The sequence below is a fragment of the Aythya fuligula genome, chromosome 1 (assembly GCF_009819795.1).
Source record: "Aythya fuligula isolate bAytFul2 chromosome 1, bAytFul2.pri, whole genome shotgun sequence".
Classification (NCBI taxonomy): Eukaryota; Metazoa; Chordata; class Aves; order Anseriformes; family Anatidae; genus Aythya; species Aythya fuligula.
This window is the reverse complement of record NC_045559.1, coordinates 148502890-148647068: the sequence shown is the minus strand read 5'-3', so window position 1 is coordinate 148647068 and position 144179 is coordinate 148502890.

Here is a 144179-nt window from a genome sequence, read left to right as displayed (position 1 = left end):
GGTAATTGCACACAAAGATATCTGATTTGCAATCTGAATTAATTCCTTACTGCTATTCATAGAATCATGGAATGGCTTGTGTTGGACAGGACCTTAAAGATCATCCAGTTCCAACCCCTCTGCCTTAGACATGGATGACACCTACTAGATCAGGTTGCTCAGGGCCTCATCTAACCTGGTCTTGAACACCTCCAGGAATGGGGCATCCACAACCTCTCTGGGCAACTTGTTCCAGTGCTTCACCACCCTCTGAGTGAAGAATTTCCTCTTAACCTCTAAATTTCTTCTCTTTTAGTTTAAAACCTTTCCCCCTCATCCTGTCATTATCTGATTAAGCAGAGTCACTCCCCATTTTTTTTATAAGCCCCCTTTAAGTACTGAAAAGCCACAATGAGGTCACCTTCTTTTCTTTATGCTGAACATCCCCATCTCACTCAACCTTTCTTCATAGGAGAGGTACTCTAGCTCCTTGATCATCTTTGTGGCCCTCCTCTGGACCCACTCTAACAGATCAACATCCTTTTTGTTATGGGTGCCCCAGACCTGGACACAGTGGGGCCCCACAAGGGCAGAGTAGATGGGGGCAATCACCTGCCTTGACCTGCTGGACACTCTTCTTTTCATCCACCACAACCCCCAAGCCATTCTCTGCAGGCCTGCTCTAAATGAATCCTTCTCTCAGGCTGTACTCATGTCTGTGATTGCTGCAGCCCAGGTTAAGCAGCTTGCACTTGGACTTGTTGAACCTCATGAGATTCATGTGGGCCTACTTCTTAAGCTTGTCCAGATCCCTTTGGATGGCATCCCTTTCTTCTATTGTATCAACCACACCACTCAGTTTAGTGTCATCTGAAAATTTGCTAAAAGTACACTCAATCCCACTGTCTATGTCACTGATAAAGATATTACAGTACCTGTCCCATGACAGACCCTAGAGGAACAACTTTCATCACCGGCCTCCACCTGGACATCAAGCCATTGACCACCATTCTCTGGGTGCAACCTTCAAGCCAACTCCTAACCTACTGGATATCCCACCAATCAAATCCATATCTTTATATACCTCTATACCATACCTTTAAACTAGTCAAGAAGGGGGATGGGGATGATATAAGGCTTGTTGGAGGTGTGCCAGGGGAAATAATGGCTAGGCCAGAGGAGAAGGCAATGGCCCAACTGAAGTGCATCTACACTAATACATGCAGCATGGGTAACAAACAAGACGAGCTGGAAGCCATCGTGCAGCAGGCAGGCTATGATTTGGTTGCCATCACGGAAACATGGTTGGACCACTCCCATGACTGGAGTGCTGCAATGTCTGGCTATAGGCTCTTCAGAAGGGACAGGCAGCACAGAAAGGGTGGTGGTGTGGCTTTCTATATCAGAGAGTTTTTTGATGTTGTAGAACTTGAGGCTGGGAATGATAAGGTTGAGTCCTTATGGGTTAGGATCGGTGGGAAGGCCAAAAAGGCAAGCATCCTGGTGGGGGTCTGTTATAGACCGCCAAACCAGGATGAGGAGATGGATGAGGAATTCTACGGGCAGCAGGCAGAAGTTGCAAAATTGTCAGTGCTTGTTCTTGTGGGGGACTTCAACTTCCCAGACATATCCTGGAAGCACAACACAGCCCAGAGAAAACAGTCTAGGAGGTTTCTGGAGGGTGTGGAAGGTAACTTTCTGATGCAGCTGGTTAGTGAGCCTACCAGGGGAGGTGCCCTGCTAGACCTGCTGTTCACAGAGGACTGGTGGGAGATGTGGTGGTCAGGAGCTGTCTTGGGCAGAGTGACCACAAAATGGTAGAGTTCTCCATTCTTGGCAAAGTCAGGAGGGGGATCATTAAAACCACAGTCTTGGACTTCCAGAGGGCTGACTTTAAGGTGTTCAGGACACTGGTTGGCAGAGTCCCTTGGAGGTGGTTCTGAAGGGCAGAGGAGTCCAGGAAGGCTGGGCATTCTTCAAGAAGGAAATCTTAATGGCTCAGGAGCAGTCTGTCCCCACGTGCCCAAAGACGAGCCAGTGTGGAAGAAGACCAGCCTGGCTGAACAGAGAGTTGTGGCTTGAGCTTAGGAGAAAAAAGAGGGTTTATAATCTTTGGAAAAGAGGGCGGGCCACTCGGGAGGACTATAAGGATGTTGCAAGGCAGGGACAAAATTAGAAAGGCCAAAGTTCATCTGGAGCTCAATCTGGCTACTGCCATTAGAGATAACAAAAATAATTTTATAAATACATCAACACAAAAAGGAGAACTAAGGAGAATCTCCATCCTTTACTGGATGCGTAGGGAAACTTAATTACAAGAGATGAGAAAAAGGCTGAGGTGCTTAATGTCTTCTTTGCCTCAGGTTTAACGGCAAGATCAGTTGTTCTCTGGATATCTAGTACCCTGAGGGTACTAAGGGAGCAGAATGTGGCCCTCATAATCCACAAGTTAATGTTTGGTGACCTGCTACAGCACTTGGATGTATGCAAGTCGATGGGGCCAGATGGGATCCAGTCGATGGTACTGAGAGAACTGGCGGAGGAGCTGGCCAAGCCACTTTCCATCATTTATCAGCAGTCCTGGCTATCAGAGAAGGTCCCAGTTGACTGGCAGCTAGCAAATGTGACTACCATCTACAGGAAGGGCTGGAGGGTAGACCTGATCTTTTCCATGATCTTGCCAGGCACAGAAGTGAGGCTCACCAGTCTGTAGTTCTCTGGGTCCTCCTTTCTACCCTTTTTAAAAAGGAAGAGATCTTTCCTTTTTTCCAGTTACCAGGGACTTCGTTTGACTGCCAGGACTTTTCAAAGATGATGGAAAGGAGGTACTATTCTGCAGGAGCTGACCTTAAAGCCTGTATGGTTGATGAAGTAGAAACACAAGAGAGCAACTACAGGGGATAGCTGGGGGAGGACAGAGTCAATAAATCTCTTCTCTGCAAAACACTTAGAAGATTGTGATCTGATCCTCGCTGAAAAGACCTGTTGTTGTGATTTAACCATGACAGGAAATTAATTATCATACAGCCGCTCACTCAGTCTCCTTAGGTGGACAGGGTAGAGAATCGTAAAGTAAAACTGAAAACTCATGGGTTGAAATAGATAAAGACCTACATTTCACTAGGTAAAGCCAAAGCCACATATGCAAGTAAAGAAAACAAGGAATTTACTCAAAGGCAGATGTTCAGTCACTTTCTTGGAAAGCAAGGCTCATCACAAGTAGTGGTTTCTTAGGAAGACATATACCATCACTCTCAATATCCTCCTTCCTCCCCTTAGATTTTACTGTTGAGCATGATGTCATATGGATTATCCTTTTGGTTGGTTGGGGTCAGATGACATGGCTTTGATCCCCCCCAACGTCTCATGCAACCCCAGCTTCCTCGGTGGCAAGACATCTAGAGAAGCAGAAAAGTTCTTGACTCTGTGTAAGCACTGCTCTGCAACAATGAATAAAATCAGTGTGTTATCACCACTATCCTCATCAAAAACAAGCACACACACACACAGAAAAAAAACAAACAACACAACCTAACAGCATCATATGGGCCTCCGGGAGGAAACTTAACTCTATCCCAGCCAAAACCGTTACACCTGCATTTATTAACATCATCATCCACATGTAAGAGCTATTAATAACTCTTAATAACTATAACAACTTATAATAACTTAATAACTATATAATGACTCTTACTAACTCTTAACAACTCTATTAATAGCCAGATTATTGTCCAATAAATTGGCCTAGCTCTCTAAAATAAAAAGTAGCAGTTCTTTACACAGATATAGATCCTACTGGATATCATTTGAATAATATATGGATACCCTCAAAGCTGTACTGGGTCTGGCTGGGATGGAGTTAATTTTCCCTGCAGCAGCCCATACAATACTGTGCTCTGCACTTGTAGCTAGATCAGTACTGGTATCACACTACTGTTTTGTATGTTGCTGAGCATCTCCCTCCAAACCCCCATATTGGCATACATGTATGATGGCACACAGCAATAAAAGGTGGGAAAGTGAGGTGAGGGAAGAGGGAGGTTATCATTATGAAGACATATATCCTCCCCAACAACTGCTACACATATTGAGGTCTTGCTTCCAAGGGGCTGAACGTGGCCAAACATTGCTTGTTGATGGGAAGTAGAGAATATACATTTTTTTCTCTCTCTGTGCTTCTGCATGGCCTTTGCTTTGTTGTTGTTGTTGTTTGTTTGTTTTCCTGCTTCCTTTTCCCTTTAATTAAAACATCTTTATCTCAAATCTTATCTCAAACTTTTTTCTTCTTACCAGCATGCTCTCTTCTCCCCCTTTTCTTATGTGGAGGGAAAGTGAGAAAATGTTTGTAGTGGAGTTTAGCTGCCCAGCAAAGTAAAACCATTACACTCACAAAGAAAATAAGGAATTAATTCACTACTGGCAAGCAGATGTTCAGACACTTCTAGGAAAGAAACAGAAAATAAGCAGGGCTTATTACAAGTTTTTTTTTTTTTTTTTATTGTTGAGTATGATGTCAGATAGACCAGAGCATCTCTTTGGTCAGTTGGTGTCAGCTGTGTTGGCTCTGTCCCCTCCCAACTCTTTGTGTACAGCTGGCCTACTTGCTGGCAGAGCAGTATAAGAAAAACAAACAAACAAACAAACAAACAAAAAACAACAAAAAAAGAAACACAATTATATGTAAGCTCTATTCAGAAATAGCTAAAACATTAGTGTGTTATCACCACTGTTTTAATCAAAAATCCAAAACACAGCATCATACAGGGACTCTAGGAAGAAAATTATATTCCAGCCAAAGCCAGGACAGCCACCTAGAACCAATTGCCAAAAACAATGTCCAGAAAGGACTTATTTCTACTGTATAGATAAACTTCTGTAGTGTGCAGATAACACATATTTTATACATATCATTTTAATTCTGTATGAGTATTTAGAGAAAATATTCATTAGCCACATATAAAAGCCTTACAAACATTTTAAATGCAAACTTTTGAATAGAACACTAAACACAGTGAATTAGGTTTTTCCATGTTGCAGAATAATATAATATTTATTCATCAATTCCAAACATTAGAAATTATGAATCCTTTTCTATTGGTCATTATTTATTTATTTATTTATTTAAAGGAAAAGCATATTCTAAGATGAGTTTAATTTAACAGGGAAAAAAGAATTAGTGGAAAATGATAAAATGATTAGGATTGTCTCTTAATGTGTATAATATTTCTAATGAGATTTACACAGTTCTTTGCCTTTATTTATCAAGTCAGATTATTATCATTTCTCTGTTGAATTTCCTAGTTGAAAGTCATCTGTATCTATTGCAGCCATTTAAATCCATTCTTCTTTTAAATCCATTTAAAAGAAGAAATAAAAGCAGTAAATAGTTTAATAGAAATGTTTATTGATGTGGCTAACGAAATCCTCTTACTTTACATTTTTCTTTTAGTTTTAAAATTTGTTAAATAATTACTTGAAGTACCTCATTTACTAATATGTTGGTGACATGTTATTCAAACATATGTTGACCAGTACAGGCAAACTTAGCCCAAAACCTACTTTTCAGTTTTCTAGTGTTTTTGAAATGTTTACTTGTTGTTGACTGACATGTACGTCCCAGCCCTGATGTTATTAGGGCTGGATGTTAATATTATAATTATTAAATAATAAAGCTGATGTTAATATTATAAATATTAATGTTTGATTTGTTTGATTGATTGCTTATTATAAAGTGGTCAACAAGTTCTGTACAAGCATTTTAAGTACATACACGCTATGCAAATTACCTTTCTAAGCCAGTAGCAGGCTTCACATCTAGAAAGCCTGCTTCTACATCAGTAGCAGTATTCACATCTAGAAAAATTTTCACTTATAGACTTTCCTCTCATTCCCCCCCCCTCTCAAATCACTCTTCTCATTTTATCTACTTCAAATATTTCATGCTGTCAGATTCAATGATAATATGAACTAAGGTTTAGTGTAGGTGGAATTGTCATTGCAGGTTTTCCATATTTGACACTTTTTTCAATTTATTTTTTTTTCTCTTGAATATAGAAAGTGACAAATTATTAAAAATGATAGATAGATAGATAGATAGATAGATAGACAGGCAGACAGACAGACAGACGATAGATCTCTCTGCATGATAGATCTCTCTGCATGATCCCCAGAACAAAAAAGACAGGGATCTCCTGGAAAGAGTCTAGCAGAGAGACACAAAGATGATACGGGGCCTGGAGAATCTTCCCTATGAGGAAAGGCTGAGAGACCTGGGTATGTTAGGCCTTGAGAAAAGAAGACTGAGAGAGGATCTTATTGATGTTTACAAATACCTTAAGTGTGGGAGACAGAGGGATTTGGCCTTTTCAGTGGTTTGTGGGGACAGGACAAGGGGCAAGGGACACAAAATAGAGCACAGGAAGTTCCACGCCTACATGAAAAGGAACTTCTTCATGGTGAGAGTGACAGAGCACTGGAACAGGCTGCCCAGGGTGGTTGTTGAGTCTCCTTCTCTGCAGATATTCTAGGCCCATTTGGACACCTTGGCAACCTGATCTAGGGAACCTGCTTTGGCGGGGGGGGGTGGACCTCTTGAGGTATCTTCCAACCTCTACAATTGTGTATCACTCTGATTGAATCACTGTGATTCTGTGGTTCTGTGATACTTCATAACAAAATGAGATTGCGGGAGGTTATACTCTAGAGCATGCCTTCCTACAAACTAAAGCACAAAAAGATATTGTTTGGATTGTTTTTCCACTGCTCAAGATTTCTCAAAGTTGTTCTCAGAGTTATCTTCTCCCTTCTGGAGACAGGAAAAGATCCAATTATGTAGCAGAAAACTGACAAAGGATAACTTTATATAAGTTACATGGGAAAAATATGTATTCATTGTTTATTATACTCCCTGAATTTTGAACAAGAAGCCAACAGTACATCGGTTCTTATATAGTACCCAGAAGTATTCAGTTTTCATAATAGTACACAGTTTTCATAATAGTTCATGATCACGTTTCTGCTTTTGTTATCATAATGAATTACTCAACTTTTTTTATTTCTAGTGAGTGATAAATTGCTACATGTTGCCTCACTTTCCCAGTGAAGGAAATGGATTCAAGAAACTCTCTTGCTGATGATACTCTGTTTTGGCTCTCTGAAGGTTGAATCCACTCAGATATTGGCAAATACCTCATTATCTTAATGAACATAACAGTCTAATTTCAGAAGAAAGGGGGGGAGAGAGACAATCTTCTACTTCCAAGTTGTCTTCCAGACAGACTGAATGTACTGGTCATAAAATCATTTCAATTCTTGAATATATTCAAACATACCATTATACTTGGGTTAATGCAATTGTCTTCATATGTTAGCTGGACAGAAATCTAAGTGAAGAAACAGTTAAAAATACTTTCTTATCTGCGGCTTAATAACTGTATTTGTGGAAATATTCTAAATAGATGGATTATGGGTCAGAATATCATAGTGAAAAAAGCTCTTGTGAGAATGAATCTAATTTGACTCTCGATAAAGAAAAAAGGAATGAAGAAAAAAATATATTTATATTTATATATTAGCAATTGAAAATATCTAGGTATCCTGTAGCTTATAAGATAATGCTTATAGCTTATAGTGTGTGTGATAGTTATATGTCTGTATTTCCTAAAATATTTTATGTTTATATGAATAATATATTGTCTTTTTAGATACACATTTTTCACAAGCACAATCTCAGTATATCTTACTTCATATCTCCCTTGCCTCTTCAAACCACATTTCTTTACACATTCTGGCAGATGTCATGCCTAAAGTCAATGAAAAATTTAGTAAAATGATACTTCAGATCCCAGTCCTTCAAATAGATCCATATAGCTGGATAAAAATTTAGGTACTGTATGATGTTTTAAATGACAGAACTGCTGACAGTAAGACTTAATATTAGTCTTTATTAGTATAAAATAAATGACGTATACAACAGAAGCACTGCAAAATAAGAAAAAGAATATAGGTTGAAACAACAACAAAAATTAAGCTGTCATTTTGTAAGAGTAAATCCACACACACACACATACACAAAGTTAACTTGTGCAATAATTGAGTGGTAGATTCAGAATTTGTCCCAACTCAGTTGTGTGCACAATTTAGAACACATTTTTCAACTATAATGGATGATTCTGATTACATTGGTCTTCTATAGTATTCCACAAGTTGCACCTCTATTTATTTATTATTATTATTTTTCCTTTTCTGTTTTGTTGGGAAGAAAATGGGCTTCAGATGATATAAAACAAGCAGAGCAGAAATATCATTGGCCTGGACTGACAAAAGTTTAGTATGATTTATTGTAGTTCAAAACACAAGTTCATATGTTTAGAAACTAATGGACTGATAAACAGGTGGTGTTTTCTGAAAACTCATCATAAAAGAATTACATCAGATAAATCATCACAGAGTGACTAATATTGATTACAGGGTAATGAAATACAGATTTGATCTTAAAGTGTTTCAAGGAAAGCTTTCTCAGTAGGCAGAAGAAGTGTTCCTGTTAGCTCTTAAGATACTTATGATGTTTCTTCTGGAATACTGCATGTTTTTAAATGACTTAGATTTAGGAAACTAAAAGAGGTGAATATATTTGAAGACATTAAAGAATGAACAGAAAAAGAGAACAATTTGGTTATGCTAAGAATGGCCAGAGATATAAACAGAGAATTTAAGATTTACTAAAAGTGAGGAAAATTAGTGGTTTGGGAATGGGTATGGATGGGTGTGGATTATTTGTGAATAAATTTGGGCTAAACATTAACAGTCATTGGAATCATGAGGTTCTGATGTGAGTTTTTGGTGGGAACACTAGAGTCAAAAAAAAGTTGTCTTGTTTGAGGATGGATCATGAGGTACACCAGAAGGAATATACAGTGTAACTATTCATGGAAGCAGAGATCTGGATTCAGGAGTTTTCTTCAAAATACAGCTCTCTAGCCTGAAGTATGAACTAAATTTATAGCAGCCTAGTCTTTTAAAACTGTCTTCTGATGTCGCCTTTATTTCCAAACTTCCCTCGTTGCTTCTGCAACATTATAATAAGTTATTTCACCTGCAAATGAGATTCAGAATGCCTAAAAATTGTCAGTACATTAAATAGCTTATGAAAGAATTCACTGAATAAAAAATAGCACTGTTTCAGCATTAAAATTTGGAATCAAGTGACACTTCACACTTTATTCTGCTAATTTTAACAGAGTTATGCTGTTATCTTTAAATATGCAGAACAGAGACAGTGATTTTTGCACATTCTACAGAAACAAGTATGAGACATCTTAATCAGGTGTAAAAGTCTATGATAATCTATCCCCTCTTTAATTTTGTTAACATGATACATTAGAGTAATTGATGCTCTCATGGATTATCTACATACAGTTCTCATAACAGAACTTGTTGATATATCCATCATTCTTCTAAAATCTAGTAATTGTGAACATGCTAAAACAACATTGAAGAAACAGGTTTGCTAAATAAAATAACATTAACCAGAGAGTTTGCAGATTTCTCAGCTCTTAAAATACCTAATCAAGAAAACTACACTGATGCATTTTGGCACCAGAGTTATAAATTATGCATAACACAGCATAACATTAAAGCATTAACATAATTTAACAATACTAATCTATCAGTTGCTAAGTGAAAGAAATAAGTGTTATATCTGAGTGTCTTGACTTGATTCACCTAGTTTGCACATTTAACATTTGTAGTAATAAGAATAATCATTTAAAATCTTCTTTTATTTTATTATTATTATTATTATTTTTTGCTAATATGGGCTTACATTTTTCTTTAACTGTTTATATATATATTCAAGCTTTCATTTTTTTTTTTTTTTTTCTTATACATGTGTGCATATATATATATATGTATATATATAGGTGCAGCTGACACATTAAGTAATGCCCTTTTCTAACCTGCCATATTGTATATTTAGCTAAGACTGGTTGCTTTAAATAAAAAAAAAATAAAATTTAGTTCTGATATTTGTGTAAGTATTGAAATACATGTAACAAATATCATTATCAAAGATACTTCAACTAGTTTAGCTAACACTCAGAAGAATAAAATAGATAACAGTTATCTTCATTCATGATGATTGTCACTCTAATTATATACCTAGCGGTTTTGGAATCACAGCTGATTTTTTTTTTCTTCATTTCAGCTTTCTAGCCAATAATCTCAGAAAGGGTATGGTCTTATAGGTTTTCTTGCAGATTGGAAACATAGAACTTGGATTGGCATAAGAAATTCTGGATATCTATATCTGATCTGTAATATTTACATATTTTGTGGTATTGTCTTATTTAGGCATTAGTTACAAATGTAGCACTGGGAAAGACTTTTTGTTACACATTTAGGCACAGTAAATATGTGCAATATGCCTGTAAGTGATCTCTCAGGGTGTGTAACATCACCTTATGGTGCTATGCTCTTAGAGAACCAGATGAACTGCTATACTAAAAGAAAAAAAAAAAAAAAAAAAAAAAAAAAAAGACAACAAAAACACATCTCCTCTTTACAAATATAAGTAGACAGTTTTATGGAGGAATTCTTTGCTGCTGAATGATTGTTCTTAATGTTTGTGTTATATGATGGTAGTTTTGTGTTTAGTTGTATTAAACATGAAATATTGCAATAACAAAATATGTTTGTCTACACTCATTTTCATTTTAAATGAAAGAGAAAACAAAATAATAATAATAAAAAAAAAACTAAACTTTCATAACAGCATAACAAAAATGAAAAAGGTTAAAAGATCACTTATACTATAATTTCTCTACAGAAAAATAATAATTAAAAACAAACAAACAAAACATAAACTGCATATTTACAGTTAACAATTGTGATTTTTATAATCATTTAGGTCATTCAGACTGTCTACACTAAAGAACATAAATTTCAAATCAGCATCTTCTACAGCATGATAAAATAATTTTATACTGCTTGCTCTTCTCTCAGACACACATACACTCTTTATCAGTCTATAAAACTAATTAAATATTTTTATGTGGGAATGTAAATAAAACACATGTGCCCTAACTAAAGGTACTCTCCTGAAAAATACTTTTCTTGAATAAGAAGTCCTCAGTGTATATCCTTGTTGTAAAAGCCTCTAATATTTTTCATTCAAAACTATTTATTTTTTTTTTTCTAAAGAATTCTGAGAAAAAAAAATAAATCCAGAATGCCCTGATCAGTATGCAAAGGTCATGTTCCTTCTTATTATTACTTCAACTTTATGTAGGGCTCATGACATTTATATCCTTTTCTACACAGAGGGCAATTTTTTGCAAGAGAGGTGGTGACAAGCTTGAACTGTCACTTAGTAGATGGGTAGGAATTTCTTTAGGCAGAAGAGGGCACTGAATACAAATCTAATTTGTTGGACAAATAGTATAACTCTTTCTATATTACACAATGTAGGCAGAAGTAACAATCAAAGTAATTACAAGCTGCTGTAATTTAAAAACAAACAAACAAACAAACCTATTCATCTTTATATAAAAGTTACATTGCAGTCTTAAATAAGATTGGAAGTTCAAGGGAGGGTCAGAATTTCAAATATGAATTTCTTTTGTACTCTTTGTATCATACATTAAGTATATCTTTTCATTAAAGATGATGTCTTCTGTGGAAAATTGTAGGATTTGGTATAGTTAAAAGTTGGGGTTAACTTCCCTCACATTGGTATTTAATTCAGCTTCCAATTAGTGTACAAGGCAGGAAAAACAAATCCCCTGAAAGTACATTTACTGAAAACAAATAAACAAACAACAAAAACAACAACAGAACACGTAGTCTTAACTCTTAGATGGGTCCAATTAGGCAAGCTGAATGCACAAAGAATTAATTGAGCAAGTAATTCAGGTTCATAAGTCATACTTTTTAAAATTTCACTTCCCAAATGAAGCACATGATATTATGTTCCACATAATCAAATCTGACACTTTGGTGGATTTTGGCATTAGAAACAAAATATGACCACAGAAAATTCTAAATTAAATATATCTATATGAATAGTACCATATTCAAAGTGTACTTAAGGAAGTGGAAAATGATACTCAGGTTCACAACTGAAGTGCTGAGAATTAAAAGAAATATTCATTAATCAGTTTAGAAAGTAATCTCTGTTCTCTGCACATAAGATTAAGAGTGTTAGTGAAGGTGACAGCATGGTCATATATATAAGGATGATTAAATTAACCATGGCTGTACAGCATCGTTACTAAATTTTATAATTTATCAACTTCTATTTTGCTTTACTATTAATTAATTAATTAATTAATTACTTTTAATGCATCTTTGACAAATAAACATATGAAGATATATTATCCAGGAGTATGTATATGGAAATAAATGTGTTTAAATCTCCATTATTTCTGAATTGTATTTATTAGCCCTAGTGACTATACAAAAGCAGACAAACTTTGATCTAACACTGAGTATGGCAGCCCAGGCCATAAGGAATGGAAGCTTCAACACATTTCACTGTCATAGAGAGTTATCACTACTTTTGGTGGTAGTTTCCAATGTAACTTGACACTTAATAGCCATTCCAAATAAAGCTAAGTGATCTGGAGTAAATAGCTTGGAGTTTTGAATTGCAACTTCATATCTGTAAATGTGGCAGATAGATATCACTATCAAAAAAGTGATAACTTTTTTTTTTTTTTTTTTTTTTTATTGGTAACAATGCAATGGCCTTTAAGTGTTATTACAACTATGCAAATTTTACAAAAATTACAAGAGAAGTTCTAAAACTAAGGTCTAAAACCAAGTTACCTGTCTACTCTACTGGTTTTATGTGGTTTGTCTGCCCAAGGGCAAAAATACATTAGCCAATTCTTCATTTTGAACACTGACTATACTGATACTAGTGGAAATTCTTTAATATGTAGTTGAGGATGATGCTTCTGCCACAGACAGCGCATTAACAGACAGTCCTAAACTAAATTAGAGCAATGAGATTCATTTTTTTGTAATTTAAGTAGAATTCAGAAAGCAAGGTGTTTTTGGAAAAGAAGAACTGAGAAACTGAAACTGAATAAAACCTTGTGTCACAATAATGGCACCTTTGCTGTAGAAGTGTTTCAGCTAGTGGAAGAGCTGCTAAGCATACAAGCACGTGTGTTTAGAAATCTTTCAAACCCATTTTACATATATAGGACAGGTAGTCATTATTGAAATAAGGTACACCCTTCTCCTACACACTCCTACACATTCACACCTTAAGTATTAGCTATGAATATTTATATAGCATCATTTTACAGATTCACACAAGAATATTGAAATTATTGAAGGGAGATAAAAAACTAATTAGTTCCCTTTCATATTTAGACTTTTATTTAAGATAGTGGAGGTTTGAAAATCATAGCACCACTGCAAATAAAGCTATATCTGTGGCAGACATGTTTAAAATGAAGGCAGAGAAAAAAAAATGGTAGAAGTCAAATTTGAACTAGTTGAGCTTTATTCTGGTAACTTTAACTTATTTATATTAAATGTGGACAGCAGTCGCATGGAACATGCTTATACAAAAAACATCGCCCATTCAGGCTCAGAAAGATTCTATTTATCCCCTGAAACACATAATATCTTGTGTTGTTTTTATTAATCTAATTTGACATTTCTAGTTTGTCTTATTTGTGTGCATATTCACATTTTTTGAAGTGGCAGGGAGTGGAAACTGCCAGATCACTAATGTGAAAAGAAATCCAGAGCCACTGTTTGCAGTGATATTATCATTCATGGAATTTAAAATTGCAGAGAGTAATCTTATCCGGAGTATTAACAGCCTAAAGGTATAGCTTTATTTTTTTATTTTTTTATTTTTTTTGTGACAGATTAATTGTTAAAGTGTTGTTTGTGACACCTTCTTAATTTTCTTTGGCTTACTGTGCACCTTCAAAGTTTTTTTGAACATCTCTCTTCAGTGAGAAAGAAGTACATTGCTCATGTTTTTGTTACAGTTTACAATAATCTCAGCTAAAGTTGTTCCAATAAAAGTAAAAGTAAAAAGTAAATAGTTCCAATAAAACCAGCCTGAAAAAGTCTCTAGGATGATTTGACCTTAGATTTGTTAGATCAGCTTATAAAGCCAGGAGAGGGGAAAAAAATAATAAAATAATAATAATAAAAAAGGCATGGTATGGTTTTGGGAACACCAGACCTTTTCAGTTCTTATATCCCAATATATATCTGCTAAAATAATCACTACTGTTTTAATATTTAATCTGTGAAACATCTAGGTGTTTCTATACTCCCAGGAACAGAAAAATAATTTTTTAATTTATTCTAAAATAATAATAATAATAAAATGCTATGTGTCATATATATTTTACAAAACATTGTTGGTTGTTTCTTTAATGACTCATGTTTTTCATCTTCACTCCATAATTATTTGTCTTTTAAGATATGGCATGATTATGAAGCCACTGAATTCTAAAACCTGAAACAATTATTTCTCGATTCAAAATATTTTATTTATTCAGAGAATGAATGGTAAACTGTTTTAAAGACATAGTTGTGTGGGTGCTTATATTGTTAGCTGGTATTACAGTAACTCCCTTAATTTATTACATATTCATTTGCTGTTCTGTAGATTTAACGATCTCTGTCAGTATATAACTTTAGATCTCTTAACTAAAGATGTACAATTCCTTTACAGTTAGTGATTTGTGGAGTATCCTACATCACCAGATTTACTAATTTCTGAGTTATTAGTGTGGTCAGTGTAAAAGCTTCCAACATATCTGACAACATCTTTGACAAACCATAGTTGCATATAAACTGATCTGAAGTTTGGAATATCTTGGTAATATAAGCAAGGTCATTCTGTACCATAATTAAGCCAAACACATACAGTCTTTATGTGAAATGTGATGTGGCTGAGAAAAGAAGGACAGGTTCTGATAGCATGTTCTGCTGTCATGGCTATGGAAGTTTTTGTCCTCTGTCCATTGCCAGAGTATGGGCTACATTTACCTCCTATTCTGAAAGTGTCTTCGGTCAACATTCTGCTAGCATTAGCTGAAGAACTTCCTTTTTTACATGTTCATAGTTTTGAACATGTGGCTTCTGGCTTTGATTTGTTTCAATAGTAGGAAATCAGGAGCTATCCTATTTGTTTCAGAAAAACAATAAGTGAAACATTATTTTTAATTACATTGGTGTAAAATAGAATTTGATCCTAGTTAATCTGAGAGGATTAGATCTAAGTTTACATCTCAATACTAGAGATAAATATTTTGTTAAATATTCCCTAAAGCAGATTCAGGAATTTGTTTAGTTTGTGAATTTACCATTCATCCATTGATCATTCAATGTATATCATTGATCATTCAGATTAAATTGATGAATTATGTTGATTGAAATTGCTAACAAATTGTCAAGAAAGAGGAGCTGTGATATAGCCATATTCTTTAAATCTCTGACATGCAAAATAATAGAATAGCTATTTTACACAATAATGAAATATTTCAAAATAATAAAATATTTGAAATATTTTATTATTCTCTTATTTTGATCAAAAATATTTGATCTTCTACTCCTCTCTTACCAAAATAAATCAAGTAAAAGAAAGAAAAAAAAGTAAAAATATGCAAATTATTGAATAAACTCAGATGGCTTTTTATTTTTAGCTAGCACTTTTTATTTATTTATTTATTTATTTATTTATTTATTTATTTATTTTGTTTGTTTTTTAAACCATATATTTTCAGTCCTGGGTCTGGTACATTCTCCTTTTTACCTGACCTTTTGAATTTTACATATATTTATTTTAGCTTAAAAGTTTAAAAAATACCTTAAAAGTTTACAAAATAACAATTATTTTTTCTCCTTTTTATTTATTCTGCATTAGGATATCCTGAAAAATCATTTTTTTTCCATATCCTTTGAAGAGGAGGACTGAGAGAACAGCTGTGGTGGAGCTTAGCTGCCCGGCAGGGTAAAGCCAAAATAAATGGCCCACAACACAACAATTTCACTTCAATAAATGTATCAAGGTCCTTTTTGAGTTTGCCTGTATGAAGGTACTAGGTACTGTACTAGGTATAGGTACTCTAAAAGATGTGTATTGTTTAAACTGGGTTGTCAAAATTTTGATATATATTTGTTTGTAGATCTAATAATAAAGTATGACTTCAAATGATTTGAAATATAATTATTTTTTTAAGTCCAAAAACTTGATTTCATTTTTAATAATAATAATAGTAATAAAAAAAGCTTTTTTTAAAGACGTATACTCTTGCTTTGCCCAATTTTGATTGATACAGAGGTGACAAAAAGGAAAGGTGATCTCACCTTGTCAAGTATTTAATTTTAATATATGTTAAGAACAAATACATGTGCTTCTATTTTATACTTTACTATAGTAATTAGTCCCCATTAAAAAATAAATAAATAAAATAAAATAAAATAAAATAAAATAAAATAAAATAAAATAAAATAAAATAAAATAAAATAAAATAAAATAAATTGGAAAGATCAATTTAATAATTATGAAAAGTAATGCAGTGTGGAAAAAAACTTTTTTTTTTCAATAAAAGTATATTTCATATTAGCTTGTTTTCAATCTCATGCTAACATTATAGTTGTTCACCAAAAGATTGTAGACATTCTTAAAACAAAATAATAAACAAAAAATGTAGTTGCAATTATTATTATGAAAATAAATAATTCTTTTACATATTATAGATATTAAAGATCCCATTGAACTGATCACAGCAAAGTTTTTTTTTTGTTTTTTTTTTTTTTTGAGTTATTTTAGTTCACCATACCAACATTAGGCAGGTAGATATTTTAGAAAAGAAGACTTATACTGGAAGGTTTAAAGCTAGAAAGGCAATTGTAGAGTCTCTTATATGGTAATAAATGTTACTGCGAAGCAACTCAATCAAACCTCAGATTCCCCATGATTGTAATGGAAGCTTAGACATGTACTTGTAGAAGAGCTTCATTCAGTGTATAGTATCTCCTCACACCCAAGTACTTCCGTTTTACAAACCTCCCACAGGTCCTGAGTGAGCACCGCATGGAAATCCCAGGTGTCCTAGGGTACCTTAAATAGCTCCAGATGAATATAGGAATATACACTACTGAACTGAGCTCCTATTTCTATTAAATTTAATAGGAACCCAGACACTTAGCTTGCACATGGAAGCCAACTTTTGGATGTCCACATAGGTCAATACTGTTATGCAGGGCTAAAAAGGTGAAGGTGAAGGGCTATAAAGGTGAAGGGTCTAGAGGGAAGACTTCAACATCAGCTGAAATAACTTGGTTTGTTCAGCCTACAGAAGAGGAGACTGAGGGGAGACTCACAAAGAGGCCTACTGTTTGTTCACAAGGATGAGCATCACGAGGGGCAGGTACTGATCGCTTCTCTCTGGTGACCAGTGACAGGATCTGAGGGAATGTCATTAAACTGCAACATGGAAGGTTCAACTTGGATATCAGGAAGAATTTTTTCACTGAGAGGGTGTCTGGGCATTGGAATAGGTAAGTGTCCTAGGGATGTGGTCACAGCACCGAGTCTTGCAGAGTTCAAGAAGAATTTGGACAACACTCATTTGGTCTGATATTTGAGTGGACCTCAAATTCAGTGGACTGTGCGGGACAAGGAGTTGGACTCAACGACCCCTTCCAACTCAGGATATTCTACCTAAGAATGCTGGAATCAGGATTTCAACCTGTATCTCAAGATAGCCTCTTCAGTGCTACAGAAAAAAAAAAAATAAAATCATATTTTGGTCTTAAGGCTGTCATTTGTGTTTGAGGTAATAAATAATTACCACGAAACCCAACTATTAAGAATTACAGTAAAGTACAAAAAGATACTATTAAAGAGAAGAAAAGCAAGATGAGTCCCTTCCTAAGCTGTAGTTTAAATGTTTCAAAGACAAAGAGAATCTATAATCAGCTTCTCACAAAGTATTGCCAAGAAATGGTGACTGTACAGCTGGACTGATCCAGATTGACATCAGTAGCAGGGGAGTCCAATAGAATCTTTCAGGAAATTAGATATTCTTGGCAATGAAACTAAAAATATGACTAGTTATACCAATTCTTATATAAAAGTGGCAGGCGGTCTTCACATTTTTTAACAACATTATCAGTTGAAAGCAATCCAAGTGGTGATGAGCAAAAGAGAGCACCTGCTTTTCATTGATAAACACATACTGCTCAGTGCATGAGTTCCTGGATAAAGAAACATGCATGTGCTTCTGTAATAACTGCCTGTTTAAGTAATGTCTGGGAAAAGAATGTAGTGAACAATCAGATCAACATGACTAAATTAAAAAGAGACTTTCATGCTGAGTATGTATTTAAAGGATAATTTGTCTTGCCATTTTTAAAACTTCATCAACAATAGCTGTTTCTACAAGGCCTTCTTTTTCAGCTTAGCTGCCCCTCCTATTTTACCATTCAGAAAGACTTGATTTGTAAATACTAAAATGGTGAGATTAGAAATAGGTAACATTAGAAAGACCTATTTTTGAAATTAAAATATTGTAATGATAGAAAATAATGGAGACTGTTACCAGTCACATAAAATAAATACTTCAACATTACAGCAACCATGTTCCTTTTTCTAGCAATGTGCCTAGACTGAAATAATATGTGCGAATCTTAAACCATAAAATAGAAATTGCCATTAAAACTGAATCAAATATTAGAGATATGTGAAACATATCGTATAATTGTCTAGGTCTTTTCTTACAAAATATGCCAATGACTGAATTTGTGAATTCTATTAAATTCAGCATTGAATATTAAATCATAGAATCATAGAATATCCTGAGTTGGAAGATATCCACAAGCATCACTGAGTCCAATTCCTGGCTACCTCCAGAACCACCCAAAATAAAACCATATGTATGAGGCTGTTGTCCAAATGCTTTTTCAACTCTGGGATTATTGAGATGAATATTATTCATATTATTATAACACCAAAATATATGAAATACAATTTAGGTAAAAATATTACTCTTCACAGCTGAATTCATGCACATTGACTATTTTGCCCTCATACTTCAGGAACAAAAAAAAAAAAAAAAAAAAATCCTTACATTTTTAACAGAAATTCAATAACTAACCATAATTTAAAAGATTTAAGAACAAGTATAATGTAAAAGAAGCAGATATTTTACAATAGTAGTTCATTCTTCTAGGATAGTACAAATTATGTGTATTAGCATTTGTCAGATGATAACCTTTCAATTAACCTGCCAAGAAAGTGACAAAGAGATGAATTCTAATACTGAAAAATAAAATTTCATACAATAAAATTTCCTGAAGACTTGTAAACAGTCTGAAAATTGTTGAATCTAATCTGTATGATAACACATGTAAATGAGAGTTCATCCATAGATTTATAAAAGTATTTATAGAAATACACATAGAAAAGAATACATCTTACCTCCTAACAGATCATTACAACTCAGATTATTTATAAAAAATCCAAGAATGCAAGCAAGTATACAAACAAAAACAATAACAGCAAAAACTTCCATAGAAAAATGAGTAAAAGTAAGGAAACGAAGATTTAAACACAGCAGTCTTATTTTTAAAGTCTTTGTGTTTAAGTCTTTGGATACTGAAATATTTCATTGTCATGATATAAAATCAAATGATTACGATACTATTATTATTTCTAGATTGATTATTTCTGGACTTAATGATCACACAGCATTATGAATTAAAGACAGGTTGTATTTTAAAAGATCCTTAGGAAAGCATTCACGATATTATTAAAGAATTTATTTCTCTTTGTGAAAGGAACTTTAAATGAACTTCTCTGTTTGTCTATGTTATAAACATAAGTGTAGTCAAATCTACTCCACCCCAAACAGTATAATTATTACCTATCTATTACTAACACCCATACTGTTACTGTATTTTTCTAAACAAATAAATAAATAATAATGAAAATGTCTACTGAAAACAGTAGACATTTTGGAAAACTATGATTGATGGTAATGATTAATACACATTAATTAAAAAGATATAATATTTGGTAGAATTTTAAATTGTTTTACTTTTTCAGTTCAAGTAATGTCTCCATGATCTTACATTTTATTGACTTCATGACAGAAGTCATGATCTAACCTACACCTTCCATTATCTACCTTATATTACCTTTTATCATGCACTCCAGAGTAAAGAAGAAAAACAAAACAAAACAAAACAAAACAAAACAAAACAAAACAAAACAAAAAAGATAGTATCAGACTTCCTTAACTGAACATCAAGAGGGACTTTCTGAAAGTCTGAAGTGATTATATCAACAATTCTCTTTTTCACAGTACTCTTGCTGACAAGCAGAAGATTCCAATGTGGCAGTTGTCAAATGCTTTTGATTGAATATGCTATTTGGGAGCCAAAACACATCACAAATACATATTGCAATTTTCCCCTTTTCCCATCCTTTCCTACATCCATCCTTTCACAAGACAGATTTTTCAACACATTTCCCTTCAAAATATATTTATAGACATGGAAAAGAGTTGTGAAAAAGAATTGGTTTTCTCCCAGCCATTGTATGGGAGAAAACCCGTATTTTTTATTTTCATTTTATCAAGAGATTGTTTCAGGCCTGTGGACCAGCTGAGAAGAGCATAATATCACCACACCCATGTTTTTCTTCAATGGAACTTTTTTCAGGTACAATATTTATTTAGTATTGAACTATTCAAAAATTTTAACAAATCTTTTCATATATATTTTTCAATGTAATTTCCGATTATGAAAGGAAATGGTTTTTTTTTTGTTTGTTTTGTTTTGTTTTGTTTTTGTTTTTGTTTTTTCCCCTGTGAATACCTGTCATATGGTAGATTATAATACAGAGTAAAACAATACGGAATAAAAGTGAAAACCTGGCCTTTAAAAATTATATATTTTTTTAACATTGTATACATGAAAAACAATCTGTCTTGTCTCAAGGGAGTTTTTTTTGTTTGTTTGTTTGTTTTATTTATTTTTAAAAAAAGAGGGGGTTGAGGTATGAAACAACAATTTTAACACTCAAACATGACTGGTGGAGAAGAAACCTATTAAGAATTATTAAGTCTAGCTCCTGAAGAGTTTGTCAGTTCATACTGTAAAGTTTGTTTTACCAGCTTTACTTTGTCTTACTAGCCTTACTTTTTAAATTATATAACGCATGAGAAAACTAAACTGGCTGTTTTCACAAAATAGGGAACATAATACACTGATCTTTATTTTTACCCTCCATATAGAAGTAGAAGGCTACTTAAGAACTATTACTGTAAGTTTTTATTACATTATTTTCCACAACCTCTTTTTTGTTTATTCTTGACAGGTAAATTGATTTTTTTAGTATTTAAAATATCAGGGAAGCATATATTTTTCAAATCAAATAAGTGGAATAAATTTACTTAGTTTAGAAGGTTTTGTGTAGATTCAAATGTTTTACACTGTAATGTGTGATCAATTACAAGGAAGATGCAAAGTCCTCAATTTATTCTCTCTCTCTCTTTTTTTTTATATTTATTTTTTTTCTCACTATCAAAGTAATCTCAGAGTTTGTTAGAATCATACACAATTTAAACTCTTCTAGTGATAAAAATAAGTAGTATTAATGTATATAATTACTTATTTATTAAAAAAAATAAATAAAATCTTGGTCATATGAGATATTTACACAGCCTTTTTAATCTGAGAACTAACCCCTCAAATGAATGGACATCCAGGTATAATATTTTTCAGAGCGCCAATGTTAAAATGAATGTATGACAACAAAAATGGCGGTTATTAATATAATCACAGAATCACAGAATCACAGAATTTTCTAGGTTGGAAGAGACCTCAAGGTCATCGAGTCCAACCTCCAACCTAACGCTAACAGCCCTCCACAAAACCATATCCCTAAGCTCTACATCTAAATGATTAATTATAATTTTATAACATAAAACTAAAAGAGGGAAAATGCACACACACACACAGAAATGTAGAGTCCTAATTTCAGTACTATACCATACAATTTCATTTCTATTACAATAAATAAATAATTAAAATATTTAGAACTTAACTACGCTACTGCTATAGAGCATATGCTTATAATGTTATTGTGATATGTTCTTATGTTGTTTTGTGTTTTGCTTTTTTTTGCTCTCTCCTTTTGGTCAAACATTTTCTTGCTTTCTAAATTCTCCAGTGTATCTTAGTCAATTTTTTTTTTTTTTTTTTTTTTTTAATGCTCTGGTGTTAAACTAATAAAAAGTACTATAAATATTAATATAAATAAGAGGCTTATAAATTGCTGCTGCAGATGTTCAGACTATTTATAGTAGAAAAATATGCAAATTATCAAGGAAAACTTGATTGGATAGATCAGTATCACCACTGAGTATACTGATTTTGTAAGGAACATGCACTGAATTATATTTTTATCCTAAGATCTTTCCATAAGAAAGATAAGACTGGTATTGATCCAGTTTATAGTGGTCAGAGAACAGGGAACACATTTCCTCTTTTTACCTGATGCCAAAGGTTAAGGAGGTGATTTATCTGACTGAACTACACATCTTGAGTGCAATGTTTTCAGAACATGGTATATTTATGGACAGTATTATAGAATTTAAAAACTCCAAACATAATTTATATTCATTGCAAACATTGATTTTTGACAGTTTTTAAACAGTCATAAACTTGAGATTGTTCTACTACATCTGTGTGGCAGTTTTGAAGACTTCCTGCATTGCTCTTTTAAGCTTTCAGCGATGATACTGAAGGACTTGCTCAACACAAAAACAATGATTTAGAGAAAAGACTGGGTTATCAATGATTAGTCAGCCCTGCAGGAACATATCCATTCATAGAAGAAACAGCCTCAACATTCCCATACCCCACCATTTTCCCAAGCTATTTGATGGATTTTCTTTTTGTATTTTCTTCAGTGATAAGATTTCTTCCCCGCAGCAAGCAGATAAACCATTCTAATAACTTCCTATTTCAGTTTTGGCAAGGCTTTTATAAATACTACCTCATTGCAAGAAGAGTAAATATGGCTCTTTCTTAATCCAAAAATGTCTAAAATCTCACTTTACTCATAAGTAGCTTGAATTAGTATTAGGAAAATGTAGATGAGAGTTTAACAATTGATTAAAAAGCAAATTTAGCAATGTTAAAACAAACAAACAAACAAAAAGAAAAGTTAAGTAGAGTCAGTCTATCACAGCTCTAAGCAAATGATTAGTAAAATTTCAAAGTTGAAATGGTGAATCTTCTCTTAAATAAATGACACATATTAGCAATTACTTCATATCAGAAGATTTAGGACTTAGAGTCAGATTTAAACCCAAATTGTGACACTGCATGGCAATTGTAACTAGGAAAAAATATTTGAAAATCATTAATATTTTAGCTAAAGAAAGCGTCAAGAATGAAATAAAGATGGAATAAAGGAATAAAAAATTACAAATTTTAATGGTAATATTTCTCTGTCCCTTGAATTACATTAATTTTTTATTATTTTTTTTTTCTCCAGTGGAAATGTTTATTTCCTAATGATACGTATAGGTAATATGTGAATAGACTCAGATTACTGAGTTGTTATGACTGATTCATTTCACGTTTGTCAGGTTTACATTAAAGAGAAATTGTTAAGTTCAGGCAGGCTTAATACTAAAGGCAGAAGGTTGTAAATGTAATACAGGCCTTATAAAGGTTTGTGAAGGTAGCTGTCTTAATGTTATTTTCTTTGAGGATAAGAGAAAAATCTGTTTTAGACTTCATTAGATCCCTTCTTGGATCTTTTAAAGATTTGTAAGGACTGATCTGTTTTGTGCAAATACCTATCATCAACATGATGTCTCAAAATATTTTTTCTTTTCTGTCTTACTATTCAGCAGCAAGAGTGAATGAAAATATTAGCATATGGCTTTAAAAATAAAGCAAATGAAAGCTTTAGACTTTCAATTGTTATGATTTTTATACATAATTTACATACTTTAAAGCTTATATTCTCCTTAAGGGATACTGTTTCAATTACAATATTAATACAAGTGCTGAGTAAACTGGAAGTGCACTTTATGGAAAGATCTTTTGGCTTTCTTGAATCCCCCAAATACACCACCTTTACTGATGGCCTGGACAAACAGCAGGGCTTGTTTATTTCTTGAAGGTAATTTTGTTTGAAGATCAATATTCACATTATTTATGTAGATTTATTTGGAAATTGAAATTATACCTTAGAGTTTTTTTGTCATTGTTAGGAGGTTGTCCTGGTTTTAGTTAGAACAGAATTAATTTTCTTCCTAGTAGCTGGTGGAATGCTGTGTTTTGGCTTAGGATGAGAAGAGTGCTGATAACACCCCGATGTTTTAATTGTTGCAGAGCAGTGCTTATACCAAGCCAAGGACATCTCAGCCTTTTGCTCTGTCCTGCCAACAGGCAGGCTGGGGGTGCAGTAAGAGCTGGGAGGGGACAGACCCAGGACAGGTGACCCAAACTAGCCAAAGGGGTATTCCATACCATCTGACGTCAGGCTAAACAATATATAGGGGTGGCTAGCCGGGGGGAGGGGGCCGGACTGCTCGGGGTTAAGCTGGGCATCGGTCAGCAGGTGGTGAGCAATTGCATTGTGCATCACTTGTTTGTACATATTATTATTACTTTCCTATTATCACCATTGTAACATTATTGTTATTATTGTTATTATTATTTTGTTATTATTATTTTCCTGTCTTATTAAACTGTCTTTATCTCAACTCACGGGCTTCACTTTCCATTTCTCTCCCCCGTCCCAGAGAGGGAGGGGGGAGGGTGAGCGAACGGCTGCGTGGTGTTTAGCTGCCAGCCGGGTTAAACCACGACAGAGGTCAAAGGATATTTTCTGGAAAAGAACTTGCCGTTTAAGTAAATGTTTAACACAGTGTCTTAACATAGAAACCTATTAGGTTTTAGAGAGACGGAGCCTGTCTAGCATTTATGGAAACTTCAGAAAAAGAATTTTCTCAGGTTCAAGATAGAATTTCTGCCTAGGCCTACAGGTAAAGAGAGCTGGGGCATATTAAACAGCAAACAACACTTTTGTAAAACAGAAGATTTTACAGAAGATTTTTACCCCTATGTTCAAGTGCTGGACTATCTGATACCAGTATGGGATAGGACATTTCAAAACATTTCTTGCTTTGTGTTTGTCTTGACCATAGGCTATCCTGAGGTATCTTCTGAGACATCCAGTATGTCTTTAATATTAAAAGAACCATAAACACATATCAGCTACAGACCTGGAAATGCTTGGAATATGCTCACAGAAGTCTGCAGTATTGCTAAACAAGACTGCTATGTCATGTAATAGAACTGCTCTTTAATGCCCTGATGTAGTGGGTTTACGTGGCAAGATTTTGGTAGCAGGGAGCCATAGGGGTGGTTTCTGTGAGAAAGATCTAGAAGCTGCCCCATGTTTGGGAAGGGCCCCATTGTTTTCCAGATCCGAGCCAATAAGCAATGTTGTTTTGCGCCTCTGTGAGAGCATATTTAAGACAGGGAAAAAACACTGAGCCACACAGCAGCCAGGAGAGTCAAGGGAGTGAGAGAACAGCCTTGCACCAAGGTCAGTGTAGAAGGAGGGGGAGAGGTGCTCCAGGCGCCGGAGCAGAAGTCCCCTGCGGCCTGTGGTGAGGACCATGGTGAAGCAGGATGTCCCCCTGCAGCCCATGGAGTACCACGGTGGAGCAAGGTTCCACGCTGCAGCCTGTGGAGGAGACCACGGTGGAGCAGGTGGCCCTGCACCGACGGAGGCTGCCGCCTGTGAAAGACCCCTGCCGGAGTAGATTCTGGGCCGGACCTGTAGCCCGTGGAGAGGAGACCACGCAGGAGCAGGTGACCTGGCAGGAGCTGCTGCCCGTAGGGGAGCCAGGTTGGAGCAGTTTTCTCCTGAGGGATGGACCCCGTGGTACGGACCCATATCTGGATCAGTTCTGAAAGAGCTGCTGCCTGTGGGAAGCCCACGCCGGATCAGTTCATCAAGGACTGCATCCCGTGGGTGGGACCCCACAGCACAGGGGACGAGAGTGACCGAGAAGGAGCGGCAGAGAAGAAGTGCTGTAGACTGACCATAACCCCCATTCCCCGTTCCCCTGCGCCGCTCGGGGGGAGGAGGTGGAAGAGGGTGGATGGGGGGGGGAAGGTGCTTTTGTTTTTTTTTTCCTTTGCTTTCTCACTTCTCTCACTTGTTAGTTGTAGGCAATAAATCTTACCATCTCCTTATGCCGAGTCTGTTTTGCCCATTACAATAATTATTGCGTGATTTTCTAGTCCTTATCTCAATCCTTGAGCCCTTTTCACATATTTTCTCCCCATTCCTCTTTGAGGAGGGGGAGTGAGAGAGCGGCTGTGGTGGAGCTCGGCTGCCCACTCGAGCGGAACCACGACACCTGAAAATCTTCCAATCAGCATTGTGTAATCCATGAAACTACATAAGGCTTCAATGGGGACTTATTTAATAGTCCATTGAGTGACTTTGTGAAATAGTATAGTCTATAATACCATGATGTATATTCTGTAATGGTGAGTGATTTCTTTTACCAGTTGTGTTGCCTCTTGGATACTAATTTGTTTTAGTGTTTCTCTGAGATCCTTGGAGTAATTTTGTTGAAAATATGTGTATTTTAATTAAAAAACATTATTTCGTTTATGTTTTACCATATATGTATGAGAATCGGCACAACTGGAATTTTTAGCAATCAAAACCTCTCTTATTTTTGACTAAGATGCCAGGAACAGCTCTGATATATTACCAGGGATAAATATTAAGTGATATCATAAAACAAGACATATGGTAATAAATGATACATTAGATGCATATTAGCAAATAATAAAATCAAATGGTGTGTATCCAATCCAGCTTCTGAAAAGAGTTTTGCGGCTGAATATATATTTTTTCTTTTGATGTCAAATTTGGGCCCCTTACTATAGTTCTAGAAACTGAACACATTACAATAAAATAAAAGCTAGTAATTGACTGGTATTTTAGAATATTCTCCGATTGTGGGGTTGATTCTCAAAGATGGTAATTGGAAATCAAAATATTGAAAGGGGTACAAAAATAGCTATCAAGTATACCTCATTTCCACTGTGGCTGCTGGGGGAGGAAGAGAGAAATAGAAAATATTTGAAACAGTTCCAGAGGATTTGAAGCAAGAACATGAACAAACATAATTTATTTAGAGTCAGTTGGTACAAGTTTAAGAATGGCAACTCATGCTCAAGCACATTAAAAGGTCTTCAAAGATATTACTGGCGTGAAGTTCTGAGTGACTTTGGGTGATGGTAACAGGATATGGATCCTTTCATCCCTGGGTCGTGATTTCATATTTAGCTGAGGTTTATGGCAACCAAAAGTTATCTTATGTCTGCTTGGTGACCTGTGTGAAATAAGCTGTGAGTCTTCTTCATATGTTTCTTGGACCATAGACCACATCAAAAAGGCAGCCTCACGCTGCTGCTGTTGTCAGTCTTAGCGATGAAGGGCCTGCACAGGCATGCAATCTGTACTCCCCTCTGACATATGGAAGTTATCTTTCTAGGTCAAGACAGAAATTCTTCTAACAGTGATTTTGCTGTACCTGTACAGAGATGTGAACAACCTTACTGAATCACTGTATTAAAAATGTATTTTAAAATAGAAAACATTAAATAATTTTAAAAAAAAAAAAAAGACAGTGATAAAAGACTGTGGTTGGTTGATTGGTTGGTTGATTGGTTGGTTGGTTTAGGCTATATGTATATTTTCTCAAAATAATTTTACATCTAAAGTCATAGTGAATATTACAGATTTAGCAAAACAAACAAACAAACAAACAAACAAACATGACATAAAAGCATAGTCTGTTCCATTCAATATATACACAGCATCTATATAACATCAATAAAATATAATCTGTGCGGATGTGGTAAGCATAGAGCATACCGTAAATTTATCAGCAAATACATACACTACAGATATTTATTAGCCTATCAGTAATAAGTTAATAATGATAGGTGTATTTCTGGGGGGAGGGATGTTTTAGGTTTTTATTTATCTATCTATCTATCTATCTATCTATCTATCTATTTATTTATTTATTTATTTTTGTTTTAATTTAAGTTATGAATACACTGATCAAGAATAGTAATCAGAGATTGCAGAGACTGGAAAACAATAACCCAAACCAACATTGATTTATTTATATATTTGTTTGTTTTTCTTAAAGAATTATGCCAAATATGACTGCTCTGGTCTCCAACCCCAGCCCAGTTCATGTTTCCATCTACAGAGTTTTATCAGATTGCTCTGAAGTACAGAAGAGTTCTCCCCCAAAAAAGTGACATTTTCTCTACTCCTTCCTCTTGACTCTCAGTACCACAATTCCTGGACTCCAAATACAAAATTAGATACGACTGTGGAGGAAACTTCTTACATATTTCTATCCCCAGATATCACTTCTGTGAAAGGCATCAAGTCAGGAATACCTGATGTTGAATATTACCTCGCAATAGATAGCTCCTGAGTAAAGATGCAGTATTACAATGGTAAGTACTAAATTCTATGATTTGTATATGATCATTGCAGAAGCCAATATGATCACATGTGGCAGCAAATTTCAAAGAGATATGTACAACAGCTTATGTAGGGTAAAAACTACTTAATGCTGACAGCAGGTCAAATTAGATGTATAAAAAGCAGTTAATGCAAATCTAATAGCTGAATGCACTGGGAAAAAAAAAAAAAAAAAAAAAAAAAAAAAAAAAAAAACGATGAAAAATACCTTGTTCTACTTCTTTTAAGTGTATGAATATTTTAGCTGGCAGGATGCAGGTTTAAAAAAAAATGCTGATAAGCTAAAGAATCTTGTTTAAATTACTTTTGTTAAACTGATAAATAATTCCCCTCTTAAATGTATCTTTCAAACATGGACAATTTTATTTATATATGTATTTATACATACATACATATACATAAATATATAGATGTGGGGGGAAACTTAGTTACAAGAGATGAGGAAAAGGCTGAGGTGCTTAATGCCTTCTTTGCCTCAGGCTTTAATGGCAAGAGCAGTTGTTCTCTGCATACCTAGTACCCTGAGATGGTGGAAGGAGATGGGAAGCAGAATGTGGCCCTCATAATCCACAAGGAAATGTTTGGTGACCTGCTACAGCACTTGGATGTATGCGAGTCGATGGGGCCAGATGGGATCCACCCAACGGTGCTGAGAAAACTGGTGGAGGAGCTGGCCAAGCCACTTTCCACCATTTATCAGCAGTCCTGGCTATCAGAGAAGGTCCCAGTTGACTGGCGGCTAGCAAACGTGATGCCCATCTACAGGAATGGCAGGAGGGTAGACCCGGGGAACTATAGGCCTGTTAGTTTGACCTCAGTGCCAGGGAAGCTCATGGAGCAGATTATCTTGAGAGTCATCATGCAGCACTTGCAGGGCAACCAGGTGATCAGGCCCAGTCAGCATGGGTTTATGAAAGGCAGGTCCTGCTTGACGAACCTGATCTCCTTCTATGATAAAGTGACCCGCTGGGTGGATGAGGGAAAGGCTGTGGATGTGGTCTACCTTGACTTCAGTAAGGTCTTTGACACCGTTCCCCACAGCAAGGTGTGAGGCCACACCTTGAGTACTGTGTTCAGTTTTGGGCCCCTCACTACCAGAAAGACATCAAGGTGCTTGAGCAGGTCCAGAGAAGGCCAATGAAGCTGGTGAGGGGTCTGGAGAACAAGTCTTATGAGAGGGAGCTGGGTTTGTTGAGCCTGGAGAAAAGGAGGCTCAGGGGCAACCTTATCGCTCTCTACAGGTACCTTAAAGGAGGCTGTAGCGAGGTGGGGGTTGGTCTATTCTCCCATGTGCCTGGTGACAGGACAAGGGGGAATGGGCTAAAGTTGCACCAGGAGAGTTTTAGGTTGGATGTTAGGAAGAACTTCTTTACCGAAAGGGTTGTTAGACATTGGAACGGGCTGCCCAGGGAAGTGGTGGAGTCACCATCCCTGGAGGTCTTTAAAAGACGTTTAGATGTAGAGCTTAGTGATTTGATTTAGTTAGTGTTAGGTCAGAGGTTGGACTAGGTGATCTTGGAGGTCTCTTCCAACCTAGAGGATTCTGTGATTCTGTGATATTTCCTATCTCAATAAAAACAGTTACTTCAAAATTGAGGACAAGGACCAATTCCAATTTCAAATATAGTAAAAAAGCTATACAGTAAGAAATTGGGTTGTACTGTTGCAGTGAAATGATCCAGTGTGGGATCTTATTACTAATTTTCACCCAAATATAAAAGAAGTAATGAATAAAATAAATAATAAATAAAATAAAGCAGTAAACAAATAAATAAATTAGTTCTGTCTTAGTACTGGGCTGATTAAGCCTACTGCTATTGTTATCACTTTCTAATATGAAGTTTCTTTAATCTTCATCAATAAATCTTTTATCCCTATGATTCTATGATTACTACAAATAAAGGGTGAGAGAGCTTTTCAGCCTACAGAAGAGAAGTCTCTGGGGTACCTCACTGAGACCTTTCAGTACTTAAAATGGAATTATAAAAAAGATGAAGAGATACTCTTTGCTCAGTCAGGTAATGATGGGAAAAGGGGGTATGGTTTTAAACTAAAAGCAGGGAGATTTAGAGTAGAGGTTAGGATTAAATTCTTAATTCAGAATGTGGTGAGGCACTGGAACAGGTTGCCCAAAGAGGTTGTGGATGCCCCATCCTAGGAGGTGTTCAAGACCAGGTTGGATGGGGCCCTGAGCAACCTGATCTGGTGGGTGGCAAGGGGGTTGGAACTAGATGATCTTTAAGGTCCCTTCAAAACTGAGACATTCTATGCATTGATTATGATTTAGAAGTAGAGGGAACATAGTTTAATCAGAAAATGAAAAGAAAGCAATAGATAGAAACAGACATATTTCACTAAAATGATAATAACCACATGGAAATATTTGCCACCAGGGTCAAAATGACAAACATTATTAATCAGATAAGAGAACAGTCTGTCCTTCCTTTCTTTCTTTCTTTCTTTCTTTCTTTCTTTCTTTCTTTCTTTCTTTCTTTCTTTCTTTCTTTCTTTCTTTCTTTCTTTCTTTATTTTCTTTCTTTCTTTCTTTCTTTCTTTCTTTCTTTCTTTCTTTCTCTTTCTTTCTTTTTCTTTTTTCTTCTTTCTTTCTTTCTTTCTTTCTTTCTTTCTTTCTTTCTTTCTTTCTTTCTTTTTCTTTTTTCTTTCTTTCTTTCTTTCTTTCTTTCTTTCTTTCTTTCTTTCTTTCTTTCTTTCTTTCTTTCTTTCTTTCTTTCTTTCTTTTCCTTCCTTTTCTTTCTCCTTCCTTCCTTCCTTCCTTCCTTCCTTCCTTCCTTCCTTCCTTCCTTCCTTCCTTCCTTCCTTCCTTCCTTCCTTCCTTCCTTCCTTCCTTCTTTCTTTTTCTCTTCCCTTCTTTCTTTTTCTCTCTATCCATCTACTTCCTTTCATCTGTACCAACACGTACCTATACCAATATAGACAGGTCATTAGATATATAAACATAGAATAGAATCATATAATGATCAAATTATTTAGTTTGGAAAAGACCTCTAAGATCATTAAGTCCAACCATTAACCTAGAACAGCAAAGTCTACAACTAAACCATGTCTCTAAGCATCACATCTACATGTCTTTTAAATGTAAATCCCACCTCGGAAATGGTGACTCAGTTGTTTCCCTGGGCAGCCTTTTCCAATGCTTCACAAACCTTTCATAGAATCATAGAATAATAGAATCATAGAATATCCTGAGTTGGAAAGGACCCATAAGAATCATTGAGTACAACTCATGGCACCGCACAGGTCTACCCTAAAGTTTAGACCATGTGACTAAGTGCACAGTCCAATCGCTTTTTAAATTCAGACAGGCTTGGTGCAGTGACTATGTCCCTGGGGAGCCTGTTCCCATGTGTAACCATCCTCTAAGTGAACAACCTTTTCCTGATGTCCAGCCTGAACTTGCCCTGCCTCAGCTTAACACCGTTCCCGCAGGTCCTATCACTGGTGTTTACGGAGAATAGGTCACCTGCCTCTCCACTCCCCCTTGCAAGGAAGTTGTAGACTGTGATGAGGTCCCCCTTCAGCCTCCTCTTCTCCAGGCTGAACAGGCCCGGTGACCTCAGCCGCTCCTCATATGTCTTCCCCTCTAGGCCCTTCATCATCTTTGTCGCCCTCCTCTGGACACTCTCCAACCTCTTGTACTGTGGTGCCAGAACTGCACACAGTACTCGAGGTGAGGCTGCACCAGCACAGGGAAGAAACATCTCCTAATCTCCAACCTAAGCCTTCCCTGGTGCAACCTGAGGCCATTTCCTTTTGTCCTACTGCTTGTTGCTTGGAAGAAGAGACTGACTCTCTGTATTAGGTTTATGTGGCAAGGGCTTGGTAGCAGGGGGGCTGCAGGCATGGCCTGTGTGAAAAAAAGTCCAGAAGCTGCCGAATATAAAATAAGAGCCTGCTCCAGTAATCTCCAAAAGGGACTCAGTCCTCAGCCAAAGCTGAGGCAATAAGCACCTGTGAAGAATTAAGAAAGGGAAAAAACTGCTGTGCAACAGCAGCCAGGAAAGCGAGGAGAGAGAACCAACCATGAACTTACCACAATCAATTCAGAAGGAGGAGGAGGCTCCTGAGATGTCAGAGCAGGAGTTCCCCTGCAGCATGTGGAGAGGCCCCTGGTGGAGCAGGCTCTCCCCCTACAGCCCATGGGTCTCATGACGGAGCAGATCTCCACACTGCAGCCCATGGAGGAGCCCCTAGTGGAGCAGGTGGATGTGGACTGGAGGGGGCTGCAGCCCATGGAGAGCCCCCACAGGAGCAGGTGACCTGTCAGGAGCTGCCCCCCCTGGGGGACTAATATTGGTGCAGTTTGTACCTGATGGATGGACCCTGTAGTACAGACCCATATTGGAGCAGTTCTTGAAAAGCTGCTACCTCTGGGAAGCCCACTCAGGATCAGTTTGGGAAGGACAGCATCCTGTGGCAATGACCCTATTTTTGAGTGGGGGAAGTGAGTGACCATGAAGGAGCAGTGCAGACAAAAAGTTATGGACTGACCACAGCTCCTATTCCCCTGTGTCTCTCAGGGGAAGGATGTAGAAGAGGGTGGATAGGGGGGAAGGTATTTTTAGTTTGCTTTTATTTTCTCACTGTTCTAGTCTGCTAGTGATAGGCATTAAATTATACTGATCTCCCTATGCTGAATCTGTTTTTCCCATAATTATAATTGGTGGCTGATCTCCTTGTCCTTATCTCAACCCTTAAGCCATTTTAATCATCTTTTCTCTCTCTTTTCCTTTGAAGAGGGAGAGTGAGAGAGGGGTTGTGATGGAATTTAGTCGCCCAACAGGGTAAAAACACTAAACTCCTACTCACTACAAACTCCTTTGAAGTAGTTGTAGAGAGCAATAAGGTATCTCCTGAGCCTTCTTTTCTGTTGGCTAAATAACCCCAGTTCCCTCAAACGTTCCACATAACACTTGTTCTCTAGAATCTTCACCAGCTTTTCTTTGGACATACTCCAGCACCTTTATATCTTCCTTGTAGTTAGGGGATGGAAACGGAGCACACTATTCAAGGTGTGGCCTCCCTGGTGCCACTTACAAAGAGACAATCACTTCCCTATTCCTGCTGGCCACCCTATTTCTGATACAAGACAGGATGACATTGTCTTTCTTGGCCACCTTGATCACACTGATGGCTCATGTTCAGCCAACTGTTGACTAGAACCCCTAGGTACTTTTCTGCTGGACAGATTTCTAGCAACTCTTCCTCCAGCCTGTAGCATTGTGTGGGGTTGTTGTGCCCCAATTGCAGACCCCAGCACTTAGCCTTGTTGAACCTCATTCAATTGTCCTTAGCCCATCTATCCAGCCTATCCATATCCCCCCTGTAGATCCTTCCTACCCTCAAGCAGATCAACACTTCCACCCAACTTGAATAGATAAGATGAATAGAATTTGGTTTTAATTATTTTATTCTGTCACAGTACATAATTCCTAATGCAGAATTTATCTATATAATTATTATCGCCAGCAAAATGTTAAATAATCTATGGAGAGCTGGTTTGCAATAGTTGCTCATTCTTAAGGTGTTCCTAATTAAGAAAAGATGCATATATGTGAAATAATTTCTTAATTATACTTTGTATAAAATCTCAAAATTTCAACGGACAACTATTAAATAAAAACAAGATGTGAGTTATCTATTTGGTGTTAAATATAATCCACACTATATTAAACAAGCATTTTCCCCTTGGATTTTCGGTCTTTCTTCCTGTCCAAACACTTTCATAATTTTGATATGGAATTTTTCTAATCAAATATTCTTTCATAACTTTTTTTGACCATGCCTTGCAGTAATATCTTGTCCCTCATTTCAGCATGCTGTTAATTGCTCTTGCTCCTTATTATTCTGTCTGTCTCTGCACATGTGTGTAATCATGTTGTTTTGTGTAAAAGTAAAGCATACCTTGTTTCAACATTTGTACTTGAAACTATATTATGCTTAGTAATGCAAAAATGATTCTCTATGAAGGTTCCAAAGTCATAATACTTAATATTTCAACTTTTGTCAATACACTTGCTCATGGATATTGTACATGTGCACATATATAATATGTACATGGATAGTGAAAATTAACATTGTAACATGGACAGTGAAATTGAGTGAAGCTTCAGCAAATTTACTAGTGACACCAAGCTGGGTGGTGTGGTTGACATGCTAGAGGGAAGGGATGACATCTAGAGGGATCAGGAAAGGGTTGAGAGGTGGGCTTGTGGGATCATGAGGTTCAACAAGGCTAAGTGCAAGGTTCCCCATCAGAGCTGAGACAATCTCAAACACAAATACAGGGTGAGTGGTGAATGGACTGAAAGCAGCCCTAAGGAGAAGGACCTGTGGGTGTTCATTATCAAGAAGCTTGACATGAGACTGTAACGTGCACTTACAGCCCAGAAAGCCAACAATATCCTGGGCTGCATCAAAAGAAATGTGGCCAGGTTGAAGGAGGTAATTCTCCCCCTCTGATCTGCCCTTGTGAAACCCCACCTGGAGTGCTGTGTTCAGCTCTGGCCCCCCAGCACAAGAAGGACATGTAAGTATTACAATGAGTCCAGAGGAGGGCCATGAAGATGATCAAAGGCCTGGGGCACCACTCCTGTGAAGACAGGCTGAGGGAGTTAGGGTTTCTCAGCCTGGACAACAGAAGGCTCTGGGGAGACCTTATAAAAACCTTCCAGTACTTAAAGGGGACTACAGGAAAGATGGGGAAGGACTCTGCCATAGAATATAGTGATAGAACAAGGAGTAGTGGCTTTAAACTAAACAAAGGTAGATTTAGAATAGATGTTAGGAAGAAAATCTTTACTTCGAGGGTGGTGAGGAACCGAAAGAGGATGTCCAGAGAGGTTGTGGATGCCTCATCACTGGAATTGTTCAAGGTCAGGTTGGACAGGGCTTGTAGCAGCCTTATCAAGTGTGAGGTGTTCCTGCCCGTAGCAGGTGGGATTGGAGTTGGGTGATCTTTTAGGTCCCCTCCAACCCAAACCGTTGTATGATTCTATGATGTGCAAAAGACAATAAAATATGAAAACCTCTAAAAATAATACTTGCTGCATTTTAAAATGTTATAGTAGCCCTGAATAAGGTAATGACAGTCTGTGCTGGCCATAGTACATAAATGTTAGATACCTTTCTCTCATTAAAAAATTGACATGGTGGCTAATGAAAAAATTTACTTTTTATTTATTTATTTATATTGGACTGCATGGTTAATGGAACACTTGCTTAAAAACAAAGAATCCTTCACTACTGCTACTGTTTTCCTCATTTGTCTTACATACTATCAGCAAGAATCAGCTTTCCCTGTGTAAAAATACCCTAGCTGCTTATCACACAGATAATATGTAAAAAAAAAAAAAAACAAAACTCTGCATTTGTGGGCATACTCTTATCTGTGACATACAGAAACACATGAAATATCAAAATAGAAATGTATCAACATTAATGCCAGTGAAGAGAAGTGAAACATGACCTGCCACTTTGATTCAGAAATCACATGACAGCAGTTCTTCCTGTGTACAGAGAACAAATATGTAACTTTGACAACCAGGCAGCATTGCTGTTTTCTCAAGTCACAATTATTAATTACTTTATAATCTTTGTTGAATATCACTGTACTTACACTATGGCACATAAAACTGAAGGCCCTATTTCCTTGTTTACATTTTCTCTATATCAGGTATGCTAGATATATTTCTTCATAGACAAACAATTGTCTTTCTCTATTTTTTTTCCTTTCCTGTAATGAACTTTTTCATGAGTATATTATATGAGTAGTTTTAGATATTAGATTTTCCATAACTAGCAAGATCATTTTTATATGTCTTTCTCCTTGTTTTATGAAATAATATGGTGTATTTGAATGACAGATTTCTCCTGTCAGTGTGAATGCTAGTTGGGAACTGTATGTGTAGTTGAAAACCATGAAAAATCACTGTATTTAAACTGTTATTACAGTGCTTCATTTTTAATATACTTGCCCAGACATTACAAAATTATATGTATTCTGGATTTTGATAAATAATGTTACAAATGAGCAAGAGCAAATGAAACTGAACTGTCAAGTCTAGTTCTGTATGGACTTATGCAAGGAAACAGTGCAGGCAGCTTTGTATCTAACTGTTACAAATGACTGAATATTCTATTCACCTCATCATTTACTTTAGTCAAATATAGCCCTTGTTTTCCAATAAAAAATTCCAAGAAAACTTAATAAATTATTTTGTTCTCTTTTTATTGCATTTTTTCAATAGATTTTCAGTTTGTTTGTTAAAGATTATAGCAATAAAGAATATAGAGAATCAAAAGACACTGGCAGCTGAGGATTCCAAATGTAGGATCAGTACTGATTACTAACTGTCCATACTATCGGGATCTTGTCTTATTTAAGTATATTCAGTTTTTGTTAAGGAGAAAAAAACACCGTACATGGTTTAATTTTCTCCCTTGGCAATCTTCAAACCTCATCCTTTTCCAGTGCATAGCCTTTGGAAAGGACATAAAAAATGACTCTTGCTCTCCCCATTCAAAACACAAGCACTTTGAAGTCAAACCCTATGACTTTTGGATAGCCTACATTGGGTGGACTGTTTTTGCTGCTCTATACTTAATAAAAGTCTGTAGTAAGAACCATAAAGAAATGTCCTTAAGGACAAACAGGATAACTAAAGGCATGACACTGCCACTCTTAAAAGGATTTTAGGAATCTAATGCTTAGATTGTATGAAATTTCTTTTTCAATATATAATTTTATAAAATGTTGTTTCTCTTTGACTTCCACTACCTTATAAGGTTACTTCCTCTCCCTTAGTTTCTGAAATCTGTTTGGTAACATATAATGGCATTTTGGGAAAATTGATGTTTTTTTTCAGGTTATTAATCATTAGTAACCTTGCAGTCAAAGTTAGCTCATTAAATATGCATGCCTTTTAGTAATTCAATGCCTAATATATATTACAAACTTTGCGCACTAACAGCAATTATATTCTGTTTAATGGGTTTTATAATTGTAGTGCCATCTTAGAGAAGTATGTGAAGTATAAAATTCTAAAGGTATCAATTAAACAAAATCTGTTAAATGATTGCTTAGTAATAAGCATATGGAGAAAGAAATGCATTTAACGTATTAAAGGATGAACTACATAGGGAAATGAATTGTTAAGACTGATCTTTATTTCAATCTGACAAAGGAAAAGAAAAAAAAAAAAAAAAAAAGAGAGAGATGAGGAGAAAAATATATCACAAACACCAGAAAATATCTGGGCGCTAAAATATTATTCTTTAATTCACATGTCCTCGCGGCACTAAGCATGGTGTATTTAAGACTTGTTAAAGCATGTTTGTTTTTTGCTTGTTGTTTGTTTGTTTGTTTGTTTTTCCCAGTATGATTGTACCTTTTGAGTTAGATAACCAAGGATGTCATGGTTTTAAGTGGGATAAAGTTAATTTTCTTCATAGAGACTCACACAATGTTGTGTTTTGATTTTTTGATGAAAAAAACAACAGTGATAACATGTTGATGTTTGTAGTTCTTGCACAGCCAAGACTTACACAGAGCCAAGGACTTTACTGCTTCTTATGCTGTCCTGCCAGCGTGGAGGCTGGGGATGCACAAGAAGCTGAGAGAGGACACAGTCAGGACAGCTGACCCAGACTGACCAAAGAGATATTCCATACTGTATGGTGTTGTGCTGAACAATAAAAGCAGAGGTAAAGAATGAAGAAAGGGTGAGGGGGGTGGGGGGATTGTAATTCAAGGTCATGGTGTTTGTCTTCCCAAGAAACCATTACATGTGATGAACCCCGCTTTCCTGAAAGTGGCTGAAAAACTGCCAGCTGATGGGAAGTAGCAAATTAATTCCTTGCTTTGCTTTTCTTGTGCATGCAGCTTTTGCTTTACTTAATCTGTGTTTATCTCAACCCATGAGTTCTCTCACTTTTACCTTTCTGATTCTCTCCCCCATCCCACCTGGGGAGAGTGAATGAGCAGCTGTATGGCCTGCTGGGGTTAAACCACAGCAAAGAACGAACAGAATACTCTTGGTGGAGTATTGTTTTATGCTGATAAGCCTTTAATAATGACAGCAATACTGTTACTGACTATATATATATATGTGAAAACACAAACAAGTATATACTTTTATTTATAAGACATTTTTTTCTCTGTACTTAAACAAACTTTCATAGACCATGATGTCCTGTCAGCAAATACCTGGCATGCTTAGAATTGATTCAGAAAACTTGTCTGGATTATAGCTGTCTGTAGCAAGTTGTGTGGTTCAGGTGCATTGGTGAGGATACTACTTCAGTGATAAAGGTTTTCAGTACGTTTACTTATGGCATTCAGGAGCATCACTGACATAGAGCAAAGCCCATGAAATTTGAGAATTTCCATAATTTCCAACACATTACAGGCGATGAGTGGTCACTGAGATTCAAAATGATATGCTGGCGTCTAACATCTTAAATTTCCATGGTGCGATAATATCTTTAAGATTCTTGTTAGGTTGTTATAAAAAACATGTTTTTAAACACATAAAAGAGTGTAGAGGAATACAGGCTGTTGAGGGAACCAAATAAGTACCTATCATAGCCCAACACAGGAGAGCCATCAGCCCACCAAAGGCTCTACCATGCACACAAATAAACACAGAATTGCACAACAGCAGACAGGGGAACACAAACCCTCAACTTGGTCCCTCCTCAGACTGTCCCAGGAGAGCCTCCAGCCCCATGGATGAGGAGCACACACAACAACATGAGTCAACGAGAGCAGCTCTCTGGAGCACATTTTGGATGGAGGTGTGTTATTGCCCACAGGGTATGGGATGTTTATGGAAAATATTTTGGGATTGGGCAAGACTTATTATAACATGTTTAAAGGATAAACCAAACATAAAGAAAGAGAGGGATCAAGGTGGTTTGGGAGGAACAGGTGTAGTGTTCCTACACTATGTAGAAATACATAAAAACATATGTAGAAATACATAGAAAAGGAGATAAAAGAGACATGTTGCATGAAAACAGACTGTTGATCAGCACACTTGTCTAGCCATGCCCTGCAGCTGATCAGTACAGTCTGTCCTGTCTTCTTATTAAACTCCTTTCATAACTATTTTCATAGGTGAGGGGACTTTGTTCTCTCTCTCTGTATCAGTTTGGTCCAGCAACTGGAGTGGGGCTGCAACCTTAGTAGCTCATATGTTTAGACATCAGAAACTGTGGGGATGGGGAGCTGGGTGGATGGGGGATGGGACAGGGACCCATCTGCTGGGTAAACTGGGTGTCTAAGGCCAGCTACTAGAAGGATTTGCACTATACATGCCTATATATTTCTATTTACAGACCTTCACACCGATCATCCAGAGAGGGCAACAGGAGTTTTTGTGCTATGTTTCTGTTCGGGATTGATATGACTGAGCATGTAACTATATTTATGTGTATATACTGTATATAAATACATATATAGTATATGCACACTATATGTATGTGTTTGTGGCATGTTTATTGGGAATACTTTCTCAGACTGACTGCCTGTTGGGCCTGGGGGCATGCAGCTTCTGCAGCCTCACTTCTCATATTACTAGATTCAGCAACTCCGTAAGACATGAGACCTCATTTTTTTCAGATTTAAATTTAATTTTCTTAGAAGAACATATTAGCTATAGGAAGAGCTTGTTCCCTTGGGCTTGAAAACGGTCATCAGCTCCTTAACCCAACAAATTACTGTTTGAAATTACTGTAGGTGTTTTTGTTGTTGTTTTTTTGTTGTTGTTGTTGTTGTTGTTGTTGTTTTTGTTTTGTTTTGTTTGGGAGGGTAGGGAGTGGAGGTGATTTAACAAACTACAAATTCTGACAAATGTATTCCATACTATTTGGAAATTTCAAGTTAACTGGTTTACATATAAGTAAATGTTTATACTAGCAATTATTGTGAGCTTTTCTTTTGAAGAAATATTTCTAGATTGTTTTGAACCTAATCTTCTCCTACAGTGAATTCTTACAGTCCCTGCTTTTGCCTTCTGGGACTTGGACGATGTGGCTTCAGCTCTTTCTAGTGAAGGCTGAGATAAATAATAATAATAATAATAATAGTAATAATAATAATAATAATAATAATAATAATAATAATAATAATAATAATAATAATAATAATAATAACAATAACAATAACAATAATAATAATAAATCAGTGAGTACCTCAGCCTTTTCAATATTTTGGGTAATCATCAGGTCTCACGTTTCCTTCTGGAGAGGGCCCGTAATTTCCCCAGTCTTCCTTTTATCACCAATGTACCTACAGAAGCCTTTCTTGTTACCCCTGACGTCCCTGGCCAAATTTATTTTTAAAAGAGATTGGCTTTCCCAATGTGATCCATGGCTATTTGTACAATGTCTCTGTATCCCTCCCAGGCTATCTGTCTTTTCTTCCACCTTCTGTAGGCCTCCTTTTTCTGTGAGTTTGGCCAGGCCTCCTGGCATTTTTGTCTGACTTCCTCTTTGTTAGGATGAATCACTTCTGAGTTTGAAGGAGGTGATCCTTGAATATTTACCAGCTTTCTTGTGCCCTTCTTCCCTCAGGGCTTTGTCCCATGGTACTCTAACCTGAAGAGGAGATTTCTTCTGTAAAAAAAAAAATAAATAAATATAGTAGTTAGAGAAGGTATGGAGAAGAGCAACTAAACCAAACAAAAGAACAGAACAAATCTTTTTTTAAGAAGAACTTGAAAATTCCAAGACTCAAAGCTTGAAAAGGAGAAGGACAAGGAGGTTTATTAATAAGATTTAGAAGCAAACAAACAAAGAAACAAACAAACAAAACCAGGAAAGCAATGGGTAAGATGAACGCAGAACTGTTATTTCTAAGATCACACAATACTGGACATGGAGGGATCTCATTAGAATCATGGAACAGCTCAGGTTGGAAAAGACCTCAGAAGATCATCAGGTCCATCTTTTCATTTAAATGGGGGCCTAGATGAAGTAATGTAGTATCCTATTCAGTTGAAGCTTTTTGTTGAACCATTGATGGGTATTCTACCACATCCTTAAGGAGGTTGTTCCAGTGCTTGATTGTTCTCACTGTAAAAACATTATTTCTTATATCGTGATGAAATCTCACCCCAGTGCATATTGTACCCATTACTCCTTGTCTTCTCCATTTGTCTGTTTGAGAAGGGAAAGCCACTATCCTCTTTGTAGCTATCCCCTAAGCACTGGAACACTGTGATAAGGTTGTTTGAACCTTCTCTATTCCAGGGTGAAAAGACCTAACTCCTTCAGTCTTTGTTCACAGGGCAAGTTCATCAACTTCTCAGACATTTTCATGGCTCCCTTTTAGACCCTCTTCAGTCTGTCCACTTTTTTATTTTTATTTTTTTTCATTGTGGAGATCAGAACAGGACAAACTGGACATGGTACATAGTACTTATTGAAGCAAGTATAACATAAACAGATATAAAAGTACATAAAACACTAGGCAGAAAAATTCTGTAATTTATTGCTGTAGAATTTTGTGGGTGTAGGCTATCTCAACAGGTTCTAAAGTGGAATAGAATAGATAGCAAGTACATAGACAGTTATTAAAGTGAATGCATGATGTACTTTATATCATCCCAAATTTAACTACTGTGGATAATAGAGTTTACAAGAGGAATGGACTGCAGTTCTGAAATGGGATTTCCCACTGTCATTGTTGGAAGAAGGACTAAGTGAAGATTGTTCCTCTGACCCCAAGAACATTTCTTACATTCTTATTTTTATGTATTTCTCTCAGGTTCAGGAGTCAATTTTCTTAAGTGTTATATAGATGCATTCTATAAATTTGTGCCTCAAGGTCCTCATTCTGCAGTTTTATACATGAAGATGGACTTTTTGGACTTAAGTTAAGTTCTGTGGTTAAGAAAAAAAAAAAAAGTTATGGCCCAAGACCGTTAAAAGTTTCAGAAAAATAAAATGTTAATGAAAGAAATACGATCCAAAAAATATGATCCAAAAAGGAATTATAGTTTATAGTGACAGTTAATCAACTTAGCATTAGCAGCATGAATAAAATATCAGAACACGAAATATTGCTTAAAACTATAGTCTTAAAATATAACTTTAAAAGCATTTAGGCTTTTGCTAGGAAATAGACAGAAACTGTCAATAGATTTATTTTTAGAAGATTCTTTTAAATCAGTCAGTAGATTCTTCCAGTTTGGTCTCAGTGTTTAAAGAAGGATCTGCTGTTAGGCTAAGTAGTTTAAGGAAATTGTGTTTCCTTAGGGCATGCAAAAAAATCTTTTACTGTTCACCATTTCTACTTTAGACACCCTTCAGAAAAATAAGAGTTTATAGTAAATATAACACTGTTAAAATATAAATTTAAAAGATTGTTCTTCCTTGACCTTGGACAAAATCACGAATTTGTTTACAGAGAAAGACCTCCATCAATTAATAAAACTTATTAATTGGCAAAGAAGTTATAGTGAAAGTTATTGGAAAAAACATTTCCTTCACAGTATGGCTTTGCTCATCCTATCACTAGTTGCCTTTTAATTTCAAAACAGGGTTAAGCAAAAAGTTCAGCTAGTTAGTATTAAGTAGGTTGTTTTTAGGCCAGGTATGAAGAAAAAAAAATAAATCAATCAATCAAATATAATCCGCTTTCTACCCATAAAAATAAGACTAGAAAGACAAGTTTTGATGTTGTATATATAGTGATTCAATGCTTATAAGTCTGTCTGAAAATCACCCTCAAGTTACTCATTTCTCTACAGAGGTATCATTTAAAGCAAATGACAGCCAATAATATAATTTTAAAATAAATGCATAATTAGTATCTGCAAAAAATATAAATTTAGAAAACAGTTGTTCTCTGTGAGGCATTGATACCAAATGTGAAATTGTCTTAGCTCTTAGCATGGGAAACCATTTATGTGTCTGCAGCATAGTGCTTCTGATGCTATTGCTTTTTTACTATTAAAGCAAAATCTTTGGCAGTGTCTCCTGGTATAGAAGTCCTCTGGCTGGCTGTAAGACAACCTTTGAAACTATAAGGGTTACTTTTAATCAGTGATGATTGCCAATTGTTCCCAATATTCAGAGACTCTAAAATTAAGCACATAGATATTTTAAGTTGGATATTCTAGAAAGTCTCTCCTAACCTGAGACTAGTCTGGAAAACACAGGCATTGACAGCCTGCTGTGTGAGCAGAATCTAAATTAAATATTTAAAGATATTGTCTAGATCTGCAGGTGCAAAAATGGTATTTAAAAACAGTAACTGTCCCCAAAACCACTCTCAGAAAAAGTAGATGCCCAGTTTAAATAATCAGAACTAATAACTGTTACATCTGTAACTTCTGTGATTTCATGATTGCTGAAGTTTTGAATGCATCCATTTCTATGCAAATTCAATATGAATATGTCTGTTTATATGCAAATAAAACAGAATATGAAAATGGATTTTTTAAAAGATGATTCACTTTTTAAATATAACTCATAAAATACACTGTAATATCTTTGTTCTTTTCATGTAATTGCTATAATTTCTTTGAAAATTTCTGTCCATCTTCTTTTGGATGCTGGGTATAGCTTAGATAATAAAATCTGTTAGCATGAAATTAAGGCTAGCATCAGAAGCATGCAAGCAAATTTTTTTTTGCAAAAATATCAAAAGTTGTGAAAATATAGGGATAAGAACTTCAGAGTTAGAGGAAAAATTTACATTTCAAAGCAAGAACATTTATGGTTAAGCTTCCTAAACTAACTAAACCCTTTCTCTTTAGACATCCCACTTTTATTCCTCTTTCTTTCTTTCTTCAAGACATATTATTCTTGGGTCTAAATTTCCTGAAAGAACCTTAAAAAGTCTAAAACTCAAGCACTGAGTGTTCACTTTTATAGATTAATGCTAAGCATGTGTCCCATGACATAAAGGCAGCTCTCCTGCCTTAGAAGTTGTCTCTGTATTCTGTGCATTGAGTCGGCATTTTTCATTGCTTGTTACATGTTATTCTTAAAACAAAACAAAACAAACAAACAGTGCTTCTCAGGACTAAGTGGTAAAGTCCAATTTTTTCTCAGGTTAATATTCCTTTAAATGAAATGCAGCAATCTGAGCATCTTAAGCATAACCCATGCTTAAGAACTTAGTTAGACTGGAGAGCAGCTCTTCTGTAGAGGAACTAGTTTTTATTCTCCAAAATAAAACCTGCCAGAGCAGGATGACTCCAAAAAAAAAGAAAAAAGAAAAAAAAAAAAAAAAGAATAGTAAAAGGATGAGATTTTTCACACTTCAGTCATGTAAAAGCAAGCTCTGTAAGTCTAGAGCCCTTTTATACACAGTGAATCACCCCTGGAGAGTAAATGGTTCTGTAATATAGAAAGAACTGTGGCTGACGGACCAAATCAGTGAATTTCTGCTCAGTGAATTAAGTTCTAGCTTAGCCCAGAGACTTGTTCATCCAAGTTCTGAATATGGCCAAGGACAGGCTATTGGCAATGCTCACAGTGGAAAATGCATTGCCTTTCCTCCAAGAACAGTACACCTCCAAGAAATCCTGGCTTCATCTTTTCTGCACTCTCCCATGAAGTAGCTGAGGACAGAAGTAATGCATCTGTTTCCCATCCCCTTCCACGAGTGATCAAACCTAGCTTCCTCAGTCTCTATGGAGGAAATGCATCATATACTTAAGGCCCCACTAGCCACCTTGGTACAACCCCCCACAGGGATACTACTCATATTCACTGGAACATTATATCTGTTATTGCTGAGGCTATATCAACACTGAGCCTATTACTCCAAATAGATTTCCAGTCTATGCAGTTTTCTTCTCATTCTCTGAAGAATGCTTTGAACTTAGGTCTTTCACTTCTTTGAAAATTGCTTTATACACACATATTTTGTTCATACACAACAGAATGTGATATATAGATTAAATAGATTAAGTATATCTATGAATAGATTTAATAAAATATATTTTAAAACAGTTATCATAACCTTCTCCTAGGGTAATGACCTATCTCTAACAGGCTTGTGACCTTTTTGATGTCCAAATCACTATCTATGTGAAACAATATCTTTCTTTTTGAGGTAAATGGTCTCATAAAATATACGTAAAAGTTTTAACTTAATGGAGTTTTAACTGTCTTTCACATCTTCAGGCATGTGTCTGCATGAAGGTTTTTAATTATACTGACTTAACATTGCTAACTGCAGTACCATTCAATCTCTAGGTTAAAGAATGAACAATCTCTAGGTTAAAGCTGAAATAAAGACTTCATTGTTTTGATTATAAAATCGTAAAGTACTAAAACTCTGATGAAAACAGGTTGTTGTGTTTGTTTTTTTTTAATGGAAAAAAAAATGAAAGAAAATAACTTGACTCCCTTTTAAAAATAAAAACAATATTTTTTTTTACGGATTCCAGCTTCAAGTATATTTTTTAGTAGATGAGAAATATGACTTCTCCAATAACTTAGTTTCAAGTATCTATCTAATAATTTATCATCAGGAACTAATGAACTCCCACACAGTGTACCATTTAATTTAGGTTAGGAAAACATACACTAAATTGAAAATCATCCATACAGTCTACATTCAAAGCACAAATGAAAACTTAAATATGGAGCTTCTATAGTACACAAACTCAATAAATAAACTACATTTTTTAAATACTGTACTGATTATCATAAAGCTGACTGAGAAACATTGAAATTGCTTCTCCCTTACATCACAATACTCCATTTACTTTAATGTATTGTCTCAGTGCTGCATTGATATAAAGATGTTTGAAAATGGTGCCTGTAATCTACATTTTCGATCTGTTTAAAGAGCTGCTGGCTTCAGCAGAACATTAATGCAAATCTAATGTACCTGCTGATATGATTAGCTGAATCAAATGATGGCATTTAAGTAACACCTAAATAATCTTAATTAGGATCTTTAGCTCATCTTAGCACTTGGAACTCTACAGATGGATAGTCTTAATTATCAGCCTTTTGATTAGGATAACAGCTCTAATCAAGATGATGTGGTTCTGATAGACAGCGTATCAGTAAATTAATGACTGTTGTTAAGAGAAAAACATGAGTGAAAAACAAGAGCTGTCTGCTATCTGGAACATGCTAAAAGAATAAAGTCTACAATATGTGAAAAAAAAATAATAATCTTTTGCAGGAAGAACATAAGTATTCACATTTGGTATGTGTGGAATCGAGCCAATAATAACACCTACTCCTAGTTTTCCCCCGTCTACTCCCCCACACTAAATATGCCTATATGAGTTCTCTCTTGCACAGTCACAAATCATGAGTAATGCAAATTAGTTTATAAACATTCCTTTTTGGCACCTTGTGATTTTATGAAAGTCCGATGGACACAGGGTATTTGAACCAATGCCAGTGAAAAGGTTCTGTATGTAGGTAAAAGTAAAAAATGGCTTGTTAGTGAGTGCTGTTCATTTGAAATGGAGGTTATAAATTTAAAAGTATTACTAGATCATATGAAACACAAAACCATATATGAAAATGCAACACTTTCTTGAAGCCAAGCTACATGGTGTAACTTCCACTTCTGAGATGTTTCATCGTTCACCACCAGAAAATTAATGTAAATGTTGGACTAATTAGGATATCAAAGTTTTATCCAATATCCGGTTATTGACACTATAAGTTAAGTGTTTAAAAATATATTAATTAATCCTAATGAAGGCAACCATATATTTTATTTATCTATATATCAGTAATTGTTTTTAGGAGTTATTCTGTATTAGTGAATAAAGGGGATTTAAATGCCAGCTCTTATGCCTAGTCCAGGTCATTGTACTGAATGATTTCTCACTTTGTTGTGAGATTAAGATCCATGGGGGCAAAAAAAATAAATAAATGTTTTCAACTTTAAAAGATTATCTTGGGCTTCTCTTTCTGATGCACTCCTATTTCCTTACAGAAATAAGCAAACATCACCACCATAATTTGGAAAAACAAGCAAGCAAACCAAAGCAACTGCATACAGAGAAAAAGCAGAATCAAAGTGGAAGACAGTATCTGGAGATGAAAGAAAGGTATGTTTTGGGGGATGTTATAAATTCCGAGTCAGTTTAGCTTTATAAGATTTATTTATGGGGTCAATAAAAGGTAAGTAAACAATGCTGGGTGCACAGGGAGTCTCTGCTCCACCAAGACGCACACCAGTTACATCAAGCAGCTGATTTTTATGCTCCTAGGCTAATACATATTCATTACTACTTCTAGAAGAGGCAGGGTTATTATAATTAGTTCCCAGAATCTGAAATCTCTGGATTCAGATACTGACACGTGTGTTTCAGTTTACGTTGGCCTCGCCAGGGGTCTCTCATGCTGAAGGCTCATAGTCTTCCTCCAAGGCTTTTCCCTTGTCCTTCTCCTTTGTCCATCTTGGCCAGATGTCAAAGACTTGCACAGCATCCCATGCAAGCTTTGTCTTTTAGTCGTTCGGATATCAGTCTTGCGTAGTGTCCCATGCAATAGTCACAATAGTTAGCAGTTATTCTGACCCTCCTCCCCCCCCCCCCCATATGTCAGAGACTTAAGGTTTACCCTTCAAGCCCTCTATTGACACGAATTGCTGAAACATTCCTTACAGGGAGGAAATCAGTAAACTAAGAAAAATGACTGATTCAAATAAGCTCTATGACAGTAGTTTTTGTATGTACACTGACATATCAATGTATTCTTTGAGTATTTAAATAATTTGGTGTGAGGGAAGGGTAAGAGGTTTTCACTCATGATTTATTTTCATAGAACATTGACAAATCCGTCTTACCTCTACAAACACTTTGAATAGAAACTAAATGCTGTACAGAGAGTGATCTACCTCCTGTAATCAAACTAATCTGGCATGCCATGACATTTAATGAGTTTATCTGATTAGGACTGTCTCCTGTCGAATGACCTGAGAAGTGCTGTGTTTAGACACATGAAGAACGTTTTCAGGGACAAGTGACAGTTATAAATGTTTTGAAAGATAAAAAGGAAAAAAGAAAAAAAAGTACTGACACTAGCATCAGATGGCACTCTTCCTTAAATAATCCTTCGAGAAAATATTAATGAAGACTTAGCATGTTCTTGATCATATGACCTGACAACCACTCAGGTCACACAGAACTCACCTTGAAAATGGAGGATAGCAATCAGGCTAAGCTAAGAATGTTTCAACATAAACAGTGATGGATTCCTAGTGATTCAAGTGTTGCCTTCAGGGGGCAGTGACGACCTGGTTCAGGAACGACACGGCAACCAACCCCAGGCCGCTCGGTCCATTGGCTCACAGATACCAATGTGGTGGATGGCAAATGGCATTTATTGTCGAGTCACATGGTGTTATATAGTTGAGGCCCATAACGTCACTTCCTCTTGCTTACGTCACAGACCACGCACTACTGTCCATCAAGGGAGGGGCTCCACCTTTCCGTACAGCTTGGTATCTTCTGGCCGCCAGACCCTAACTACCCACATTCAAGATTGACATTTTAAATAAGCAAATGCTTGATATACTTATATAAAATATGAAATCAAAGAGTTTCCTTCAAACTGTATACATCTGATGAAATTAATTTAGTTGAGATAAATTTATTTTGGGAAAAAAAGAAAAAAAAAAAAGGATTTTATAGTTTAGATAATTTCATGCAGGTGTCTCTCCTCCCTCATAACCCTTCCCCATCTAGTCCACAAATCTTCCAGCTCAGGGGACTGGGTGCCCTGAGAACAACTGGCCTCACTAAAAAGGATTGAAGAGGAAAAAAAAAAAAAAAACTTCAGCCTTCAGCTTTCACCACTCACATAGAATTTTGCTTTGTTCTTTTAGAACATGGAAGAACAGAGGAGACAATTTGTAACAAAATATTTCCGCTTATTTTTATGTAAATATTTCTAAGTATATTGATAAATTATTTAAAATTAAGACATTATAATCTTGTGAACTGTATGGAGCATGTACATTCCTAGAGGAGATAAGTTAGTTTAAATATACAAATATTTAGATCAGTTTAAGTAAATTTAAAAAAGAAAGAAAGTTAGAAATAGTTTTAATATGTTGAATAAACAGCAATGTGTAGTTTAATATATCAGCCACTAAATAGTATCTAAAGTGTCTAAGTATCTAAATCTATTTTATACAAATCTGTTTTATACATGGAACTATCTATTTTAAGTAATTGATTTTTAATAAACATTTGTATAGTGCTTGTTTTAATGTCAGTTAAATGCCTATTTGACAGTAAACAACCATTACCAATTTACATCTGTAAAGTAGGGCCCCGATCCTGTAAGTGTATCCACATAGATGTATTCTAGTACCAAACTGTCCCCAACAGGACACCACAGAAAACAGAAGAGAGATCATATAAGTCCAAAGGAAACAAAGAAAGGTTTTGGTATTATGTTGTTGTTGTTGTTAGTAGTAGTAGTAGTAGTAATTTTATTATTATTATTATTATTATTATTATTATTATTATTATTATTATTATTATTATTATTATTATTATTATAAACATGTTCGTATATTTATATATTAATTATATATTATATATTATTATTATATATTATATATTATAATAACAATAATAAATTCTTATTCTTCTCCTTCATCTTTTTCTTCTTCTTTTTTGTTTGTTTGTTTTTGTTTTGTTTTGTTTTGTTTTCCTTGATATCTACCATACATTCTTGCCTGACATTCTTTATCTACTACCTGAGAACAAAAGCTGAAAAATCGTAGGTTGGCTCCTATGGCTTGAATACAAGCTATTACATGTACACCCACTGCCCTCCCCACCCACAAAATCTCTGTATGTTCACTGTTACATGAGTGAGGCTCAGTTCTCAGGTGGCACTTTCTGAGTATTTTGTATATATTTATGCCTGCATTTTAGTAACCACTAAAATGCAGGCATAAATATATACAAAATATATATATTATATACAAATATATATACAAATATATATATGTATATACAAATATATACATTCACATCTAGGCCTGTAGGCCTGTAGGCCTAGATGTAGCCCTCCTTATAGAGCTGCTTCATTTTCATATTTGGTGTGCTTTTAATAAAGGACATATGTTTTCAGTTTCTGATGATATACAAATTTTTAAATAATGCTATTTTGAGACAAATTATTAGAGAGGGTCAAATGAAGAAGAAGAAGGCGAAGGAGAAGGAGAACGACAACAAGTAAGGGTAGCAAAATAACAAGACTCTGAATGAGAACTGATTTTGAAATTGCTCATCATTTGCCATGGTACTAATTGGTCTCTATCTAAGACTTTTCAATTAAATATTATATGTTTTTCTGCTGTAGGTTATTGTTATCAATTAGTCATAATAATGACATTTCTAAAGGAGAACTCATCAGTGTGAACACTGAGTAAAGTCATAAAACCCACCCTGCAAAAAATGCCTAAAATTATTCAGTGTTTCAAAAGATATATATATATATTATATAAATATATATATAATAGATATATATTATACAAAAAGATATATATAATATGTAATATATATACATATATACATATTATACATGTATACATATTACATATGTATTACATATGATATATATATGTAATATATATATCTTTTCATATAATATATGAATATATTATATAATATATACATATTAATACATATAAATACATATAATAATATATAATATATTATATAATATGTAATATATATATATATATTTCCTTAGGTTAGTTACACAGCTGCTTGCAAGTCTTGTGGTTGCTGGCACAAATAACCCAATTCAAGATGTTTATGCTTTAAAGCTACCTTAGAAAGGTTAGCCGATGAAATTTTAATGCCATGCAAAACTAACAGAGAGGTGGGAATTCACAATTCTTTAAAATTATGGAAATAATTTCTTGTTTATCTTTACTCTAGAAGACTACAGTATTTTCATTTATTTTCTGTTCAGGTTTTTAATGCAGGTTTAGATAATTAAGTATCACTTTAAGACATATTAAGTAGAAGAAAATAAACTGAAGTTAGTATGTGAAATGCAAAAATGTTTTCTAAATATATAAGGAACACAGTAGAGGTGTTTGACTCATGAGTAGATCTTTGATGTAGGCAATCTGTGCTGACATGATGCACGTTACTGGATCATAATATCGTACAGATTAAACTGCTAGTGATCATGTCAATATAAGCATATTTCTCAGATTATGCACTAAAACTTCTTGATTTTCTTTCAGCTGAGTGATGTGTGTGGTGGTTTTACCGTGCTGGGCAGCTAAACCCCACAACCGCTCTCTCACTCCCCCTCCTTTAGATGAGGAGGGGGAGAAGTAAAGCAAAGAACAACTCACGGGTTGAGATAAGGATAATTTAATTAAAGGGAAATACTTATAATAATTAAATAAAGACTACCATGAACTAAACAATTTAACTAAGGGGAAATAAAAGGGAAAGGGGAAAAAGGGAGGAAAACAAACAAACAAAATAAATGAAAGCTATATGGAAGTGCAGAGGAAAGAAATTACTCTCTACTTCCCACAAATGAGCGATGATTGACCACGTCCTTGAAGCAAGGCCTCAACGCACGCAGCCGGTGTTCGAGAGGAGGACCGACGTCTTCTCAACAAGAACCCACCCCTCCCCTCTTCTTCCTGTTTCCACCTTTTATTGCTGAGTGTGACACCACATGGTATGGAATATCCCTTTGATTGGTTTAGGTCAGCTGCCCTAGTGATGTTTCTCTCCTCACTTTTTGCCCACCCCCTAGGAGGGTTAGAGAAAGGCCCAATGCTGTGCCACTGCTGCTCAGCAGTAGACACAACGCTGGTGTGATAACACTGCTGTTCCAGCAGAGTACGGCACTGTATGGGCTGCTGCCAGGAAAGTTAACATTCCAGCCAGACCCAGTACAATGTGCTATATTTATTTAGCATTATTTAGACCTGTTTAAGCAATAAGCAGTGAATTTTATAATACCTTTATACTTTTATTTGTTATTAGGGTTAATTTCATAATGTCTTTGTATGGAAAGTAAGTATATATATTATTAAATTTAATGTTTTAGAGTTTTACCTGAAACTTCATTATTCGCTGTCTAGATTTTGTTAGACATTCTTAAATGTAATGTTTGAACTATTCTTCACTGAGTTTTTAAAATGTTCTGATCACAAAACTGCAAGAGTAAAATGATGTCTAAAGACATAACAGTTGCGTGTTGTCTAAACATCATTAGACTCTTGTTGATCCCCTGTTTACCTGACTCCTATGTTAATCTTTTTTTTTTCTTCTTCTTCTTCTTTTTGGTATTCCTGGGATGAATGAAAAAATGCCTGAGGTATTGAAAAATTATTTCAAATTCAGGAGTGTCTATTCAAGTATTCAAATAGACATCAGGCCCTTTTTCGTGATGTAGCTCTAGTGCATCAGTGAGAAAGGCTTGGAGTGATGTTCATTGTGGCACATGTTCAATCACATGTAGCTTGAACCCCAAACCATTCTGCTCCCTTCCCCTCTTGTTTTTCACATCAAGCAAGAAAAAAAGTAAGAAACTCAAATTATTTACAATCGCTGTTGTCCAAGATTGGCTGAGGGCAGACCTGAACCATGCATATAAAATTATCAATTATCTAAACTGAAAAAAAATGTTCCATTGCTATAACTACATAATGTGCTGTGTAACAATATGTTATGCTACTATTACAATAATAAAGTTACAGTAACAGCCATGCCATGGATACTACTATCAAAAGTGGTCTTAAGCACGGACATCATTTGCAATGTACAGCTGGCCAGAAACAACAATTGCATTTCAAGGAAAAAAAAATAATATATATATATACATATATGTATTTCCTTTGTATTAAAAAAATAAAATACAATAAAAAATTATTTTTAATATTACATACATAATATATATACATACATATATATAATGTATACTTATATATAATAAGTATGCACACATACATTCCACCTACCTGTGAAACTATTTAATAAGTTTCTCTATTCCAGTCCCCACATAGTCACAAATGACCAAATGCATCATTATACTGTAATAAGCATTAGTTTTCTTTTCTTGGCTGGTATAACAAGATTCAGAACAAAATTCAAGGACTTGTTTTGCAAATGATGCAATAAGAACTTGAATGAAAATTTCATTTAGATAGACTGTTCCACACGTTATTTTGAAGGGGATGAAAACCAAAAACAAACAAACAAACAACAACGAAAATACACAAATGAACAACCAAAAAAACTTTCCCAAATTCAGTCATACTGAAAAACATTTTTTTTCTGTGAAACTGAATTTGTGTTAATGAATCATCTTATTCAACTAAAGAAATACAAAGTTATGTTCTTAAAAAATCAAGTTAGTTTCAGTGTAGTCACTTTTGTACCTTTATAAATTGAACATCCATTAAGTCTCTAATAATGAGTCAAACAACTCATGCAAAGCTAATTATAAAATCAACCTTTACAGTGTAGTAATAATGAAGATAGACATAACTACTGTTGGCTTCCATCAGATTCTTTCAATTTGTAAACTAGTGACAATATTCTTATCCTTAAAATTTCAAATTTATAAAATACTTTGCAAAATTTGTCTAGAAAATAAGTTAATACCTTCATGATTTCTTTTCTGTATATTTTTAATTGAAACTTACAACAAAAAATGTGCCACTTGTATAGGATTTTATTTAATTACTCACTCAGTTCAGTTATACTTAAGAATCTCAGCTTCATTTTGAAACTTGAGCTAGTTTATCTTTTTTTTAGCTGCTTAATGCATGCTTAAACCAGAAATAAAAGGAAAACAACAGCAATGACAACAAAATCCACATTAGTTACTTCCCAAAGCTTTTAGCCTCAAAGATATATGCTTGTTTAAAGTTCAAAATGTTCTTAATAATTTCAGAAAAATAATTCCTGAACTCCAAATATTAGAAAGTTAATCTTGTGCAAACAGACCTCAACACTAATTTTTTACAATACCTAGCTATGATAATAAACTTAACAGGGAGGACTTAAGAGTGTCAATTGGTTTTATCAACAACTAAATACTTATTTAATACTTATTTAATATTTATTTAAGAAAGTTTAGAAAGCAATCTGAGGAGCATTCAGGTTTATTTTGTTTGCTTTGCTTTTGGGCTAGAGACAGGTTGAAAGAAAGAAGGGAGGGCACATATACCAAAAAAAAAAATTTGTTTAAAAAAATCTAACTTTAGTAAAATTACAAAGCCAAATATTTAATTCTGTCATTGAACAGAAGCCCACAAACACTGTCAGATGCTAAGATACATGCTTAATGTCAGAGAAATAATTAGATAAGTCATTCACTGACTGGGAGGAACAGGGACAATTCCTTCCCTGTCTGCAAAGGTTTAAAGTCAGAAGACCTATGACAGTGAACAAACCACTGGAAATTATTACTAGCTCTAGAGAGATGCTGGGAAAGCATATCTGCTCAGTTAAGTGTCTAAGTAGGAGGAGAATGAAGATTTTAACTTCCTCTTACAAAAGAGAGTTTAAATCATGGGTCTTCCACTTTCTGAGTGTATAAATGACAAGTTTCAATCTTTCTTTCCAATAATTCCTAAAGAACAATTTGTTAGGAGCACTTTTTATGAATCTTGCTGGGGTATTCTAGGTATACTGGCTGTACTCCCTATTGAGTTAGTGCTCTTTGGAGACATAGAGAAGGGTGTCTGTTGCTGCCTGGATGTCTGTTGGCTTCCAGAAGGAAACTTGCTCACAAAGAAGTCCCCTCTCCCCCTTCTCTCCCTATTTCTCTCTTTTACTCTCTCTTTCCCTCCTCCTCTCCCCACAAAGCAAGGTTAAGCTCGGAAGGAAAGAGTTCTGAATCAACAGCTGAGTCCTCTGTTTCTATAATGCAAAATAGGGGATACCCATCACAAATAAGTAAAATAATGTGATTCTGATAAAACATTTGTGATGAGAAATTTCATAAGAAAGAGCTCAATGATATCTTCACGTCTCAAATTAAAAGGATAAATTTGAGTCTAAGTCACAGGTCTGAACTTCCATCTTGTGTAGAAATGCCTCCTGTACACATAGAATCAGAAGTAGAATGGGTAGATCAATGTGCTTAAAAGCATAGGGTTTAGATTCAGTTTTGCTGATTTGGATAGGAATTTACACCAGAGAAGATCATTTAAACTAAATATTGCGAGTAAAACATTTATTGATCTGCAATCTGTAAAAACACTTGTGTAACTTCTGGTTGTTGATGGAATTATACTGAGACTACGTGCAATGAGTAATACATTCCCTTTTTGCTTTTATTATTATTTATATATTGCTGAAAAGCTCTGGTGGAATACCTGTTAGGAAATGAATAACGTTTCAGACTCTGCATTTAAATGTCTTGAAACTGATTTTATCCAGATTATAAACCTAGTTCACATCTGTACCTGATTCTTCAGCTGTTCAGTAATTTATTGTTTGTGATGTTAACTACCCCCATACTGGGGACAAGAATATTTGTAAAAATAGTACAAACACACTCAAAACTAAACAAATAACATGGAAGTAAATATTTATGTGCTTATAAAAATATAACAAATCCAAGCAGAACAAATCAAAAGAAAATACCTTTCATTGGGAAAGAGGGTCAGGGACTGTGCATTTGTTTTACTTTTAAGTTTCTTACTTCATTCTGACTTGGTTCTGTTAACATTCATGAAGTACAGAAAATAGAAGTATCAGCCAAAGATAAAAATAATGTTGTTTTGTTTGTTTGTTTGCTATAAGGTCTAAATAGGGTAGCATTAAGTAATAGACACCACCACATTAATTTTCTGCAGAAATTATTTACTTGGGTCTGGTGAGGCAGCACTTTAAGCACTGTATTCAGGTTTGGGCCCCTCACTACGAGAAGTATATTGAGGTGCTCGAGAGAGTCCAGAGAAAGGCACTTAGGGAATGGCCTAAAGTCATGCCAGGGGAGGTTTAGATTGGATATTAAGAAGGACTTCTTTACTGACAGGGTTGTTAGGCATTGGAATGGGCTGCCCAGGGAAGTGGTTGAGTCACCATCTCTGGAGGTTTTTAAAAGATGTTTAGATGTAGAGCTTAGTGAAATGGTTTAGTGGAGGACTGGTTAGTGTTAGGTCAGAGGTTGGACTAGGTGATCTTGGAGGTCTCTTCCAACCTAGATGATTCTGTGATTTTGTGAATAATAATAATCCTACTCACTTTTTTTATTATTTTGGTTTCTGTTGCAGACAGTTTGCAAGCCAATTTGAAAGCCAGTTTGAAAGCCAGACATATAATTTAAAGATGGTCTGGAATGCATATATTTTGGTATGGAAATTTTGAATCATGGATTATCTCTTCTAGACTATATTACATTGTGATTTATATTTAGAGAAAAAAAATAATAATGAAAGAGGACAAATAAACAAAAGATGTGAAACAACATTCGTATGAATGATTTTTAATAATCCTCAATAGAAACATAGAGTCAGAGAATGGAAGAGACCTTAAAGTTCATCTAGTTCGTCTAGTTTCAACCTCCATGCCATGTGCTGGGAAGGATACATGCCACTAGATCACATCTCCCGAAGCCTCATTCAACTTGGCCAGAGCTGAGTACAAGGGGATGATCACCTCTCTTGTCTTGCTGGCTACATTGTTCCTGATACAATCCAGGATGTTGTTAGACTTCTTGGCCACCTGGGCACACTGCTGGCTCATTTTCTGGTGAGTATTGACCAACTCCCCCAGATCATTTTCCTCCAAACAGTTTTCCAGCCACTTTGCACCAAGCCTGTAACACTTCATGGCTTTTTTTGTAGCCAAAGTGCAGGACCTGGCACTTAGCGATATTGAACCTCAACCCATTGGCCTCTGTCCATCAATACAACCTGTCCAGGCACATCTTCAGGGCCTTCCTACCCTCCAGCAGAATGACACTTCCCCCCAAGTTGATGTTGTGTTGTCTGCAAATTTACTGAGGGTGTACTCAGTTCCCTCATCCAAATCATCAATAAAGATATTAAAGAGGATGGGCCTCAACACCGACCCCTGGGGATCACTACTTGTGACTAGTCACCAGCTGGATTTCACTCCATTCACTAGGTCCATCCAGCAAGTTTTTATCCCAGCAAAGAGTTTACCTGTCCAAGTCATGGGCTGCCAGCTTCTCCCAGACATGAATACAGACTGGGACAAGAACTCAGCCTTGAGCCCTCAAAGAGCAGCCCTGCAGAGAAAGGTTCTGGTGGATGAAAAGCTCAACATGAGCCACCACTGTATGCTTGCAGCCCAGAAGGCCAACTGCATTCTGGGCTGCATCAACAAAGGCATGGAGAGTCGGTAGAGGGAGGTGACTGTCCTCTGCTCTGCGTTCTCAGTGCTGCATCCAGGTCTGAGGCCCCCACCATGAGAAAGATGTGGACCTGTTAGAGATGGTTCAGAAGAGGGCCAAAAAATCATGGATCAGAGGACTAGAGCACATCTTCTGTGAAGAAAGGCTGAGAGAGCCTGAGAATGTTTATTGTTAGAAAAATAAAGTAATTCAAACTCCATTTTTCCTCCTTATAGAACTGTATTATGCTTCTATAAAATATAAGAAGCTGTTTTGAAATCATCAGTCTGAAACTTATTCAATAAAATTGTAAGTAAATTAGAGTAATTTATTTTGTCAAAACTCTTCGTGGCACATGAACAAGAACTTAAATCATCACAAAATCATAGAATTGTAGTATGGCTCAGGTTGGAAGGGACCTTAAAGATCATCTAGTTCCAACCCCCCTGCCTTAGGCATGGATAACACCTGCTAGATCAGGTTGCACAGTCTCATCTAACATGGCCTTGAATACCTCCAGGGATGGGGCATCCATAACTTCCCTGGGCAACCTATTCCAGTGCTTCACCACCCTCTGAGTGAAGAATTTCCTCCTAACCTCTACTCTAAATCTCCCCGCTTTTAGTTTTAAACCTTACCCTGTCATTATCTGATTGAGTAAAGAGTCTCAATCTTTTTTATAAGACCCACTTAAGTACTGAAGAGGCACAATCAGGTCACCCTGGGGCCTTTTCTTCTGTAGGCTGAATATCCCTATCTCTCTCAGACTTTCTACGTAGGAGAGGTGCTCCAGCCATTTGATCATCTTCGTGGCCGTACTCTGGATATACTCAGATCAACATCCTTGTACTGGACACCGTACTCCAAACAGGGCCTCAAAAGGGCAGAGTAGAATGGGACAATCACCTCCTTTGACCTGCTGGTCACAATTCTTTTGATGCAGCCCAGGATGCAGTCAGCCTTCTGAGCTGCAAGCACACACCAGTGGCTTATGTTGAACTTTTCGTCCACCAGAACCCTCAACTTTTTCTCTGCAGGGCTGCTCTCAATGAGTTCTTCTCCAGTTTGGACTCATATCCAGGATTGCCCCAGCTCAGATGCAGTTCTTTGCACTTGGACTTGTTGAACCTCATTAGGTTCATGTGGGCCCACTTCTCAAGCTTGTCCAGATCCCTTTGGATGTTATCCCTTCTTCCTATTAACTGCACCACTCAGCTTGGTGTCATCTTCAAATTTGCTGAGGGTGCACTCAATCCCATCATCTATATCACTGATAAAGATATTAAACTATACCAGTCCAACGACAAACCCTGGAGGGACACCACTTATCACCTTCAACTTATCACCAGCTTCCACTTGGACAGAGAGCTATTGACCCTTTCAGTAAAGAAGTTCTTCCAAATATCCAACCTAAAACATCCCTGGAACAACTTTAGCCCATTCCCCCTTGTCCTGTCACCAGGCACATGGGAGAATAGACCATCCCCCACCTCGCTACAGCCTCTTTTAAGGTACCTGTAGAGAGCAATAAGGTTGCCCCTGAGCCTGCTTTTCTCCAGGCTGAACAACCCCAGTTCCCTCAGCCACTCCTCGTTTGTTCTCCAGACCCCTCACCAGCTTCATTGCCCTTCTCTGGACTCGCTCGAGCACCTCGATGTCCTTCTTGTAGCAAGGGGCCCAAAACTGAACACAGTACTCAAGGTGTGGCCTCACCAGAGCCAAGTACAGGGGGACAATCACTTCCCTAGACCTGCTGGCCACACTGCTTCTTATTCAAGCCAGGATGCTGTTGGCATTCTTGGCCACCTGAGCACACTGCTGGCTCATATTCAGCTGACTATCCACCAATACTCCCAGGTCCTTCTCCACCAGGCAGCTTTCTAACTACTCATCTCCCAGCCTGTAGTGTTGCTTGGGGTTGTTGTGCTCCAGTCGCAGGACCCAGCACTTGGCCTTGTTGAACTTCATACAGTTGACCTCAGCCCATCAGTCCAGCCTATCCAGATCCTAAATGTGATCTATCCCACCACATTTCCGTGATAACAATCAGGCCACATTTGTTTAATTGCACCACGGTTTCTGATTCCTCTCACTTGTTTCCCATGCCACATGCATTGGTGTAGAGGCACTTCAGCTGGGCAATTAGTAGCATCATGTTTCCAGAACCCTTCCTGATTACATTGGACAATTCACAAGTATTTCTCTACCGTTACTTAGAGAGACAGTATTGTTGGGTATGCTTCACTCAGAGGTGCATCCTCTTCCCCCACCACATCTAGTTTAAAGCCCTCCTCATAAGCCTAGACAGCTTAGCACCCAGAACACTCTTGCCCCACCTGTTCATCTGTGCCACATCTGGCATCAACACGGCCGGTCTTTCAAAAGTTTGTCCAAGGACATAGAACCCAAAACCTTGGGCATGGCACCAGCATCGCAGACAGTCATTCACTTGGCTCATTCATCTCCCTCTTCCTGGGTCCCAGTCACTAAATGGGAAGACAGAGGAGAACACTACTTTCATTCCTGATCCCTTCAACATCTTTCCAAGGAACATAAAATCCTTTTTCATTTTTTGGAGTTTCCTAGTTACAGTTTCCTTTGATCCTACTTGAAAAAGAAGGAAGGGGTGGTAGTCTTTGGGACTCACCAGACTCAGTAGCCTCTTCGTAATATCATGAATATGGGCCCCAGGCAGGCAGCAAACCTGTCTGGAGAGATCATCTGGATGGCAAGTGGGAGCCTCAGTGCATCTCAGAGTGGAGTCTCCAATGGCTAACACCCTTCACACCTTCTTTGTGTCACTGGTTTTGATGCAGTGGGGAGACTGAGCCAACTTTGTGTGGCTGGCCTTTCTGAGGTCTTTACTAGTTCTCTGGGAGTCTCCTCTCTCCTGCTCTAGAATATCATATCTATTACACTGGAGCACTTCAGAGGCAAGGGGGAGACTCCTACACCAGCTCCGATCAGAGACAAGGGTCTATTCTCCCTTGTCCTGTGAGTCTTTCAGATGTGCTCATTCAGGGCTGCAAGCCTGTTTACCTACCACTTGCCTGGACTTAAGTCAGGGCTGTTGCTTGGACTGTACCGGCATATAATACCACTTGTCAATCTCCCACTCACGTTCCCAAATGATAAATCTGGTGAGCTCCTCTCACAACAGAGCATCAAGCTGGGCACACCTACACCCATGACACCCACCTCTACCTTCAGGACCTAGGGGGATTTCCAGAGACAGGAGTTCCCCAGAACTGAGGGTCTGGGCAGCTCTTTTGATCCTTAGGTATAGGCATCTGCCCAAGGAGGTTGCAGCTGCTCAGTCTGGGTTTCAGTCTCCGACCAGCAGGCTCTGTGGGTGGACACCTTTTCTATCACAGTAGAAGGACCTTCCTTTCCTGATCATAGAATACAAAATGACCTACTCTGTGCCCTCCCTGCATGCACTGCCATACCATTCCACATTTACCCACTCTTTGCTGTGCTTCTGGTCACTCACACTCCCCAGGGGCTGCCTTTGTATGACAGATGACAGATGGGGGTGCCTCTGGCTCTGCCCAAGCCTTGTCAGCCACTCTTGTGAGGGCTGCCAGGTCTTTTCAGCTCCTTCAGCTGCCTCAAAGGGACCTCAATGTAGGGAATCCCCCCTCTTATGTTTATACCTGATTTAAGGCATCCTTTCTTTTTTGCCTCATTAAACTAACAGCAATCTAATTCAGATTATACCTATTCTGTTCAGACAGAAGTTTTGTTAGAGATGTATGTGTGCACTATAATACAATCTATAGCAATAATGCTCAGTATTTATATTCTGTAGTTACTTGCTTTTTCAAGTTGGCTTCCCCAGACAGAGGACATTAACTTTGTAAAGGAAAATGGTGAGGTAAAGAAGTCATTGTTCCTCCTGGGGAAAGGAGGATCACTGCTAAATGATAATACAATTGCTTTGGAGACAAATAGAAGTTTGGGGTTCTTTAATATTCCCTGAAATATGCATATAACTTTTTTCTTGTCCTGTATTACTCAGTCAAGACTACTGATATTTTGTACAAGAAATGGATGAAGAATGCCTAGGTCAAACACTCTTATAAAAGCAATGTATAACCAGAAGCACTGCTGTAGGTCCACATTGGTATTTTTAAAAGAAATCTGCCAATTGTAATTCTGGACAGCTTAAATATCGTATGTTATTAGCATATTCCAAATAGAATTATTGTCATATACTAATTCCCTTTTTTTCTAACCCATAATTTGTAAAAACTGTTAGCTGGTATTAAAAGGTGTTGTCAGCTTCTCACTGGATGTTGGCATCAAGTTCTGTACGAAGTCCCAAAGAAGTCATTTTCTCATGTTCAACCTGAAGGAAAGAAGCAAAGGGAGGTAAAAAATGTAACTGAAATCCTCAAAGATCCTTTGATTTCAGATAAGCCTGGCAAAATGGTTGAGGGTGATACTGTGAAGAACTGTGAAGAGAATGGATGATGTGGTGAAAGCTGGTGTGGAGATGTCTAATAATCACCTGAAACAGCTCTGAGTTTAATTTGTGAGATGATGCAATTTATCTAATTTTACCTGAAGCAAATTAAAAAGCACTTACCTGTTATTTTACCGGGAGAATATGTGTGGATGATGTTAACAAATTCTGTTACCAATACTTGACAAGGCTCTTTGTGAACAGACTGGGGTAGGTGGTCGCAGGTACGTATGGTGGAGTCTTGACTGCAGTGAAGGTAAAGCCCTTCCTCATTATCTAGGGTGAGTAGTTTTGATTTCCTGAAGGAATTTTCCAAAGCCTGCACTGAAAATGAAAGAAATAAGTAATAAATTTATACTCCCTAGTATTTATGTGCCAATATTTTTGAAAACCTTTGTTTTCTAAATAGTTTATCTTTTGATGGGAAATTGTGGTTTAACCTGGGAAATAGCTAAACACCACACATTTGTTCGCTTGCTCCTGCTCCTACCCCCACCCCTGCAGTGGGATGGGGAATAAAATTGAAAAGTGTAAAAACTCACAGGCTGAGATAAAGACAGCTTAATAAAAAACAGTAGAAAAAATAGAAAGGAAATAAGTAAATAGATAAAGAAGAAGAAGAAGAAGAAGAAGAAGAAGAAGAAGAAGAAGAAGAAGAAGAAGAAGAAGAAGAAGAAGAAGAAGAAGAAGAAGAAGAAGAAAAGAATAAACAAAGCAAGTAATGCAGGTTGCAATTGCTCACCACCAGCTGACTGATACTCAGCTAGTACCCGAGCAACAGTGTTTCTCCCCTTCTCCCCTTCCCCCCTCCCCCCCCCCCCCCCCCCCCCCCCCAACTCCCTCCAGTTTTATTGTCCAGCACAACACCTGGTGTTATGGGTTATCCCTTTGTCCAATTTGGGTCACCTGTCCCCTGGCTGTGTCCCCTCCTATCTTCTTGTGCACCCCCAGCCTCCTTACTGGCAGGGCAACTTAAGAAGCAGAAAAGTCAACTCTATGCAAGCACTGTTCTACAACAACTAAAACATCAGTGTGTTATCAACATACAAGTAATTCTCATCCAAAATAGAAAACATAGCACTATACCAACTACTAGGAAGAAATTTATAAATATACATCTCAGAATGAATTCTGAACTAAAATATCAAAATTCCTAATTCTTCTAAAGAGATGGTATTTTTGGTTAAAAGCCCTAGTTGTAGAACCCCAAATAGTAACAAAGCAATAATTACTTAAAAGAGAAGTTGTCCTTTTCTTGTTATCTTTCACATGTCCAATTCCTTCTTCTGGAGTTAGTAGTTGTTCCCATTTATTGCTGGTTTTGTGTTTGCCTTTATTTTTTCCCAAAAAATACTTTGATAACAATACAGGTGAAAGAGTTCCTCTTGCTCCTTATTGTGCATAATCTGTGATTTACATTCATTTTGTCTTATTTTCAATGTGCTATATTTATCTAAGATCTAGAAGTTACCCTGTTCTTCTTTTTACCTCTCCAGTTACAAAAGCACTTTACATCTTTTGTATCCATTCAGACCCGTAAGTGAAATGTCTGATATTGAGGCCCCAGAAGCAGCTATGTAATTTAATGTCAGCCAGCCTTTCTTCTGATATAGCATATTCGGCTAAAGAGGGAGATACATTACTCTAAAGATACATTATCCTTTCCTCTCATCTGCTTTTATACTGGTAAGGAATTATCTGGTACACAGAGTACAAGGTAATAACAATTTAAAGAGAAACTATTTTATCACATAGAAAACCTCATAACCTGAGAGTCAGTCATGGTTAGAAACATTTTAATATAAACAGAATGTTTGCAACAGCCTATACTCAATTTTGAATGAATAGATGTGAAAACCCCTGTTCCTAGCAGAGAGTTTCTTAACGTTTTTCTCACAACTCAATGATTTTGTGAATTTTCCCCTTCTTGGTAATAGTGTTGTATAAGATCAGAAACATTTTGTCTGAGATAATATGAATAACTTGTTGAAAGTTTATTTTATTTTATTTATAGTTTTTAAACCCCTGAGCTACAGGACATTGTAGCTTTAAATCTCTATTAGGTTTTACATTTCTTACTTAAGAAACTTTCTCTTACACTGCATCTGTCCTTACTATATAGTGTAATAGAAATGTGGAGAAACTAGTTAAAACAAGAACTTGTAACAATTTAGGGAAAAAAAAAAATAATAATAAAGGAATGCAATTCAGCCAAAGTTAACTTACAAAGCTGAGTCACATTTATTTGACTACTTGGTGTGTGCAGTGCCAAGATATCATGTCTCTGTAATAAGAAACTCATAAGATGAAAAATGTAACGTATCACAGAAGAAATGCAGAAGGTGTATAACTTGCTAAATATCATGCCTATTTCTGTTGACAAAACCCAGGTTTTGAAGTTTTCTAGCTTCCAGACTGCTGGCCCATTCACTGAATGACGATGTTTCCCATTAGATATTGAGTCCATTCTCTATTAAACAAGATGATATACTTATAAAATGACTTACTCTCTATAAATGTTTTTGGGATGAAACATACTCATTAGTATGCAGAAATGTTATTACATTGTTTGAAGTTTATTTTTATTTTTTTCTCTGTAACTGCAGACAATCTGAACCACCTATCCACTCACCTGCTTCAGAAGTACTTTCCTGTAGTCAAAGTGATACTTGCTAAATCTCTGGTGTTTTGGATAGAAAAGGTTGTAAAAGTGTAGAAAGTAAACTATATATTTTATTATTTTTATTGAATTTCTTATGAATAATGAAATGCATTTTGAATAAATAGTGCTGCCTTATGTCCTACAAACTATTTCTGGAAACTGAAATAATAAATCTCATAAATTGTATATTAAAATAGTAAACTGCATATTTGTAAGACATTCTCATTTATTTTCACAAAAATCTTCGTAGAAACAGAGGACTGTTTGCCAAGGAGTCAATCAGGTGAGTCCATATGTTATTGATTCCACTATTGCTCTGCCTCATTTAAAAATAGCATCAAAATTATAAAGTGTAAAGCTTTGTACTTTAATGTGCTTTAAATCCATTTCTTTTATGCTCTACCATCTGTGGCAAAAAGGCATACAAAGGCTTCTTGGGTCATTGAATTGTTGAGGTCAGTGTTTGAGGTCCTGTTCTAGATTCTGACGTCTTTGTCTACTCAAAGCTGAGTTATTTTCTGGTTGTAAGTAGCAAGGTTATGCATTTATGATGGGTTTATATAAGGGAAATCATATCTTGTTAAATAGACAGTAATTAAACAGAGAACTTACAGGTGAGCTTGTCATAACGATATTGACTACGTAGGCTACATATGTATCTCTTTAGTCTCATGTGTGTTGTATTAAACACACATGTACAATAGGGCAGGAAAATTTGGGTTTTGGCACAAGATCCAGATGCAGGGGGGACAGCCTCATATTTCTGATGTCTCATAATCTGCATTTTGCCAGCCATTGCAGCTTTGACAAACAGTTAATGTTGGACATAAAAATTTACTTCAGGTTTTTTCCCATAAATATATAGTCAATATGAATCCACATTCCTGAAAAGAGTTTGGAAAACTCAGTAGATATTTCAAGCTACGTGAGACCTATATCTCAGCATCAAGGACTATTTTACTACTAACCAGTTAACTGTTTACTTCTTAACGTGGATTCTTAAAGACTTTACAGATCAAGCAAGACTGTGAAAAGTAGGAAAATATGTAGTTTTATTTTTACAATTTTGCCTTTAAATCAAAAGAATTTAACAGTTCAAATGAGCTGAAATTTTCGGTTATAATATCCTTTACATTTCTTCACAACACCTTTCAGCTACACATAATATGCAGCGATAACAAATCCAAATTTGCTGGACCACTAAAAACCAAGCAAATGATATTCTATAATAAAGATAACCAGTTATGTTTTGCTTCTCACTTCATCAGGAAGTTTATTAGATACTTTCTTTCCTTCCCTTTTCTTTTTACTGAACTGTTGCTTAGTTTTGAGATTTAGCTAAATTACAGACTAACATGAGTTTTGCATTGTGAAAGTATCTAACACTAGGAAAAGTTTATATATGCTTTACAATATAAAACATATAATGATGATAATACTATGATAATACTGCAAACTAACAGTGTTGCTTATGAGGGGAAAAAAAAAAAAAAAAAAAAAAAAAAAAAAGAGAGAGAGAGAGAGAAAAGTAAACCTAAAATAAAACCATCAGTAACTCAAATATGAAGTGTAAAACTCATTTCTGTCCATTTTATATTGTGAATGTTTTGTGCAATGCAGAGATAGAGATTGTAACCACCTTGCCTGATTTTACACCTGCTAGAATGTCTTGGGTTTGAAATTAAGATGCATTTTGAATATTTTGTGTATGGTATGATAAAATTTTCCAAAGGTAATAGAGTCAATGCCATAAGGAACTGTGAGACTCAAAGAGAGACCTTTAATAAAAGCTACTACTTGAGCTTCTAAACCATGTGTTTGTAAGGATTCCAGTTCTGCATCATTAACAATTGATTTTTAACATAACCTGTGACAGAAAATTTTCTTTGAGCACAAAGCTTTGATAAAAGCTTGACAAGAAAATATTTGTATTCTCATATTTTATTTTTATTTGTCATTATTATTTAAGAGAAAACCCTGATTAAGAAACCAGAAATCTCAAAGTTTAAAATTCACATATATATTTACATACCTATGTATATGTACATACACATGTATGTATATTTACACACACATATATCAATGTATAAATACATAAACAAGACCTTGATTATTTTTTCAAATATGCACTCTAAGCAAATTTATTCTTATTAATAAGGTAATTAATACTGTCTGTAAATGGGAAGATAGTGAAACAGAGTGGCTGAAAAAAATCATCATTAGCATCCTTTTTTACACTCCTTCAAGATTTCTATTAACATGGCTTTTTAAACGGTAATCTACATGTATTTTCAGCAAAGGTTCCTAAGATTGTGCTCTGACTGCATGTGAACCATGGATATTTTTCATTTTTGTTACCATTCACAGTTGAAGAGTTAAAACAAATTGTTCATCCCGGTTAGGTGGAAATGTCCATATCCAGACAATTTTATTTGCAGCTGGACAAGGAGTTCCCTCTGAAATGTCTTTTCAGATGTGCTATGGTTTAATTACATGGAAAGATCTTCAGAAATGTAGTGTCACTGATATTATTGAACCATATTGATCATGTGTACTTGCAAAGGAACAAAAAAGAAACAGATTACTGTAATTCATTAATCAGATTTTTGTTATTGATGAAAGCAGAGAAGCCACTATATAGAGCAGAAAAGGTACTTGTGACTTCTATACAACACAGATAAGGATAAAGAAATGTGGGAACAAGTGAGCAAAAGATAAGGAAAAAAATGTTGCTGATACCTGATAGTTAAAGAACAAACTGGTCATTCCAGCAAGTGAATGTAGTAATCACTACTATTCAATAATATTAGTGATTAATCAATAATGAAGTAATCACTTTGGTTATTGCCAGTCAGGCAATATTGCCAGCAGCAGGTGTGCAAGAGATGTACTTAAATGGAAACATAAGCTGAGGTAGCTCTGGAGGAAAACCATTGACAGATAAGCTTCAGAGTATTTTCAATAAATAATCTCTGTCAGCCCTTTCCATGCACTGCTATATCTATTAAGGATTGTTCTTCATAGGCAAGAAATTTAAAGGATCATATTTCATGTTATTGTTTTTTGAGCACCTAAAAATATTAAAGTAGCAGTACTGGGTCATACCATGGTCCCTCTATCTTGGAGTTATGTTCCTAAAAGTGATCAGTAACAGTTCCTTAGTACAGTGACAGGGCTCGTTTCCTAGTAAATTCTTTCAGTTTGAAGAAAGTTGAGCTAGAGGAATACAGTTCATTTGAGGTTTTGAATTAAATTCCTTTGGCTTTGTTTCCTGAAAGCAAATGTCTGAGGGTTGACACCTTAGCACAAGTGTGTGATTCAAAGTTTGTACTTCATTACAAATGACAATTATACTGCTCTATAATTTCACTAACTGTGGCTATCTATTCATCCAATCAAGTGATATAAGCAATTCTACTGGACTTTTTTGACCAAATATTATAAGCAACATATCCTTAAATCCAGTCTTTTTAAGAACATACATGAATATTAGTAGAATTAATTTGCATAATGAACTTTAAGAAAGTTGTGATCACTAGGATGTAACAAAAATAAAAACAAACCCTAAATTCATTGAATAAATTATTCATTACTTTTTTTTTCTCCTAATTATTCATTCAGCTCTGAATGTAACAAGTAACAAGCCTCCTGTTCGCCATTTTTATTTGTTCTAGAAAGCTGGTGAAAGTCTTCCCTCACTTTTGTGCAGGGTTGCCGTTACAATTAATTTTTGAGTTGTTAATTTCTGTCCTGGTAGATTACTTATTTGATAAAGATTTCTTCTTTTGGTAGACAGCAGTTCATTCATTTTATTTAAATCTGTTCTCTCTCAATGTTTTCAGGTGAGATTCTAGTCCTATTTCTGCCTGGAAAACAAGATACACAAAGGAGCCTGTTCTTTTCTGGGGAAGTTATTCTCTGTTCCTAGTAACAACCATGCTTTTTTTTTTTTTTTCATGGAGTCCAGAGTCCACATCAAATCTAATACATATTATGACTTTGTAATATTTCCCTCAATTGGAAATCCCCTTGGGTGTTTTCCTTATTCTAATAACTGCTTATGGGATTCTTGCACTACACTGGGTAGCTAAGCAAAAGATGGACATCAAAAACTTTTCCAGAAATATCAACTGTATGATATTTGTTGTTATGGTACATATCTGGTACATATACCATATATGATACATACCAGCCTGCTACACTTCATGTTACAACATATATTGTAAATCATGAAATCCTTCTATAATTCTTCTGTTTGAAGCTGCAAGGAATACATCAAGTTTCTGACATTAATAGACACTAGCTTGAGCTTTTACAAAGACACCTGAGAAAATCTTAAACTGAACTGTGTCCTCTATGAGCTTTCTATCTTTTCTATTAAAAGGTTAATGAAGTGGCTTAGCAAAATATGGCTTTATTGGAGAGAGAAAGTAAACAACAACAACAACAAAAAATAGAACCAAGATTATATAGAATAACTAACTGTTCCTTTTCTTAATAAATAAAAAAATAAATAAAATAATATATATGTATATAGTCACTTGAATGTTCTGTAGCTTCTTTGTAGGACATGTACTTAGCTATTACTTGTCTGTGACATCCTATATAGTCTTTGTAACACCCTAAGGATTTGTCATTTCTCTTGCTGAGTACAAAAGCTTTACTGAAGCCAAGGCTGACACTTAAATGTGTAATAGTGACCATCTCCTAACCTTTCCCTCCTACTAGCTGCTCCTGTTATTTATCAATTTATTTTTGCTATGGAACTTACAGATACTTACAAGACTACACACAATACTTGGGTCCCAAAAGATATATATTTTTTTTATTTCTCTCTCCCACCTTTGTATTTGATTTACTTTGATCAAATGATTCATTTATCACAGGAACAAAGTTGATTTGCACAAGCTTTAAAAGTTTTGAAAATACTGTAATTCTCTCTTCTGGATAATTTTCTTTCAACCATTTTAACATAAGTGCCCAAGTGCCCAAGACTTGATGAAATATACATTCAAAGTCAGTGAGTTGCAAAAATCCAACTTGCTTTTTCTCTACCAGGTATCTTTCCTTCTGAACACTCCCTTTAGGAGTAGGAGGGCAGAACCTCCTAGGAAAACTGAATTTAGCAAAATAGGTGTTTCAAGAAGCCTCAGGAACCCAGTGCAAGTGCCCTTATCACAGGTATTATTGATTAAGCAGAGAGGAGTAGAGTAAACGTCCTTGGGGTTTTGTATTCCTATCTTTCCTTTAGGCTTTAATTTGACCTAGAGGACCAACTGTCTTTTAGTTCCTTTCCTGTATTGACTGCAGCTCTTCCTTGCTTCTGGTTTCCTTAAAGGTCACTTTACTTTTAAATCAGAAATATGACATGTATGCTAATGTTTGTCTTACAAATTAAAACTATGAAAAAAATAATAATACTGGAAGCTTTGTGATTTGAGTGAACTGTTTAGAGATTATAGAGTCAAAAATGGCAGTCATAAAGATTTTCAACATCAGCCCTAAATATCAGTCATTATGAATTTGAAAAGTAACTGTAATATGTAGATAATATTTGGAAAGTAAGTATAGCTTTATTTAAAAGAAAACAAATACTGAAAATCAATTCTTCACTACAAGTTACAGATCCATTTAAAAAACAGCACCACCACTCATGAGGCATAGTCTCAGAATAGTGGTAGTGTTAAAAATCTTAGCTAAAAAATTGCAGTTATCAAAACACTTTTTTTTTTTTTCTTGAATCTCTGTCCCCTGTAAGTATCTTTTTTTGATTCACATTAAAACTCACATAAAATTCCTGTCCTGCTTCATATGTGCATGTTGATTTTCAGGAAGCTAAGTTTTGTTTTGGCAAGAGCAGACACTTCATGGTCAGTGATAGTAGGCAGGTATAAGTGAAAGTCTTGTCAACGCCTTCACCGTGGAAGAGATTAATATCCTTCCAGACTTACTAGATACTCCCTAACACACACACCATCATAAAAATTACTTTAAATGTGTAGTCAAACATACTGACTGCAATTTAACTTCCTCATATTCAGCAGCACTAAAGCACGGGAAATAACAATGTGCTCAAACAGCCCAAAGGCCTGCAAATTTTGCAGATGTTCCAGAATATAGTGCATATTAGAAAGACAATAGTAAAGATAAATTTAGCTGTCTTCCCTAGCTTCCCTCAGTGCAAACACTGGAAACATAGGTCAATGCCCATTTCCTCCCTATCATGCTCAGCTCCATTCCAAAGGTAGAGTAACCACTTAGGAATTTGAAAGCAAATAAAATGTTAAACTGAAGAAGGGCCATGAACAGACCCTTGTCTGAAAGACAAGTTGATTATCAACATTAGATATCCCTTCCTTAGGAAAATGGAAGCAGACTATATCTCTGTCAAGCATTGAGTCTTATCATTTCTGAAAAGAAGTCAAATGTCATTTCTCTTTACTTGTCAAAAGGAAGAAATTATCCTTCCCAGCTACACGTTATTATCCACCATCTGTGTGATAGCTTCTCATAATTACTTACATACGGCGTTTTTGATAAGCCTTATTCCTGATAAACAGAAAATAAAATTAACTCTCATACTAGATCAGTCACTAAGAAGACTTGGAATAAATATAGTAGAGCTTAATTTTTCTCTTTCAGAAACCTGACAAGACAGCTGCTGAAACACACACTTAGAAATCTTTGTTTAGAAATAAATTCTAAATGAAGCCTTTGAAGACTAAGTATGCTGCATGGTCAATTGGAAGGAAATGTTCAGTTGTTTTCTTCATGAAATGAAAAAGCAAATGAAAGAATAGAAGAAATTGCAGAGTTATATGATAGATATGTTTCTTTGCTTGCTTTTTTTTTTTGCCACTGAATTTTAAAATCAACACCTGGGTTAGCACTAGTAATTATTTCAGAGAGAATGAATTAGGTTTTGAAAGAAGAAAAAGAGAAAGAAGAAAAGAGAAAGAGAAAGAGAAAGAGAAAGAGAAAGAGAAGAAAGAGAAGAAAGAAAGAGAAAGAGAGAGAAGAGAAAGAGAAAGAGAAAGAGAAAGAGAAAGAGAAAGAGAGAGAAAGAGAAAAGAAAAGAGAAAGAGAAAGAGAAGAAAGAGAAAGAGAAAGAGAAAGAGAAAGAGAAAGAGAAAGAGAAAGAAAAGAAGAGAAAGAGAAAGAGAAAGAGAAAGAGAAAGAGAAAGAGAAAGAGAAAGAGAAAGAGAAAGAGAAAGAAGAGAGAAAGAGAAAGAGAGAGAGAGAGAAGAGAAAGAGAAAGAGAAAGAGAAAGAGAAAGAGAAAGAGAAAGAGAAAGAGAAAGAGAAAGAGGGAAAGAGAAAGAGAAAGAGAAAGAGAAAGAGAAAGAGAAAGAGAAGAAAGAGAAAGAGAAGAGAAAAGAGAAAAGAGAAAGAGAAAGAGAAGAGAAAAGAGGAAAGAGAAAGAGAAAGAGAAAGAGAAAGAGAAAGAAAAGAGAAAGAGAAAGAGAAAGAGAAAGAGAAAGAGAAAGAGAAAGAGAAAGAGAAAGAGAAAGAGAAAGAAAGAGAAAGAGAGAGAAAGAGAAAGAGAAAGAGAAAGAGAAAGAGAGAGAAAGAGAAAGAGAGAGAAAGAGAAAGAGAAAGAGAAAGAGAAAGAGAAAGAGAAAGAGAAAGAAAGAGAAAGAGAAGAGAAAGAGAAGAGAAAAGAGAAAAGAGAAAGAGAAGAGAAAGAGAAAGAAAGAGAAGAGAAAGAGAAGAGAAAGAGAAAGAGAAAGAGAAAAGAGAAAGAGGGAAAGAGAAAGAGAAGAGAAAGAGAAGAAAGAGAAAGAGAGAGAAAGAGAAGAGAAAGAGAAAGAGGAAAGAGAGAAGAAAGAGAGAAAGAGAAAGAGAAAGAGAAAGGAGAAGGAAAGAAAGAGAAAGAGAAAGAGAAAGAGGAAAGGAGAAAGAGAAAGAGAAAGAGAAGAGGAAAGAGAGAAAGAGAAAGAGAAAGAGAAAGAGGAAAGAGAAAGAGAAAAGAAGAGAGAAAGAGAAAGAGAAAGAGAAAGAGAAAGAGAAAGAGAAAGAGAAAGAGAAAGAGGGAAGAGAGAAAGAGGAAAGAGAAAGAGAAAGAGAAAGAGAAAGAGAAAGAGAAAGAGAAAGAGAAAGAGAAAAAAGGCAAAGGCAAAAAGGCAAGGCAAGCAAAGAAAGGAAAGGCAAAAAGGCAAGGCAGGCAAGGCAGAGAAGAGAAAAGAGAAGAGAAGAGAAGAGAAGAGAAGAGAAGAGAAGAGAAGAGAAGAGAAGAGAAGAGAAGAGAAGAGAAGAGAAGAGAAGAGAAGAGAAGAGAAGGAGAAGAGAAGAGAAGAGAAGAGAAGAGAAGAGAAGAAAAAGAAAAGAAAGAAAGAAAAGAAAAGAAAAGAACAGAAAAGAAAAGAAAAGAAAAGAAAAGAAAAGAAAAGAAAAGAAAAGAAAAGAAAAGAAAAGAAAAGAAAAGAAAAGAAAAGAAAAGAAAAGAAAAGAAAGAAACAGGGTTTTGTCTAATATCTTGGTTTGTTTTGTTCTCTAATTCAACCTATCTGTTCCATCTTTACCTTTACAAGGTTAAACATTCTGATGACAGATCAGTTATTACTGTCTTAATAATTCATTAATGTTATACTCATAACTAGAAAAAAAAAAATTAAAAAAAAAAGTGATAATGCAAATTTTCCTAAATGATTTGAATAAAGAAATAAAGTTATATGTTCATCAAGAACATATAAGCATTAGAAATGCTTTCATAGTTCTATTTATTGGGGCTCGGTTTTATATTTTATATACATTATATATACATATATAGCATATATATAAATATGTATAAAAGTACATGTGTATATATGTATAGAAGTATGTATATGAACTATAAGTATAGTTTATATATCTTATATTTGGGCTCAGTTTTGCAGTGAGTTATTCTTGATGAAGAAAGACAAATAGATCAGAAAATTATCATTTATACTTCAAAAAAATGTTCTAATAATATTTTGGTAGGTAAGCAGCCATGCTAACTAATGGAAATAAATAAATAAGAAGTGCATGTGTGCAATTCAGAAATGTAAAAGTTTCTTTTAATCTCTTAAAAATTTCTTTAATCTCTTTTAAATCTCTTATTAACATTCAATATATACATATAAATGTATGTATATTTATTTTCAAATAGATATTGTTTCTCTTAAGTTACTTTGTTTCATAGAGCCTTGACCAGAAAAAGCCTGTAATATACGTTGTTTTTTTTTTTTCACTTAAACTTTCTTTAAAAATTGAATATATACATGTATATATATTGCATATCTGCTAGCCATATATTTATTATTTCAGTCAGAAACAAATCCGTGAAATTGTGCAATACTTCAATACTTGATCATTTATTTACTAGCTTTTCCTTTATCTGTTTGATACATTGACAGAATGTTTTTTTTTAATCACCAGGATAAATTTTGGTAACTTTGGTTTTTTTTTTTTTTTTTTTTTTTTTTTTTAATCTTTTCTATTTATTCTATATCCGGGGGGGGGGGGAATGTCAAAAATGTCAAAATTTCAATCCATCAATCAAGCAAACAGACAAAGAAGACAGACTCCTATTTGAAATTTTGGACAAATTCTTAGAAATGTTGTGTTTCTACATTCAGGAAATACATGAAAATTCCTCAAATAAACAAGATCCTGGCATCCTGTGATTGTCAGGTTATAAGTAGTTTCCTGAAATAAATGAGTTTTTTGTTTGTTTGTTTGTTTTTCCTAAGGGAAAACAGTATTTAATATAATGAAAGTATCAGAACAAATAGTTTATGTGTATGAAAACTTTCTATATTATGGTCATTATCTTCTGTCATAATTTCTGATTTGGGTCACTTACACAGTTTATGATATAAAGTCTAGGTATAAAAGCTCTGATTTTTTATATATTCACTGCACTAGTTTTCAATTTAGAATTTTAAAACCATATCAGTAATCTTTTGGGATCTTTTATGTACAAGGAAATTATTTAATAAAAGTAGTTATGCATTGTTAGCTGTTTTCACTGTTAATATATATATACATACAATTAACAACAACAACAAAAAAAAAAAGCAGTAAAAGAAATTAGGTAGTGATACTTTTACAGTTCAAAATGAGGTGTATATTCAAGTTGTATTTACAATTAGAATAACATACTAACTACTAAGCAATAGTAAACTGTGGAGTTACTTATGAGGGCAAAGTGTTAAAAAACAATTACCTCCTAAGGAACTCATGGACTTACAACAATTTTCAGAGGATATTTTTTTTTTTTCCTAGGCTTGAACAAACAATTTTGCATTTTAGCACTTTCACAAACCACTACTTGTAATATATGATATTTTCCTGTCTTCATCTTTTCTTTTGTGATGAAAATATAACACTTTTTTACTTTCTTTTTGTATTTTTTTTTTCCTGCTCTCCTTGTGTTTGTTCATCTGTTTTCTATTTATGTCTTCTTCATGGCTATCTCAGTAGATCAAGACTTGCCTCACACCTAACTTTCAGCTGAATGCTAAGAACATGAGATGTAGAAAAGAAATGCAACATTCAGTTATATGAATTTTGCCTTTGTATCTGCTGCTATGCAGATATGTTCCTGTAAGAAAATTAATTGTTCTTTTGCTCAAGAACTCTTTGTTAATACTTCTGTGCCCAAGATCATTGTAAAGCAAAAAGTGCCTTTTTATCATTCCTACCACAAGACCCACTCTAGTACCGTACAAACTTGTAACAAGAATCTTACAAACAAATGAGCATATTCTCTTAATGCTACTGAGATATAGAGGAAAGTAATTTCTGTTTGTATACATGAAATAGATTCATGATTACACCATTGGTCTGACTCAGAGTCTCTTGAAGGTAACCGAAGTTTTCTCATTGGTTTCACCAAACATTAATGAATAATTAAGTGATTTCAAATCATATAATAACAATATCATAACACAGACTCAATCAGCTGCTCCTCAGTCACTGCATTACTACAGAGCTTTACCTCCCAAGCAGGGGAAAATAATCACAGATTACAACAACTAGCTCTCATGCAGATAACTTACTTTAATATGATTTAATATGAGTTTAATATGATAATGATTGCTGTGGTTTAACCCAGCCATCAGCTAAACACGACACAGTCGTTCACTAACCCTCCCAACTCCCTGTCTGAAATGGGGGAGAGAAATGGGAAAGTGAAGCCTGTGAGTTGAGGTAAAGACAGTTTATTAAGACAGAAAAATAATGATAACAACAATAATAATAACAATAATTATGATAATAGCACTAATAATAATAATGTGTACAAACCAAGTGATGCACAATACAATTGCTCACCACCCGCTGATAGATGCCCAGCCTGAGCAGCCCCCCCCCCCCCCCCGTCCCCCCCCAGGCTAGCCACCCCTATATGTTGTCCAGCATGACGCCAGACAGAATGCAATACCCCTTTGGCCAGTTTGGGTCAGCTGCTCTGGGTCTGTTCCCTCCCAGCTCTTGCTGTACCCCCAGCCTACCCACTGGCAGGACAGAGTGTGAAGCTGAAAAGTCCTTGGCTTGGTATAAGCACTGCTCTGCAACAATTAAAACATCGGGGTGTTATCAGCACTCTTCTCATCCTAAGCCAAAACATAGCACCCTACCAGCTACTGGGAGAAAAATTAAGTCTGTCCTAACTGAAACCAGGACAATGATGATGATGATGATGATGATGATGATGATGATGATGATGATAGTTATGTTAGTTTTCAGCTTCCCCCTCATTTTTGGCGTTCTGTACATCTTCCCATGTTGACCGTTGTGTTGGGTCTGTCTGGGATGGAGTCACTTTTCCCTGCAGCAGCTCACACAGTGCTGTGGTCTGCATTCGTAGCTGGAACAGCACTGATATCACTCCAGTGATATCAGTCTAGTGCTGCATAGTGCTGTAACAGCATCAGAACTCCTTCCAAGCCCCCAACAGCCAGCAGGCTGGGGGTGGGCAAGTGATGGGGAGGGGACATCACCAGGGCAGCTGACCTAAACCAACCAAAGGGATATTCCATAACACCTGATGTCACACTCAGCAATAAAAAGGAGGGCTCTCATGGGGGAGGGGGTTGTCCTCCTGAACAATTGCTACACGTCTTGAGACCCTGCTTCCCAGGATGTGCCGAACATCGCTCATAGATGGGAAGAAAAGAATTATTTTCTTTTTCTCCTTCTCTCTGTGCTTCTGCGTGGCCTTATTGTTTCTTTTGTTTCTTTTTTCTCCTCATTCCTTTTCCCTTTAATTAAACCATTCTCATCTCAAACCTCGAGCTCTTTGTGTTGTATTTTCTCTCCCTTCTTCTTTGAGGAGAGGGGGAGTGAGAGAGCAGTTGTGGTGGAGCTCGGCTGCCCACCCAAGTAAAACCACAACCATATGTTTTTTCCATCTTTATATAGTACAATATTTATTTAGTGCAAAATATTAACATTGTACCGTTTTGATGGTTAGGCATTATCTACCCACACATACACAAAATATAGGTCAATATATAACAGCATTAAAATCTGTAGAGAAAGGTTTCTTCTATTTCAACAGTTCCTCTGTTTCTCACAGGATTTCAAGTAAAATTTCTTTTTAATAATTTGTTTGAACCAAAATATATATGTATATATAAGCATCTGTAAGAGCTTTAAAATGTCAGTTGAAATCTTCAGGTGAAAAAGTACAAGATAGCATACAGACACAACATGATCTTAACTAAAATCAGACTAAATTCTCTTCATCAGGACAAGCAATAGAAATTATTCGGTAAAAGCAATCAACATTTGCACACACTTACCAGGATAAAGTGCTTCTACATGTCTTTGTTATGATATTTGACTTGAAGAGGAAACCACATAAATCCTGGAACTGGAAACAAAATTATTTTCTTAACATTAGAGTTCATGAAAGATATTTAAAGGAGATATGTTTTTAGAACAACTTATTGTATTTACTATAAAGAACTATATTTCACAAATAATTTTACCTGAGGAACGAGAGAAAAAAAAAAGTATATGAAAAAAAAATAATAAACAAACAAACAAAAAAGCTTCAGATATTAGGTATTACTGGGAATTATTTTTGTCAACATGAGTGTGAAGCCCAGCCAAATATAAAGGGATTAAACTTCCTACCTTTCATAAAAGGTGTTTTTGAACCTGATTACAAGATACTCCTCAGAGGACTATTTCTTCTGTGATTTTCTTCCTACTGTTCATACAGGATACTTCACTGTATTCACTGAGAAAAGTTCTGAGCTGTCTGAGCACACATCAACAACTTAAAAGAAATTCATTTTCTTTTTTTCTTTTTTTTTTTTTTTGGTTCAGTGACCATATATTACATTTATTTATTTATTTATTTATTGATATTTCCCATAGCAGGGCCAACGTTAACAGGAAAGAGGAAGGAAACAGAGCCTAAAACTCAGGATCCTCATGAGTTAAAAAATAGTAGCTTTTAACTTGAGTTGAAACAGTCCAATACATGGTCTAAATAGTCGCAATAAGGAAAGGGATTCATGCTGATGTCTTTCATTTTGTGTAAACCAAATAAATATTGAAGGAAACAATAACAGCCTGTTGGAGGAACAGGGTGAGAAAATATAGGAACAAAAACAAACTTCCTCTGTTGCCTGCTACAATTGTCTGTTTCCTGGGGAATGAAGACTGGTCTTCAAAACCTATCTCAGATGATCAGACATAATCAGTACCCCAATGGCTATTGCCAGGATGGAGAGATGTTTTCTTCATAATATAAATTATGGCCAGGAAACTCAGAGTATGGCTCAAAAAACTCCCTGTTTAGGAACCGATTCAAATTCTTCCACAACTGAGATACATAAGTAATGCCAAGGCATAATTAGCCTAAAAAACATTGTCATTCTTTTACTTTTGTCATAGATGTCATAGAAAAAAATACTTTAAAAGAAGATTAGTTAATAATAATTATTATTATGTTTTGATTAGAGTTGAAAATGTTACCTGGAATCATAGAATCACAGAATGGTTTCAGTTAGAAGGGACCTTAAAGATCATCTAGTTCCAAGTGCCTTGTCATGGACAGGAGTACATTCCACTAGATCAGGTTTTCCAAAACCCTATCTATCCTTGTCTTGGAGTTCAACTATGCAAAAGCAATGTTTGAACAATGTAAAGATAATATTTTAATGTTTATCCAATATTTTAATATTTTTATATTGGATTTATGGAATTCAAACATATTTTCTAATGGGCTGTTTTATCTGTACTACAGTAAAAATCTCAGAATGATTATTGTTCAGTGAAATCTTACCAAGGAAAATGTCTTGCTTACAGGCCATTTTTAGGCAGTTTTTACCAAATTTTATAAATTATCTCTAAATCTACAGTTATTGTCTTCTTCTTAACAGATTTTGCATTCTCCAAAGGTCAAAATTAACATAAGTGTGTGAAACATTAAAAAACAAGAGCAACAACACAAAATAAAAACAAAATACAAGTGGATGTATTTCTCATTGACAAATAAATTAGTGTATTATAATTTGTCTAAAAGAATGTAAAAATCTTAATTAAGATATAGAAAGCTCAAAATATGCAGCTAACTTTAAACCTACTGTTTACTCTAAGAATGTCTTTAGTTTTAAAGTTAAATTGAGTCCAGTAAGATTAGTCAGGGTTCCTAAAATATGGCCATGCAACCTTTTATTTAAGGAACCTGTAGTAAGGATACTGACCTATCCAAAGCCTTTTTGTTATAGACTCATTTGAGCCATCTATTACTGCAAGACTTAAAGAAAGAGATGTCTAATAAAATACTGATTATCTTTTTGAATTGTGATAGATAAGACACAAAAAAGTGAAATGTAATAAGAGAGTTGTTAAATGGTTGAAGCAAAAATTCACACTGTAATATTGCAGCAAAATTTAAATTGACTGTAAGTTTCTCTTAGGGGCAGGGAGTTTAAGGAACATCTGGATATTCTGAAATAACCTGCATTCATTTATGTTATTTAAGTTGTAAAATCATATTCAATCTTGACCCACTCAGGAAATCTAACACAAACGTCCTGCTGATTTTGACAGTCATACAGCAAAAACACCCTCTAATGAGCATTTAATAGTCACCAAAAGTTCTGCATTAAGTACAAAGCCCTTTTGATTACTTATTCCACTAATTTAAAGTAAATGCTTTTACAGATGGCATCTGTTAGGACGCAGAGCGTGTGCTGCATTTGTATGTAGTCATTGAAAATAAAAAAAAAGCTTTTGAAATTGAAAGCTTTGGAATAGGAATAAGGATAGTAAAAAAAAAAAAAAAAAAAAAAAAAAAAAAAGCATATGAAGTAATTTAGAAATATTTTGCCAAATTAACACCTAAAGGATAATTACTTAGATTCTTCTGTTTTGTTTATCATCTTCCCCAGGGTGCAAAAATATTATATTTCACTGAACCTTCAAATTGTATTATCTTATAGATATAGAAGAAAAAGAAATAATAGACAACACACTTCAATTTTTATATATAGCTGGGAGAACAAGAACTGCAGGGAAGGGAAGGGAAGGGAAGGGAAGGGAAGGGAAGGGAAGGGAAGGGAAGGGAAGGGAAGGGAAGGGAAGGGAAGGGAAGGAAGGGAAGGGAAGGGAAGGGAAGGGAAGGGAAGGGAAGGGAAGGGAAGGGAAGGGAAGGGAAGGGAAGGGAAGGGAAGGGAAGGGAAGGGAAGGGAAGGGAAGGGAAGGGAAGGGAAGGGAAGGGAAGGGAAGGGAAGGGAAGGGAAGGGAGTTAGCTAATTTTTTAAAGTAAATGGAGGAATGTTCATTTTGATTTTGTGTCAAGTTCAAGAACATCGTTTACAAAAGTTATACTAAAAAATGTAATTAAATGTGTGCAAACTAATGATGATTTTTGTCAGTCTATATACAAGTCTCAAATGACCAAATGTTTACTAGGTCCTTGTGGTTATACAGAAACATGTCCATATTTTACAATACCAAAATGTTGAGGAACTGAATCTAAACTGAATCTATTCAGTTTCATACCAACAGACAGTCAGAAACAATCAAGAATCCCACCTGAAACCAGAACACAAAGAATATTCAGTTTCAATAATTTGAATAAGTGCTTTATCAGGTTATTCTTTCAATAAAGATATATATCCCAGTATGCCAAATATATATGTATATGTATATTATAATTGAGTAACAGTTACTGTTCAAGTTCTTAGCATTAATTTTTATATTTTTGCAGTTAGTATTAATTATTTGTAAAATAACACATATTAACTACCGCAGTTAAAAATACAGCTACAAGCAAATCCAGAAATGAGTTTTCTATGATATTGTCATATGTTCTTTGTGACAATTGAGCCAAGTAATCAACCAGACAAATCAGCAAGTCAAAGCAAGAAGAACATTTCTTATATTAAGAAGGATGTCTTTACCATTAAATTTATTTACTGTAGGATGTGGGAAGCAGTACTGCTAACTGAGGGAGGGACAATGGAGTGACGAAGAAGAATGTTCTCTTTTCTTTCTCATAAAGGTGAATAAGTATAGTGAAAAAAAAAAATGATTAAACAGGTGAAAATGTACCCTTATAAAGAAAAGTTAACCAACAACAACAGCCTGTATTTCATTCTATATCTAACCATTATGCCCAAAACATGATCCTGAAAAAGCTCCATCCCCTGGGAGAAAAGAGGTAACTTCCCAAGTCTATGTTTTGGTATTTATTAATTCAATTTTTCTAGAACTATTTCAGTGTTCAGAGAGTAATGAACTTTTCTTGTCTTTCAACTGCACACTTTTTTATTTGTTTGTCTCTACTAAACAATATATTTTATGGAGCGAGTACATACCATAGGAACGCCATATTCACAAGTTGTATTTATTTCTTTTATCATTTTGTAAGGTAGATGAGGTTCACCACAAGCAATTAGCAATAGAAAACCCAGAACATACAGCAATATAAGCTAAGTTCATGCAACCAGCAGTTCCAGTGGTTTTTTTTTGTATGAAAATGAGTCATTAAAATAGATATAAGATACTATGAACTTAAAACTTTGCAGCAAATTGGTATTGCCCCAGTATTAGTTGTCCACATTTTGAGGCATGCTTTATGTTTCAACTTAAATGAACTTAATTTTCCCTTCATTATTTTAGTAATAAATAAATAAATGAAATAAATGATGTTAATAAATATAAAATTGTTTAAATCTAGCATTGCAGGAGAATTGAGTCTCAATTCTCCTCAGGTAATTCTCCTCAGGTAATTACTCAGGTAAGATATTCAGAGCAAGGACAAAGTTACCATCTTTATTGTCTAGTCATAACACATTTTCTGATAAAAGACTGACAGAAATTGTGAACAGTGTTGAATCTAGGACAGAACCACATGGAATTCACCTTGAATATCTTCCTAGATTTAGCAAGAGAAGAATTTTAGCATGGTGACAAATGTAAAAATAAACAAATAAACCACAACCTACAGGGCAAAGACTAGAAGGAAAGAACTGAGTAGCTTTGAATATTTTTATATGGCACATAGTCCACATGCTTCCTGAAATATAATGAACTCTTAAGTAATGACTGTAATATCTATTAACTAGATTCTACTATCCTACCATTACTTTATTCAAATACTTAACTTCTAGATTCTTTTGTTATGAATTTTCTCTGTCACCTTATCAAGGTCCTAATTTTGAATCTCAGCAGTACTCAACTGCTACATCATAGATAGTCAAATGTCCACTCAGACAATGCAAATAATAAAAATAATGTACACAAATGAAATGCAGCATGATTGCTCTCAGCTTGTACTGAGACTGAGGGTTGTTTTGTGAATCTAAGTTTGCGGAAATATTTGTGTATCTAAGAGCTTGTCTGCTTTAACTATATCTGTTGTTTTAATTGGAATTGTTTCATACCCCAAAGGATATAGAGAAGATATTAAGAACATTTCTCTGATTGCTGTCAGAGACCAGGTTAAAATTTGGTTTTAGTCCTGTACTACTTTTGCCAGGATTCCTCTATTTGATTGCAAATAAGCTATGGTACAAATGCAACTGTAAGCTTATGAAATAGAATACACATTATCTAATTTACATATCTGAAACTTACAAATTAAAATCCTAGTTAAATTGTCTATGATCTATAATCGATGTTTATAATCAATGAAGATAAAAAAAGGGTTATTAATCATCTTAAGATAGTTGTATGGGAGAGGACAGTTGAATAAAAAGGTGAGATGAAAAACCTGGAACTTGCATGTCATTGCAAAAAAGCAAAAGTCTTAGCTTACATAGCACCAGTAAAACTGGAGTTGGAGTTTTGGGTGATATGTTACACGAATGGCTGAGTGTTCTATTACACTTCTCAGACTGGAGATGCTCAAGAAACTGTCTGGTCTTGGCTTAGACTGGTGTATGGTTTGTTGGGTTAGAAACTGGCTGGGTAGCCGGGCCCAAAGAGTCATGGTGAATGGAATTAAATCCAGCTGGAGGCCGGTCACTGAGTCCCCCAGGGCTCAGTACTGGGGCCAGTCCTCTTTAACATCTTTATCAATGATCTGGGTTGAGGGGATCGAGTGCACCTCAGTAAATTTGCAGATGACACCAAGTCAGGTGTGTGTGTCAATCTGCTTGAGGGTAGGAAGGCTCTGCAGGAGGATCTGGATAGGCTGCACCGATGGGCTGAGTTCAACTGTATGAAGTTCAACAAGGCCAAGTGCTGGGTCCTCCACCTGGGGTACAACAACCCCAAGCAAATCTACAGGCTGGGAGATGAGTAGTTAGAAAGCTGCCTGGCAGAGAAGGACCTGGGAGTGATGGTTGATAGTCGGGTGAATATGAGCCAGCAGTGTGCTCAGGTGGCCAAGAAGGCCAACAGCATCCTGGCTTGTATAAGAAAAAGTGTGGCCAGCAGGTCTAGGGAAGTGATTGTCCCCCTGTACTTGGCTCTGGTGAGGCCACACCTTGAGTACTGTATTCAGTTTTGGGCCCCTTGCTACAAGAAGGACATCGAGGTGCTCGAGAGTCCAGAGAAGGGCAACGAAGCTGGTGAGGGGTCTGGAGAACAAATGAGGAGCGGCTGAGGGAGCTGGGGTTGTTCAGCCTGGAGAAGAGGAGGCTTGGGGTGACCTTATCATACTCTACAAGTACCTTAAAGGAGGCTGTAGAGAGGTGGGGGTTGGTCTATTCTCCCACATGCCTGGTGACAGGATGAGGGGGAATGGGCTAAAGTCATGCCAGGGGAGGTTTAGGTTGGATATTAGAAAAAACTTCTTTACTGAAAGGGATGTTAGGCATTGGAATAGGCTGCGCAGGGAAGTCATTGAGTCACCATCCTTGGAGGTCTTTAAAAGATGTTTGGATGTAGAGCTTAGTGATATGGTTTAGTGGATGACTGGTTAGTGTTAGGTCAGAGATTGGACTAGGTGATCTTGGAGGTCTCTTCCAACCTAGATGATTCTGTGATTCTGCAATTCTGTGATTCTGTGAAAGAAAAACAAACAATGCAGAAAGCTAATTAAAGTTGGCTAATCTGAATAGATGACTGCAATAAGATAACACAGAAACTCAAACACATACAAGGTTTTTCAAAGGCAAGAGGAATTTATTTATTTATTTTTTTAAATCCACAAAAGATAAAAATTGGTGATGGACTTAGACTGCAAACCAGATCAAAAAAAAAAAAAAAAAACAATATTAGGCTTGAACTGAGAAAGATTTTCTAATTCTTTGAGTTCTGATTTACTCAAAGAGATTTGAAGAACAGACTGGAAAAATGCCTAATACAGATTTGATTGTTTTTTGGTTTTGTTTCTGTTACAGGCAGCAGGTGGACTAAATGCTTTCTAGAGATGCCATATAGGTTTGTGACTCTAAAAGGATATACATGTATGATGGCAAGATAATCATCAGTACCACAGTATGATACAGTTATACAAAAGGTAACTTTTATACTGTTATTTGTTTGTTTATTTGTTTCTTCAGGCAGACAGGTATAAATTACTTACTTGATCCTGATGGTTTCCTTCCACTGGAAATCTATAGACAAGTCAGTTGATGATGTTCCAGGAAGGTTAACTGAGATGAAACAAGTCAAAGAAGTTTTACTCTGTATAACTGTCCCATGCAGATTCATGCCTATTTGTTTTTCCTGAAAACTGGCTAAAATTGACCCAATTCAAACCTGGAATTCTGTGACATTTGCGTAATGTTAATAAGACATTCATAAACTTATTTGCACTTGTCTTTTTTTAGAAAAAGGAAGGGAGGGAGGAGGGAGGAGGGAAGGAGGAAGGAAAAGTTTCTCTCTGCGACAGCATACATTGTAAACTGACCATGAGGAATAATTTGATTTAAAGTATAAAGTATACATCCATCAAAAGTGTGTGGAATCACCTTTCCTTAAAACGCTACAGATAAAATTGTTTTTCCTTCAACACTTCAAGTAATTTAAAGATAGATAGAATTTCATGAAATTTTAAGTGAGATGGTGTAAAATAACTGCCTGAAATAATTGCGATTAAACTAGATACTCTATGAAGTCCATTTCAGTTCTATGTGTGTACATTCCATTTCATTGATTTTCTTTTACACAATAATGTATGTGCATTTCATGTCTTATTCCAGTTTTTATATTCATGTTTTATTCCTTTTTAATCTGTATAGCATGCATAAGGAAATGTCCCATGGATGATAGTAAAACGTCTTTATCAGAATTAATATGAGATTAAGATGTATGTCATCTACATTTTTATATTTATCAATCTACAGTAAATGATCTATTTATTTGAAACTTATTATATTTGTTTACTCACGTGTTCTATCTTGTATATGAGTAAGAAGTCATGGATCCCATGACCTTGCAAATGCTGAAAACGTGCCTTAACTGCTGGACAATTAAGGAAAGTCATGTGTCTGTGATTTACTAAATAAAGAAAATAACTCTTTGGGCAGATTTGTTTCTATGTTTGTTTGTTTGTTTGTTTGTTTTTAAATAAAGCTATAGAACCAGTTATATTCAGAACAATGTTCTGTACAAGTCTGTCTTTAGGACATGGAAAAACTCTGTACTAGATTCAGAGGGATTTCTTCTCATCCATACAACCTACGTGGACCGCTACTCACTTGTAGGTTCTTGCTTTGGATCATCTTATGAAATGCCTGCTATGGATAATGCCTGAGCACACTGCATAGAGAGACAAGTTAGTTAAATAATTAATTTATTCTTTTTATACTCTGATCTCTATGTTTGCTTTCAATTAAACCATCTTTCCACTTGGCTAAAACTCCTTTGAAAATATAACTTGCACTCGTATTTAAGTCCTATTTTTAGAATGCATTTACGGTATATAAATAAAAGTTTCCACTAAATATTCTATTATAGTTAGACTAGCTAACAGCTATTACAGTAATCAGAATAGATTGTAATGTGGAAAAAGTGTTAAGCAAAATCAAAATAGCAAATCAAATGTGCAAATACACAACTTAATGGTCAAAAATTGTCAGGTTCTATGAAGCTTTTTCAAAGCAGGAACCTCTAATAATTTCATTTCATAAAGTAGTGGAGAACATAATCTGAACTTCCTGTTAGTAGCCTGTACAAGATTAGAAGTATATTAAAATCTGTAAAGATATTTTTGTAGTAGCCCCAAATTATAAAAAATATAACAAAGATTTCATTTTACATTAATATTGAGATTTATCATATATATCACTTATATGTGCTGGGAAAAAAAAAATCCCAAAGTTTCCATGTTTCTTTTATTACCACTGATATATAACATTTCTTAAGACGAGCAAGAACAATGACTGTAGAAGAAGATCTTGAAATGTTCAGAAAAATGGTTAATAAAATGAAAAGAAGAAAGACAGAAGAAAAGGTGGTAGAAAAATCTAATTCTTATGCATTTTACGCCTGCCTATTAACATACTTGTACCCTTCTTTTAGGAGTATTTCACCAAAACTCTAGCATGAAGGTTCTTATTTTTACATACAGAATACTGGTATGTATTGAGAGAATTCCTTGCTCAATCGGGGTCCTAACCCTTTCTTCTGGAATGAATTTCATTCTACAACATTAACTGCTCTTTGAAAGAATTCTTTGTTTCTATTATGCTGTGCATAATTTCTTGAGCCTTTCCTTGCCATGCATCCTGGAATTAAAATGATATCACAAATTATGCCTTAAGGAGTAGCTCACTTGACTCATTCATGAATAATTAATATTTTAATGTACGTGATTTTATTGTTTTAAACATTATTTCAATCGTTCAATCTTACATTTTTAAGGAGCATTCTTTTTTTTTTTCTTTTTTTTTTCTTTTTTTTTCTTTTTTTTTTTTCTTTTTTTTTTTCTTTTTTTTTTTTTTTCCTTTTTTACGTCCATGACCTCCAGGCAACCTGCATGCTTTTTTTTCTACCAATAATTCATTGAAAAGATATATAAGGGGTGAAAAAGGTCTCAGTAGTAGTTACCAACTGAGTAAGTTTTTAATTCAAGAAATAAAAATATGCATGTGCTACTCTGATATTTTTTTTATATACTGATTTTTGTTTAGTAGCATACGTTTATCACTTAGAACCTTACCTCACAAACTATCACTATTTTTTTTAAAGTAGATGTACTCTGCTAAAAGGTTACAAGGAAGTTTACTATAGAAAAATGTTTTTGAAAGCAATATTTAGTTAATATTAATGTTAACATTTTTATGTTCTTCATATTCTGTATTCCAAAGACATTAGAAAGCTGAATAACACACTTATTTCTTTGTAGACATTATTAACATTTAGAGAATATTCAAGACTATTTAATGTATTATTGCACAGCTAGTAAAAAATTCTCCTTTAAAACTTCTACCGAGGCTGGAAACAGCTGGGCTATATCTTCTGGGTGTATCATTCTTCCCACACATGAAGAGTAATGAACAAGAAGGTCAAATAAACACATACTTCTTGCAGAAGACAAATGAAAAGTAAAATGATAAATGTTTGTTTCTAAATTAAAAAAAAAAAAAAAAAAAAAAAAAAAAAGGAAAAGTGATTTACAACTACAGCATCTCTATCTATAGAATTAGTTTCTGGTTGTGTCTTTCAACTTTTTACTCCTTGATTTGTGACAATTAGTGTTACAACAATAAGTAACTCTAAGATAACCATTATTTGAAATATATAAATAGAATTAAAATAAAATAAAATAAATAAAATAAAATAAATAAAAATAAAATAAAATAAAATAAAATAAAAATAAAATAAAATAAAATAAATAAATAAACTGTTCTTAAAAAATTAAATATATTATTAGGATAAACTAGGATTAAAATAAGTTGAGCAACTCATATACATTGACAGTATGTCTGTTTAAAATGTTAGCTTCCTTTAAACAACTAGAACTGATCAAAAAAGTTCCCATTTGAATTTGAACCTGATGGTCAGGTTTTTTTTACAGATATTAAGTGAAAATAATCCTTAGCTTCAGTACCTGAAGGAAATATACTTTCAAAGGAACTTGCATTTTCATTCAAGTGATTATAGGGTTGTAAAACTGGAAGCAATCAATTTTTAACAACTGTTTTTATCAGAAAAGTCTCTTAGTCAACTAAAAGAACAAAGGTGTATTTAGATCACCATATAAAACAATTGTCTCATAACTGTCATCATCTTACTAATAACTGAAGTCATATAAGTGACCAATACTCAGAGACTAAATGATTAAATATAACCCTAAGCATATCACTTTTTTTTCCTTCAGTAGTTTCTTCTGTCAGGCAAGTCTAAATGAAAATCTAAATCACTCTATGAAGTTCAAAATAGTTTAGCAAACCTTCAGAAAGTAGTATACTTTACTGTCCTTCCACCTTTCCTTTAGAGTAAGCAAACCAGCGGAATAGGTCTCTATGGAATGCCTCCAAAGGAAAAAAAAAAAAAAACCAAAAAAAAAAACATAAAAACATTATCCATAAAAGGCCGCTGAATTTCTCTCAGAGAGAACTGAATACTCTCTGAGAAACTCATCTGCTTTCCCTGGGTGGGTCATCAATAAAACTTCGGTCTCACAGGACCCATTTTTATACATCATTCACACCAACAAATCTTTTCAAGTGTTACTTGCAGAGGCTTCTGTGAGTTTTGTTCTGTGTAGAGCATTCTTGTGATATTCCTTACAAACCAAGTAAACATATAGTTTATGTTACACATAGTTCTCAAGGATGCCATTATGTACTTGATCATTGGAATTTATAGATGATTGACACAACTAAAGAATAAATTGAGTTTTGATGTCTTTTAGAAATTCAGACATGAACATAGAATCATATAATCACAGAATTGAATCATACACTATCTTGAGTTAGAAAGACACCACAAAGATCACTGAGCCCAGCTGTTGGCTCCACACAGGACCAGCCAAAAATAAAATGGTATTTCTAAGAGCACTGTTCAAACAATTCTTGAACTTCATCAGGCTCGGTGCTGTGGCCACTTCCCTGAGGAGCCTGACCATCTTTTTGGTAAAGAACCTTTTTCTTAATATTCAATCAGAACTTCCTTTGAGGAAGTGCATGACTATTTTTTTTTTTTTTTTTTTTTCTTCTAAGAATCCACAGTTTCTGAAGTAAGGGCACTGCTTTTTGAAGATCTTAATCTCTTTTAGATGGCAATTTTTTCAAGAATTCTTAATCTCCTTGCACCAAGTATTCATGGATGTGGAGATAAATTACTGTCTATCCTAGTATCTGGTAGATGTAACCTAGTGTCTCCACAAAATAGAATGCTTACTTGGGAAAGAGAGATGAAAAACATGGCTTCAAGTAATCCTCCAAAAAGGAAAGTTAAAAGAATGTCTAATTTTCACTGAATTTATTTTATATGGGGAGTGATCTGTGAATCTGTCTACAACTTGTCTCAGATATGTATCCCCAACAAGAAAACTGAATGAATTATTTATTTCTTTCTGGTTTGAAATAGTTTTCTTATGTATTCTTATTCACTAACTGATGCTGTATGTTCTCACCTTGTGAGAAAGGTGTTACCACAGACTGAAATATTTAATGACATTCCATCATCCTCATCTTTCTTTCTCCTTCATTTCTGTCACTGAAAGCAAAGATACATCTCAAGAAGAGAAGATAGTAATGTTTACTGAAATATACAGTATGGGAAATACTAGAGAGACAGGAAAAGACTGGATTGTACCAGATTAATTTGCTTTTTAAGAAAAATAAATAAATAAATAAATAAATATTCTTTTATCTGCAATCAACCTTGTAAATGTTCTCCTATTTAAGTAAGTCTTGCAGGTAAGTCCTATTTGTTGTGTTGCAGTAAAACTAATGTTGAAACAAATTCAGTTAAATAATATTTCCAGGATTAAACGAACTCTTGCAGCTGTGGGTGCCTCTGAACTGTACTCCATCAGAAAATAAATAAATAAAATAAAATAAAATAAAATAAAATAAAATAAAATAAAATAAAAGTCAGGTCAAGTCTATTAAGATTTTTTTAGTAAAGTTGTGAAATATTATGAAAATACAGAAAGAATATTCACACTTTTATATAATACAGGATTCATTGGTTTTATTTTTATTATGCCCTGAGGTGCAAACCATGGCAAGCTAAAAGATACCTTGTTTCGTAACAACAAAACTGTATAAAACTATTAAAACATACCATTTAATTATTTATGCATAATTTACTGTTTATAATTTGGCATCTTTCAGGGAATAAAGCTATATTACAGAAAGAGATTTCATTTAGATGGTTATAGTTTCTTCTGATGTCTCTTCACTGGTGAGTATTTCAGCCTAATACTTTTGGAATAGTTTTATAAAGTCTGGGAATACAAACTTTATTGCCCTGTTACAGCATGTGACCATACAATTGTTCTGTGATGGTATGTGATGTGGAAACTTTAAAATTGTACCAAACTTCTTGTCACAGGGGAGATAGTACCAAAATGTATATATTCATTAAGTAGGAGAGTCACTTCTTTAGTGCTTTAAAGCACAAAAGTGCTTTAGTTATATTCTGATTGCTTAAGCAATGCTACTACAAGCACTGGATAATGTAGAGATGACTTATTTGCTGAAGGTTTTTTTTTATGATTGTTTTTGTTTGTTTGTGGACAGAATGTCAGAACACAGTGTTATCTTTCTTCTGGTAATTTTCTTATGAATATAAAAAAATATATTACAACTGGAGCTAGAAAGGAGAGCCAACAAGGATATTCAGTTAGTTAGGAGGAATTCAAGAAGAAAAATAAAATTAATCTCTCAAGACTCAAAGGCATTCAAAGGTACACATGATATCTTAAATCTCAGCAAGTGAACCACAAGTTCCTGTGAAGCTGAAGTGGAAATATGGAGAGAGGCAATGGGCACAAACTGAAACACAGGAAGTTCCATCTGAATATGAGAAAGCACTTTACTATGTGAGTTACAGAACACTGAAACAGGTTTACGGGAGAGGCTTTGGAGTCTCCTTCTCTGGATATATTCAAAACCTACCTGGAGGTGAAACCAAACAGGTACAAGTTCTATTGGACGCAATAACATTCATCCCAAGATCCTGAGGGAACTGGCTGATGCAGTTGCCAAACCTCATTCAATCATATTTGAAAAGTTCTGGCAGTCAAAGTCCCTGGTGACTGGATAAAGGGAATATTTATTTCCATTTTTAAAAAGGAAGATGGAAGGAACTACAGACTGGTGAGCCTCTGTTCTGTGCCTAGAAAGATAGTGGAACAGAGCCTCCTGGAAGCAATGTTAAGACACATTCAAGACAAGGAAGTGAACTGGGATAGCCAGCACAGCTTTCACCAAGGGCAAATTGTGCCTGGACATTTTGGTGACCTTCTACAATGGAGTGATTGCATCAGTCAACATGGGAAAAACAATTGATGTCATCTACCTGGAATACTGTTAAGACTTTGACATGGTCCCATGTGAAATCTTGATGTCCAGATTAAGGCAATACTGATTTGAATGCTTCAAGCCAATTCCTTATCCACACCAAGCGAGTTGTGGTCAATGGCTTTATGTCCAAGTGGAGGCTGGTGATGAGTGGTGTCTCTCAGGGGTCTGTCCTGGGACCAGTGCTGTTTAATATCTTTATCAGTTACATAGACAGTGGGATCAAGTTCACCCTCAGTATGTTTGCAGATTGCACTGAGTAGTAGAGTTGATACAACAGAAGGAAAGGATGCCGTCCAAAGGGATCTGGACAAGCTTGAGAAGTGGGCCCACATGAACATAATGAGGTTCAACAAGCCTAAGTGCATGGTGCTGCACCTGGGCCAGGGCAATCCCAGACATGAGTACAGACTGGGTGAAGAACTCTTTGAGAGCAGGCCTGTAGAGAAGGAGTTGGGTGTTCTGGTGGAATAAAACCTTGTCACAAGCCAGCAGTGGAAGGCATCCTGGGCTGCATCAACAGAGGAGTGTCCAGAAAGTTAAAAGAGGTGATGTCTCCTTTTACTCTGCCCTTGTAAAGCCCAACTTGGAGTCCTGGATCTGGGTCTGGAGCCCCCAGCACAAGAAGGATGTGGATCTGTTAGGACCGCAAAGATGATCAGAAGGCTGGAACACCTCTCCTATGAAGAAAGAATGAAGAAGAGAAGGCTCCAGGGGGAGGGAGGGGACATGACCTCATGCAGCATTTCAGTACTAAAAGATGGCTTATAAAAAAGATTTAGAGTGACTTTTTACTCAGTCAGATAACAACAGGACAAGGGGGAATGGTTTTAAACTAAAAGAGGAGAGATTTAGATTAAATGTTGGGAGGAAATTCTTCACTCAGAGGATGGTGATGCACTGGAACAGGTTGCCCAGAGAGGCTGTGCATACCCCAACCCATTCAAGACCAGGCTGGAAGAGGCCCTGAGCAACCTGATCTAGTGGGTGATATCCCTGCCTAAGGCAGGGGGGTTGGAATTAAATGATCTTTAAGGTCCTTTCTAATCCAAACCAGTCTGTGATTCAGTATGATTGTATGATTCAGTAATTTCTTCATAAAGTTGTCATATTAATAGAGATGATTGCATGTACATCACAATGAATAGTCATTGCCTCTGTGAGAATGATCATTTTTCAACTTCTAAAACCTCCACACCCGGATAGAAATTCATAAATAAAACCTTATAATTAAGTAATTAATAGATTCATAATTAAGTCGTAAATAGATGTCTTAAGGACAACTTTCTCACTTTTATTGAAACATCTGATAATGTAGCACAGGCTACTGAAAAATAGGTTGGCACCTCTCTTCCATGTATATCAAGATTTCTGGCTCACCAGAAGACAAAGATCAGCTTTCATCAGCTATGTCTTCAGTGCAAATAAATCACCAAAGCGTAACACATGCTTGGACTAATTACTTGTGATATTGACAGATTCTGGTAGCTGAAGATTTGGAAAGAAAACTAATTATTAATCCCCACACTATTCCTTTGCTCATGAAAATCACCATTTCTTAAATATGCTTCATGTGTAACAACAAAGTAAGAAAAATAAATTGACAGCCTCTAAATCCTTCATGTTATTCCCTTATTTTCATTCAACTCTAATATTAAAATATAAATACATTATAGACATGAGAAAGGTGTACAACATATTCTACATACTAATCTGCATTCCATACAGAATACTTTTTAAAGTTAATTTCAATCATTCAAATAATAAATTTGTTGTCTTCAATATTCCTTTAATGTTTCTTAAATATATGTTCCATAGAATCCAGCAATGTCATGCCCTAATGAGCTTCTTATAGCTTTGTCTAGCTATGAGAAAACCAAAGAATATCTACCTGTAACATAACATCCTTATTTCAGAAACATTATGATTTGGGCATTTTTGTTGCTGTTTGTTTATCTATCTATCTATCTATCTATCTATCTATCTATAGGCTTGATACACGTTCACACTCTCATTTTTTTACCATGAACCCATTTACCAAGTATTAAAATTCAGTACCAGAAACAGCATTTCTCTCAGGAAAGATTGTTGCTTTTGGTATTGGGTACTTCCCATAACCTGGCAGCTCAGCTACATTAGAAAAGGGAAATGGATCCTATCTTTGGGTAAATGTTCCATTCATTTTCCGGATTCAACCGACTCATCTTAACCCTAGTGAGTATAACATTCTAAATGATATTCTAGAGTCATAGTAACCTCGCTGAAATGGAGTCTCATAAGAGAAACGTTATCGAAGTTTCCTGTCCAAGACAGCTGAGTGCAATGATACATTATAAAATATTTTGCAAGGCAAGGCAAGCAAATATGAAAAACAGTTACTTTTTCAACCAGAATCTGTGAAAAGCAAGTATATTATATTTATAGCATAGTCATCTCTGTCCCTGTATTTTTAAGACACAAAGCAGTCTAATACAGATTTATTTATTTATTTTTAAGGACCTAATTAAAATCCTAGTCATTGCATTGCACCAGATGTTGCCTTGATTGAACAAATACTGTCTGTTATGATTACAGTGAAGCATATTGTAACTATGGTTATAACAGACACTGGCACAGATCACCAGCCGGCATAAATCAGTAGAAACCCTTTGACTCTAATATACATGTTGGCTGATTTTTACAAGCAAATGTTTTGGATGATAACTTTATGATAAAAAGGATGGGGGTATATGAAAGACATTTACAACATTATTTTAAAATGTGTTTCTCCCTCCCACCCCATCCCATTTATTACTATTACTATTACTATTACTATTACTATTACTATTACTATTACTATTACTATTACTATTACTATTACTATTACTAAAGTCTGGAAATACATTTAGTCTAGACACATGAGTACAGATTGTCAGCACATAATTTACTTGTTGAATTGACATACCCACATTACCACATTTGACTACAGAGTTTCAAATTTTACCCCCAGAAATTAAGGCGAAGGTTCTATGTTCTCCAATACAAAGCTAAAATAACATAAAATATTGATGAAATAATCTTATCAAATAGTGTAGCAGTAATACCTGTGTGTCTGCTACATATTACTCAACCATAGTGAAAGTTTTTATACATAGTTTTCCACTGGGATTTATCAATCTGTTTTTGTTGTTAAGTCCACAACAGACTTAGTAACACAGAGCTTATTTGAAGTAAATTTCATTTTTAATACTTTTTAAATATTTTGAAAAAAAAAAAAAAAAAAAAGCATCTGTGATAAAATCCAACATAATATCACAAATTTAAAATTACAATTCTAAATTCTAAATTTAAGACAATAATGGGATAAAAATAAAAATAAATGTAGTCATCAATCAGGAGTATGAAGAAAAGTTCTTCAACTACATACCTAATTAACATTAAGACCTATTCATACACGTGGAATTCCAACATCTAATCTGAAGTCTTTTTCAGAATGAAATATTATGGTAGGCAATGTTTACTGATAGTGGATCAATAAACATCTAAGAAATATCATTAGAAAAATGTAAAATAATTGTCTTAATCACTTCATGGGCCAATTTATGAAGAGAAATAATAATATATGGAAACAGGATAACATTAAAATGTAGTGTTGACTGGCACCCTTTAATAAAGAAATTCAATATTGAATATACTCTCTTTTGAAGGGCCCTTTGAGCTTTGATTATTTTATTGTGAAGCCTGTGCATAGAAACACTTACCTACATTGAAAGATTAGCCTGGGGCCTCCCATTCCTCCCAAGGTCTGGTACAAACTGTAGTTAATAGATCAAGTTAAAGAGCCCTTGTTCTGGGTGCTTGCATTGTTTTATTTCTTGAAATAGTCCAGTTACAAGACACCAAGCTGATTACATGCATTGCAAACAGTCCGTCTTGTTTCGAAATTTGTGTATAGGGTAATGAACATTGTAAACATGTGTAAAACTTCACACTAATTTATTGTGGAGCTGCAGATTGGTGCTTATTAAAATTGTGTTTTTCTGGGGTTTATCAGGCAATGCCATTCAGCTATAGGGATTTTACTGGGGTGAAATATACCTCATTCAGAAATAGAAATGATAAATTCCAGGGAAAAAAAAAAAAAAAAAGATACAAAGGGGTCAGGCTCTCCCTCTGAACTATGCATGTCACTTATTTCCCAAAAACTGAATTAGACATAAGAAATCCAGTTAAACAAAGAAACTGCAGTTAAAATTTAAATAATCTCCAACTCAAGTGACAAAAATAGTTAGAGGAATAAGAATGCTATTCCTAAAAAGGACTACAATCATAATTTCTTAAAGTTCTATCTTTTATGTTTTTAAAATGTATTTATTTTATTTTATTTTTTAAATATTCAGATCTTTCATTCTCCACAGACCACCTCTCTTGTTTTATCTTTCTTTCTGCATAAAGCTAAAGAAAAAATAAATGTTGGCAGTTAAAATAGCTACATAAGTATGGCAAGCATCCAAAATGCATACAGACAAACCTGGAATCATCTTTACATGTGTGAAATGGTTGAAAAAAAAATAGCATTCTAGACATTCTGTTTGGGTAAGAGTTTACTCAGTTGAAGGTGATTGACAGCAGCTCTTATGTTTGAAGATTTTAATGGAGAATGTGCAATGTATAATAAATGGTGTTCCTCACACAGTTCAACCATTCATTTGTTAGTAAAGCCACATGCAGAGCACTCTGGGTCAGATGCTGGAGAAACATTTCATTGTCTTATGTAGATGAGACTGTCCTTTTGTACAGACCTACTATATTTACCAAAGTAATTGGTAATTGTTACATAGACTATCACTTCTGCCACAGAAACATGACTGGAGATGAACTGAGCCTGTGTCAAAAATAAGCAGTTTTATTTCCTGCTATGGATTTTCTTAAGTATCCACGAGTGTGTATTTTTGTTCCAAGGGCCTAGTATATATGAATCACTCAGATATAATCTACTGCACCTTCAGATTTATTTGAGGTCATTATTAATACTTCCTCACAACTTACTGAAATCTGCATCAGGAATTTGGATCCTAAGAATAGTTTTAAAAGGCTGATGAATCAGACTACAGGTATTTTAAAAGGACACTCACTATAAAATATGTCACTTTGGAATAATACGTTGCTGTGAAAATTTTTCAGACTATTGTCTGCCCTTACAGTAGTGTAAGTCAAGAATAAGTCTTTTGAAGACAATCCAATTATTCTGAATTTAAATCCATATATCTGAAATCACACAGTGGTTCTCTACTCTCTATAAATTAACTTGATCATTAAGTCTTTGTTCAGGCAAACATATATTCAGGCAAATATATAGAAGTCTGTGCCTTGGGAAAAATCAAGAACTGGACTATTATAACACAAAGAACTTAACTCTAGCTGAAATACATTCTCTCTGACTTTTCCCTATGCACAGATAAACACAGGCACATACATGCACATATATGCACATACATGCAAAAGCGCAATACTCTTCTAAGAAAATCTAAGGACATAGACTTTGATCAACAAACACCACTGAGGACAGATGGTAAAAGAGCCGTTTTCTAAACTAGAGGTAAGAAGAGAAACCATCCTGAGCCTGTGAATTACAGTAATGCTCACAACCCTGCGTCCAAGCCCAATGAACTCTTTTAAGACAAAAGAACTTTCTATAAACAATATAGAAAATCTAGCAGTTGAGTGAATTTTATTGATGTTTTACATTTACATTTTACATTTATCTTTACATTTACATTTTACATTTAATGTTTTTTAATGTTTTACATATTAATGTTTTACATTTGCTGTAAGCTTGGTATAAAAATCTATCTTAAAAACTATGAAATAAAAGCTTATAGAAAATGTTCATTATAAAAAAGAAAAATCAAAGCAAGACTAGCAGTGAGGAAATTCTTTCATTTGCATTTATTAATTTTTTTTTCTAATAAACTGGTTTAATGTTTAAATTTATATTTAAATTTCAAAAATGTCAAAATTCAATCACTTTATTGTTTTTATTAATTCTAAGCATACAGCAAGGTGATTCAAAAGAAAATGAGCTCTTTTCTGTCTGGATCAAAATTTCTCTCCAGTATAAATCCAATGATTCAAGATCAATTTGATCCCTTTATTGTTTTTCTGTAATATCACAAGAATATAATTTTGTTCATTGTCCTCCCTCCTTTTCTATTTTTAAAAATGTCATTTGTATAAAATATTATGTGTAATAAATCACTTGCGGCAGAAGTAATAACACCGACCACACATAACTATTTATCATTGTGTTTCCCATTGTGCTTCCTCTCCTCCTGTTCTACATACACATACACATACTGTTCCTGCAACATACAAGGAGAGCATAAAAGTTATATATTATTGTCACCAGAGAGATTTCCACAGAACTGAGAGCTAAAACATGGCATTGTCTTGAAAGAAAAGACCCTGTGTAACTCTATTCTAGAGTTCTAGAGTGTAGTCCTGAAGGAAAACTAAAAGCACCAAATCAGTAAATCAAATATTTTAAAACATAGTTTTGCACTACAACATGAAGTGTCATGGCCTCAGCAAAAAGCGAAATGATTCTAATCATTTCAATAATAAGCTCTTTCTATTTAAAAATATATCTATATCTAAATATTTACAATATTTAAGGAGTCCATTCACTTTTTACTAGATCAGGTATACTGTTAATACTATGACCAGGTATTAAACTGTTAATACTATGTGGTGTGTGGTGTTCAGCTGTTTCACATGTTCACACAACGGCACTTCACTGGTTCTTATCATCATTCCAATGATTATAACCATTTAGTTGATTGGAACACTGCCAGGCTATGGCTCAAGATTGATTCTTGTGCTGCCAGAAGTTCTCACTATTACAGATGACACAGACAAAAATATTTACCTTGTTAATCTTTGCAGCAAATTCATCACTGTCTTTGATGATGGGATGAAGGATTATAAATTTGTTAAATGATAAGAATACAGGTGTGGAGATGTCTTAATTTGTGGGATAAAAGACACATGTTCTGTCTAACTCCAAAAGCTCCTTCTTTCTAATACTGATGTATCAGAGTTTCAGAGTCTTTTGAAATTATTTTCCATCCCGTGAAAAACTGTGATCCTGTTTATCAAATAAACAGGTTTAGAGTTGGATGTTGGCAATAAATACAGTTTATTTTCTTCTGAGATTCATTTTTGTTTTCCTAAACTAATTTCACAGAAATTACACAAAGCTTCACTTTTATTTTTTGTTTTAAATAAACTAAAGTTACTTGAAAAACAATTAATTTTCCTACTTGTCTTCCCAAGGTAAAACAACAACAAAAAAACTCTAAAGTGCTATTTTAGAAATTTAATTTACTTATGTAGTAATATGTTTAAGTCAAAAAATATTAATCTCACTTTTGAAATAGATTCATTTAGATTTTTCTGTATATATTACTATTATGCACACTGTACCAAATTGAAAAAGATAAACTGGTGATAGTTTATCACAGTAAACATGACAGAATTCAAATGTTATTTTAAAGAACAACTGTTCTTAACAAGAAATTTTGTCTGTAACAAAATAAATAAATAAATAAAAATTTAAAAATCCATCCTTTCTTGAATATTTTTACACTCTTTTACCACAGTGACTGACTGGTTGTGATTGATCTTCACATTTCTATACTTCAGTGGTTTGTAACTTATTTTTTCTCTATTACACCAGCATCTATTTCATATGCAAGTCCTAGATCTGTGACTTCATCATATCCATGTCCTGTCACCAGATACAGAAGTGCTTTGTTCTGCCTCTTTTCATGCTAGAGGAGTTTTTCCTAGGGGTTGCTTCTTGTTCTCAAACATGAAAATGTGTGAAGCATAAAACTCCAGCTGTGAATACTTACCTCCCTGCAGTGTTAAAAAGTTCAATATACAAAACACCTGGTTTCAAGCAAAATGTACACTAAGATATATAGCAATGAGACAGATTTAATATACCCCATAGGGCCCTCAAGCAGTTTTTAAATGAAAGACACACAGTGGCATGTTTTTTTTGTTTTGTTTTGTTTTAATGAGTCTTCATGATTTCACAAATAATGAATTGATACATATTCTAACTGAAGAGAAAGACCAGCAAGAAATTGAATTTGTTGTAAGTAGAAAGGATAACTATTCATTCTCTTACCTATAAAAGCTGAAATATAACAAGTTTACATTGTGAACAGAGGAAGAAAAAAGGTTGTTCCATGCATGTAACAGATATAACAGTGGCTTTCCAGAAGAGAAACCGGCACTGTTGACACAAATATACATGCTAAAAGATAGGTCTAAAATTTACTCAATGTTTGCTTACAAGAAATTCAACATGGCTAGGAATTATTTTTAAAATATATATAAATATATTAGCATTAGACCCCTATTAAAAATTACAGTAAAGTAGAGAAAAATAATGCCTTGTGAGTCTGTTATTCTTTAATTACATTCCACTGACATTTCATTCATTCCATTCCATTGTAATTCCAATGGAATGGAATTACATTCCATTACATTTCACTTTTATTTCTGGCTTTACAGATATACAGAGATGTTTTAACACCCAGGACTACTGATGTGTCTTGAAATAATTGAAAAGTTTGCAAAAAATTAAAATAAAATAAAATAAAAAATAAAATAAAATAAAATAATAAAATAAAATAAAATAAAATAAGAAAAAATATAAGTTATCAAACATTATTGTTATCATGACTTCATGCAACAGGTACAGATGTCATCATTGTTTCTAGTTTCCCTCAGGTACACCAATTCACCTTGTCTACTCTTATACATGTATGTTGTATAAAACTTCTCTGGATGTCGTGGTTTTACCATGCTAGGCAGCTAAACACCACAACCGCTCTCTCACTCCCCCTCCTTAGATGAGGAGGGAAAGAAGTAAAGTCAAGAACAACTTACAGGTTGAGATAAGGATAATTTAATTAAATAATAATAATAATAATAATAAAAAATAATTATTATTAAGGACAGATTATTATTAACTAAACAATTGAACTTAAGGGGGGGAAAAAAAAAAGGAAAGGGAGGGGGAAAAGGAAAGAAAGAAAACAACAGCAACAACAACAAATAAAGGCTATGTGGAAGTGCAGAGGAAAGATATTACTCTCTACTTACCACAAATGAGTGATGCTTGACCACGTCTTTGAAGCAGGCCCTCAACGCATGTAGCCAGTGTTCGGGAGAAGGACCAACATTTCCACCTCAAGAGCCCTTCCCTCCCCTCTTCTTCCTGTTTCCACCTTTTTTTGCTGAGTGTGACTCCATATTATTCCATACCATATGTTATGGAATATCCCTTTGGTTGGTTTAGGTCAGCTGCCCTGGTGATGTTTCTTTTCTCACTTTTTTGCCCACCCCTTAGGAGGGTTAGAGAGAATCCTGATGCTGTGCCAGCTCTGCTCAGCAGCAGACGCAACACTGGTGTGATAACACTGCTGTTCTAGCTACAAGTGCAGAGCACAGCACTGTATGGGCTACTGCAGGGAAAGTTAACATCCCAGCCAGACCCAGTACACTGGACAATACCAGTTTTGTCTTCAGAAGATAACGTTCACAACAGTAGGAACAAAATATTTCCCAACATCTGTTTGCAATCAAAAATTAACTTGTATTTTAATCATCTACATTCTTTACAGTTTAAAAGCACAGAGTACTGACATAGGTAATGTTAAAAAAAGAATTTGTAATACATATTTTTTAGAATAATATTTTGGACTCAAATACTTGATGCACTGAGGATTCAGTATGGGAAACTTTGACCAGATATAAACTGGGAACATCATACTGCTATGACAAGTCTAGGAAATTCCTAAAACATATTACCTTCAATATGTTACCTTCATCTTTACCCACTGGCTCACTCAGTAGTCGTAAAAAGATGCTCTCCTAGATCTGCTGTCTGAGTATAGGGACGACCTTGTGGGAGATGTGGCAGTAGGTGACTGTCTTGGCCACAATGATCATGAAATCACTGAGTTCAAAAGTTTTGATGCAATGAGGGAAAAAAATAAAAAATAAAATCAGGAGAGTTGCCATCCTGGACTTTAAAGAGCACACTTTAGGCTTTCAAGGGAGCTCATTAAGAGTGTCCCCTGGGAATCTGCTCTAGAGAGTTTAGGAATTCACAAGAGTTAGTTGCTTTTCAAGAACCACTTTTTTAAAACACAGGAGCAGGCAGTCCTTTGGTACAGCAAGTCAAGCAAGCAGGTCAGGCTGAACATGGAATTTCTCCCAGAACTAGATCAGAAAAAAAGAAAATATATGACCTGTGGAAGAAAGGTCTTATTTCACAGGGAGAGTACAGAGCTGCAGTTCACATCTGTAGGGAGAAAATAAGAAAAAACAAAGCTTAACTTGAGTTGACATTGACCAGTGTGGTGTCAAACAACAACCAAAAAGAAGGCTTTTTCAAGTATGTCAAGAACAAGAAGAGGTAAAAGGAAAACATTTGACTGATACTTGAAACAGATGGTCACATAATAAGTAAGGATGAGGAAAAGGTGGAGGCATTTAATGACTTCTTTTTTTCCCCCAATTTTTAATAGTAACAACAAATCTTTGTCTGCCCATTTCTCAGAGGTGGAGAACCATGACTTGGGAAGCAGTGATTCTCCATCTGTGGTCACCAAAATTGTGAAGGAATAGTCGTATCTTCTCAGTGTTTGTATGTCCATGGAACCTGATGGGATTCACTACAGTGAGTTAGCAGATGTTATAGCTGGACCCTTCCTACCAATTTTCCAAAGTTTGTGGGAGTCTGGGGTTGTCTCTGCTGATTGGAAGCTAGCCAACATTATATGCATTTACAAAAAGGGCATTAGAGAAGACCCAGGAAACTACAGACCTGTTAGTCTAACCTCAGTACCTGGAAAACTTATTTAGAATATTATCCTGTGGATTATTGAAAGTCAGTTAATGGCATAGTCAACATGGGTTCATGACAGAGAAGTCCTTCCTTACTAACTTGACCTTATTCCATGAGAAGGAGGATGTTCTGTTCTGTTCTGCTCTGTTCTGTTCTGTTCTGTTCCCATGCATATGTTCTGCATGATTAGAACAGAACAGAATAGAATTTGTAACATTCCCGTGCATCCTATCATTGATTACCAGACACTTTCCACTTCCACTCCTTAGTAAGTTGTAGAGAGCAATCAGGTTATCTTCTTTTCTTCAGACTAGAAAGCCAGTGTCCTCAGCCTCTCCTCATATGACATATATTATAGCTCTTTTACCAGCTTTGTAGCCCACATCTGGACAATTTCAAGTACCTTAATATACTTTTTATAATGTAGAGCTCAGAACTGCACACATTACTGAAGGTGAAGCTGCACCAACACTAAATAGTGAAAGAATCACCTCTTTTGACAGTCCAGCTATGCTAGTTTAGTTTAAATTCACCCCAAAATACATTTTTTCCTCTTGACTGCTTGGGCACACTGCCAACTTAGGTTAAATCTAATGTCAACCAGCACCCCCATATTCCTTTCTGCTCTCTAGCTACCTGTGTCCAACTTTACTCCATCCTAGGTGTAGAACCCAGTATTTACCTTTGTTCAATTTTGTGCCATTGATTTTCCAGTGTTCCAATATAGCTAGATCCCTCTGCAAGGCTTCTTGTCTCTCTAGAGAGTCAGTGATGCTTCCCAATACACTATCATCAGCAAACTTGATAAGGATGCATTCGACTCCTGCATCCTGATGATTGATAAAATATTGAATACAACTGGCCATGGGGAACACCACTAAATGATCAGCTGCCAGCTGGATGTAGCCCCAGATAGATGATAAATATCGAACCTCTGGATGAACGTGACAGCCCATGCAGTAGACCAGATGAGCTTAATCCAGTAGTGAGACACCCCTTCATTTTGTCTACATCTGGTCCAAGACCACACCTCTCAGGAGTCAGAGTTCTCAGTGGGGGAGTGCAATTGCAGCTAAGCTCAGGGTTTTTTTTCAGATTCATCACGGTTAATTTAATATTCAAATATTTTTCAAAAGAGCAGAGGACCTGTCAGATACAATTTCTGAACTCTAATGTAATGGCAGACAAATATGAATACTGTTAAAGAATGCAGCCATGAAACTTAAATCAGGCAAAGTAATACCACACAGAAACCAGTAACAGACTCCATAATAGAATTCATGGAGATATTTCATAAATACATTTAAGAATTATGTAAAATATTTTTGAAAAAATATATATGACACTGAAGGCTTCAGTGTCATATATATTTGGCTTATTTTGTACTTTGTTTCTGCTAACTCTCAGGATTTGTTAATCCATAGCCATTACATATTCTCATCTTATTGGTCATCACAAAGTTTTAAAAATAATAATTAATTTAAAGCTCATTAATAAAGCCATTTTATTTATGTATTTCTAAAAATGATTAAAAATAAATGTTATTGAAATAGATAAGGAGCAGCTGGAATTAATTTACCATTATAAAAGAACATTTTTATAATCTATAATTAGTTTCTTCTTTTAAAAAATAAATCAAATTCCTGATTTATGTTTCTTAAGATTTCAGTAACTGTGTGCATACTCTTAGTAAATATCAAATGCAAATTATTCTTAACTTGTCTTAAAAGTACAGACTCCATACCTTCATATTTACTGTGTTCTAAGAGAACAGACACAGGATAGTTGCATTGCACAACTGGTATGCCATAGCACATTCATACAGTTGCCTCAGCACTGAATCCTTTCATTATGGTTGCATACCATATGTTTTAGATTTATGCTTAAATATATATATATTTTTTACAAAATAATATTTAAATAAACCAGATAATTATTTAAAAGATGAATTTGATTTTGTTGATCATGTAATATCTAAAAGTTCCAGTCAGCATTTCAACATTTACTTAACATCTAAAGCTCTAGTCTTCTTGTAGTCTTGGAAACAGATATAAGGCCTATCTATATATAGGCCTATCTCTATATATAGGCCTTATATATACACACACACACACACACACACACACATATATATATATATATTATTCTCTTGATAATACTAAGCATGCATTTTAGAGACAATATGTGGTGTGGAAAATGAAAAAAAAAAATAATAAAATAATAATTTCTATCTTGTAGTGATATTTTTTTATATATATACATATATATATTTCTCCTTTCTAAACAACAAAATTATGTGACTACATGCTTGTTTATAAACAATCAAAACATCTTATTTTATAAGGTTATTTATTGATTTCCTATCCCATGTTTTTATCATTAAGATACGCATCTACATGTACATGTATATATATGTAGATATGTGTGTGTGTGTGTTTATGGAACAATCATTTTCTTTTGACTACAAAGTTTCCCAGTGCTACTAAGATTTTAATTTGACAAAACAACTTTTTAGTTTATCTTTTTGTCTTTACTGCTCCAAAATGAGGAAACTCCCTGAGGACAGAAATTACATTCATTCCAGCTGTGGTCTACAGCTTGTTTTAGTGCTCTGTTCATTTATCTATAAAAAGAGAAAGAGAAATGGTTTAGTGCAGAAGGAGAATTTAAGTGTAGCTTAAACAAGGAAATACCAGGATTAACAGTAATAGTGTCTCAGGTGTAACAGGAAAATCAATTTTTGTAATTTAAAGTGATTAGAAAAAGTAAAGCAAAGTATAATCTTGTATTAACTGGACTTTATACTCTAGTAGACCCCTAAAATAACAAGAAGTGTGTGTTTGATTAAGTTTACACCATGGTCTAGATAAATTAAAATTTTCTGTTTTATAATGTACTGAAATATTCATCATCAATTATAATTACTAGAGATATAATTTCCTTTTATGTCTGAATGGTGTTTGCAAGCTGAAGCTAATTTCAATGACTGTACTGAACTTTTTGTAAATTTAATCAAATCACTGACAAAAAAAAAATATAAAAAATCTTGCCTGTGCAATACCTTTGAATGATTCCAAATGTTAATGTATCCTTCATTCTTACAATTAATTATTTAAATAATTATATCTGGGCTCTTAAATGATAGCAAAGATTTTAATCAGAAAATGTGTGATCAATGCCCAAGAAATATCTAATTCAAACAGAAATACTGTGATACATACGCATGACAGTTCATTCAAGTAATAGGATCTTTTGAAGATTCGAGGCTATTTCAGGATACTCAATGTCTATCTAAATATTCAAAAAGAGCATGCTTCCAAAAATAAACTCTGTATGTCTTCCATATAAAATTTATTACAAAAGTGTGTCTTGCTTTGATTTGTCTTGTTTGCTTTGTTTGTTTATTAGGTGAGGAACTATTCTTGAGAGTGTTTTCATAAAATTGCTACAAATCATAAATGGTTAGTCTTATTTAAAGGTTTTGTTGAATGGGAATGGCATTTTTAAAATGGTAGATATTTGTAGGTGCTTAAATGAGAAATAACATTGTCCTTGGTACTAGAAAGAATATCTATAAACAATGTAATTGTTTGTCTGTGAGTTTGTTTGTTAATAAAGTTAGACTCAGAGCATGTTTTCAGTCAGTTGAAATCCTTCTTTAGAACAAACTTTTGATCATAATTTATTTGCAAGATAAAGCTGTTTTTCAATACTCAGGAAAGGAAAGCATCAGGTGAATACCTGTGAGAAGAGATATCTCTGCTTTTGTTCGAGCAAGTGTTTATTTCAGACTGCAGATGCCTATTTCAAATTTCTAGGACACAGCCTAGAAACACAAAACATGAAAATATTTCCCACTTGAAAGTCAATCCTGCAGTCAGCACAATTATCGGAGAAAGAATAATATATTAATGGAGGATTATATGTTATATGTTAGTATTATATGTTAATATGTTAATGGAGGATTAATATTCACTGTTAGCATTAACCAACTTGAAGTATTACACAAAATATAATATAAATGCAGTTGAATTGGATAACATAATTTAATTTATGTAGCACTGAAAGTAAGCCACCATGCGTAAACTTCAAATAAACAGTTTTTCAGTTACATTTGGAAGAGCAAGTTAGCTTTGGGAGGAGAGTATTCCAAAGCAGAATTTTCCCCACTTGAACACTTGATATAGTTATTTTATGATTTATATTTTACAGTAATGTTTGTTTGTTGTTTGTTTTTTTATGTGTGTGTTCTTTGGTAGCTAAATTGTTTTTTTATTCAGTGAAACTTTATTTTTTCTTTTAGATCACATAGTATTTTGCTGAAGGAGAAATTCTCATGCATTTTATTTTAATACTCCAGAAATATATAAATATACAGAAAGTGGAGGAGATTATAATTTCTCTACTCTGTCAACAATCTCCATCTTCCTATTTTCCAAAAGTAAAGTGTCCAAGTGAAACCTACATTAGATAGTGTTTTTATAATGTAGTGGGCTTATGTGGCAAGGTTTTGGTAGCAGGGGGCTGCAGCGGTGGCTTCCATAAGAATCCAGCAGCAGACCCATTTTAGATAAGAGCCGGTTTCAGCCAGCTCCAAAGGGACCTTGCTGCCCATAGTTGAGCTAATAAGTTATGTTGTTTGCATCTCTGTGAAAGTAGATTTTAAAAAGGGGAAACAAACAAACAAACAAACAAAAAGTCTGAGTAAAGCATCTGAGAGAGTGAGGAGTGAGAAACAGCCCTGCAGACACCATGGTCATTGCAGAAGGAGGGGAAGGAAGTGCTCCAGGCACAGGAGCTGATGTTCCCCTGCAACCTGCGGAAAGGCCCATGGTGGAGCAGGCTGTGTCCCTGAAGCCCATGGTGTACCATGGTGGAGCAGACCTCCACACTGCAGCCCATGGAGGAGCCCCTGGTGTAGCAGGTGGATGTGGCCTGAAGGAGGCTGTGGCCCATGGAGAACCCCAGAGCAGGCCCTGGGCTGGAGCTGCAGCCCATGGAGAGGAGCCCACGCAGGAGCAGGTGACCTGGCAGGAGCTTCTGCCTGTGAGGGACCCATGTTGGAAGAGTTTTCTCCTGACGGATGCACCCCGTGGTACGGACCCATATTTGGAGCAATTCTTGAAGAGCTGCTGCCTGTGGGGATCAGTTTGGGAAGGACGGCATCCCATGGGAGAGACCCCTGTGGAGCAGGGGCAAGAGTAACCGTGAAAGAGTGGCAGAGGCAAAGTGCTCTAGACTAACCACAACCTCCATTCCACTGTTCCGTGTGCCTCTCAGGGGGAGGAGGTAGAAGAGGTTAGGTTGGGAGTGAGCTTCCTGTCATTGTTTCAACCCTGGAGCTGTTTTTATCACATTTTTTTCCCTTTTCCCTTTGATGAGGGGAAGTGAGAAAGTGCTTCTGGTGGAGTTCAGCTGCCCACGTGAATGAAACCACTGCAATATGCTGGTGTTGTCATATGAAATATTAGAATCACATTGCAGAGGCAGAAGTCTGCATCTCTAAAAAGTTTCTATAACACTGGGGAGTAATGATGTTATGTATTTCCTCTAGGAAAATGTATTAAGATTAATTCTTGATCTTGGGTATTTAGAAAAGACACAATTTAGCCCTACTGACATGGTTTAGCACTGCTGATAAATTCCTGAAGACAAAACCAGCGTTCATTTCCCATCTTTGCAATATTTTTTTTGTGTAAATTCAGGAAAAACACGGCTTGACTTTCCAGTCTGCATGTGTTAACATTATAAGATACCATATTCAGATTCCTAAGTATTATATGAAGATCGCTTACTTAAAAATAAAACAAATTTTAGAAGTACTATGCTGTATTAAAAAAAAAAAAAAAAAAAAAAAAAAAAAAAAAAACTGTTCTAATAGTATTCCACAGTTACTGCTGAAAAATAAAAGTAAATTAAATAAACACACAAATATATAAATTATTCTCATCAAGATGATATTAAATAGTAGAAAATATCAACACTGGAAGGCTTAAAAATGTCTGGCATATACTGAAAGGAGTTTCCTTTTATCTCACTAGTGCTAGAGGGAATGGCCTCAAGTTGCACCAGAGGTTTAGGCTGGAAATTAGGTCGGACATTTCTTCTCAGAAATAGTAGTTAGGCATTGGAACCCAGGGAGATGGTGGGGGTCCCTAGGGGTGTTTAAGGAAAGGTTGGACGTGGTGCTAAGGGGCATGGTTTAGTGGGTGAAAGTGGTGGTAAGAGGACAGTTGGACCAGATGATCTAGGAGGTCTTTTCCAACCTTAATGATTCTATGATTCTATGATTTTATGATTCAATGAAGGCAAGATTGGTGTTTTTTGTTTGTTTGTTTTTGGTTTTGTTTTTTGTTTCATTTTGTTTTGTTTAGTTGGTTGGTTCAGTTGGTTTGTTTGTTGATTGGTTGGTTGGTTTTTACTTTGTTTTACTTTGTTTTACTTTACTTTTTGTTGGAATAGCATAAAAACTCTTAAGTTACTGTATTTCCTGGTAAATATGTGGTTAGATTGTGATGTCTGAAAGAGCATTGTAAAGAAATGAATGCTTATGTTGCATTTTATTTGAAATTGTCTTGTTCAAGTGTTGTTGAGTTGTTTTTCCCAAACACTGTCAGAATGGTTCTTCAGATACATCTTTGATGATTTTTAAGTTATGAGTTTCTACCTGATACCATCATTTACAACACTCGCTGAAACCTCTTAGGAAAGTGTGAAAAATATGCTACAGATATTATTCTACAGATAGTGTTTTAATTGGCACTTGTGATCACAATCCACTTGTCTGTTCATTCATCTCTTTATTTTATGTATATAAACATATTTTACGTAAATAAGTAAAATATATATATATGAGAGGAAAGATTCTGGCTTCAGAAAGGATTACTTCAACTCACACAAGTTGCATCTATTTTGACAACTAAAATTTCAGAGAACGTTTGAGCTGATTCAAAATTTTTGTATCTTCCATACCAGCAAACAGTTTGATACATTGATATACTCAACTACTATTTGACACCTTGAAAACATCTATAATACATTTCACACAGAATCACAAAGAATCACAGAACTGTAGGGGTTGGAAGGGACCTCGAAAGAGCATTGGGTCCAACCCCCCTTCCAAAGAAGGTTCCTCAGAGCAGGCTGCCCAGGTAGGTGTCCAGGCAGGCCTTGAATATCTCCAGAGAAGGAGACTCCACAACCTCCCTAGGCAGCCTGGTCCAATGCTCCATCACCCTCATAGTGAAGAAGTTCTTTCATATGTCACTGCAGAACTTCCTGTGCTCTAACTTGCAGCTATTGCCCCTTGTCCTATCCCCACAAACCACTGAGAAGAGGTTGGCTACATCCTTCTGTCCCCCACCCCTCAGATATACACTGAGGAGATCCCCTCTCAGTCTTCTCTTCTCCAGGCTGAACAGACCCAGGTCTCTCAGCCTTTCTTCATAGGGAACATTGTCCAGGCCCTGTACCATCTTTGTGGCCCTCCGCTGGGCCCTCTCCAGTAGTTCCCTGTCTCCCTTGAACTGGGGAGCCCAGAACTGGACACAGCACCCCAGATGCGGCCTCACCAGGGCAGAGCAGAGGGGGAGGATCACCTCCCTCCACCTGCTGGCCATGCTCCTTTTAATGCACGTCAGGATCCCATTGGCCCTCTTGGCCATGAGGACACAGTGTTGGCTCATGGTCAACCTGTTGTCCACCAGGAACCCCAGATCCTTCTCCTCAGAGCTCCTCTCCAGCAGGTAATCCCCCGGCGTGTACTGATACTTCGGGTTGTTCCTTCCCAGGTGCAGGACTCTACACTTGCTCTTATTAAATCTCATTTGGTTTCTTCCTGCCCAGCTCTCCAGTCAGTCCAGGTCTCGCTGAATGGCAGCACAGCCTTCTGGCAGGTCAGCCACTCCTCCCAGCTTTGTGTCATCAGCATACTTGCTGAGGGCAGACACTATTCCCTCATCAAGGTCGTCAATGAAGATGTTGAACAAGAGCAGACCCAGCACCAACCCCTGGGGAACATTGCTAGTCACAGGCCTCCAGACAGACTCTGCTCTGCTGATCACCACCCTCTGAACTCGGCCAGTCAGCCAGTTCTCAACCCACCTTGCCGTCCACTCCTCTATCCCACACTTTCTCAGCTTTGCTAGTGGGATGTCATGGGAGACAATATCGAAAGCCTTGAATTTATGCTATGCAAGTCTCAATACAGAAGATGTATGTCTCTGGAGGAAAAAAAAATAATTAAAAAAAAAGAAAAAAAAAAAGTGTTAAAATAGTTTATTATAATCAACCAGAAAATTACAGTGGTCTTTTTGACTACATTTATCCTATTAAACTAAGTCAGTCCAGGGACCATTTAAGACAGTCAGTCAGTCTATTTAGTTTCTTGAATGTATCCTAACAGAGCTTTTATCTACAGCAACATGAATTTTCTCAAGCAATTCTGCATAGAGTTTAGGTGATGACACACAGAGGCCAAAAGCTGTTTGTACCAGTAGTGTGAATAAGCCTTTCTTGTTCTGGGTTGTAAAATGGTATCCACGTATGGATATCAGCTATGTTATGATGCTTGTCTTCTGGGACAAGAACAGAGTTAGTTCCATTGTGCTGATGTACATTTGCAGTATCTTAAATTCTCTGATAAGGTGCCTGCAGAATGTATTTAGGAAAGATAATTTATTTAACTTTCCCATCCTTCCATTATCAATCTGCTTTTTTTTTTTTTTTTTTTTTTTTTTTTTTCCCTTAATGGTTACTTTTCTTTGTAATTTTCCTTCTGTATCTTATGGTATCTTTACATTAGCTTGGTGTCTCCCTCTTTCTGAGAAATGTTTTCTTCCTTCTGAAGACACAGCAGTTTCCTGCTCATTTTTAATTTTGTGTCCCAAGGTTCTCTGGAAAGTATCTGCAGTGTCTCTGAAGTAGTATCCTGATTAATTCTGTCTTTCCTTTACTTTGCATCCAAGCATTTGCAAAAGTACTAACAGCAGCAATATATATATATATATATATTATTTTTACAACTTTATTTTTAAGGTTTACTGTCAATCAGGCTCTAGTATATGACATTATTTAACATTAAAATCTGAAAGAGTTTAGGCTTCCACTCTTTTGCTTCCTTTTCTGGGAATTTAAGGAAAATATAGGCAAATATCCTATTATTGTCTGTACTCAAGCACCTTAGAACATCTTGACTAAGGATCTGGATATCCCTACTCATTTGTCTTCATGGGCTACTTTTAAACACCGGTGCAATCAGTGGAATCAACAAGGAGAGAAGGGAGACAAGTGTCTGATGTTCACAACCTGTTTGCTCCCAAAGAAGAGAAAATATGGATCATAGGAATTGGTTTTGAACTTTTACAGAATTCCATTTCTTCCCTGGACTGTTTTCAAACATGACATTGTTAATTGGTGCCAGGGTCTGATTCATATCTCTGTACATATCTCTAGATCTGAGAACATGTAGTGAAGGTGTTTGCATAATGTTTACCCATTGATGCTAAGCGATTGAATGTTTCTAAAAGGTTTGGTATGATTTTCACCTCTTCTATCCCCTCTTATTGGTTTCTATAACAGTAAGGAAAGAGAAAGAGAAAGAGAAAGAGAAAGAGAAAGAGAAAGAGAAAGAGAAAGAGAAAGAGAAAGAGAAAGAGAAAGAGAAAGAGAAAGAGAAAGAGAAAGAGAAAGAGAAAGAGAAAGAGAAAGAGAAAGAGAAAGAGAAAGAGAAAGAGAAAGAAGAAGAAGGAGGAGGAGGAGAGGAGGAGGAGGAGGAGGAGGAGGAGGAGGAGGAGGAGGAGGAGAGAAGGAGAAAAGGAAGAGGAGGAGGAGAAGAAGAAGAAGGAGGAGGAGGAGGAGGAGGGAGGGAAGAGGAGGAGGAGGAGGAGGAGGAGGAAGAGAGAGGGATGAGGAGAAGGGGGAGAGAGGGAGAAGGAGGATGAGGAGGAGGAAGAGGAGGAGAAGGAGAAGGAGAAGGAGAAGGAGAAGGAGAAGGAGAAGGAGAAGGAGAAGGAGAAGGAGAAGGAGAAGGAGAAGGAGAAGGAGAAGGAGAAAAGGAAGAAGAAGAAGAAGAAGGAGGAGGAGGAGGAGGAGGAGGAGGAGGAGAGGAGGAGGAGGAGGAGGAGGAGGAGGAGGAGGAGGAGGAGGAGAAGGAGGAGGAGAAGGAGAAGGAGAAGGAGAAGGAGAAGGAGAAGGAGAAGGAGAAGGAGAAAAGGAAGAAGAAGAAGAAGAAGAAGAAGAAGAAGAAGAAGAAGAAGAAGAAGAAGAAGAAGAGAAGAAAAGTTCTGTTAATATATTTTAAGATCTAAGTTCTGAAAACAAGATAAATGTGCCTTAATGTCCCTGTTTTAAATGAATGAAGTGAGAGATCTGCTAGCTGTCCCTGTTCCCTGTTTTAAGAATAAATTCTCCTACATTATAAACAGTATATTAATCAGTATTTTTTCTTTTCAGAACTATATTAATCAGGATTTTTTTTTCAGAATTAACTCAAAAAATGCAATGAATAGAATTAATGAATACTCTTTGTAAGAGGGGTAAAACAAACAAACAAACAAACAAAAAAAAAAGTATTATGGAAAAGCCTATAATGTATAATGCCACAAATCTTTATGCTAGGTAAAGTTTCACTTCCCCCTCCATCAGCACAGTCAATATGCCTACAAGCCAAATATAATGACCATAGAGAAAAATTTGAAATAGTCTTTTATAAGATCTATTTAACATAATCTAAGAGAGACTTTTTATTTGAAAGAAAGAGAGAGAAGAAACGAGAGAAAGAAAGAGAGAAAGAGAGAAAGAAAGAGAGAAAGAAAGAGAGAAGAGAAAGAGAGAAAGAAAGAGAGAAGAGAGAAAGAGAGAAAGAGAGAAAGAGAGAGAAAGAGAGAGAGAAAGAGAGAAAGAGAGAGAGAGAAGAGAGAAAGAGAGAAAGAGGAAAGAGAGAGAGAAAGAAGAAAGAGAGAAAGAGAGAAAGAGAAAGAGAGAAAGAGAGAAAGAGAGAGAAAAGAGAGAGAAGAAGAGAAAGAGAGAAAGAAAGAGAGAGAGAAAGAAAGAGAGAAAGAAAGAAAGAAAGAAAGAAAGAAAAGAAAGAAAGAAAAGAAGAAAAGAAAGAAAAAGAAAGAAAGAAAGAAAGAAAGAAGAAAGAAAGAAGAAAGAAAGAAGAAAGAAAGAAAGAAAGGAATGTAAATTTTATTACTGAATCTTCTTGGAAACCTATAAGAAAAGCAAGTCTGAACTGATAATGTACGTCTTCTAGGTATACCTGTGAATCTACATGCATCCACATGGTGGTTTACTCAGGTGGGCAGCTGAGCTCCACTACAACCACTCTCTCACTCCCCCTCTCCTCAAAGAGGAAGGGGGAGAAAATACAACACATAGAGCTTGAGGTTTGAGATGAGAAAGGTTTAATTAAAGGGAAAGAGAATGGGGAGAAAAAGAAACAAAAGAAACAATAAATCTGTGCAGAAGTACAGAGAGAAGGGTAAAAAATTATTCTCTACTTCCCATCAATGAGCGATGTTTGGCACATCCTGGGAAGCAGGGCCTCAAAACGCGTAGTGGTTGTTCAGGAGGAACAGCCCCCTCCCCTACAAAAGCCCCCCTTTTTATTGCTGAGTGTGACATCAGGTGTTATGGAATATCCCTTTGGTTGGTTTAGGTCAGCTGCCCTGGTGATGTCCCTCCCCATCACTTGCCCACCCCAGCCTGCTGGCTGTTGGGGGCTTGGAAGGAGTCCTGATGCTGTGCCAGCACTATGCAGCAATAGACACAACACAGGAGTGGTATCAGTGCTGTTCCAGCTATGAGTGCAGAGCACAGCACTGTGTGGGCTGCTGCAGGGAAAGGTGACTCCAGCTCAGACAGACCCCAACACAATCCATGTATGAGATTAAGATGGAAACTGAGGCAATTCAGTATTTTCTAATTTTATATTATACATTTACATTCTGTACTTGTGAAGGTAGTGTATGGGTGTAATCTTTGCAACAGATTTCCCTGACTTTAACTAGTTACAAATAAGAAATTGTCATTATCTGTAAAACATACACTGAAAAAGTAATAAGACTTAAAGGAAGCACTTTAGAAAGATGTTAAAGAAAGCAGTAGTTTGGAGAGAAAGTATGACTAAGAGTCACACAATTATTCTTACAGAAACTTGATAGGATGCATTTTTGGTACCACTTTCATTTAGGCCTTTGCATAAGTTCATACCATAAGCCTTTTACATAACATAAATGGCAGAAAATATTTTTTTGAGTGTAATAAGGAACTGGCATAAGCTAGTCTCCATTCTCTTAGTACAGAAACCATGGTGTTTGGTGAATAAATAAGAAACTGATATGATCTTAGTGCTTCTATCTGAAATCTTTTGTATTTTACTTCTGCTAAGGAGAAACGAAAGCAAAAGTCCTTTATTTATCTGTGTAGCTAAAGGAGGTACTAAGGGAAAAATAGTTGCAAAAGGGCTACTGCTTCCCTTCATATACTGATGCATGTTGAAGAATAAGTTCATGGAGACTTAGTAAATGCAGTAACGAAATTTTCTAAGGTGGACGAAATTGTGCTTACTCCTCCACACACATCTGGGAGTTATGGTTGATGGCAGGCTGACATGTTATGGTTGATGACAGTGTGCCCTGGTAGCCAAAAGAGACAACCATATCCTGAGATTCATCAAGTACAGTATTGCTAGCCTGTCAACAGAAGTGATTGTCCTGCTTTGCTTCATGTTGGCATGGCCTCACTTCAAGTACTGTGTGCAGTTTTGCATGCCACAATTGGACTGTTAAGCAATGTCCAAAGGAGGCTGCAAAGATGGTGAAGTGTCTAGAGGGAAAGACATATGAGGAGTGGCTGAAGTTGCTTGTTCAGCCTAGAGAAGAGGAGACTGAAGGGAGGTCTCACGGTGGCCTACAGCTACCTCACAAGGAGAGGCACTTATCTCTGCTTTCTGGTGACCAGCAACAGCACTCAAGGGAATGAAGCTGCATCAAGGGTTAGATATTATAAGGAGGTTCTTCAGTAAGAAGGTGGTTGGGCACTGGAACAGGCTCCCCAGGGAAGTGGTCACAGCTCTGAATGTGCAGGAGTTCAAGAAACAATTGGACAATGCTCTCAGACCTATAGCCTGATTTTTGAGTGGTCCTGTATAGAGTGAGGGGGACCCTTCCCTTCCAATTTGGGATATTCTATGATTCTGTGATTCCATTTATCAGGTGGCTAGCTTTATTGTTAACTTGTTTACCACTATACAATAACCAAATAAATACTTACCTTTGTGTTTTTTTTTTTTTTTTTTTTTTTTTTTCTCCACTTCTGATCCATCTCTGTCTTCCTTTATTTTTATGTCTCTTCCCAATGGTTTTGAAGTGAAACCAGTTGGTTGAAGAAAAAAATGGCATTCAATCCTAGCCCTGGTCACAGATGCCACAAGGGAAAACAAACTGTAATGTTCAAGTGTACTGTTTAGTTTGGTCTTCAGTTATATATTTCTGTTATATATATATATATTTCTTAGATCCTCTGGAAGGATATAAATTTATACAATTTATGAAGGAATGCTAGTTCAGTAATAAAACTTCTAAGCATGTGAAAGGGTCATGAAATCACTTACATATAAAGTTACCTTAACAGTAGAACATTACTGGCTTATTTTTCATGGTATTTAATGTTTGTAACCTGAAGCTCTTTCTGTCCAGCTGTATAATAAGAAGTAAATATGAACACTTTATTCTTCTAAGATTAAATAATTAAATTCCTGCTACAAAGTCACATTTCACATTAATTGATGATGATTCATTCTGACATTGCTGTAAAAAAAAATCTGTCAGAGACTATACATTATTTGTCAGACATTATAAATTATTATGAATTCTAAACTCTAGAATTGAGGAAAACAAGATGAGTCCATTCTATGCTCAAATAAAATTAAAAAAAAAAAAAAAAAAAGAACAAACAGAAATAAATGAATAAGTTTAAAGGAAAAAGAGTAAAACTAGCACATTTTGTTTTAGTATTTGGAAAATACTACATTTGTTAATACAGATTAATAACAAAATTCTATTGTACATCTTCTCTTGTGATTTTCCAGAAATGCATAGTTGTTTCTTAATTAATACAGTTGTTAATCTGAGTGGTACTTACAGCATAAGAGAAGAGGGGGATGCTTTAGCCATGTAATTAAAAAAAAAAAAAAAAAAAAAAAAAAGTATAGTCAATATTTTCCAATGTGGTTTATTATAGTTCTAAAATGTTTGAAAATGTGTAGCATGGGCCATCTGAGAGTCAGCTCAGGAGCCTGTCTCTTCCCAGCTCCAGCAAAAACTTGCAACCCTACCCTGGGAAGACATATCCATTGTCCATTCTTGTGTTTACTAAAATGTTTTTCAGGGTGTGTTTATGCTGTTAAATCTCATTTTGTGGTAGAGATACTCCAGGTAGTCATGGATGGATGGTTACATGTGTACTGGATAATTTAGGGTCATGTAATGGTAGTCTGAAGTCACTTTAGCTTTGGTCCCATGCTCCCTCATCCTGTAAGAGCTGAGCCACACAAATAAACACTTTATTTAATGAGACAGAAGTGTTTAATTTTAAAAATCACCACAGAATAGGACTTTTTAAATGATGTTATAGACTCAGAAAAGGATGGTATCATTTCTGTGTATTAAAAGAAATTGCATATACCACAGAGCTGTGATACCTCTCCTTACAAATAGTGAAGATAATTAGCCTTGGCTCAACAGCACATTTACATTGGTATGTGCTTGGGTTGTGTCAGAGTAGCTCAGGTATCTCCAGAAAATGACACAGTTGAATGCAGGCATACACAACAGGAATCAAATTCTTACTTCCCATACTGCACTGCTTAGATAATAACACTATGAAATGAAATAATAAGTCACTAACTAAAAAAAAAAAAAAAAAAACTTTTAGCAGAATGAAAAAGTCATACTAGCAGATTGCTGTTGAATAGAGAGGAGAAAAAAATGATGAGGACACAAACCTAAGAAATAAAATATGAAACAGCATGTACAAAAGTCATGTTAATCATTGAAAATTCCTGTCTATAATATAATCAATATAACAATTTAAAATAGAAAATGCAAAACTTCAGGTAATATAGTAAATCATAATATAGAGCTATGAGGGTGAACAGAATTCCAGATGACTAAGACAAAGAAGCACTCACAATCTAAAACAGCGCTTCTAATTATGCAAACAAATCTGAAAGAGTATGGGAAATGATTTTTTCTCACACAACATTCACTTGTCTTCTGGAACTTGATCTCACTATAGAAAAGGCAAGGGAAAATAATACAGAAGTATGATAACATTTTATATAAATATTTATATTTATGTCACGTACACATGTACATTATATATATATATTTTTTTACCTCCATTTATTTTATGTCTAGACAACAATTAAATATTGTTACAATAATACTATACCTGATAACAGTTGTAGTACCATGAAAATTGTAAATGGACTTTGTAGTCTAAACATTTGCTTTACATGGTTGCTTATGTTCCAAGTTACACAGGTATGTTAACATTAAGATTGAAAAATGGGATATTTTTACTTTCACCCCAAACCACGTATTACACTTTTCCTAGTATTCTGTGTGGATTTCTATGGCATGTGGAAAACATTCAAACTAGGATCAGTTACTCATTTAATATTTTCTTTACTTTTCGCAAGTAGGATTTCAGCAGGTCCAACTGGCAGCGTGCAACCTGGATCCAACCCATAGGATGGCTATGGCCAATTTGTCCCAAAAGATTTGGAAAAACAGTTGTCAAGGTAACCTGAAAAGCTCAAAAGTAAAGACCTTTTGCTGTTCCTGTGGACAGGCTGGTAGTAACAGCTGCAAGTTACCACCACTAAATAATCTGATCCCAAGCTTGAGGTTTGGCCCTTATCCCAGACGATAGAGGACTATTGATAAATGATTCTTGGGTGGATAAAGGGCTCAGAAAAAAACTTCTTGTCATAAAATAAAACAGAAGTAGCAGAATCAGATATGATGCTGAATGTTTACAATTCTGCACACAAGCACAGCATATGGCTAATATCACGCTATGTGCTGTGTGATCCTCCGTGCCGCTGAAGAAAGGCTTGTTAATGCTATATCTATATTGCTAAGTTAGGGCTGTGGAAACAGTTGCAAAAGTCAGCTTCTGATTTCTTCTGTGGATCTATGTTTTGTCCTTTCAGGTAATATGGAAACAAATCAAAGTTTTCAGTGGAGCATTGCCACCAAAATACCTTCCTGTCTTTTATTGCAGTCTTCTTCCTTTGGGCTTTATTGTTGTGAGAAATTCACTCATGCATTCTTTCTCAGTAATGTGTCACAGTGATTCTGGCTACCTTATACCTGTCTTTTTGTTACAATCAAAATACATCAGGCCCTTCTGGCAGCAATCAATTGTTATCAGTTTGTGAAAGCAATCAGAAAGCCTGGGGTTACAATATTATAATAATGGAAAGGATTAAGCAATGCTAGTCATTTTAACACAACCCAACTTCTACTTCACTGTCTATGGGAAATAAGTAATGGAAAGAAGAAAAAAAAAATCTAAACCAATTAAAAGTATGTGTTCCTTTTGTATGGAGGCTTAACCAAAATAGACACCTTGGTTGGAACTGTAGTATCTAGTTAATCCTGTATGTTACATAGGGGATTGTTATACCTCTGTCATTTTTATTATTCTTCTTATTAAAGTAATTGAAAAAAATATTTATGCTCAAGGATTGCTTTTAGGGAATGAGTCTGTGTCAGAGCACAGGTTGGAGAAAAGCTTTTAAGCTCTGTGTGTGTGTGGCTGAATGGTTGTTATCAGTATGTCAAGGTGTGTGGTTTGGCGTTCGTCTGGCTTGTGAAGCTACACAATGCATCCTATATAAGAGATGCAAGGTGATCTCAGGTTAAACCAAGCCTTTCTTAAGTACCATCAAGGGGTGACAGATAGAGGGAATTTTCAACTAATTCATGAAGTTCCACATGAAATTCAAACTCAGCATAACATCAAAGTCCCAGCTCAAGTTACTTGAAATCCACTTCCCTTTTATCAAGTGTTTTTTAATTGAAGGGTGCTGAAGAATATTTCTAAATTATTTCTTTTAGTCAGGAACATAGCAAGAAGTCAAAATCAAGTATTCCTTAGTGTTAATAAGAATTAGTACACACTTAAACTAAACATCTGTTTAAGTGTTTGTTTCTTAATCTGTTTTTAATCTTTTTTTAATCTTTTTTTTTTTTGAGTCAAAATAAGAACCAATTTTCTAAAAGAGATACCTACATGCTTAATTATCATAGCTACACTTATTTATGAACTTTAAGTTGATTTTGTGGAAGCAAAGTGCAAATACTGTTCTGGATGCCTCCTCATCTTGCAGATATTTGTAAAATATTTATATTTTGTAAAGTGCTTAGACACCATGTTACCCCAAAAGATAAAGCAGAAAATGTGTACATCTTTATTTTGATAAGAGGTTATGAATCCCCTCCCTCTAATGTTCCCCCCAGAGGAAATATCATTGATTAATCATCATTGATTAAGACAAATTTTGACCAAATTGAAGTCCATAGTAAACCTCCATGATTTTTATTGAGACGTGATTCTCAATCAATCACTTCTCAATTCTCTATTGATACGTGATTACTTTCCTAGGCAGCTGGGTATTTTTATTTTTACCAAAAGATATACTGACACTTTATGAGGACATTGTAGCTATATCTACACCAGAAAGCTGAACTGATCAATGGCATAGCATCCATACTGTTTAGATGTTAGCATAATTCCTCACACAGATTCAGAGGCAAAACATTATTGGCCACATGAATGCAATCTATGCCATGACATTTGTGTTCTGTGACAAATAAAAAATACCCTTGATCTATTCTATCTCCTTCTGTATAATTTACAACTTTTCCCAAATTTATGATGTATTAATTTTCTGATTTGTATATACATTTTTTTAATTTAGATTCTCATCCCCCAATAAAAAAAAAAAAAAGATTTTAAGAATTATTTTAATTCCAATGAAAAAAAAATCCCATGTGAATATCTGCTAATCTTTATATTTTTCATATATTAAAATTCCACACTCATTTTTGTCTTTAATTCATATACTTCAGTAGAGAGAAAACAGGAATTCAAAATGAAATTTTTATGCTATTCTACTACAATAATTTCAATCTGATTTTGTTAGATATTTCAGTAGGCTATGTGTGTTAACACTGGCAATTTCTATGCAGCCTATCTGATCACAACTCCTACATAATTCTTGAACAACAACAAAAAAAAAAATCTTTTTTTTTTTCCAGGTGGGTTGGGGTATCAAATCAGAAAGAGAAAAGTGTGAGAACTCGTGAGTTAAGATAAAGACAGTTCATTAGGTAAGCAAAAGCTGCAAGTGCAAGCAAAACAAAAACAAGGAATTTAATTCACTGCTTCCCATCTATGGGTAGCCACTTCTAGAAAAACCAAGACTCATCATAATGGTTTCTTGGAAGACAAATGCCATGACTGCAAACATCCCCCTTCATCTCCCTTCCATTCCCTCCTTCCCCCCCCCCCCCCCCCCTTTCTTTATGCCAGCATCCAGCTTTAATTACTGAGCATGACATTATATGGTACGAGATATCTTTTTTCATCAGTCCTGTCCTGGTTATGTTTCTTCACAATATTTTTTATACTTCCATCTTCTTCACAGGCAGGGCAGCATGAGAAGTAGAAAAGTCCTTGGCTCTGTGTAAGCACTAACTTTTCAGCAACTAAAAGACTGGTGTATTATTACCACTATTTTCATCAAAAATACAACATCATCATATGAGCCTCTACAAAGGAAATAAATCCAGCCAAAACAATTGACAAGTTAAAAACACTATTCTAGGTAATACAGTCTTCCGATCTGTGAATACGAATTAGGATTCAGGACATTTACTGACGAATTTAGCTGACTGAACCATGTGGTGTATTTCCAGATTTTGAAGTTACATTGATGTAGTCACTGATACACAATCAGAAAAACACCTCATCCTTATGTATTTAAGTTGCTAATGGAATATTTTATTGACCTGAAAGCACAAATAAGTGAACTGAACTCACCTCATATCCATTTTGTTATGTATTGCTTTCTGCAGTTTACACTGATTTAGAATTTACCCTATTATAAAACATATTGAAACAGAAATAGATTTGGAGTTTGGTAATGCCTTAAAAGTATGATCCATTTGTTATACCTGTGCACGAGGAAGTGTTAAATCATAGCTCTGACAATGATCGTTTAATGCAGTAATAGATACTATTGTGAATATTACACATATGAAAGTTTGTTGTTGTACTTAAATCTCCTGGTATGACATTCAGACACTTTGTTTTTAAAAAGGCAGAAAAGTTTGTTGTACCTGGATATGAATGAAAAGTTATTTTTTGAACAAATAGTTTCAACTGAAGAAAATTCTTCCTGTTAATTATATTTAGCCTGACATTTCTTCTATGAATCTTAATCTGCCTACAGAAAACTTATAGTTCGAAATGAATATAGACTTAATGGCTAAGTATAAGTAAAAGCACAATTCTTTTCACTTACCATTGCTAAAGTGCACTTATATGCATGCATACATGAATGCATGTATACAATTTTATATACAGATTTCACATTAAATTCTAATACTGTTACAGGTCTGCCCTTGCATTAGTTTCCATTTAATACATCACAACCCCTAAGATTTGTCTCAGTGTGTAAAGATTGTTTTGGGCAAGTGTAGAGGAAAAAAGGAAGAAATGTTTATAATGTTAGTGTTATTATCTGAATAAGACATATACTAATTTAAGATCAGTAAATGATAAAACATTTAGTTTAACAGAGAACATTTATACTGCATAGATTTAAGCATCAGTGCAGTACTTCATCTTAGTGTACAGAAAATGTAAGAAGGAAAAGAAATCTTAAGTTTAGTATCTGTAATCATGACTAAATCAGGAAAATACATAAATTACTTATGTAGGAAAGAGATACTGGAGCTACTGTTGAGTCTAAATACGTTAACTGTATGCTTACAGCAATCAAAAAGGAGAGTAAGCAGTTAGAAATTATTAGGAAATAAAAATAAAACAAAAATATCAGCAAACTGCTGCTATATTACATGTATTCTATAATTTTCTTCTGTCTTGAATAACATTTTTACTTCTTATAGTCTGTTCTCTATAGGGATACCTTAGAACTAGAAAAAAAAGGTACAGAGAATCATGACAGGGATGAATTAAAGATGAGATATGAAAGGAACACAGAAGTATTCAAATGATTCAAATGTAAGCTTTTAAATCAGGAATTCAAACATTCAAAACAATTCAATTCTGTAACAGTGAGCTGAGGTTTTGATGGTATTTATTTTTAATTTATTTTGATGGGTTCTCTACTAACTCATTAAAAAAAATTATTTGAGAATTTCTGTAAATGCTATCTTTTACAAAAATTAAAAAAAAAAATGTTGAAATGATTAGGTCTTTAAATCTGAAGTTAACAGAAAGATTAATATAAATTTGATAATATTCATATGAAATTAGCTAAAACAGAAAAGATTTTCATGAAAAGCAAGACTGAAAATATACTCTACTTCTTATTTTATGTAATTTAACTTTGGTCTGGTATCATTTGAAGAAGTGTCAACAAAGAGGAAAAATTTAGATATGTGGTGATGGAGTTATGCATGCAGAGAAGTTCTGTGTAAAAGACAGTATGTATGTAAGAATAAATTGATAATTTGTAGCGTTTACTGGTAGCAAAGTTATGGCATTTTCATGAATGCAGAGAATTATCTCAAGAATTCTAGTGGAAACATACAGTGAGGAAATAATAGAGTTAGCTGCCACTAACTATCCATAAGGTATGGAGGGAGACTGTGAAAGTGATATCCTTTTGGACTCCACTGTGAAATCATAGACGTTGGGTTGTATGAATGATATCTTTTATTTAGAATGGATCTAATATATGAAGTAATTTAGGAGAAGCCTAAAGTCAGTATTTGTCTATGCCTTTGAGAAATTTCTGTTACCTTTTACCTTAAATAATCCATTACTTAAACATCACCTGCACTTCATTATGTATAACCATGTCTGACAATTCCAAATGGCAGTGAATTTCTGTATGGTTCCATTATGAATCCAATTTTCTGCACCTTATATAGCTTAATAGCCATTTTAAACCACGTTTGGCCTGAAACTTTACAAGTGCATTTTAGAGACTAACATCCTGGACCGTGGCATGGGAGCCTAGTCTTTGTTATAATGTAGATAATAAAGAACAGACATTTGAAAATACAGATAAACATTCTTCAGTGTTCATTGGGATCAAGCCTTCTATATCCATTTTCATGTACATATGCCTCTGTGTCCACTGACCCACATCGTTTATGGCCACTCATTGCTTAGTCACACTGTATTTTAATATCACACTAAGGAAAACACTCTCATACTATTCTTACATTCTTATCACATCTCTAGATGCTACCCACTTAGTCTTCTAGCAGTTCTACTGAAATACATTTTGGTTGATGATGCAAACTTTGGTCTGGAAGGCTGTGCATAAGCAATGTTTGTCTTCATCTTTCCACTACAGTTAGTAAACATAGCTTTAAAAGACCCGGTATTGCTAATTACTTCTTTAAAGGAAAGCAACCTGTAGGATGGAGATACTGGCAGCATCCAGAGAGATGATTCTCTTGTCTGAAATAGATGGTTAGAGATGGAAGAAGGAAATCAGTAAAACTTTCAAAATAAAATAGAAAAATAGATTAGTGACATAAGTATGCACTGAAAGTAAACTTTAACTTTGAAAATAAAGTTACATGAGAACCAGTTTATTTGTATTCCAGATCTGTACAAAATGTCATGCTGATACATTAAATTTCTTTTCCATAGAAAATTGGAATATCTCTGAAAAGTCCTTTCACACTACATTGGAATAAAAGATAGACATGACAAATTATCCATTTTAATTCCTTCCAGGTTTTTGTTTTGTTTTACAACTGTTTAAATGATTAAGGAGGTTGTTTGGTTTGGTTTGGTTTGGTTTGGTTTTCCAGAAGAAAAAAAAAAAATCCATTTGGAATTCTTTGTATCTCATTGTTATTGCTGTTCTTATTACAATTCTGCCAAATGTCAGAATATTTCAATATGATTTATATTACTAAGGAAATAGGCAATTGTAAGACAGGAACACATAAACCTTACAGGTACCTGTTCTTTCTTTCTCCCCCCTCCTCTTTTTATTATTTTTTTTTAATGCAATAAGAGAAAATTAAATGAAAATATGCTAAGACCACTAAACAAACAAAAAAAAAACAAACAAACAAACAAACAAAAAACTATGATTATCTGCATTCAGGCTATTAATTCTATCTAATCAGTTAAGACAGAAGAATCTACTCAGATTAAAACTGCCATTATTGTCTATGAAAATACCCTGAAACTGCAGATAAGGGAGCTATGGGAACTATATTGTGGCAAGTTAGAAAAAAACTTTAAATAAGTTTACAACTATGATGTAACTAGTTTAGTCTGATGCTTCAGAGGTCTAAAGCAAAGTAAAAAAAATCATCACTATTAAAAAAATCCAAACAGTTAAGAAAGCTTCTTTTATAAACAGAATATATGAAATATTTTTTTTTTAATGCTAAGAATTTGAATATTTAAACAAAACAAAACAAAACATACCACCATCAACACCACAAACAACAAAACAAAAATCAAATTGAGAACCAAAAAATTCTCTGCATGTTGCTGATCCACTACTTTTTATCCCAGCAATACCAGAGGGTACTAATTCTATTTGACGCTATCTCAGGTCCAAATTCTTGACAACAACATGGAATTATATTAATATGCAATATTTTGTATTTTTACAGGATACATAATAGTCAGTCAGGAACATAGTCACAGAAGCTCCACATAATTTGCAAACAAAAGTGAAAGGTTGAAGGGTCCTGTGGCTGAAGCTGTAACTTTTTTGGTTCCAAAGTATTACTTTTTCAGTAATAGTAAAAACTAGGTGTCTCCTAAGTGGTAACAATGTTATTTGTCCAATGACTTATTTAGTCAATGAGGAAGTATTTCCTTGCAGACAATTATTATCACTCTGCCTTCCTCCTTCACCACCCTCTTACCCTCCGAGCTTGCTACAATAGCTCTCCAAGATATTGAACATCCTTGGGATACTCAGACCAGCATAGTCTTGTTGTTCTGCCTCCTGAATGCACTTCAGATTCTGCTTAAAGTTAAACAACTACTTAGGAAGCTCATCCGGAGATCTGCCCGGAGGCAGTATAGTTGTGGGTGGCAGGGAGTATGGGAGGATATGGGCAGGCATCTAGAGCAGTTGGCACCCCCAGTGTTTTGGAAATTCACCCCTGAACAACTGCAAAATCCTCAAAAAACTGGCAGAATGCTTGAGAAAAAGGTGTCATGATTCTGGCAGTTCCAAAGTAACACAAATCATTGTAACATGCTGGGGCCTGGCTCATGCCTATCAAGCTGCATTGATACTGCTATCAACTTAGTGACAGACCCTGTGGCCACTCCAAGCCCGGTGACAGATCCAACGGCCACTGAGACACCCTACGGTGGACTCTGCAAGCCGCTCCAGTCCCAGCTCCTGCAGCCGCTCCAGTTCCAGCTCCTGCAGCTGCTCCAGTCCCAGCTCCTGCAGCTGCTCCAGTTCTAGCTCCTGCAACTGCTCCAGCTCCGGTTCCTGCAGCCGCTCCAGTTCCAGCTCCTGCAACTGCTCCAGCTCCGGTTCCTGCAGCCGCTCCAGTTCCAGCTCCTGCTGCTACTCCAGTCCCAGCTCCTGCAACTGCTCCAACTCCAGTTCCTGCAGCCACTCCAGCTCCGGTTCCTGCAGCTGCTCCAGCTCCTGCAGCCGCTCCAGCTCCTGTGGCTGGGTCAGAGAAAAGAGCTGTAGCAGTGCAAGTTGACCCTGCAGAGGGTATTCCAACCTCTGTGGCAGACCCTGTAACAAGGTCAGAGAAATGAGCAGTAACAGTGCAAGTTGACCCTGCGGAGAGTATTCCAACCTCTGTGGCAGACCCTGTAACAAGGTCAGAGAAATGAGCAGTAGTAGTGCAAGCTGCCCCTGTAGAGAAGGTGAAAAAAATGGTATAGAGATTCAGGTCGTTTAGAACGCAGAGAGTCTTCTGCCAAATCTAGGTATAGAGACGACGGAGATGACGACGACGCTGGCCATCAAGGATTCAGGAGGAGGAAGATGAGGATGCTGAAAAATCAACAGTAACTACCCGAAGCCTAAATGAGCGTGAGTTACGAGATGTGCGAAAAGATTCTGGTTGCTGTATAGGTGAGCAGCTTGTCACCTGGCTGCTCCGATGCTGGGACACTGGAGCCAATTGTGTGGAATTAGACGGCAGGGAAGCCAAGCGACTGGGATCCCTTGCTAGAGATGCAGGCATTGACAAAGCAATTGCAGATGGAGCACAATCTCACAGCCTCTGGAGGCGTCTCCTCTCAGCTGTGAGGGAAAGGTATCCCTTCAAGGAAGAACTTTTATGTCTACCAGGCAAGTGGACCACCATGGAGAAGGGAATCCAGTACCTGAGGGAATTAGCCGTACGGGAAGTGATTTATGAGGATCCAGACCTCAGACAAACATCCAAAGATCCAGATGAAGTCAGGTGTACACGACCCATGTGGCGGAAGTTTGTACGGAGTGCACCATCATCATATGCCAGCTCATTGGCAATAATGGCCTGGAAAGAGGATGAGGAACCCACAGTGGATGAAGTGGCTAAACAACTCCGGCAGTACGAAGAAAGTCTCTCCTCTTCCTTACAGGCCTGCGTCTCAGCTGTGGAGAAACTTTCTGAAAAGGTTCACCAACTTGAAGAGAGATTATTCTCCCCTGCACCTGTACAAAGCAGTGTCTCAGCTATCAGGGGTAGGCGTTCATTCACACAAGGAAGACGATATGGTGGGTACTCACCCCGTGCCACCCTGTGGTTTTACTTACGAGACCATGGAGAGGACATGAGAAAATGGGATGGAAAATCTACCACGACCCTAGAGGCACGGGTATGTGAGTTGCAAAAGAAAACAATCAAGAAAAAGGGATTCTCTGAAAAGTTTGCTGCTCCAACTTCCAGCAGACAGTCCTTCAAACACAGAAACGAAGAAGATTCTGACCAGGATTAGGGGGGCCCTGCCTCCAGCCAGGGGGAGGAAAGGGACAATCGAGTTTATTGGACTGTGTGGATTCGATGGCCTGGCATGTCAGACGCACAGAAGTATAAGGCTTTAGTAGACACCGGTGCACAATGTAATATAATGCCATCGAACTACAAAGGACCAGAGCCCATATGTATTTGTGGAGTGACAGGCGGATCTCAGCAGTTGACTGTATTGGAGGCTGAAATGAGTCTGACTGGGAATGAGTGGGAAAAGCACCGCATTGTGACTGGCCCGGATGCTCCATGTATCCTTGGCATAGACTATCTTAGAAGAGGATATTGCAAGGACCCAAAAGGGTTCCGGTGGGCTTTTGGTATAGCTGCCTTAGAGACAGAGGGCTTTAAACAATTATCTACCTTGCCTGGTCTCTCAGAGGACCCCTCTGTTGTGGGGTTGCTGAGGGTCGAAGAACAGCAAGTGCCAATCGCTACCACAACTGTGCACCGGCGGCAATATCGCACTAACCGAGACTCCCTGATTCCCATCCATAAGCTAATTCATCAATTGGAGAGCCAAGGAGTGATCAGCAAGACTCATTCACATTTCAATAGTCCCATATGTTCAGTGTGAAAGTCTAATGGTGAGTGGAGACTAGCAGTGGACTATCGTGGCCTGAACGAAGTGACGCCACTACTGAGTGCTGCAGTGCCGGACATGCAGGAACTTCAGTACGAACTTGAATCAAAGGCAGCCAAGTGGTACGCCACAATTGATATCGCTAATGCATTTTTCTCCATCCCTCTAGCAGCAGAGTGCAGGCCACAATTTGTTTTCACTTGGAGGGGAGTCCAATATACTTGGAATCAGCTGCCCCAGGGGTGGAAACACAGCCTTACCATTTGCCATGGGCTGATCCAGTCTGCGCTAGAGCAGGGGGAAGCTCCTGAACACCTGCAGTACATCGATGACATTATTGTGTGGGGTGACACGGCAGAGGAAGTTTTCGAGAAAGGGAAGAAAATAGTCCAAATCCTTCTGAAAGCCGGTTTTGCCATAAAACAAAATAAAGTCAAAGGACCTGCACGAGAGATCCAGTTTTTAGGAATAAAATGGCAAGATGGACATCGTCAAATTCCAATGGATGTGATCAACAAAATAACAGCTATGTCTCCACCAACTAACAAAAAAGAAACACAGACTTTCCTAGGTGATGTGGGGTTTTGGAGAATGCACATCCCAAATTACAGTCTGATTGTAAACCCGCTCTACCAAGTAACCCGTAAGAAGAATGAGTTTGAATGGGGCCCTGAACAACGACAAGCCTTTGAACAAATCAAGCAGGAAATAGTCCATGCAGTAGCCCTTGGACCGGTTCGAACAGGACCAGATGTAAAGAATGTGCTCTACACTGCAGCTGGGGAGAACGGCCCCACCTGGAGCCTCTGGCAGAAAGAACCTGGGGAAACTCAAGGTCGGCCCCTGGGGTTTTGGAGTCGGGGATACAGAGGATCTGAGGCCTGCTATACTCCAACTGAAAAGGAGATATTGGCAGCATATGAAGGAGTTTGATCTGCTTCGGAGGTGGTCGGTATTGAAGCGCAGCTCCTCCTAGCACCCCGATTGCCGGTACTAGGCTGGATGTTCAAGGGAAGGGTCTCTTCTACGCATCATGCAACTGATGCTACATGGAGCAAGTGGGTTGCACTGATTACTCAGCGGGCTTGAATAGGAAACCCCAGTCGCCCAGGAATATTGGAAGTGATTATGGACTGGCCAGAAGGCAAATACTTTGGGATATCATCAGAGGAGGAGGTGGGTCGTGCTGAAGAAGCCCCACTGTACAACCAGTTACCAGAGAATGAAAAGAAATATGCCCTGTTCACTGATGGATCCTGTCGTATTGTGGGGAAGCATCAGAGATGGAAGGCTGCTGTATGGAGTCCTACGCGACGAGTTGCAGAAGCTGCTGAGGGAGAAGGTGAATCGAGTCAGTTTGCAGAAGTGAAAGCCATTCAGCTGGCTTTAGACATTGCTGAATGAGAAAAATGGCCAGTTCTCTATCTCTACACCGATTCATGGATGGTAGCAAATGCCCTGGGGGATGGTTACAGCAATGGAAGCAAAACAACTGGCAGCGTAGGGGCAAACCCCTCTGGGCTGCTGCTTTGTGGCAAGACATTGCTGCTCGGGTAGAGAACCTGGTTGTGAAAGTACGCCACGTAGATGCTCATGTGCCCAAGAATCGGGCTACTGAAGAACATCAAAACAACCAGCAGGTGGATCAGGCTGCTAAGATTGAAGTAGCTCAGGTGGACCTGGATTGGCAGCATAAAGGTGAATTATTTATAGCTCGATGGGCCCATGACACCTCAGGCCATCAAGGTAGAGATGCAACATACAGATGGGCTCGTGATCGAGGGGTGGACCTGACCATGGACGCTATAGCACAGGTTATTCATGACTGTGAAACATGTGCTGCAATCAAGCAAGCCAAACGGTCAAAGCCTCTTTGGTATGGAGGACGATGGCTGAAATATAAATATGGAGAGGCCTGGCAAATTGATTACATCACACTCCCTCAAACTCGCAGTGGCAAGCGCCACATACTTACAATGGTGGAAGCAACCACCGGATGTCTGGAAACATATCCTGTGCCTCATGCCACCGCCCGGAACACTATCCTGGGCCTTGAAAAGCAAGTCCTATGGCGACATGGTACCCCAGAAAGAACAGAGTCAGACAATGGAACTCATTTCCGAAACAACCTTATAGACACTTGGGCCAAAGAACATGGTATTGAGTGGGTGTATCACATCCCCTATCATGCACCAGCCTCCGGGAAAGTTGAACGATACAATGGACTGTTAAAGACTACATTGAAAGCAATGGGCGCTGGGACATTCAAAAATTGGATATGCATTTGGCAAAGGCCACCTGGTTAGTCAATACTAGGGGATCTGCCAACCGAGCTGGACCTGCCCAATCAAACCTGTTACGTACTGTAGATGGGGATAAAGTTCCTGTAGTGCATGTAAGAAATATGCTGGGTAAAACAGTCTGGGCTACTCCTGCCTCAGGAAAAGGCAAACCTATTCATGGAATCGTTTTCGCTCAGGGACCTGGATACACTTGGTGGGTGATGCAAAAGAACGGAGAGGTCCGGTGTGTACCTCAAGGAGATTTAATACTGGGTGAGAATAGCCCATGAACTGAATTGTACCATGTTAATTACTATATAATACTGTATGTTATCACTACTATGACTACTATAGGTGACTAATTAGAATGTATGGAAAAGAGTGTAACCTGAGCATGACATAAATATTATGGAATAAGGGGTGGATAGATGTCCTGGTTTCAGTTAGAACAGAATTAATTTTCTTCCTAGTAGCTGGTGGAATGCTGTGTTTTGGCTTAGGATGAGAAGAGTGCTGATAACACCCCAATGTTTTAATTGTTGCAGAGCAGTGCTTATACTAAGCCAAGGACATCTCAGCTTCTTGATCTGTCCTGCCAACAGGCAGGCTGGGGGTGCAGTGAGAGCTGGGAGGGGACAGACCCAGGACAGCTGACCCAAACTAGCCAAAGGGGTATTCCATACCATCTGACGTCATGCTAAACAATATATAGGGGTGGCTAGCCGGGGGGAGGGGGCCGGACTGCTCGGGGTTAGGCTGGGCATCGGTCAGCGGGTGGTGAGCAATTGCATTGTGCATCACTTGTTCGTACATATTATTATTACCTTCCTATTATCACCATTGTATCATTATTATTATTATTGTTATTATTATTTTGTTATGATTATTTTCCTGTCTTATTAAACTGTCTTTATCTCAACTCATGGGCTTCACTTCCATTTCTCTCCCCCATCCCAGAGAGGGAGGGGGGAGGGTGAGCGAACGGCTGCGTGGTGTTTAGCTGCCGGCCGGGTTAAACCATGACAATATTAATATGCAATATTTTGTATTTTACAGGATACATAATAGTCGGTCAGGAACATAGTCACAGAAGCTCCACATAATTTGCAAACAAAAGTGAAAGGTTGAAGGGTCCTGTGGCTGAAGCTGTACCTTTTTTGGTTCCAAAGTATTACTTTTTCAGTAATAGTAACAACTAGGTGTCTCCTAAGTGGTAACAATGTTATTTGTCCAATGACTTATTTAGTCAATGAGGAAGTATTTCCCTGCAGACAAACTAAACCTACAGCAGACAAACTAGTATGGGCTAATCTGCCTCTCCAGTGAAAAAGCCATCAAAACACCAGTGTCAGTAAGATAAGCTTTCCAAAAGTACACCTCATAAATGTGTTGATAACAGCTTAGAAACAATATACCCTCACAAAATCACCGTCACAATGCTGAAACAATTTCAAACAGACATGCATTTAGATGCAGCAGCTTGGCTGATTGAACAAAAAATACAAGGGAAGGTAAAATAATTTCTAAAGCAAAATAATTAGAAATGCTCAGTATTCAATGCTTAAATCACAGTTGCTGTGGAAACAAAAAAATCCATATTTTTAGCTTGGAATACTTAATGTGAAAATATCTTCAAGTTGCTTTCTGCAGTTTTGTTTTTATTGTTGCTCTTAAAACCCCAATGTTAAAAGAGTAGCTTCATCATGAATGTAAAAAATAATAGCATTTTAATATAGGTTTAAAATATTAAAATTATAATATTCTAAAAATATATATAACCTTAAAAACTTATCACTGGAGAAGGTGTAGAACACTTGGCATGTGTATTTTATACTCACGTATTTGGTGGAATGGTGGTGATTGTGTAATCATCCCAAAATCAGATAACTGGTCTAGAAATCAATAATTTTATTTTATCAGTTTTGTCAGTCTGACATATGCATTACTGTAGATGAGGTATGAAAGCTTTATTCTAATGCATACTGGGATGTTAATGGAATGATTAATACATGCAATAATTTCTGCCCAACTTTTAGCAACAATATATACCCTGCTTCGCTTCAGTTGTAAGTGCATAATACCTCAAAAGCAGCTACAGCAAAAGCTTGCAGGAGAACAAACATTTGGCATGTCCTTAATTGATTCAAAGATTGTGTTGATATGACTGAGCTCCATGTTACAGAAGCCAGCTAAGAACACATGACTGCAGGCAGCCCTCTTCAAGAGGACAGCAAAGGTTCTGAAGACCACAGACGGAGATGGGTCCCAGCTAGACAGTTCACTTTAACATGGGTTTGCCTGTGTTCTTTGGTAATTGCAATTAGCAAAGTCAAGCATTTGCTCCTTAAAGGTCAGATCTGTTTCTCTCTCCAGTTATTGTGTTACTCTTAAATGGTTTTCATCTCTACTGGAAAGAAATAAAAGTGAAACAAATTATGGAATTATAAAAGAAAATATTTATTGAAGTATTTAAGTTTCTCCTTTTTTTTTTTTTTTAACTTGAAAGAGCTGTTTATTAAAAAAAAAAAAAAGTTTAAAACATACACACAAAAAGTAAAAAATAAGGGAAATAGCTGCCTAGTTTTTAATGTTTGTTTCAAATATTTGATTCAAATGCTTAAAAAAAGGTCTACAAGCAGGATTTGGGTAGTAGAAACTGCAGTTATTCAAGTCTCCTCTATTTCTTTCTGCCATCTCTATCAGAAATATTTTGTCTAATTTTTAATGGGCAGTCAGCTAACAATTCAAAAATGAAAGTTAATTTCATTTGTCAAAGTAAAGCTCTCAGAGTTTTATGATAGAAGCCCATGTCCATACTGCTTAAATCTTAGCATTAATATTTATTTTAAAATTAAAGTAATTAATATTTATTAAATAATTATTAACATTAATATTTATTAAAAATATTGGGAAATAGAATTATGTTATTATAAAAAATTAAAGGTTAGGCAAGGTTTTAAACTTTGGAAAACAACTGTCTTCCACATAATGCTTAGACACAGTATGGTGTAGAGTATAAGGAAGGTATCATTCAAGTTTTATGGATCAGTCCTGTTCTAGGAAAGAAAGGAAAGTGTTAAACCACATGTTCCAAAGAGCAGGAGAGTTCATCACAGAATCAGCTCTCCTAAGGTTAGAAAAGAATCAAGCTACACCAGATGACATTTGAATTGGATTCAAGAATTTCTTCAGAGAAAGGATGGTCAACATCAACAACCTTCAATTTCAACGTGAAATTGGATCAGACTGCCTAAGGAAGTGTTGGGGCTTTCATCCATGGACGTATTTAAGAGACATGTGGATGAGGTGTTTAGGAACATGGTTTAGTGACTGAATTCATAGTGCTATGTTGATGTGTGGGCTTGATGATCTTAAGAATCTTTTCCAACCTAAACAGTTCTGTAATTCTATGATGATTTTCAGAGGCCACCAAGTACAACCCTACAGATAGGGCTCAATCACAGCCAAGTTATTAGTCAACACTACATATCAATAGTTAAACACACCACCATATAAGCAGTTTTCTAAACCCAACAAGATTATGTGTTTGGTTTTATCTTAGCTCCTGCAGGAAGATGTTCAAAATGAGGAATATCTCACCATTGTGCAAACCAGCATCAAGAACTGTATTTACTGCAGAAATTCTCAGAACTGATATAACATGGAAGTGGAGTTTCCTTCTCATTCTTACAGCTCATGCTTTTGCAGATGTACCAGAAATACAGATAACAAAGGAAATGTAAGAAAAATGTTACATTAGTAACAATAAAAATTGTTACAACGTACTTTTGAATGAATAAGGTATTTTTTAAGTGTTACTAAACCACTCTATTTTAAAAGCTGGTGTATACTTTTATACTTCAACTTGCAAGCTTTCCAACAAAAAGAAACCTCTGTGATTTCTGAAATATGTCTTTTTCTAATAAAGTTTATTTAAAATATATTACAATTTATTACATTTGAAGTCACTATGTTGCCATGCTGATAAGTCTTAGAATATTTTTTTCTCTTTTATTTTTTTAAATGACTGAAAATCATGTTTAATAAAACACAATTTCCCACCTTAGTTTAACTTATTTTTATGTCTGTATTTGCATATGAAAGTAGTGCAAGTGACAAATAGTTAATTAAATAGTAACTATTAATAAAAGACTTAAAATCATGAAGAACTATAAGCAGTTGTGAGTTAAAAGTGTTTACAGGAAAAGCAAAATGTTAATTCTGCAAAGGACTTTTGGTCTTGATACATGGGGGTAGCCCTGATGAGATCTCTGAAAAAGCATTTTGTCTAAACATGTTCAGAAGCACTGGCAGGGCTGAATTGTAACAGTAATATAAACCATTAGGAAACCCTCTTAGTCAGGGAATTTACCTTAGTGTGAAACCTGTATTAAGTGACAGGAGAATCAAATCCTTACTGTATATCTCTTAACGGTAACTCGCACTTCATTGCTTTAAGTGAATACTTTAGCTACATAATAAAAAGTGCATGACTTCATCATTTCTCATTTTGTGAAAATGTTAACAATGTACAAACATCAAAAACTAACATAAACTATTAACACGATAATCAAACAAATTGAAGTGATAAGTACAAATAAAATTATCTGTGTTGGCTGAGTCCTGGAGTGACGGCTGATTTATGTCACAGAGCACTTAGAAATCAGTGTTTAATTTAATTTAATTTATTTTTTTTCTCAGCTTTAGATCACAGATCATGTACTTATATACACAACTTTTTAATTTTTTTTTAATAAACAATGTGCTTGTCATTATTCATCTGCATGGCTGCAATCCAACTCAAAGACAGGAAGGGGAGGAAAGGACATGTTAAAGGAAGAGCAACAAAACTATCTTGAAGAAATAAAGAGGACAGATCTTGTGTGAAAGAATATCAATTCCTTAATACGTTCCATTGTTGCAATACTTTAATCTACTAATACTTATTCATGTTGCTGAAAGGTTTGGAACAAACAAGTTTAATAAAATTCCCAACATATTACTGGAGCAAGTTGTGTGTTTTAATATCTACATTTCTGTAACACTGGACCAAATATTTATATGTACAAATGTGCATTTCTTATAAATGAAGCAGTTCAGGAAAGAGAATGTCATGCTAACAAAAATTGTTTCACACAAAGACATCAAAATTGTTTATCATAACCATGTGACATGAAAAAGGAGGATATGAATTCCACTTGCCTTTTAGTTACAGTTAATGTATAACCAAATATGTCATAGTAATTTAGACATGCATTTTGTAACTTTTCACATATTCTGCATTTTACTAGGGTTGGCATAAAACCTTATACTTAGCAGCTTAAGACTGATCTGAGCAATAATTAACAGACCCAATACAAGAACAGCATGGTAAACATTCCTGTTAGAGGAGTTGTGTTGTCAGATGCTCCTACTAGCTCTAGCTACTCTCCATTGCTCTCTGATAGTACTTAGCCTTGAGCATCCCTGAATTTAAACTGAGTAAAATGCCCTTCCAGACTAGCGCTCAAATTAATAGCCCCTGGTTTTAGTGAAGGACTGTAGATCTTTATAAATACTATGAATTTTTACTGTAAATTTTCCTGGTTGCTGGCACAACTGGAACAAAAAATATATATATTTTTTTCTTAACAGCCAAATTGACAAAGGAAGACTAGATTGTTAGTCTTTTCCTAACAGCTATAAGATTCAAATATGCATTTGAAGAGATTAGCTTCAAGTCTGTTGGCTGCCTTTCACACAGAAGAAACGGTTGCCCAGTATGATCATGATTAATGTGTGAACTTGGGGGACTCTAACATAGGATCTACTTTCATAAGTGAAAATAAAATAAGAATTGCTTTATTTTAAAATGAGATCAGATGTTTGGGTATATTATTGTTATACCTAATAAGAAATACATAGTTCTAATATTCCATGAATATAGGTATTAAATTAGTCATATTAACATGGTTGCATTTTTTTTTTCTATTTTATGTTCAGGATGCATGCCAATAGCTGTCATTTCATTGTGCGCTTTAGTCTTGCAGTTAATATATAAGAATAATGACCTGAATGTCAAGATTATTTCCACCCAGACATCATCAATAACATGGCAGACTATGATTATTTTTGATCAAATTAATTTCTCTATTATTACAGAATCACAGAATCACACAGAATCATCTAGGTTGGATGAGACCTCCAAGATCATCTAGTCCACTACCTGGCCAAAAATGTGTAATTAGTTTTATTCAGGTCTTCAGTTCATTCTACCTTTATCTCACCTACATATATTGCATTGCATAGTGGATATATGCATTTATAAAGATCTCAACTTCTCAAATCATAGAATTATAGAATCATTAGGGTTGGAAAAGACCTCCAATATCATCTGGCCCAACCATCACCCTACTACCAATGTCACCCACTAAACCATGTCCCTAAGCACCACATCCAAATTTTCCTTAAACACCCCCAGGAAGGGTGACTCCACCACTTCCCTGGGCAATCCATTCCAATGCCTGACTACTCTTTCTGAGAAGAAATGTCTCCTCATTTCTAACCTAAACCTCCCCCATTGCAACTTGAGGCCATTTCCTCTAGTGATATCTAGTTATCTGTGAGAAGAGGTCAACCCCCAGCTCTCCACACCTTCCTTTCAGGAAGAGAGCAATAAGGTCTCCCCTGAGCGTCCTGTTTGAGCTGCTCCCCATAGGATTTGTGTTCCAGGCCTTTTACCAGCTTCATAGACCTTCTGTGGACATGCTCCAGGGCCTTGATGTCCTTCTTGTAGTGAGGGGCCAAAACTGAACACAGTACTTGAAGTTCAGCCTTACCAGAGCAGAATACAAGGGAACAATCACCTTCCTGGTCCTACTGGCTACATTATTCCTGATACAAGCCAGGATGCCATTGGCCTTCTTGGCCACTTAGGCACACTGCCAGCTCATGTTCAGGTGAGCATTGATCACCACCGCCAGATCCTTTTCCTCTGCACAGCTTTCCAGCCACTCTGCCCCAAGCCTGTAACACTGCATGTTTGTTTGTCTTTTTTTTTTTTTTTTTTGTAGCCAAAATGCAGGGCCCGGTGTTTAGCTATGTTGAACCTCATCCCATTGACTTCTGCCCATCAACCCATCCTGTCCAGGTTTCTCTGCAAGGCCTTCCTACCCTCCTGCAGATCAACACTTCCCTGCAACCTGGTGTTGTCTGCACACTTACTGAGGGTGTACTCAGTTCCCTCATCCAAATCATCAGTAAAGATAGTAAAGAGGACGGGCCCCAATGCTGACCCCTGGGGAACATCACTCATGACCTGTTAACATTTGGATTTCACTCTATTCACCACTACTCTCTGGGTCTGGCTGTCCAGACAGTTTTCAACCCAGCAGAGAGTGTAGCTGTCCAAGCCATGGGCTGCCAATTTCTCCAGAATACAATGGGAGACCATGTTAAAGGCCTTACTGAAGTCTAGGTAGATTACATCAACAGCCACCAGGTGGGTCTCCCATTCATAGAAGGAGATGAAGTTGGTCAGGCAGGACTTGCCTTTCATGAACCCATGCTGACTGGGCCTAATGTCCCAGTTGTCCTGCATATGCTGCATGATTGCAGTCAGGATGACATGTTCCATCACCTTTCCTGGCACTGAGGTCAGGCTGACAGGCCTGTAGCTCCCTGGCTCCTCATTACGACACTTATAGATGGGCATCACATTAGCAAGTCTCCAGTCATCTGTGACCTCTCCAGATGACCATGACTGATGATAGATGATGGAAAGCGGCCTGGTAATCACATCCGCTTCAGTAGTCACAAACTCCCTCAGCACCTTTGGGTGGATCCCATCTGGCCCCATGGACTTGTGACAGTTCAGGTGGAGCAGCAGGTCTCTAACTGTTTCCACCTGAACTGTGAGGGGTTTATTCTGCTCCCTGTCCCAGACTTCCAGGATGGGAGGCTGAGTACTCCAAGGATAAGTGATCTGGCTAGTAAAGACAGTTGTAAAGAAGGCATTAAAAACATCAGCCATTTTTTTATCTTCTGTCTTCATGTACCCCCCTGAGTCCAGTAAAGGATGGAGATTCTCCTTGGCCCTCCTCTTGCTATTAATATATCTATAAAAACATTTTTTGTTATCCTTAACCATAGTGTCAAGGTTGAGCTCCTACTAGGCTTTTGACTCCCTGATTTTTTTCTCTGTATATGCTGGCAACTTACTTGTACACGCCCTGAGTTTCCCGTCTCTTCTTCTACCAGACAAAATAACCTGTCTCACATGCACATGGATATCTCCCCCATATTGATTTTTTTTTGATATTTCAGAGTAATGACCAGGCAGATGGACATTTCTTTGTGCTTGTTTCCACTTCTATTGAGCTCGTGTATCATGTAAACTCACATCTTAAATGTTCTAGTCTTGAGGCACTTTAATTGTCTATTCTAGTTGTCTAGAATATTGATTTCTGCTTGTTTTCACAGGTTCTGAGACTAGGTTGTGCTTGTACAGAGTAGGAAGATGAAAGTAGGTACCCATTTTCTTCAAGTTCCAGGCTAATAATTTCCTTCCACCGTGTCAGACGTGCTTTTCTTTTATACTGTGCAAAGCTGTGGAAAGAAAACCGTCTTGAACTTGTGTAGCTATCTGTATGGTTGAGGCTGAAACATGACAAGCTACAGGCAATCTGACACTTCCAGTGACAGGTTTTGAATAACAAATATGTTGCTTGACAATTGCTGAGTATCAGATGGTGAACTGAAAATTTAATTATCATTTCATTATTTATCAAGAACATGAATACAGCTTATTTCTAGTAAAGGGTAGTAAAGGAACTCAATGTAATGATTTTTATGAAACATTACCTCTCTGTCCCATGTGATGAGACAATATCTCTATGCGCTATCCAGAAAATAACTAACAATGCAACTGAAAGCTCAAAAAAAACCAACAATGGATTGTGGCAGGAATGTGTCATGAATTATGTAACATCATTGAGCTGATGCATAAGTAGAAAACATACAGTTTGCCCCTGAAGAAATTAAATGTATGCCCTGGACACTCAAATAAGTTTTTGGTTATGTTAAAATAGATTATTATAATAATAATTATAATTATTATTATTACTATATAATATATATAATTATGTTGACTACTAAGATATAATCATTAATTAATATGCATAAGTATTCTAATTATGCATATATATATATTATAATCATATTATAATATCAATATGTTATTACTGTAATGTCTTATTCAAATAGCAGCAATGCAATAACTGCAGGACTCCATGACCAATGAATAAGAGTGTGTTATTTTTGTTAACAGAATATCTGTGAAGTTTAGCAAGAATATTTTAACAATGGTTTCAGGAAAAGCAATCAAAGGTGTTAATAAGATCACAAGTTTAATTGATAAAATCAGCTTAGAAAGGATTTAATAAAATAAATAAATAAATAAATAAATAAATAAATAAATAAATAAAAGATCCCCCCTCAGAAAAACAAACAAACAAACAAACAAATAATAAAAAAAACATCATGAACAATAGCTTGAATTTATCCTTAACTCTTACAATGAAAATTGAATATATCCTCATTTAAGTTGAACTCTTCAAAAACAGCATAGTTGAAGTTTATTTTGTAGTTAATCAGAAAGATCAACAAAACTAGTCCCCTGTTTATCTAAGCTAAAACTTCTTGCACATTTGGGATTGCTAAATACAATTTAAGGGATCAAAAAGAATCTCTCTTTTTCCCATTACTGGGGAATCTGGAGCTGCAAATGGAACATAAACTACCATTAACAATTATTTCCCTCTTTGAAATGCATATTGCAATTTAGAAACTGTCCAAAGCTCATGTTTAGTAAAAATAAAGGAACAACAAGATGAAAGAAACCCTAAACCATAAGATTTTCATGATTCTGAAACAACTATGACACATGGCATATGTGTTAGATGAAGAAAAAATCAGGTCTAAATCTAAACTTTGGAATTTCCTGTTGGAGTACCAGTAATTTCTATTATGTTGCATTGAACTTTGTCATAGAAAATGATAGGATTGTGCTCAAGGTTATTTTGCATTGCTTTGGAGAAGGTGGGAACATCTGTTGCACAGAAACTCTCATTATCCAGTGCTGATCCTAAAATAAATCTAAAGCAAGTATTAGAAGATATGTCTGTGATACTACACCTCTAAATATTTCCAGATTACCAGGGCTAGATATGTGCTTGCTTGAGCCCTTGATCCCAGGGACATACAAATTCTTCCCTGTTGTTTCTCCACAACAAATATAAATAACCCAAATATAAATATAAATAAAAGTGCAGGAAATTACGTGGCTGAGATTTTGGGACATTACTTATCAAATCCCAGAAAGACTGCCACAGATATTTATAGAGAAGTACTTTCCAGAAGCTCCCTACCCTCCAGTGGTTTGAGTAAAGACCTGATCTAAATTACAAATAGGTTTAGGTGAGACCTCTCACCTAGGTGAGATCTCCCCTGCCCCCATCTTTATTTATATGAACACAGTATTTTCAGAAGTTTCTTTAGCAAGCAGAGATAGGAGACACAAAGCTATTTAATGCACCGACAAAGTTTTGTATATTTACTTGAAAGCATATGCTGTCAATGTAAACCTGCACTTGGGAAGTTCTTATGTAAGTAGGGGCAGTATGCTCCCCAGCATCAAGGAGGCCTTGCTCTTTGCATTCTGTTCCTTATGACCTAGACCTAGACCACACTGTAAATTCTCATGTTATCATACAAAACAGTTGCAGATACTACACAGACATCAAAATCCTTCTTTTTGTGTCTTGTTAAAATATCTCATTTGATCAAATGAATTCAGGGATGTCATTACTGTTCTAGAAAATAGAAAATTTTATTTGAACAAGTGCCATTATACACAGAACAGCTTTTGGCACTAGTGTTCAGAATATCAGTAGATGCATTTCACATACATTATTTAGAGAAAGAGGATTACTTTTATACAAAACTACTCAGAAAACTACACAGAAAAATAGTGAAGTGCACCTCAGGGGAACATTGCACAGTCTCAGACTTCCTTCTGTTCTCTATTGTAGCCTTGCATTTTCAGTACCTCACAGTGTACAAGCTGATTCTTTAAGTAATTTTGCTCATCTTGTATACCAGACAGTATTTTAGACTTTATTGACATCAGATGTTATTAACATCATTTTGTAATATACATACTTTTTTTTTTTTTCTCCAGTACTGTCCACATATTTGAAATTAACAGGTATATATTCAAAACAAAACAACAAAACTGATAAGAAACTATACCATGGCAAATTATATATATATATATACATATTATATATGTGTGTTTAGATATGAAGCCAGGTATTAATCTTACTGTCTATTAGGGAAGTAAAAATGTAGCACATGATAGTCAAAAAGTATTCAAATAAAATCTACTAATACTCAAACAGAAAAGTAGTCCCACAGTGAAACTTGGATATTAACTGCTGTACAACAATTTGTCATGGAGCCCAGAAGACTCAGGAGTACACAAAAGTTCTACCATGTAGAGAATTAATACAGTTCCAGAAACAACCTTGTGTGTACATAAATAAATAAATAATAAATGTGCATTTTTTCCCTAGATAAAAAAAAAAAAAAGGATTCATAAGAGATCTTCCCTGGATTAATTTCCCATTAGTTTGTCTACATTAGTATTCTTAACATAAGTTGAACACTATGACTGTTTTGAGATAGTTCAAAATGAGTGCCCTCAAGATAGAGGTAGAATAACTGTAAAAAATAATCCTCATTGTCATTGTTAATTAAAACTTAAAAAGTGGAAAAAAAATGAAAAATGGCTGTGACAACTGAATCATCATCTGACTCTTGTGCAATAAGGACTACTTTTCAGATACAGTTATAGCTATCAACTTAAATTCAGCTGCTCTTAATTTAAATCTAGTTCATATAGCATCCTGGTAAGGGACACAATAGTATAATGAAATTGCTTGAAAAATATGGTTTGGCAAGTTTTTCTTTTTCATATATATGTGCTCTGAACATAGCTTTGGACATGGATAATATATAGAATCATATAATATCCTGAGTTGGAAGGGACCCATAAGGATCATCAAGTCCAACTCCTGGCACCACATGGGTCTACCCAAAACTTTAGACCATGTGACTAAGTGCACAATCCAATTGCTTCTTAAATTCTGAGTCTTGGTGCAGTGACTACTTCACTGAGGAGCCTGTTCCCATGTGCATCCACCCTCTCGGTGAAAAACCTCTTCCTGATGTCTAGCCTAAACCTCCCCTGCCTCAGCTTGACACCATTCCTGCAGGTCCTATCACTGCATTTATTGACCATCCAAAGAAACTAAGGATACTCAAAAAAACTATATATATGCATTTTTTAATTTTCAAACCAAAGTGTAGAAGTGTATAAATATTCTCAATTAAAATAATAATAAATTTAAAACAAAACAGAACAAAAAAAAAATACAAGCTTTATAGATACTCAAGTTATTACATCAGAAGCAAAGGTTGTTTTGATAGGGGATATAAAAGAAATATGACCAATCTGTTGGGAATCATGCTTCTTCTGTTTTGTTGATGTTGTTGTTTCGGTTTATTATTATTATTATGTTGGTTTGGGTTTAATGTTTTGTTTTCCTATATAATAGTTCAGTATCTAAGGACAGTTACGGAATATGTGGGGACATCAGTAGCATCTTGGATTTAAACCTGATAACTCTATCATATCTAATTTTTTACTGATCATTTAATGAAGGTTTATTTTGTACTCATTTCCTGTAGGTATTGCTGATCAACATTTTCAGTGAAACCTCACACAGTAGAAGAGTAGCAGCATTGAGGACAGACAAAAGGAGTGAAAAATCAATCACAAAGCTCAATAAAATAGAAAGAATGACAAGTATTATAATCAGGAACAGAATGATAAATCAAGCAGCATTTAGAACATCAAAAATGTTAAAGCTTTTATGACCTTGACATTTTCTTTGGATAGTTTCACAAAAAGATATTTACTGTAAAAGGTGCAATTTAAGCATTTCTCACAAATGTACAGCTGTATAATTTCTAGTAGCTGCTGGTAAGCAGAAATAAAATCTCAAATTTTAACATTTAATGACAAATAAAGTTCATGGATTAGTTTATATTTATATTATAGAGTATTATATTTTGAATGCACATATTAAGATAGAATAATAATTTCACCATTATATGAATCGATTCAGTCACTGTATTTTACAAT